This window comes from Rhea pennata, chromosome 2 (assembly GCF_028389875.1).
Source record: "Rhea pennata isolate bPtePen1 chromosome 2, bPtePen1.pri, whole genome shotgun sequence".
In the NCBI taxonomy this organism is placed as follows: domain Eukaryota; kingdom Metazoa; phylum Chordata; class Aves; order Rheiformes; family Rheidae; genus Rhea; species Rhea pennata.
Genome location: NC_084664.1, coordinates 160,381,307 through 160,524,140, shown reverse-complemented (window position 1 = coordinate 160,524,140; position 142,834 = coordinate 160,381,307). Strand labels below are relative to the sequence as shown.

Sequence of the window (142,834 nt, the reverse complement as noted above, 5' to 3'; positions counted from 1 at the left end):
TTGTGACACAAAGACAGTGAAATCACACATCACAGTAAACATCAGGAACAGGGTGATTAAACTGGGTAACACACCACACCTCATACACAAGTGCTGGTAACTCTTTCTAGGATTCTTGTGTTATTAAAGCTCCTTTGAGTATAAAACTGTGATGCTGTATTGCTGTCCATGCCTGTTTCCCCATGCCAGATACTCTATGGCAACTCTGCATCATCCATTGATTTTTCTGCCAGGCTTTAAAATGAAGGCAGAACATAGTCACCAAAATCCACCTCAGTGAGCTCCAGTGGAGACTGATACGACCTTTCCAAAGAGCAGGACACTCCTAAACTTGCTAGTTAACCCATGTTCAACATGAGATGCATCCCAGCTGTCTCCTGTTGCATTCAGTGCTGCAGTCATGACTGGGTAGCGCACATCTTTCGGACATCACACCTCTCTCCCCCTGCATGAGCTCCATGTAGATCAGCGGGTCCTTGGGTGCACTAGTCAGATACAACCATGGGTCACAAAATGAGGGGCGTGCCAGGTTAGGTAGAGGTAGGTAGTGGTGAGTGTCCTATGCACCAAAGGGTTATTCCAACTCTTCCTCTTCCTGTCTCTCCTCTCTGTGACTAACAAAATATTTTTGACAAAGCAAAATCACTTCAACAGGAGGAATTGAGCCAATTCTGCCCCAGAATACTACGCAGTCGCCTGTGTTCATCCTATCCCTGGGAGAGACGAATGCAAGTTCTTCTATGCAGCAGGGGGACTTGACTCACTGACATGGACTCCTGCTCGCATTTCCTCTTACAACTCCATCTTCATCTCTTCTCTCCCTTGCCGTCCCCCAAGAAATATTTTCAGCAATTTCATCTATTTTGCTCAGTCAAATCATGCATTTAGTTTCAAGATGGCAAAATACACTTTCCTGCTACTTTCCATTTTTGCCAAAATAACTTTGCATGGTTCTGCAAGAAGAACAAGGACACAGGGATTCCGGCCATCCCTATAGCTGGCAAGCAGCATGAAGGAAAGCTCAGTCTCTGCAAAGGATTTAGAGATCAGAGCGCTCCCCTACAGCGAATGAAATCCTTAGGTGCATGAAGAAGGAAGCAGGGCTGAGGGGGGTTTAACCTTTGTGTACTGCAATTCCTTGTACAACTTTGTTTTAAGCAGAATGAGAAATATTTAAAAGCATACATTAAAGACCTACTAACATAGTTCAAGAACTATGGAAAGGGACTTCAGTGAATGTTTTGAGGAACTCATCGCAAAGAAGATGGGGCTAATTTGACTCTTGGAGAGAAATTTTTGATATTAAGGTGTTATATCACATATCAGACAAAGAAATAGCAGTAAGTTGGATTGTGGGTTCATTGTATCTCTCTGTATATCATCCTCTCCTTCACTCCTGCCTCTAGGACTTAGATAAAATTATTACCAGTCTACCTTCATTTACAAATTAAAACAAACCATCTCCTATATTTTCTCAAGGATAAATATGCATAAAACGCTACTATTCTGATTTTGTGGGAGTGTTGAGAGCTCTGGACTAGCAAAAATAACTGCAGAGTAAGGCAGTGACAGAGAGTTAGGTCGCTCATGATGAAAGGTTTGCAGACTACCCTCGGATTTCAGAAGGGCAAGTTAGTCTCCAGCATGCAGCTGAAATAATCACTCTGACTTTCTGCTTTGCAGAACAGATTACAGGGATGTTGTGTGCAGCCCCACCATACAGTAAGGGAGCACCCAGAATATAAAAAACATGCTCCTTTTCTATCTCAGATTGTAAGAACATGTGGTGAGCGGATTCAGCATCAAATGACTCTCGGTGACCTAAAAACAGGATCTTTTCCAGACGCATCTGTGTATCATGCTGGAGGTCAGGTGAATCTGAGGGAGTGCTGGCTGATAGGCACAAAACCAGCTTGAAATCAAAGGCCCAGTATTGTTTAATTTTTCTGTTCCAGGCTCCAAGCATGACAACTCATTTCTTATGTTTGCCACTTTGGATGCAACATGTATCCCACCTGCAAGCCTGTTCTGAGTGATTTCAAGCCCCCACAGTTCATCTCTCCCAGTAGTAGAGACACAAGAAGGGGAACTGGGTCATTCACTTCCAGTCTAACATCCTCCAAGAAAGTCATCCTTCCCTCAAAACAGGGGATCTTCCCTCTTAAAGCTGCAAAGAGTTATTTGTGCACTGAAGATGTGATGTGTTGAATAAAGAGAGTAGGCTCCTATCAGCAGATCCAAGGAAGTCATCCCATAATGGGAACAGTCAGACACAGCTGGCAATGAGTAGAGAATTACTAGTAGAAAGTCGCTTTTCTTCCTGGCCCATATTGAGGATTTTTTTTTCCTTTACTTTGCAGAACTGCTTGGGATGTATACACGTGGTAAGTAGCCTGAAGTGGAGTTATGCAGAAAACCTATACTGACCTTCTTTGGTGGCTGGAAAGGAAAATAAAGGGAAGGAAAATAAAGCCATGATACTTTCATCAGATCAGAGTATTTGAATGGCCTGGAAGAACAGAGTTTAGTTAGTACCCAAAAGCAAAGTTAATTTCATCAATATTATAACTATGGTAAGAAGACTGTAAATGCTGGTGTAAGTTTGCAAGCAGTGGACACTCTCATGTTATCCTCTTATATATTCTCATACCACATGGTTAAGGAAGTCTCTGAAAGTGAGAATGTGAAGTAGATGAAGTCAGGTAAAATGGCATGTCACAGCATGGTACTCTGGAGCTTTCCCTGTAGCAATGTGTCTTGCCACCCCCTTCCAAAAAAACATGCAAAGGACAAAGACTGAAGCTTTGACAGAAAACAATTACTTTGCTCCTGGCAACAGAAATTTTTTAATTTTTTCTCCCAAATGCCATGGCCTGCACTGGTAATTCCAGCAGGACAGCGAGAGGCAAAGCTTAGAAAGGAATATGTAAATCAGGATCGCTGTTCAGTGTTTCGTTATCTCATGGACCCCCCTGTCCCAAGGGTACACCCTTGGGAAGGGAAGTGGGAACATAAGACCCCTAAAGGGTAGCTGGGGACCAAAATTCACACGTGACCTTCTGCATCTTCAAGATCAGTTCTCTGCCATCACAGCCAACTTCATCCTCCAGCCAGCCCTGTTCCTAATGCAGTGTTGCTCCATCTCACAGATATTTCTTGCCCCAAGAATAGCTTTGCAGACCAACCTCTACAAGATAGCTCTGGGAGACAAGAAATCTCTCTGCCAAGTTAAACCCTTCCTGTGAAAATCACTTTGTCTTATTACAGAGGCAAAAAAATGGCAATTATACAGCTGAGGCTATGCCATAATCTACATTAATAACAGGTAGAAAGTGAAAAGAAAAGAATCATTACCTCCCTCACATACAGAGTGAAATCAAAGCCAGGAAAGGGACTGATGAGGGTATATGAAGGGGGCAGGAACTGGAGCTCCAGGGATTTGTGGCTGGCAATTTTTTTTAGTGCCTGCCCATCCTTTGGAGTCTAGAAGTCTCTGGCATATACTAAATTTCCAAGCAAAGAGAACAAAAACGTTTAAGAGTCTATCATTAAAATGGCTCTGATGGGGCACAGAGCCCAGGGATGTGAGCTTTCAAATTTGCAAAAAAAAAGTATCTCTTCAGCAAATCTAAATTCCCCTTTCCTCTCTGTTCCCTCCTTGCTTCCCACCTCCTCAGCTAACAACCTAGCAGGTCCCCATAAAGTCAAACAAAAATGCTGTGTTTAAGCAGATTAACATGGTTCAGTGCCAGCGATGTGGAGGTCACCTCTGAAGACTGTGCTTTTATAAACAGCAATTCATTGTTTCAATGACTGAGCACTTTTACCAACACACGAAGGCCTGAGAGCAAAGTCTGTTAATTAAACCTCACCTCCTGCAGTACGTGCAATAGGACTCCTTGCGTCTAAAGAGCTCTGAGCACACACTGGGCTGTGAGGAGAGGCAGGACGTGTGGACTAGAGCCCCTTCTGTCCAACTGCAGCCACAGTCATGGTAGTTTGATACTAAAGTTTCCTCCCTATCACTCCAAGTCATTCTTCTGCCCTGGGGAAGTCACACAAGTCACAACCATAGACTACGCTACAGCCAACCCAGCAAATCATGCAGGGAAAACTTGTGATTAAATACACAAGTAGGTCATAAAGTCGCTCATGAGTCAGAACTGGGAAGAGTTAGTACAGCAGCAGCAAAACCTCTGAGTACAAGCTAGGGAATACCTATTTGATACACTCCTCGTATGGGAACATACCAGCACCTCTCTCCCAAGACAGCAGGACTCTTCACAGTGAACACAAATAGCACAGGATCACACAGCTACAGACAGAATCTGGGTAGGACCACAGTTACCAGCTCTTCCCTGACACCTCTTCACTCCCAGTGGGTACAACCAACACCAAAGACTCACAACCGTATGATCTGCCACACCATGTATCAGTCAATCATGCAAAAGATGTAAAGCGATGCAGGAGAAAAAGGGAATGAAACTTTGCAGACGTGTCTTCCTACATTTTCTCCTAAATGTCTATCTTTGGCCAGCATCAGGGCCAGGACACTGGGGTTAGGTGGACTTTGGATTGAACTTGTATTGCAGCTCTTGGGTTCTCGTTTACCCGCTCTCCCTGTTTGTTCCATGCTGCGCAGCTGTGCAGATGTCACGTAAATGCTGTTTGCAGAGACGTAAGAGTGGGCTTGGGGAAGACAGAGAGGAACCTTGGATTTCTGTATCTAGTTCTCTAGTTCTGTCCTTCTCTGGTAAAATATTCATGTTTTACTACACAACAGTGACCTAGGTGGCTATTTCCAGTCCCCTCAGCTCCATCACTGCTGGGAAATGTCTTGTTTTGTTTGCTGCTATTTTAACCCCTTTCATAACATCTTGAAGGAGCAGTTTCACTAGCAAGTCTGAGAAATTTGCACCATGCTACCTACCAAGGACTTCCGTCTTACTCCTAATCCTCCTCCCAGCTGCTGTTGGACTGGTCAAGGTCTCTGAACAGTGCTGGCCTGCACGATCTTCTTCACATGTCCCTTTATAGCACAGCTGAGCTTACTTTTCTTTTGTGTGATCACACAGGTTCAGCCCCTCAAAAGGTAGCTCTGTTATTCTATTTTAAAGACAGCTCTGAGGCAAGATCAGGACAGCATAAATATAGTATGGCACAAGAACACCTAAAACTGAAAGTTTGCTAGGGTGCACAAGAGTGGTTTGGTTAAAGCAACTTATTACCATACTTTTGCTACAGTTCATCTTCTGTAACATTAATATAGTATGCACAGTCTCTGTGGAAATCTAGTACCATGCCAGAAACCCCAAAGTTCACAAAATGCATAGATAAGCAATGTCTTGCCTATCATCTCCTACAAGCAAATCAGTAGCTCATTTACTGTCCCATCAGTAGATTGGGACATAGCCGGTAAGACAAAAACAACGGAGCAACAGCCTTCAGCAGCTCAAGTCCCTGCTCCAAGAAGAGCAGTCCACACTGTCTGCAGTCCTCGGGGGCTGTAAGTATCCATCAGTGAAGGGTGTCACTTGTCAGCCCTCTGAGGGCTGAATTCCCACTGCTCTGCACTGGGAGGACAGTATATACACCATATAGTCAAATCAGTCCCATATTTAATGTCCAGTCGTGAAGCCAGAGGCCTGACACCACGTCTTCCTTCATCACTGATCACCTCTGTTATCAGGCACGACCAAGGTTGGGAGGAAGCAACTCAGGGTGCTCAGTTAGGTACCACCAAGGTACCTAACCAACAGGATCCCTCAGGAACATGGACACCTAGATATCTTTTAGGGTTCCCAAGATTAAGGTGTTGCTCCTGCCAAGAAGCAAAGAGGCTCACACAGCCACTGCCAACAGTTTCGAAGGCAAATGGCTGTGAGGCACCCACAGCTTATGGCACTCCAAATTATCAGACCTAGCAAAAGGCACACAGGCTCCAGAAGGAGGCCTGGATGTCACCCTGTCTACATCTCCAAAAGAACATGTTGAACTTCTCCACAGTCAGCTGCTACCAGACACAGCTACTTTTTATCCATCAACACCTGAATTGCTTCTGCTTACTTTCATACATAGCAAAAAGAACAATACTGGATGCCTTCTTCATACTCTGTTACACTTTTCCTGAACAGACATGGCTAGTATGTTAGGCAAATGTGTAAAGGAAAAATTCCTCCGTGAGTTATTTCAAGAAAATCATGCTCCTTTCCCTTTCATGGTGATTAAAGGTTTGTACACTTTCATTGGATCATAGATCAACAACTGGGGGAAAAAATCTAAAATTTATATTTTTATTGCAAAGATTTATTTGGTAAATAAAGTTAATTTCGATAATTAAAGGAAGACAAGGCAAGCATGCTCCCCTTTACCAGGCAATAAACTGGGGATAGTGAGTTAGTAAAAAAGAGAAATAGCTACCACGGTGGAAAGAGATGCTTCTTTTCAACTTCCCACCTCTGTCTCAGAGAAGGGCAGGGCTCCACACTGATGCGCATCCAGAACTTGCACTGATGTAGTTGGGGACGGTGGAAGGCTGCACACTTCTCCCATGCCTTTCCTCTTGAATATGTCCAATACGACTAGCAACCACAGAGCACCCTCAGCATTTTACAGCAGCTCCTATTTGTGCCAGGCTAGTTACTGAACGCACCCTGCTTTCCCTTTCCCATCCCCTAAACTTTCTGAGGCATTACAAACAGTCCTCCATAAAAAAAAAGCAAAAGAAAGGAGCTTGTGACTTATGGGTTAGCAGAAAAACCTACTGTTTAAGAAAATAGGTTCTGGGAAATGGATGAAAACAGGAAACAACTCAGCAGGCACTCATCCACACATGTACAGCCTTTGGAAATTGGAGGGGGAAGATCCTCACAGAGATGGTGGGGGCTGTGCAGGACCAGCCATGAGAGCCCCACACTGAGTGCTGCCCAAGTACAGGTAGCCCAGTTTTCTGCAAGGCCAAGTGAACGTACATTCAAAAAATGGCACATCTTCCTGCAAGAGCAGGGCTCCCAAAAGAAGATGCAAATCTCATGCGCTGTGTGGACAAAATCCTGCCCTTCACTTTGAGTTTGGCCTCAAATGACAGCGAGTGCAAGAGTGGGCAGAACTGAGATGAAGTTTCACACGACCTCCCTTCCTGAACCAAAACTGCTGACGTCCACCCAGCCCCGTTTCCGGGCATGAATCCAGGGCCTGCTTGTGAAAATTTGCCCCCTTCCAAAACATTCCAACTGGAACTGCTGAATCCCTGAACCTGCTCCAGTGCTGAGCTCGGCTGTCCCGGAGCCAAGCCAGAATAACTCTGGACTACAATCTACCTACACACAAACACAGCCGCGGTCTGCTTGCTGCACAGCTCTTCGACAGAGCCTGAAAACACCCTTTCCTATGCCTACAAGTCAGGGACATGGAAACAAGGAGCAGCTTGCAGACTCACTGAGTCAATCCATAAATGACTTGGAAATTAAATAGTGGCATCCTCAGTTTGTAGCCAGCCTTGGGTCTGTCCCACACAGACTACCTGGGTTGCTATCCTGCACCCACCACTCTGGTACCTCCACCCTTATACTTCCACCTCATATGTGCAGAAAAGAGCAGATCTCTGCTATGCAGGTTGCAATAGGAAGACTAGGGGAGGGAGCTGAGTTTCTGGTTTTGTTTTTTATGCTACGCTAATCTTCCATCTAAAATTAATGAAGCGATGATTCCTTTGAGAGAAATCCTTATCTCTATCAAGATAATCTTGATTTCCATATCAAGGAACTGGCTCTTATTTCTTAGAGTTAATAAAAAAATTGTTTCAGAGAATTCTGATTTACATTCAGTAGCTGGTGAATAAACTATTGATAAAAGTTAGGAAATATTGGAGGAAGAATTGAATAGATTGTGTCTGAGGATTATCTCTAACCCAAACAGGTGTGAAAAATACATAAAAGCAATAAAGGCCATTCCACCTAAACAGAGATATAGACGGGTTGCTTTTTCAATAAGAAAAACAGCTACTGTAGTTCTTATTCTCTAGAAATAAGTTCAAAGAAAAACTCAGACTCATAAACTAATAAGTCAATGGTGTGATTAAAATAATCTATAAACACGAAGCAGTCAAAATAGGAATGTAATTAGGAGAGTGAAGCAGTAAAAGACAAACACTGAATTGCAGAATAACACTGCAGGATAAGATTTCAAATAACAATTTAGCCTTTCTCTTTTTAAAACCTGGAAAGAAATAAGCTAAAAGAAACCCAATAAATAGATAACTATATTACACCGATCCATTCCTCCTGCCAGAAGCACAGCTGCCTTAATGAGATCCTCGTGTATTGGAGTAGGGTGGAGAACTGGCTATCATTTAGTCCAATAACAGCTCTTTTGAAAACACACTCTCAATGAGTCTCAACGAGAAGTTTAATCCCATATCTATTCAAAGGAACGCAGGCCAAGGAAGGAGTCAAAGTAGCTACCGAACCGTGTTGTGTCCCTTCTCCACGAGCACACATGTACCACTGCTGACATCCCATGATTTGCCTTTCCCAAGTACATAGTCACCTCATTAGCCAGTAATGGAAGAAAACCCTGTGTGTTACCAGCTGGCATGCAACCAACCATCTGTTCTCTGCTAGAAACGATAGTTTTTCAAATCCCTCCATGGATAGATTCAGATGATCTAAATCATGCTTAGAGCTATTCTCTGGAGGAGGCTGCTCCTCCAAGTGAGGAAGTAAGCCCAGGGTCAACACTTCCTCTGTTAGGTACCTAAATTAGTGACCTAAAACTCAGCGGTGTGGAGGTATCCTACCCGATTAAACCCCTGACTGGGCAATGAGCTCTGATAAATAAGGCTTCACTGCAGGGATCCTGCAAAGCTGCTTTAAGTAACATATGGAGAAAAGACTTTCTAATTTATGTTAAGGTATACCCCTTGGGTTTCTGAGCATCTTACGGCAGAACCTCACACAGTCACCCTCGCAGTCACAGTTCACAACCTGGCCGTTCAAGAGGAGAGTGGCTGGATGAGTGATCACTAGAGTTGAAGGTTGGCTGGCAGTGTCTCTCTCCCAGCATAGCCTTCCGTTCCCAGCGCAGCTCTCCTCTGTTGTGGCTGTGTGACGGGACTCCGGGAGAAGTAAAGTTCTCAGCTGTACCCCAGCCCATGGTGTTTTCTGTAGACTCTACTCACACCACGCAGGTCTAGGCTGGACTGGGGTAGGTTCTACTGTAAGTCATTTCAGAAAAAGGTACTCAGGCCATCATCAGAGCCATAATACCATATTCCAGCACAAATCCAGTCAGCCATGGCATCACAAACATTCTTCTTAGCTCCATGAGATTGAGATGATGCTACTGTTCATGGTAGCCACCAGCTATCAGGGCAAAACCAAGAGTCAGAGCAAAGTTTATGCAGAATGGAAGACAGATGGACTGATGTTTGGCCTCCTCAAAGCCTCCTTTGTACTCTCTGTTAGCATACTGAAAATCCAGCCAGATGGGGATCCAGGAGATAAAGTGCAGGAAATGCAGGAATCTCTACAAAGGTGTGCAACCAACTCCAGTCCCATTATACAGCTTAGGAAACCAGAAAATGGCAAGAAGCCCAAATCACACAAGAAAAGGGTGCTCCAAAGCACTAAAGCAAAGCGGTATGATTGCTTATTCCAGGTAGGGAGATCGTTTCCATTACCGAGGGGCCTTATGACACACCACTCATCTCCTGCACATGGGTACTGCATGACTGCAATGCTGAGTGGGAGTGGGAGAGGGGGGAGATCATGTGCTTAGCTCTTCTCTCATGCCAGACTAGATGCTGAAGGAGCTTGAAGCACAGTGCTAAATTTGTGAATGTAGAGAAGCTAAAATACAGATCCTTGCAGGCACATACGTGCTCTGGAAGTACCTGCTCTGAGAGTCTGAAGCACAGGCCCTTGTGTCCTTGTCTGTACCGGAGCATTAGCCATCTGGTGACTGTAACATGCTCTGAGTTCTCCACTCTCCGGTCTCCTGGGAGAAGCTTTGCGTAGCTCTGCTTGAGATCTACTTAGGAACAAGTCCCACTGATTCAGCAAGGATTTTAGCTACAAAAAGTTGGGAGGATGGCTGACAGGCTCATTAACAAAGAGACGTTCTTTAATTCCTTTGCATCACTGACAGACAGTTCTCCTCCTCTGTGGAGCTTCAAGTAACTTTTGTCAGGCTAAAACGGTTTCCTAGGAGAGATTTCCCAGGAGAAATGCAGTTTCTTGGACCACTGCTTTGCCCACAGTCCTCTCTGGGGTGCTGCCTGTCATTAGTGGACAGAGGGTGAATAGTGCAGATCTGAACTTCACTTACGTCTTATGCAAACCCTCAAATGGATATATTGTCCTTACTGCATACTTGTCCAGATAAATACTAACAGCCTGGATATGGTAACAACTGTTTACCCACAGAAGAGGAGTATGTGAGGCATAAAATGATATTTTCTCCACGGCATCTCTGTGCCTCAGCTCTGGGAGAGAGAAGTGATTCAGGCAACAGGGTCTTCCCCAGCATTCATCCATTGCAGAGCATCACGGGAACAGCTCTTTCCAACGCTCCTAGTCAGGCTCACATACCCTGAATTTACCCTACTCAGCTGATGGATAGTGAATAACCCCCACAGGTCCATGGTCCTAACAGGTAGCATTGGCAAGGTGCAAAGGAAAGGCATCAGGGACGTTAAGTGTGGAGCAAATGGTACACAAACATTGCAGCAATCAGGACGTGAGACAAGGAGTGCTGGGACAAATGCGTTAGCTGAATGGGTGGATAACAAAGGACAAAGGATAGCAAAGATGTCTTACTGTTCTGCAGCAAGTCTTAGACACATGGGAGGAACTGGGGTGAAGATTGTCCATAAGGAACCTTCAGTGCTCCGGAGAGGTCGATGGCTGAGAAAGGAGGTAGGTGTGAGACCTTGCATCAGGGCCATAAGCTTTGACCTCTTCCCAGGCCAGCCCTGGAAAGGCAGAAGCCAGAGCATCTGACATGGACCAGGAAGACACAGAGGTGAAGGAAGCAAAGGAGGTGGGAATATAGTCGAGTAATATAGAGTAATGAAGATCACACAAAGGAGAGGGCAGATGGACAGATATCTGTGCTGAATCCTAAGTATATTTGCTTGAGGCAATGCTGCATGTACAACTGCAGTAAAATGCCTTAGCCTGTTAATTAAATAATAAACTAATTTTGTACAAAATCTATTTTTGTACAGTGCAGCTTTATTTAAGTATTTTGTAAATAAGTTCACAGAAATTTTGCAACTGACTTTATGAACCCTAGAGTTTAGAAATTTTATTAATCACCAACAATGTCATATTTATCTGCCTGTGAGCCAGAGTGAAAACTGAACTAATGGAAACTTGCACCTGCGCTAGACATCAGTGCAGGCTGTGCTGACTGCTCCCACAGTCGTGACTGGCACTCACAGGCAGTCCAGCCAACTCCAGACACTGAAAAAACCTGAGTCAGGTCATAAAACTCAATGCCTGGCTTCAAAACCCACAAGAGAATTTGACATTTATAAATAATAGTTACAGCACCAGCAGCAGCAACAACCTTGGCATTTTATCTTTGGCTTTCTGCTGTATTTCCAGCTTGCATTTCTCAGCTAGGAGTACTAAATATTTACTTTTTGATCAGGAAACCTGAGAATAATACATGTTAGAGGGTCCCAGGAGCTGTATATATCAGGAAATCCTCAAATATTGCAAAACTAACAATAAAATTACACGACTTAACAACAGTGGTGTACCTGACATCTTCATGAAGCATGCATATTTTTTTTTCACTTGCTTAGATAAACCTACCGAGTATCTATCCTCTCTAGTAACTAGGAAACTCAGTAAGACAGTAAGAGCACAGCAAACAAAATCAGAACAGGAGCAATAAATGACTGGCTTGTAAACAAGCTTGCCACAAAAAATACTGGAGTTGCTTGAAAAATGTCAGCGAGGAAGTGAGCAGTTTCATAGCTGATTTCAGCCTGCAGGCTTGGAAGGAACAGGGATTTGCTTCCCAATGACCTTCTGCCCATGAAGCATTTTTAGCCCTCTTCTTTTTGCGCATTTGGACATTTTTAGTTGTATCCTTTCTTCAGCTTCTTCAGTTTTGCACTGAAAGGGAGGAATGAGACAGAGGGAAGTAGAGATGGGAAAGTCAAAAATATCCTTGATTTTCATCTTCCAAAAATGGCCAGTTTTGTTTTGTGAGTTCCTCTTTCAGGAAAATGCCTCGTTTTGAAAAGAAAATGCTGTTTCCAATCCAAACAGGCTTTTTAGCACCAGGAAACACATGATTTGATTCTGCCCATTGGACATGTTTCAGTGCACTTAGGACACAGGGGGAAGCAGTGGGCACATTCAGGACCAGAGCCAGCATGCTGGCCTCTGTCCCCTCCTCCATCCCTTCTACAACAGCTTCAAATTTGATGCCTCAGTTTCCCTATATGTAAATGATACTAAAAATAACATTTCTCCTCCCATAGGAAGCTGTGAGGACCAATTAACTAATGTTTGCAAAGTCCCAGCAAGTGCTAATTACTATCACCATATAGGAGAGGAACAGAGTTTGCTCTGGTCCTAATGCAGCTTGTTTTCCTGGGCTCCCCAAATGCATCGCTGAGCCACTGATGTGGCTGTAAGTGGCTCCCCAAGGTGCTACAATAGCTTCTGAAAAATATAAACACCAAGTAATTAATGTAGCTCTCCAACAGCCTCCAGGAAAGTGAATGCTCCAGCCTACACACATCACAGCACCCTGGGAAAAAGCAAAACAGCCTCAGCCCCAGCTATTCCTGTTACTCTGGGCTGATAAAGCATCCAGGTTGAGCTGTCCACTTCCCTCCACTCTTCTATTTGCTTGAGCTTTCCCTGCACATCTAACTCGGCTGCATCATGGTGAGCAAGGGCATCATGGTTCTCTCCTACCTGCAGCCGTCCTCCGCCAGTGACTTCAGCCCCAGAAGAGCAGTGGCCCCAAGCTCGCTAGCCCTGAAGGTAAGAAACCGGGAAAGGCCTCAAGATGTTTCATGTTGTGCTGGAGTGGCAGCACGGTGGCAGGAACTGTGTTGCTAGTGTAGCCACCATGAATCCCCAAGGCCACCAGGCTGCAAGACTACACCTGCAGCCTCAGGGAGCTGAAGACAGGTTCATCAGCAGCCCAGGCTCCTGCAAGCAGGATGGAAGAAACTACCTGGTTTCAGTAAGAGGGACAGAGGAGCATAAGGCACATGAGCTGAGACGTGCCATTTGCCTTCTGACAAAAAACTAGGCCCTCGCTGAAAACTAGGAAACAGTTTGGGGAAGGATTAGCGATAAGGATGTAACCAAATCCTTCCAGGCATAAGGGAGTGCTGGTGGCAGACAGGGCTTTCACTGAGCAGGGGGTGGACATTACAAAATCAAGGATCCAAGCTAGAACACAAGTGTGCATTTATCTACCCAGGAAAATAGCAGGCTCTCTGTCACCTTCAGTTTTTACATTAGGAGAGGCTGCTAGGTCAATAGATCTGTATGAGTTCAACTAAAAATCATGCCTGGGTCCAGATACATGCTTTGGTCTGTGATCTGCAGAGGTTCATGACCCATTGGGCAGGGTAGAGACCAAACACCCAGGCATGTTTCCCTATCTCTTCCTAGCTCAGAAAGCCTGAAAGAGGAATGGAAATGAACATAAGCAGTTCCTACAACAGCAGTCAGGAGAGGGAAAGCTCAGAGGACCTTCAACATATTTACACATGAATATTGTACATGCACACTTCTTTTAGTTTAGCCAAACTGTAAATTCTGCAGCCAGAGTAATGCCAGATCTTCTGTGGCATGTAGGTGCCCAATTCTCTTCGGCTCCAACAGAAGTTAAGCACCACAAATGTTTGTCCATGATGTGGGGCTCAGCTGCCAGGCCATGTCATGCTGTTCTGCACCTGGGTATACACCAGAGGCAAGCCAGGCAAGGAGAGGTGGTGTCTCTCAGCAGCGTGACACTATCAGATCCTGCAGACTGAAAAGGGTTTGGAAGAGATTTTCAGATTTGGAAGAGAAACAGTCACGTTCAGGCTAAGTGCAGGCCAGTAACCTCATCTCTAACTTAATTGCATTACCCAAGTAGACAACTGGAGAGAAACAGTCTTGCTGATTAGTGTCTATTTGTGAAAACCTAACGAAGCAGGGAGTTGAGAATAGTCCTTGGCCTGGACGTCTTCCAAGCCAGTAGCTGTGGAGATGAGAAGCTGTTTCAGAAGTTCTGGGAATAGGCAGTATGCAGGAGTCCTTCTCTTTCACAGCTATCTCCTGTCTTGCAAGAGTTTTTGAAATTATATGTAGATACATACGCACACCTTCTCACAAAGCAGGGCAAAAAAACCCAAATATTAATGTTTGAAAACTGGATTTAATCAATCAAAACTTTTTAAGTCCTGAAATTTCCTTTTCAATACTTTCAAATCAATTTCTTCTAAAATACAAATTAACTGAGCTCTCTCAGTAAGAAATCATTTATAGATTGAAAAACAACATCTTAGGTATAGCCTCCAAAGTACCTTTCTACCCCCTCAAAAAATGCTTTTGGGAGAGTTTTCCAAAGTCACTCTCTCTAAGGAACAAGGTGTTTGGGTGTCTTGTCTTCTGCCAATGAAAAACAAACAAAAATATGATTTCACCAGGAAGTTTCCATGCAGCCCTGATGAGCTAATTACTGCCACGCAGTGAAGCATGGGCTGGCTGCAGCAGAGATGTGGGAGAGGTGCGAAAGGAGAGGCAGCTTGTCTCAAAGACTTCAGGCATAATTCAAGAGCGAATGTCACCAAGGGAGGGTCACATTCCCCCCTTGCACCTTGTCCCCAAGCCAGGGCCATTTGCGCCTGGATCCCACCTGAATGGCAGTGATGCAGAGAAGAATGACCTTGTGAAGAGCAGGATGAGAGTGTCTTGGCTCTGCCATCCCACAGTAGCATGAGGTGGGAAGTATTATGCTGTGATCTATCTCCTGCTACCTGTATCTTTTGCAAGCAGAATAATCTCCTTTCATCTGGGAAGAAGGTGCCCTTTTAGAGTCAAGTGGCCCTGATCCTTTTGCTCACACCATAAATGCCTAAAATCAGAAGGATTAAACTTGGAATAATCAGCCTGTGTTACCCCAAAATGACATTAGATGTCACCCATGCACTGCATTTACTGCCTGTCCCCCATTCCTGGTCCCCACATGGGAAAGCCATGTGCAGCTCATTCCCACCCCAGGACAAGAGGGTAATTCAGGTTAGAAGGGATCTTGGGAGGTCACCTAGTCCAGCTGCTCAGAGAGGTGTTCCTGGAGAAATGCTGCCAGCCCTGAATCTGATATATAGATGTGGAAGAGGGAGGATGCGAGATGGAAATCACACAGGCATCACTGCTCTAAAGTCTTGGGGGACAGGGGTATGTATTTGGATATAATCCAGCAGGGTCAGGATATAGGCTCAAGAGATGGTCCTCAGCTATCAAGCTGTTTAAATCTCAATGCAGCCCATAACTTGTGCCAGCTAGCACTGTTCATGCCTGGACTTTTGGTGGACTGAAGGGTTTGGACACTGGGACTGTACCTCCACTGGGATACACTCTCTAATACAGCAAGACCATATAGCTGTACAGATGTTGGATGTGCTGTGCCACATGCTCAGGACCAGGTCCTCAACCTCTACTCCTAGAGACATAGCTCAGAGGCTCATCACAGACACAGATGACCCAAATCACCCTCATTTTGTAAGACGAGGGGGTTGCTCTGCATCCCCCCCACCCCAGCCCCTGGCTGGAGTTCTCCTTTGTATGCCTTCTCCTTCAAGGGCTTCTTATATCCTGCACTGCTTCCTCTCTCCGCTCACCCTCCCTGCTCCCCCACAGTGTAGGAAATGCCACATCAGAAAACAAAGCTCTTGCAGATCAGCATCTGGGCTGCAAAGCCAGGACAGAGCCGGCTCAGCAGCCCCACACGTGGGAACAACCCCTCCAGCTGAGGCAGCGACACTTATTTCTGTGGCCTGCGGGCCTATCTCGGTGCTGTTTGCCCAGCGATATGACAAGCAAGAGGGCATCTCTCCCAGACCGGGCCGGCAGGAGGTGTGGAGGAGGAATCCTGGCATCCCTCAAGCCCCGCAGAGGGTGAAGGAGGCCCGTCTCATTAAAGCGAGTGGAAATCCCCTTCTACATTGCCGGATGCGGTGTTTCCTCTCTTGGAATAGCGTGCAGTCGTGACAGGCGGTGGGAGGCACTTTGGGGACCATGTTTACAGAGATCCTGCCAAACCACAGGAAGTCCTAGCTCATGGGGATGAAGAGCGGGAGGAGCACGCCAAACCTCTGTCGACCGTGCTCCACCAACGCTGGCAAACAAAAGCCAGAGCACTGAGCTGCAGTTACTCTGGGCCACATGAGATGCAGGCCAGCTGGGGGGGGAGGAGATCCTTTTGCCCTGCTCTTTTATTTCAGAGTAGCTCAAGGGGTGAATTCCATCAGCAAAGGGAGAAAAGCACCCACGAATTATATCGCTCTTCCTGATGCATCTGGTTTTAAAGCACAGCCATGGTGACAGACAGAGATGGCATATTTGCTGGGTGGCTTCTGGCTCTGGCAGCTGAGGACAAATACTTGCAAATCTGACGTGACAGCTCACAGTTCAGGAAACCAGTACTTATTTGTCTTAAAATCCATTTGTGCTGATTAGTAAATCTCTTTATTTGCTTGCATTCCTCTTTATTCATCTGTGGGTTGTCTTTCTGCGTTGTTCTCCTGGATATTTAAGAGCTGGCAGCAGAGCAGCCCAAGCATCTGTGGAATCTGCTGCTATCGCTGCCACTCCCAGCCCCGAGACGCCGCTCACCAGGTGAGGCTACGGAGGGCTCAGGGAATGTGCTCGAACATGCTCCTTCGCGATCAGAGGGCATTTGACATCCACGCAACGTATCCTGGAACGGCAGAGAGCTCTTTGGGCCAGGCACCGTGGGGCTCTTCTCTGTTCACATCCCCTGAGCAGGATTTGGTTGGCAGGTCCATGGTGCAGTGGGTGTTTCGTATTCCTCTTTGTGTCACAGAGCACGGCAGTCTTACAACCGCCAAACACACTCCTTTAGCTCAAACTGCAGGACCTCATGCTTGCAGCCCTGGGTGTCCTCAGTTGCATCCTTGGCTAAGACTGTGGATTCATAAGTATCAAAAGAGAAGAGCTATTTGTCATTCACTAGGGAAGCACTCATCATGGTTGTTCACTGTCTTTGCTTTTTTGCTCATTCAATGAGGACAGATACTCCACCTCCTGATTTATCTATCCAGCAAGTTTAATGTCTGTAGGGGCAGAGACAGCCATTAAAAAAGCCCAATTACTGAAACATCACATCATACTGCTCAAGCCATTAGGAACTGCAAATAAACTTGTAGCAGACTGAATTTAAGAGTGAAAGAAAAATATAACTTCATTTACTGGATACCCTATTTCACAATGCATAATACAGTTCTGTTCTAATAGCCATTAAACAGCCAGAATGAATAAAAGAGCAAATTTCCCCAGAGATTTCAACGAACAATGAATATTATCCTGAACACAGCCAGCAATAAGAGTTATGCTGACATCTTCACTGCCTTACTCTCCATATTATTCTTACTTTTCTCAACCTCTGTTTGGCAATAGCTTTATTAAATCTTTGACGCCCATAACAAGTTTAGAGTTGCTGGAACACCTTGCAGGCAGGAACTCTGCACAGGCTCTCAAATCCTGTTGTGTTCATTAACATTAATTATCTATATGTGATTCTGGTTCCCAGAAGTATGGCTTCTCCTATAAATTGAGCTGTATTTAATCTTGGTAGAATTTGGCATATATTTTTAATAGAAATTCAACAGAGAGTATCAACGCTTTCTTCTTGTTTATGGCAGCCTTTTACATGACAAAGGCCATTGTGGTGACCAAGTTAGCTCAGGCTTCTCCTCTTCAGGCTAAGAATTCTAGTTCTTTAAACCTTTCTTCCTGAGTTAGATTTCCCAGGTCTTTCTATCACTCCCTTAGAGCACAGAGTCAGAAATACTTTGTCCCAAAGGAGGTATTACTACTTTCGAGTACTAAACATTGATTTATAGGCTAAATTACAGACCTTTTTTTGCCTCTCAGTATGCTGTTTGCTCTTTCCAAACCAGAGAGGCCTTCTTGACTCACATTCATCTGCTAATCCATTGACCAAGCCAGGTGTTCCTCATTCTGTATTCACGTCGCTGTTTATTCCTGCCTTTTCCACATTGCACATCTCCCGACTGAAGTTCATCCTATTTTTTCTAGGCCATTCCTCCACTGTGCTGAGATCATTCTCCATCCAAATTTCATCCTCTGGCTCTTTTTTCAGTCTTTCCTGATTTGGCATGGTCTGCAGACTGAATAATCCTCCTCTCTACTCCTCCATCCACTAATGGAAGCACTGAACAGAACAGGATCTAGACAGGACCATGCAGAACCACATTCATTGTCACCTTCCCTTGTTGGAGCAATGTTATCAAGCATCTCAGTCATGTCCCTTACCTGGTTTAGTAGAAGATCAGTGATGAAAGCCTTGCTAGAGCCAAGATATATGGCAGCTACCACACCCCCCCTTCCCAGAAGGGCTGCCACAGAGAGAATTCGATCAATCTGAAATCTTCCTCTTGAACAACTCCTAATGCCTGCTACATATCTCCTTGGTATCTATGATGTGTTTGCAAAGAGGTCATTTCCTTGCTTGTCACAGTCCTTGCTTGTTCTTTGTAGGACTCAGTGTTTACAACCATATTTTCCCTGTTGGCTCACATAATCTCATTTCACTATGGCTGTACAACCCGTCTTAACAGAGCTCTGCTTCACGATCCCTGATCCTCAGCATGAAACTGCCCTGTTAGAGAGGCAAAAAAACCTCTCTGAAGTCCTGTATGTCTAAATATTCTGCAAAATATTCTCACTGCTTTCAGTAAGCTTGTGATCAGCCTTCGAGGTCTCATTTCTAATCCTAGTACATGAGACCCTAAAACAGCTTCTACCTTTAAGCCCTCAAGAAATACATGACCAACTACACTACAGCTTTGTGTAGCTTTGGCTCTGGCCCATAACATTGTTGAGCCTAAGTGTCTTTATCCGTGGGCTAAAAATAGCCAGTGATGCTTATCCACTCCAGTGAGCACCTGCAAAATGGATTCACAAATAACAAAGGTTTTCAGAGTCTCAAGTGGAAGATACATGAGCCAAATCCTGCTCTTATGTTCAGGACTCTTGGTTAGCCCACAGTGTCTGTGGGTACCACTGACTGGGCAGACTTGGGGGTCTCAGCTGTGATGTGTTGTGACTGCTGCCAGTAAAGCACCCCTTTTCTACACTAAGTTAAAATATCCTCTTGGAAAAAAACTCCCCAACATGCTGGCAATTAAAATAAACTGTGCAACATAAGCTAATTTTGATGCATGCTGTATACCTCTCCCAGGACCACCTAGTCCCAGTGGTTAGGACCAGACAAGCCTGGAGGTGTAACAAAGTAAAAGCAGCTCTCACAGTGGTTAATGAAAGTCGGAAGAGAGCTGCCAGAAGTCCTTTTTCTAACCCCATGGAATTTCCATTGGTCTTTGCATGTTCAGTCCTCACGAGAGCAAAAGCAGTGGAATTAAGTTAAGGTGCTCTAACTACATTTGAAACAACTTGTGTTCATCTAGCTGGACAAAAAGGAACACAGACTTTCTTTAGCACTTCCAGGCCAAGCCCACTGCTCTAGCATCCTGTGAAGGAAGCCATTCCCTGTGAAGGCTGGGTTGAGGGTGGGGAAGGACATGCAACATGCAACACCATGAAGAAGGAGCTGGGGGTTGCCACCACCCTCCTCCATCGGCATCCCGTAAGGTTTACATGTGTTAGTTGCTTCATACCTGGCGGTGTGACTGAGACCTGTGCTAAGCAGACCTCACAGAGATTTCAAACACATCTAACTGAAATACCTCCATTAAGTTGGCTCCCCAAGGTCCTTATGCAGCCAAAGAAGAGGAATGGCACCATTCCTAGAGCTTCCTTAGGGATCTGTAAGATAGGAAGCACGAATCCCTGGCGCCCAGTTTTCTACCTCCACCACTTTGGGGCAGGTTGCTCAACTACAACAGGGAGGAATCGTGCATATCTCCCACTGCCCAGCTGAGACCTGCTTCAGGCTATTCAACTCTTCTCATGTGAGATAAAATTCATCCCCAATCCAGTTTCTTAGTGCCATAAAAGGGAAGGAGTCCAACGCTAATGACAGGACAAATAAGCCAACCAACACCAGCCCTCTATCAATCAGCCTTCCCACTGAAATGAAAAGCAAAACAATTCCCAGAGGTCTCTCCTGCTCTGATCGCGGCTTTGCAATTATAAATTATCCCAAGATTATCTCTGTCCCCAGTGTTGTTGTGTTCACCTCCTTTCTGTTTGCCGGGGGATTAATTACTGCTGCATTGGCATTGCAGAATAAAAGCTGGGGATGCTGCAAACTCCTAATTACCACCATCATTCAGTGGCAGCAAGAGGTGATAAATTTAAAGCCAAATTCAGGAAAAAAAACACTTTTCATTTTAATACAGTCTGCAATTAACCAGTGCAGATTGCTATTGGGAAGGGAATAAAGACAAATGGGATCATGCCTCTGTAGGACCTGAGCAAGAATAGACATTAGAGTTGCACAGAGTGAGATAGTAATGTCCATCATGGCATCAGCAGGCATTATCCAAGGACCAGGAGATGCTTCCTGCTCTTGCCAGTTCCTAGTGCAATGATGTAAAGTGCCCAGCTTCATAGTCCATCCTGTCCCTTGACATCCTCCACTAGCATGCAGTCAGAAGACCTCATCTGCAACGCACACCTGAAAGCACATCACAAAAGCAAGAGAGGCTACAGAGGTGACAACTCCTAGGATTCTGCACTCAAAGGATCTGCTTCAGGACAGTCCCCACATCCAGCCTCTTTCCCTGATGAACCACACGTCTCACATAAGTAAATGCAGAGCTTTCTTGCAGCTCAGGACAGAAAATACTTAAAAGTCTGGTGCTACTGCCCATTCCAAGCAGAGCACTGGACTTTGAGTGAGCTTTTCTTCCACTGTGCTGATGGCTGCTCAAAGTCCCACATTATCTCCTAAATACCCTGCCTGAGTTTGAAGGCAGTGTTACCAGAAAGGAGCAGCTCCTTCTCTTTTCACAGTCACTAGAAATATCTCTGGCCTGCAGAAGTCACCCACAACTTCACCATCTTTGTCTGCAGTGGGGACATGCAGCAAATCTACCACTCCTCACTGCCTCTGGGCTGAAACAGAGCAAAGCTGAGCTCCATGGCACTGCAAGAAGCACCTAAACAGCAGTAGCCCTGTAGTTCTAGTGCTGCAGGACGTCCACACACAAGGAAATGTGATGACAGCTCTGGAATCAGAGACTCAAATGAAACACCAGAAGCTCCATGGCCCTGAGTGGGACCGAGCTGGAAGTCTGTCAAGCTTTCTCATGAGATTTCCTCTCTCCATCCTGGTTCTGTTTGGGCTGGAAACACCATGAGAATAACTTTCCTCCTAGTATTTCAGTAGTTCTACTTCCGGGCCTGGGCTAAACAAGGAAGTGCAGAGGCGTGGGAACTGAGGGGAGACACAAACACACGAGAGCATGATTTGCACTGCTCCAAATCTCTACGTGCAACTCACTGCCTCTATCAGGGCGATTCTCATGTCAGCTTAACTCCTGTGCCACTTTCAGGTGGAAATGCTTTTCTCGATCTTCCCTGTGAGCCAGATCCTGCTGTCTTTTAGATACCTCACTGCAACCTCACTGACAGGCACAGCGTTCCAGGAGTTGTGCTGGTGTGAGACAAGAAAAATTGGATTAGGATTTGGATGCCCTTTAAAGACATGTCTCAGCCCACAGCCTGTAGACTATAGAGCACTTGGACATTGAGGCCAGACCTCCAGAGAGCCTCAGTTCTTTTGCTGCCTATCCTGAGCCACATTAAAAGGGCTTGATTCCTCAGTGCACTCAGCGTCTCAGCACCCAGAGAACACAGCACATTTCAGGTGACTGGGGCTAAAACGCCAGTGTGGGAATACCACAAACCAAGGGCACTTCAGGCAAGATTGATCCATTTCTCAAGGATCCAAATTCAATCATTGATATTTGCCTACAGCACTTATTGACCAAATAAGGTGTGTCCACACGAGCAGGTATGGCATGCAGGGATGAATAATCCTCTCATCTCATATATATTTCAGTACAAAGTTCAACCATCACAGACTAATGTACAACCTAATGTATGTTTAAATCAAACATGCCATATCTCAAAGTGACAAAGAATGTGGAAATGAATATGAATTGTTCCCACTCCAAATGGTTTGCAATTTAAGACACCGCTCTTTCCCATAGGTCTCTATTAGACTGGAATGGGAATCTTTTTAGGAATATGTGGATTTGTTCACTAGTTCAAAGGTCAGTTTAAGCCATATAAGGGTTACAAGCAGAAAGGAGAGGATACCTCCTAGTAGTAAGGTCATGGAGCTACTGAGCCCAAGGGATTCATGGAACATTCATCATTCTTTAATTATTGCTGTATTAATAGCTAATATGATCTAAAGTATTCAAGATTTTTTAGGTTTTGTGAAAAAAGCAAGTCTTTTACATTTTTTAAGGATCTCCAGAAAGGTTATGATGTTAGTACAGATGGCTGTACTAACCTCGTAGTCCAGCAGGCCTTGTCTCTCAGTACTAAGAAGCTAAGGCAAATGACTACTCTTATTTGGCTATATGACTTCTAGGCAGAAGCTGGCCGAGATCATGGACAAAGGAGTTCAGGTGCCAGGGATCTGCTTATTATTTGCAGACATTCTTAGATGATGCTGGCACTAGCCAAGATGATAGGACTCAGGGACCCAAGAGGTCACTTCCAATCCCACCTGAAGGGACCTACTAGAGGTTTCTCACTAAGTATATTACATCTGAATTTGAGCTCATCAGTCAGGACTAGCACTGATAGATGGCTGAAAACCCATCTTCTCTTCCTGGACAGCATTGCCTACCACAACCCTCATCTAGCCAGGTTCTGTTTTTCTCTCCTCTGTAGTAAGCACCATCATTTGCTTGCTCTGCACATTGGTGTTAGCTGCACTGCTCCAACTGCATCCCCAGAGGCACACTCATGACTTCTCCATTTCCTTATCTCAGAGGCAGAAGCAAGGTCCTCAGCCATGGGTTCCTGCCCTTTTCTAGTAGAAGGAGCAAAAGAGGTAGAGAAGCACCCATGAGGCATCCCACAATGCTGGTCTCTACCAGCACCCTCCAACCTCCCCCTCCTCAAGGCACTTTTCCCTGTCAGAGACTGGCACATCTATTTCAGATCTCAAATTCAGAGGGTTTCCACATATTACTGGGAACAAGAAATATATTCTCACTGGGGAAATAAGGTTCTAGAGCACTGTGGTATCAACGACATGCACTTGAAGTTCAGAAGAGGAGGACCAAACTGTTTGTTAATTCTGTTTCCCATCTGGTGATTTCTAGGGATAACCTAGGCAGGGAATTCTAGAGCTAACTTTGAAAAAGCTTCTAGTAATGCACTGTGAGAATAAAATTGCTAGTCTTGCAGTCACAGGGAAACAATTCTGCTCATTGCACAATAAACCATGTGAACCACTGGACACAGATCCAATACAAAATGAAAAAAACAAGCCAGTCTCTACATTTTCCTAGCAAAATCAACTTTCTCTTTCATTGACTGACATTAGAATCCTGACTATAATCTCCTGCACTGAGATAGACTACATTACGTCTCCAATCCCATCTTTTAGCCCCATTTTCTATGATTCAAGAATTTCTTTACATTACTTTGTGCTAGGTATTTTCCATCTTTGTAAAGATTCACATTTACAGCTTCATTCCCACTGCATTCCACTTCTTGCCCTTCTCCTACGTCCTCCTCCCCCACCAACATGAGCCCTTAAACTGCTGTTGATCTCATAGCATCTCAGGCTTGAGATCTTTAGACTTAGCCTACTACTTTGCCCATTAGCATTCCTATTAGTTCAAAGATGCCTTGTCTCAGAGGAGAGGAGAGGCAGTAGGGTGGAGGCAAAAGGTGAGGCTGGCTGGCCGGCTGGCCAGCCATGACTGCTCCTTCAGAAGGCAAGCACAAACTCTGTGGCCAGCTAGATATTACCTCGCATAGTCTAGTCATTAAGGGCCTAAGAAACAAACCAAGAAGACGCTGCTACACCTTTACACAGGCAGAAAAAAAGAGGCAGAGATGAAGGTAACTCATAAAATCAGAGTTGCATAACTCAGTGTGGTTAGTCTGTTATTGCATTGTGTGATTGGTCACCTGAATCACAGGAGAGGAATTCATCTTAATTAAATTTAGACATCAAAAATGTAGACTTTTATGCCTAGCCATGCAGCTTCAGCTTCCTTTACAGTCTGTGATTCATTTGACCTCTTTCAGATACTACTGTAGACTGAATCACACTCTGGTTCTTCCTATTTCTCTGCATTGATGAAATGGGGAGCTGACAGTGTAGCTGTAGTGTCATCTACACTCAGACATCCAACTTTAGATGCCAAAAGAAAAGTAAAGGAATTCCACTCTGGCTATTGTCATTTGTCCTGAATTGGAGGGCTTAAAGCTATCAAAGCAAGAGGACAATGACAACTGAATCTGTGGTGGGGCTTTTCATGCCAACACTCAGAGACCATTTCTCCCCTGCCAGCTTGCTCAGCTTGATTCATGGGAATGTCTAGAAAGGGGAACCCCATGGAGCACAGTAAAAAAGGAGTCTGGCTCTGGCATTTGTGTGAGCAAATAGCTCTTTAACTAATACTAACATTGTGCAGCAACGACCTACGTCAGGGGGTCAGCAGAGGTTTCTTTGTCACAAGGACTAACGTACAAACCTCCACATAGAAGGCGGGTCTAGTATCTTTGTAGTGTCTCAGATGCAAGGGCATAATACAGAACTAAAACTAATTTGAGGGCATGTGAGGAGTTTACAAGGTATAAGGAATCTACCCTCAAACATCACTTTGGCTGGGAATGGTGGGACAGCCAGGAAAGGTAGGGTAATACAGTGCTCCCCAGCTAGGAATCATATCACAGGCATGGTGCAAATCCTCCTGTGCTCTGGAGAGGAACATGCTGGCAGCGGGAGGGATGGGAAGAAAGTGATTCCTTTTTCCACACAGAAAGGATACAATTATCCTGGGAGGAAACTACAGGTCCAGGCTGCAGAGCAGACCTCTGGGCCATGATTCATCAATCCCTGCAGGTTGTATCCCAGTGGGATGAGCTTCACTAGGAGATGGATCTAATATGACGGGATTGGAAACCAGGTCTTTAGTATCCCAGCTCCCCACATCTAAAGCTACTGCTTGCTCTGAGGCAGAGCAGAGAGAGGAGGGAAGGAAAAGGATTGTGCTGTGCCCACGGGCTGCAATCAGACCTCATGGGGCTACAGAAAGGCACAGAGGAGAGCACTGGGGAAGGAAGTCTTATGGTAAGGTCGGACAACAGCTGTCTCCAGGAATGAATCCAGAAGCAGCATCCTCCTGGGATGGGCCAGGAGGATCCTGTGTTAACTGACTGCCCTTCCTGAGCTTGGGAGGAAATTTATCTCCCACCATGGACTTCAGTTTATTTTTACATTGCAAGTTAGCCTGAAAGGAAAAAAAAATCATAAAAAAAAATCTATTCCCTAAAAGGAATCACAAATTTCACTGCGAACTAAGGAGATTACTCAAATCCCTGTGACCGTCAGCAGTTTCACTTAGGTCAAAGCCTGGCATAACTCAATCTCTGTGAGAAGAGATGAGAGGCAGCTTGGACTGCCCAGCTCTGCAGGCGGGCCAACCTCTCCGAGAGGACCTACTGCAGTCTGCGGAGGGAACTATCACCAACAGCGAGGCAGCCCATTTTGCAGCCCCACAACGGAGAGGCAAACAGCCAGACAGGCCTAGACCGCAGACAGTAAAAGGGAACGTTATCTCTTAAAGATACCACAGTGAGACCTTCCAAGCTGGGAAGCAGGAGGGGGACCAATTTCCCAGGCTAACAGACATCAAAGACTGTGTGAAACCTTCCTAAAATGCTCACCCTGAATTTCTCATGCATGGGTGGGCATATGGGATAATTCACCATAGGGCCAGGGAACTCGAAAAAGAGCAGTTGGGTTCTGATTAGCATTTTGCTCTAGAGAAGAAAAAGAAATGAATTAGTTCAAAAGCTAAAAATAAATATGCCACCCGTAGGTTTGATTTTGCACAAAAATCAGCCTGAGTGAGGCAATCTAGAGCCCCTTTCACTGAAATCATTTCCATCTCTTGACAAATGCTTTTGTTAATGGGCTTACAGAGATATCAGCCACATTGTGCATCAGATTTCATCCTGAGGCTCAGTAATGTGAAAGAGCTATCATACCATTGCCACAATGCCCACATCAGAGAAATGTTTTAGAAGGAAAACAAGGACAACCTTTGAGAGAATCTTTTAGGAGAAAAAGGTGAATTCCAGTGCATACTCTAGAGTTTTAAAAGGTCAGTACCAGGGAGGAGCCTCTTGCCTCAAACAGCTTGACAGAAAAGTCTCCTGTCCTGTTGTATGAAGTACTGCTTTAAATTGCATTATGGAGCCCAATAGGATGGGAAGGTCCATGGTGTTTGCTCTCCACTGAAGAAAGGCAGAAGGCTTTTGCAATTGTTTCCCTTTTCCTAATAAAGTTCCTGGCGCAATTTTAGAATAAACCCACCATTATTTTCTCTCCTTACAGGGCAGTTTGCTCGCTCTTAACGGCTTTTCTTCTGCATGAACTTTCCAAACAGCACCAACCTTGAGGTTCTAAAAAATATGAGTCAGGGCCTGGGGAATCCTTAGATTAATTTATAAACTAAAAGACTAAAAACAAAACAGCAAGAGAAACCCTAAATGTGGGGACTTTTGAGTTGCCTCTGGTATTCGATCCCTTGGGGCTCAGCATGGGACAGTCCCATCACAGAGCTTCCGGGTACTGTCACACCTGCTTTTCCATCTCTTATTTCTTTTCTCAGGTCATGAGCTCTTTGAGGCAGACAATATCTTTATGTTCTTTGTGAACATGCAGGATTCAGCAGAAAATGGTCCTGGGCCAGGATGCAGCCCTTTAGGCACCATGAGAATGAATGCAATCATTATGATCAGTCATTTTACATACGAAGTATATCCTCTGAGCAAAAATATTTGACAGGAAAGCTCGGTAGCACATGGGATAAGAGAAGGCAGACAGCATCTTTGGCCACTAGAGATGCCAGCATGTTCAAAGTCTTTGGTGTGTGCTCCTGACCTGCTGACAGCTTTCCTGCAGGGGAAAAAAGAGTAATAAAGATGACTCTAATGTTTTTAGTGTCAAAGCGCAACCCACACACAGAAAAATACATTTAGGCCACATTTTTAGTGATGGACATTGTGGGAATCCCCGAAGGCCCAGGTTGATCAGGTTCCCTCTGATCAGGTTGCTGTACCAGCAAGCAGTAAGATTTTCCTACTCTCAGAACGTACTCCCAGAACACCTCTGAGGCAGGGCACAAGAGGGAAAAGCAGCTCTTGCCTCTACAGGTGGGAAAAATAGACCCGGAGGAGCAGAGTGACCCAAGGTCCCACTACCCTAGACTCTGGAAAGGTCAGAAACTGAGCTGGCTCTTCCCAGACCATGGCTGATTCAGGGACAGACAAGCTTTGTATGCACTGGGAGCAGCTTTTACTCTTGGGGCCAGGCCAGTTCAGCAGTGTTTGCACAGTACTGCATCTGACCAATAAAGCTAGTCAGACCTGCTCCAGTCAGCCCACAGGCATCTCCATTCTAGGTCCTCTTGTGAGGTTAGATTGCTCCGAGTTGGAGTTTGCAGCCCTGGTCCTCACACTGCACTTACAAGCATACAAGACCACTGGCTCTTGATTTGCTTGACCAAGTGATCAGTAGGCATTTCCCGGAACCCTGTAAATCTGCCTTGCAAACTGGATGAATTTGCCACTTCTGCTGCAATGATCTCTTCCAGCCCTAAATGTCCATGATCCTATGATTAAAGCTTACTTTAATCTTCCTTTAAGGAGTGGGAGCTTGGAGTAATGAGTAACAGAAGCCTGAATACCCTGCCTGCTGCAATGACCTGACTTTGGAGACAGAAAAGCAGGAGCTACTTAGGACAGCAAAATCAACAAAATCTCTGATCCAGTTGGAGAAGTAGGATCAGTATCACTGTAATGCCCGTTTCTCAGATCAAATTATGTATGCCAAGGCTGAATTTGGCCCAGGATCGGTAGAAATAATAACAATTTAAAAAATAGAGTTACATCCCTCCAGCTTCTGGCCAAGGTGAAGTTCTCTGCTGTTCCTCTGAGATGACCAAGAGTTGGGCTTGGCACTTAAGGGGGTTCAGGTTGGGCAGAGGTCATGTATGCCTTTGCATGTGATTCTCCCTCCAGCCTGAAAATTGTTCCCATGCTTTTCCTCACCCTCCACTCCCACAGAAAAACCTAACTGGAAATGCATATTTCAAAGTTACGTTTCTAAGACTGCTTTGTAATAAGTAAAGCAGGAGGAATTTTTTAAGCATAGCTTTGCTAGAAGTTCACTGCTCTTACCTCACCCTTCGGTGTCAGTATCCGGACATCCGTTTGTTCACAAATTCCTTCAGCAATCTGCAGTTCCTCTTGAATTTGCCTTTTTGTGGTGTTTGTTTCTTTGCCATTCTTAAACAAACCATTGGCAGTTACTATGGTAATGTGCTCCATTCTTTCTCTCTTCTCTCTAAAAATCTATTTCTATTTAGCAGGCTTTTAAAGAAACTCTATTTATACTCTTGTTATCCTGCCCTGCTCCCTTGCAGTCAGACAAGAGCAGGAATGGACTAGTGTATTAACTAGCCTATGTTACTAATTACAGCCATCCAAAAACACAAGAGTAAGCCATCAAAATCAAACCTGTGACCTTCATCAGGAGATGTTCTGTTTCTTACACGAATGAAAAGGAAACCTCAGACAACAGCACACCATACGCACCAAAGGGAACCAACGCTAGTAGGGTCCAGTCCCACCTTCACACCCACCAGTAGTGCTGCAAATCCCCAGAAACAGCGGTCACATGAAAAAACAGCACCGCTGTCACTGCAGAAAGCTTCGACCTTTCATCCTTTCTCAGTTTCAGTTGTTTGTCTACTTTTCCAGTAATTGGATAAAGGGAAAAATATGAGCTGTGCTCCTTTTTTCTTCCGACTCTGTAAGAAGGGCTCCCTGCCTCTCTACGCTATCTCATTTCTAAATCTCAGGGCTATTAGCAAACATCAAGGTGTATTTCCTTAAGGCTCATTATATAATTTAAATGTACAGTTTACAATTTATCTTAACACTTTGCTGAAGCAGTAGCTGTCTCAATTTTTACCATGGCAGCTTTTCTCCTATTGTTTTTCTGGCATTTCTGTTAATAAAAAGAAATGACTGAAACAGTGCAAGTACAATTTGGTTCCCTTCTCTATTGAGAAGTTTCACCTGCATGGTCAGACTTGTGCCAGAAACCACATGTTTTTTGGTCATCTTTAGGGTGTTCCAGGAAATATACTGTCAACAGATCTCAATTTTTGAGTAGGAAAAGCAAGTGGGAGAAAGAATCCCCAGCCCTTCCCTTCCTCCTTCCACATAAAGGCAGTTTTCAGGACTTCTTCATTGATAAAGAATGATCCCAAATGTCATAAATCCATTTTCTCCTCTCTTGCTGTCTCTATGACTGGGACAACGTAAGGAACTCTGTGCTCTCAGTGTGACGCACCAAAAAGGGTTAAGATGTGTAAAACTACTGCCTCAGTAAGCTTCTAGCTAAAGTGTCCTGTCCCCGGGGTAGGATCAGTGTATGAGAATTTGCTCAGATCATGTAATGTTTGTAACTTGATTTCCTGCCGGAAAGCTTCAGTGGGTGGAGTTTCTGCTGAACCAGACAGAACTAGAATTATTTCCTTCTCCAGATTGCTTGTGCATGTCCAGTCAAGCTCAACTGATTTAATAGCAACCGGCTCGTTTCCCCACCACCCCACCCCTTCCCATTCACTTCTTGCAATGAAGAAAGGGGAGGTATGTGACAATCTTGCTGCCAGGGAGAACGCCTGAGGAGGTCGGACGATCCTCTGACCTCAGGCAAGTCCCGCTCTTTCTCTGCACCACTCATCCATCTCTCTTGCTATACATTGTGGAGAAAGGATGTCCCTAATGACCAGCCTGCTGCTCTATCGATTTCCTACATGATCTTAGGAAAGTAACTTAACCTCTGCCTGTCTCTGCTCCCTGTAAAATAGAGCAAAACTAAGGGGAGGCTTGGTCTCCCTGCTGCCACAGTCGGTGTCAAACCTGGCCCACCAGGACTGAAAGCAGGAACCATCCCAGGTGAAGCTTAAAAACCAGTCACGTGCAATTTTCTCTTGTAACAACATAGATCTGCCGTGGATTGCCACAGAGGAGTTTTTAACTTTTATCTGCAAGGAAGAACTGCTCTGCTGTCTCTCACACTCCCAATTGAAAACCAGGTTCACTCATCCCCCCTGCCTCCACCACCCCAGGAACCATGAGGTTTCCTTCACGTTTGTCCCTGAGCAAAACAGAGCAACCTCAGAATGGCCAGATCTTGCTCCAAGTGCTTGTTTTTTTAAAACAAAGTTCCAGGTTTCAGCTAATCTACTGTCCAAGTGACCTAACCAGAACAGGATGCTTTTGCCTATAACAAGAGCATCCACACAGGAATGAATCCATGCCCAGCCAAGCTGAGATCCTATGGATCCCATAGGAGAACTAGTCAGCAGCCCAGCCCCAGGATATACCTCATGTACAGCTCCAGGACTCTGCTGGCTTGAATGGTGCCAGTTACCTGGGATTCAGCTGGTAATCTGGACATCTCATTACCAAAGTCAATATGAGAGTGGGTGAGCTCCCTTCTCAGCCTACTTTCAGCAACACCCCTATCCTTTTGAAAGTCCTTTCTAGAGACAAGAGTGAAGAAAATCACCCTGACAGAAAGAAATGAAGCAATTTTTTTTATCTCACGGGACCCAGGAGGAAACTCCTCTGAGCCACAAAGACATTTCTGAGCTCCGTGTTTCTCACCCTTTTCCAACTGCCATCTCCACAGCAGCCTATCAGCAGCAGAGCTTGTCTCTGCCAGAGCACAGGTGCCCAGCACCTGGGGCACACCTTCTTCCCCCTCACACTGATGGTATCATGTGCTTAGGATGTGTCTACAGTCTTAGTCGGTAGAGCTGGTTATACATAATAGTCCTTTCCTTCCTTTGGGCTGGCTAAGTCTGGAGGCCTGGGTGTGAGACAAAAAGTGGGCCTTGCTGCTTATCATAAAGATAAGGAAGATTATGTGAATACGTCCTTTAATGAGGGTGAAAAATGTGTTTTGAATAGGCAGATGAGGTTGGTCACAGATAATTTCCGGTAGTGAACAGGGCTCTTGCTGAACATACCCAGGTTTCTAGGGCCTAACAGAAAGGGGTATGGATGGGGCAGCCAGCTGTGCCCCCACCAACTTCCTTAAACTGAAGGACTACACCTTTTGGGAAAAACAGGACAAACTTTAGGACCATAGCCTGTAGCATCACTAAAAGGATTATCACAGAGATCTAAATTTCAAATCTTCATCTATTACTGTTACTCTCCCCACCACCATCTCTCATATGCGTAGGAATGCATATGCTTTTGTTTTCTTGACTGCAAGCATTTTGCAGACCACCTTCAGACATGGTGGGGGCCACCAGTAGCGCAGGGACCGCATGTGAAGAAACCCCGCCCTAGAAGACCCATTTTGCCTTTCCTGATGTGCTTAAAACGCCATTCCATGCTGTAGCGCCTGCAAAAATTTAACCATATTTTCAACCCAGGCAAAAGCCCTAGCCTATGCCCTCTGCCTGAGAAAGCAGAACTGAGCATCAACTGCATTGGAGAGCAGCTATAATAATCCAGGCTATCTGCAGCACTCAGTAGTGACAGCTTCATAGCCTCCCCCATCTCTCTTTCATGCAAATGCAACCTCCTAGTTTCTATGTCTAGTTCTTGCTGGTCTGAAATCTTTCTTGGTTATTAATACCTGGGGAATCTGTGAAATGCACAAACAAGGTTTTGATGAGTGTGGGAAAAAGAAAGGCGTTTCCACGTATGGATGAACTTCAGTTTCGCTCGTGTACTGAATACAACTCAATTAGTCAGTGCCTTCAAGTGAATTCCAAGTGTTGGTCCAGCAGTAAATGACCCTTCCTGAACAGGTAATGCTGCCTTTTCAGCTTCTCCTGAAGGAAAAGCTAACTTAAAAAGAAAAAAAGACAATCTGAATGAGAACATTTGCATAGTTTTTTCTTTCCTCAGCTCTCCTAGAAAGAAAAAGCATCCACTAGGCACTGTACAGCAGCTTCTGAGACCTCTGCAAGCTGGAGAAAATGAGGTTCCTTGTAGTGTAGGTGAACATGATATTTGTGTTAAGACTGGTGCCTGGAAACCTCTTCCAGATGTTGTACTCCCAGAGGAACAGAGCACACTAAGTGCTCCACCAGTCCCCTTGCTCTGTTATCTTCCACCTGTAGACTACACTGTCAAACTTTGTTTCATCTGTAGACTCATGTGGCCTGTGGAGAAATGCAGAAGGATATTGTAAAAAGTCTGCCACTTTAGGAATAACGTAGCTCACCTGCAGCATAAGCTTCAAACCTCCTGTTAGTTTTATGGAGAGACTTTGGAGAGTTGACTAACCATGAACAGCATTTAAAGCATTTAGTGGTCTGTTTTTCTTCAGCTGCTGGGGGAATTCTTATCCCCAGGTGCAAAAGCCCAAAGTGAGGCTCTACTGAAACAACATTTTTTTTTTCCCTCCCCATTCCCAAGGACAAAGTGACAGGAAGTGGTTACATTTATCTGGTTGGAACTTGAATTCAGAACTCGCAATATGCTACTTACCATGATGCATGGCAATAAAATTTGCTTTCAGGACTATCTGAAGCCCCAGCCAATTTCTCTAAAATTTAATAAACAATTCAGGCCTAACTTTTAAGTCATTTCTGAGTCAAAAAAATTGCACGTGGTTTTGATGACTAAAGAAAAATACCTGGTGTGGAGAGTCAAGATACTGACTTCAGTGGATGAGAAACTCAGTGAAGAATTTGCTCACTTTAAACTGTTAGTGGATGGGAAGAAAGCATCAGTGTTTAGACATTAACAGTGACATACCAGGAATCTCTGTTTTATTTCCTACTCTGGAGGAGTCGCTACTCCCGCAACCTTTTCAAAACAGAATTATCACTTTTCTGCTGCTTCCTCCGCTAACACAGCAGCTGTGAGAAGTATTGTTGGCAGATGGCAAAGAACAGGCTTTTTTTTTCTCCATCAGTTCACTGTTACGGTGCTCTGGCTTGAACAAAGCTGTATTTTGATGAAACGGAAAGGACAGGAGAGGTAGTGAAGGGCCATGGAGAAAAAGATTAAAGAAACTCAGATAAAGCAGGTATATGGATGTCATTTCAATCCTTCCTGCGAACATGGAAGCTGCACGGTCTTGATCCAAGAAGGCATCCTAGCTATAATACAAGTAGTTTGACAAGACACACATATTAAAACATGGTCAGGCCTTCCACTAACTCTAAAGGGAGATACAACCCTCTAGGATTAGTATCTGCACAGAGGTTAGTTGTTCCACGTTGCTTTTCAGTGCATTACATTGAAAAGCGTGCTCAAAGATGTTAACATGCACAGGAAATTGTCAATATTCATGCTGAAAATCCATTCAAAATCAGGAAATTACAGCTAACATGAAGCCCATTTGATCCTCTTAAGGCAGTGACCTGATTGTAGAACCATTTCTCTCTGCTACTGCCTGTTTTTCTAAAACACAGAGAAACGAGGCAGGGCTCAGTTGCCTTCAGAAGATAGATTTAGGCTTGACAGGAAACTTGAAGGTGTTACTCAGGTTTTACATCAATTTTTAATGCGTTCATTTTCCTTTCAGCTTACAGCAGACAAATGTTCACCTACCGAAGAGCAGCAGCATAACCGGTACAATTTACACCCCCAGCCGTGAAGCTAAGCTTTCAGACACAGCAAGCCTTGGGCCTCACCCATGCAAGAAAGATCAAGCTGGGTTTGACAGCACTTCTGAGGCGGTGTGGTGGAGGCTCACGCTGTTGCCCCTTTTTCTTCTGCCAGAGCTGTCAAGCTGAGATTCTGCTTGAGTGCTAAAATTTGCCATGTGACATTTTCAATGGTAAGAAAATAACAGCTTGCCGAATAGCACTCTCAGGTTTTCCACTAAATAAAAACAGATTACTGGCATTTACTGCATCTGAAAGAGAGGCGGGTATGTCATACTAACAAACAGTGAAGGATGCAGAAAAACAAACACATTCACTCAGAGCCAAATGCAGTTCCCCATCATGCCTGGGAATCCCCACGGAAGGAAAGGGATCCTGCTGTTTTAACAAGAAGGGATTTGACCAAAAATACCAAACTAACTAGAGCAGCTGCAAAGTTGTTTTTCTGTGTGCTGGGGCTTTTTTGTTTGTTTGTTTCAGTTTTCAATTTTTTGCTTTTAAAGAAAACATTTGACAGGGTTGCAGGCTGGTTTCTCAGACAGACCTGCAGAGGACTGTTTTTCTCCAGAGCTTTCACGAAGCTACGCCAGAGTGATTCAAGCATCACCGAAAGCCACAGTCTGAATATTTCATTAAAGCATTAGTGTGATTAACATAATTTTCTCACTTAGAAAAAATGGCTTGAGAATCAAACAGCAAAACCTAAATGTCAACAGCAAGGGAGATAACAGTTTTGTTTGCGTTTTCGGTGGAGTACTGCAAGACACGGATTTGCTGACGGCTCATAAAAGGTTGTGCTTACGTGATGGCCTTTCCCTCTAAAGAGCAGGGGGAAGGAGAGGGTAGGAGTGCTGCTGGGTATCCTCCAAACTAGCTGCCTAATTTAGGACTTGCAGAAATTCGGGGCCTCTGATACTCTCTGAAGTCGGTTAACAGATTCAGAAGTCTTAGCAAAGGAGCAAAATTTTTATAGACACCTCTACACACACGCCGCACTTGCATTAGACTATTTTATATAGGAATTGGGTTAAAACTGCCCTCCGCCCTTTGCCGATTTTGCTCGCGGTATTACGAAATTGTGAACCTCCTCTTTCCTTTTTCTTCTTTTCCTGTGGAAAAGACACCCCGGATGTCAAATCTGCCTTTCCCGGGTGGGCTTGCTGCAGGTCTCAACGGGTCGGCCCCTAACCAAGGAGGAGGCCTGCTGACCCCCTTACCCAAGTACGACCCCCTTACTCGGTTCGTCCCCTCTCGTAACATCCCCTAACGCCCGCGGAGCAATGGTTCGGTTAAAAGACCCCTCCCCACTATAAATCAGAAATAAGCAATTGAATCAAGCGGAGCGCTCAGGCGCTCGAACTCATTTGATTTACGGCAAAAAAAAAGGCCGCAGCAGCAACCCCCCGCCAGGCCCTGAGCTGCGAAGCGGCGGCGGGGCGGGGGGAGCCGCCAGGTGACACCGGTGCCGCCCGCCTTCATCCCCCGCCGCTAAGGGAAGCCACGATACGTTAAATTCATCCCTTATATTTAGATTTACCGCTTAGGGCGCTGCAGGCCTTCCTGCTGCCCCCCCACACACCCAGACTCCGCACCTGGCCCCACCCCCTCCGCCCGCAGCCACGCCCCTCCGCCCGCAGCCACGCCCCTCCCTCTAGCCTCGCCCAGTGAGCCTCGCTGAGCCCCGCCCCTTGCCCTAGCCACGCCTATCCACTGCCCCTGCACCCTCTGGCCACGCCCCACTCTCTGGCCACGCCCATTTCTATACCCCGTTCTCTAGCCCGTCCCCTCCTTGGCCACGCCCCCTCTTAGCCCCCGCCCCTTCCCCGGCCCCTCCCCCTCGCCGCCTGGCGCCCGACGCCCCCTCGCTATTGGCTGTCCCGCGTCCCACGTGACGCCGCGGCGGGCGGGGCCGGCTCGGCGGCGGGGCGGGGCTCGGCGGCGGGGCGGGGCGGCGGCGGCGCGCGCGCGCGCGCGGGCGGGCGGGGGCCGGCGGCGGCTGCATGTGCGGCGGCGGCGGGCGCGGAGCGGAGCGGGCAGCGCAGCCGGGCCGGGCCGGGCCGGCGAGCAGGTCGGTGTGCGGCGACGACGACGACGAGGGGGTGTCCACGGGGCCTGGTAACGGCGCTGCCCGCCGCGTGCGTGGCCTGGGGGGCCTACGCGGCGCTGCACGGTGCATTCACGGCGTGGCGTGGCTTGGTACGGCACGGCACGGCACGGCGGTGGGTGACGGGGAGGGCAAAGCGTGCGCGGCTTGGCGCGGTGCGGTCAGGGCGGGGGTGTCCGTGCGCCGCGGTGCGCGCTGCGGCCGCGGTGGCGGGGGAGCCGTGCGCGGCTTTGCACGCTGCAGTAACCCCGGCGGCCGGAGGAGGGGGGTGCACGGCGCTGCACTGTGCAGTAGCGCCGGCGGCTGCGCCCGGCCGTGCACGCTGCGGTAACGGAGGCGGCAGGAGCGCGGGAGGGGTGGCCGTGCACGGAGTTGTCCGCTGCAATAACCGCCCACCCTCGACGGCAAGGTAGGGGGGGCCGTGCAGGAGGCTGCGGTAAGCCTCGTGGTGGCAGTGGGGGTCGTGCACGGCGCTGCATGCTGCAAAAATGCTGGCGGTGGCGGCAGGGGCCGTGCACGGCGCTGCAGTAAGCGTGGAGGCAGTGGGGGTCGCGCACGGCGCTGCAATAATCCTGGCGGACCCGGTGTGCGCGGCGCTGCGCGCTGCAGCCGTCCCGGCAGCTCTCCGGCAGGTGACCGCCGCGCCGCGCTGGTGGGCGTCGAACGCGCGGGCCGGCAGCGGGGCCGCGGATCGGGAACCGCGACAGCCCGTCTGCGCCGGGCTGACGACCCTTGTCCCGGCCTGCTCGTCTCGCTGGGGCTTCGGGAGGTCGAGGGGCCGCGGCGTGCAGCTGGGCGGATCGCTTTGGAGAAGGGCCCTCTCTGCAGTGCCACGTTCCACGGTACCTAAGGTGGTTTTTGTGAGCGACTGCAATTGCTAATCCCAGCAATCGGCTGAAATCGGGCAAGTTTATGCTGCTGCCAGTTTCCGGTTAATTCAGCTGCGGCTTTGCCTCCCTGCTCAAGGGAGCCGAAATGTGAGTGGGGCGAATGAGCGTCGGGAGTTCGGGGCTTGGCTGTGCGTGCAAGCGTGGCATCACCCTTGCCAAAAGGGGATCAGCAACAAAACGGGGCCTGAAACGAAGCCTTCGTATTTATTGATAGCAGTGGAAAAAGTGAAAGTCTAGGCAAATAGTGGCAGTACCTTGTTTATATATAAAATACCAAATATCTCCCTGCCCTGTTGTAAAATCAGTTTAAATTCCACAGTTTTATTGATTACTAAGTTTCTGGTCTCATCGCTGCTGATACTGCACGTTGGAGTACTCCTGGGGGATTTAAGGTTGGGGATGGTAGACCTGCAGCACCAGTCGCGATATACCGCTGGTGACTTACTCATCTGTTGTCAGTAGGCTTCAGAGTTAACAGCTCAGAGATTTTCTACAAGCACACCAAAGCTCATGTTTGGCCAGATGTCTTGAGAGCAGGTTGCCCAAGCGTTTGCCTGGCAGAAAGCTGGAAAAGCAGGAAAGCCTGATGGGCTCCTGGCCCCGTGCGTGGGGACGCTCAGAGGTGCCTCACCCCTTGCTCGGGCAGCTGCGGAGGAAAGCGAGCTCCAGATTAGCTGCTGCCGAGAGGGGCTGGTGGGGCGAAAGGGAGAGCTTGAACAGCAACGTGGAGATGGGATTAGGAGCGCTTGTGACTCAGTATGTGGCATCTCTGAATGGATCCTAACGGAGTCCCGTGTCCTCTGCACCCTCCCGCCCCGGGGTCGGATAGCTGCAGGCTGCATAAAATGTGTAGAGAGAGAGAAGTAGGGAAGTGCACCAATTTAAATTGCACCAATTAATTCAAAAACTGCCCCAGAAGGTGGTGCATAAAAGTGATTTATCAACCCTTTAGAGAGCTGGCGCGGGTGCTGTCCGCAGGGAATTACCCGGCGGCAGGATTTCCCTTCCATTTTTTTTTCACTGCAAAAGGGGCCAGCCACGTTTCGAAATATTTCCCGAGAGCGGGGCGAAAAAGCTGCCTCTGGCGGAGGCTGCCCGGAGCCGACGTCCGCGGCACGCCGCGTCGGCGCGGCCCTTCCTCCGGGCTCATAGCGACGTCCTTGCTCGATGCGCTGGACTGAATACTGTTGCTTTGCAGAATGCAATGCTTCTGTAATGTTCACCGGGCTGGAAATATGGAAATAGCTTTTTTTTTTTTTTTTTTTTTTTTTTTAGTACGGCTTGATAGCTTAAAAATCACTCGCCGGCATCAGTCAAGGCGGTTTCTCGTTGGCGTCTGCCGGTGTCGGCCCCTTGAACAGGCTTCTCGCTTCCGAACGCGGAGACCTCTATGTAGAAACCTCTAAAAACTGCATTTAAGTCTGGTCGTGGAAGAGGGAAGCGAGTTTTCCCCGCCTCTCGGCGAGAAGCCGGTCAGGTTTGCAGCCGTAAACGAGGTCCGGACGAAGGGAGGGGGGAAAGCAGCATCCTTCAATCCGTGAAGAGAAAGTTTGAATTTTGCCACAGCTCTGCCTTTAAAAATTAGCCAATGTGAAAGGCAATCTGACTTAAAAATAATAATAATAACTAATAATAATAAAGGCTCATGCTTTTTTTAAGTCTGCACCCCTTCCGGCTTAGATTTTGCTTGCTTGCATGACGAATCGTCACAAACTCTTTTAATTTTGCAAAAATCTTTTAATTAATTAATTGAGGTTTCTGGGCTCGGCCGGGAGCGAGGCCCAGGGTGGGAGTCTGTGAGGTTCCTCGCTGGTGGCTCCTGGGACGGTTCCCGAGTGCAGCCGCGTGTGCCCCCTTCCCACCACCACCCTTGTTCCTCCCCACCGGTTTCCAGGTCCGAGCAGGAGGTATGAACGCGGTGGGGGGTGTCCGCAGCTGTGCGGGGTCTGTACCCAAATGTTTCCCTGGAAGGCAAATTTTTATCTTTTTTTTTTAATATATATTTTAGCGTGAATCTCTTGTATCTGAACTGTGTGGATGTCAGGTCGAGTGTCCCGTGGCTCGGGGCAATGGGGGGAGAAGCAGGGGCAGGGTCCGTTTTACGTGCAAACGTCCCCGCGGCCACATCGCCTCCGATGGACGGTAAATTCTCACCCCTGCGGTAGTTCCCGGCTTTGCCTGGAGCTGGCTTTGCTTTGACTCTTCTCTTTTTCCTGAAGCTTTGGAGACAGGCGCTTGCTCGAGGGTGAGCGGATGAAGGACCACAGACCGGCCCGGGGTTGCTGGAGGCGCTGGCGGCATGCGCTGGGGTGCAGCGAAGCACACTGGCCTCCTTGTCCCCTGTCCCTCTGCTTCTCCTCGACGTCCTAGCAGGGTCGAAGGGTGTCCTCGGGCCTGTCCACTGTGGGACTTTCCCTGGCCTGGTGTTGAGGAGAAAGAGGAGAGAAACAGAAACCCTGAGGACGAGCTGGGAGGTCTCCAAGAGGGCTTTGGAAAGTGTTTGCTTTTGCAAAAGCTGAGGGTGTCCTCCTTCCAGATGCAATGTCTGGGGAGGCCACGTGACCTCTGAGATACAGAAGTAGAATAGTCTTTTTTTTTTTTTTAATACTATTTTTATTTCTATTTTAGCATGGCCAATTCTTTGCTCTTACCATTTAACCTTAACCAAAAGCTCACCTCCCACACCTTCAAAATAGGGCAAGACTGCAGAGCATTTGCTTTCTTTTTTTTTCCCTTAATTCAGGAAATTAAGATAGTTGGGGAAACGAAGGTGTGGGTATCACAGTGGCAGACCTGATAGGCTGAGGGGTCAGCACGAGTTGGATCCGAAGGGCTGGCCTGGCCATATGGCCAAGCAGCAGACTGCTTCCTTGTCGCACCCCAGGAGCACCTCCAAGCCCGCTGGGGAGAGGGGAAGGGGACTGCAGTTGCATGAGACAGAGATCCTGAGGTTGATGAGGACCAGCCTTTCTTTCCTACTTGTCTCCTCTGAGCTTGCAGGTAGTTTGGGGAGGCAAGTGCCAAGTTTGGACAGTTCCCAGCATGCCGGTGCTGACCAGTGCTGCTCAAGGGTGGACAAGTCAATCCGATGGCTTGTGCGGTGATAACGCAGTGTGTTGCTTGCAGAGCCTGACCCGTCTGTGGTGATGGGAGGGCTGCTGAGTATGCGTGCTTGAGGCTCTTGTGTACTGCTAATTCATTATAAAGTGTCTGTGTATGTGTGTTTTGACAGAAAGAATGTCCCTCCTGGCCACAGTATGCAAGGCCAGCTTGTTAAGAGCATAGGAGTTGGTCAGCAAACACTTGAAGTGGCACCCTAGGGAGTTTTGCACTGAAATGGAAAGGCCTATGTCCTTCAGATCTTTCCTTGTTGCCAAGTTTTTCCCTGCCACCCCCCACCAACCTGCCAGTCAACCCTTATTTCTGCTGTGTTTTTCCACAACTGTCTTTTTAGAGTGACAGCAACAACAAAAACAAACTCAGGGCTTCAGCACTTGGTGGTTTGATGTATATCAGCCAACCGTTGCCCTGTGGGTTTCTGGGTCCATTTGATTTGGGTGGATTGGTAGCTTCTACCAGAGACGCAGTGTGGTGCAGGTGGATTCGCAGCTGAGTGGTGGCAACAGATGGAGCTCATGGCTTTCCCCTTGTATCCCACTGACACACAAGTGTCGTGCTGGAGAGCTTGGTGCTCTGTCTCTTGCTTTGGACTGGACACGATGCGCCCATGTAGACAAGGAGCAGAGCAGTGCACCCACAGCCTTCCCTGTGCAATGGGGTAGGCAAGTATATTGGCTTTCCAGGAGGAACAGGCAAGTCTGTGGTCACTGACCTCACACACATCCTGATCCAACTGCTCTACCTTGATCTGTTGCCTCGTGGTGGCATCTCCCAATTCGTCCGTTCTTCAAGCAGGACTTACCACTAGCTCTGTGCACATCAGTCTATGTTCAGAGTCAGGTCTGCTATCAGAGACTTCACTCAGTAACCCTTTTTTTTAGCACAGAGCGCTTCTTATCAAGTAGTGGGAGCGGAAGCAGTTTGGCAAGGCAGCACAGCTTGTCTTGCCGTGGCTTGGTGCCAGAGTCTGGTGGCATATGATTTGTGCAGTCCTCTGAGCCTGCTGTCTTGGTGATGGGCTAGCAAAGCATATTCTGCAATGCCTCTTCATGGCATTGAGGTGGTCTGAGCAGCAGAGCGAGACTTTTTCAGCAGTGTACGCTTATTTTCCTAGTGTTGGCAGGTCATGGCTGGTTTTTGGACAGGCGAATGTGGTTACAAAGCAAGTGCGCTAAGCGGGGACAGCCTGCTGTTGAGACCAGCAGGTTGGATTGCCTTATAGAGACAACTCTGCCCTTACGCCAGGGAAGAAATAAGGTTGTGTTCAATTTTCAGCCCTCCTGGGTTTCAGCTGGCTTAAAAAAAGCAACTGTATCCAAACTAAGCAAGCTTGTGTCCTCATTAGTGGACCTGGGGGTTAATTTTCTTTACGTCCTACTGCTTCTAAGCAGACCAGCCGTGCAAAACAGTCATTCCCATTCAACTCTTATGAATGAAATCCGTTGGCAGGGTTCCCGACCGTGAGTTGTGACTTGGAGGGAGGACACTTGGTCAGCAGCGAGCATTGTCCGCCCTGCTGCTTTGAGGGTCAAGTTCCTGCTCAGCCGAAGGTTTCCTTCCCTTCCCCATCCAGAAAAGCATCATCCTTTCTGATGAAGCTCTGAGCAAGCTGGTCAGACCCTGCTTTGAGCAGGAGGTTGGGCTGAGGCCTCCTAAAGTCCCTTCCAGTCCAAGTTATCCTACGGTGGTCTGAATTGTCCTACTGTCCCACCGGTGGTGAGGAAGATGGTCGGGCAAGGGTGGCAATGATCTCCTGGCCGAGGGGACGGGGGGAAACGGGGCGGCCAGCGAGCGGGACGGCTCCGCTGCGCGCCGCAGCCGGCCTCGCGGAGATCTCTGCTCTGCACGTGTTCCCCAGCCGGGCGGACGCGCCGGGCCCCGCTCATGCTGACGGGGTCAGCAGCTGGGAAATCGCAGAGCAAAGTGCCTCCGCGGTAATTCCCAGCTGCCATTAAAGCGGCTTTAAAATAAATTCCCTCAAAGAGCAATTCCAAGTATTTAAGGGTTTGAACTTTCCAGAGAGGGGTTTGGGAGTTGTCGTCTACCACGCTGCACCACGGCACTGCGGAGAAAGGAGCTGAGGGAATCGGCCTTATTATCCCAGACTCGAGGAAACACTTCTTTATTTATTTGACTTTTTTTTTTTTTTTTTTTTTTTGGTTTGGGGTTTTTTATTTATTTATTTTTTAGGTTTTTTTTAGCTAGGCTGATGAGCCGTGCGCGCGATACGGCTGTCTGAAATGGAGCTGTGTTGGAAGCGGAGCTTCCATTACGCTCGGAAGCTGATTTGTTGAGATGCGGCGCTATTTTAGGCGCTGGGCATCTGGCAGGCAGCGTCCGCCCGCCTGTATCGGGCGACGAGGAGGGCTCGGCGACCCTTTCCTCGCCGGGCTACCTGCCCGGTGCCGCTTCCCTGGCGTCGCGGTCCGGCCGAGCACGGGGAGGATCGGCTCTCCTCGCCGCGCATTCCTTGTCCGGCTCTGCTTGGAAACGTGGGCATAACAGAAAACAAACTTTGCAGCAAGCTTTGCTCTCCCAGAGCTCCTGAAGCTTGCTTTTTTTAAAAAAAAAAAAAAAAAAAAAAAAAAAAAAAAAAAGCTTTGGATCAATGTGGTCTCTCTTTTTTTCTTTTTCCTTCTTCTCATGCTCAATAAAATTCTCATACCAAACCAGTAACCCCCGCTGCCCCTATTTCATTATTTTTTAAGGTGGTGTGAGGTTGGAGGGCGTTTAAGGGCAGGCTCCTCTGGCCTGGGTTCCCAGCTCTCTGCATCCCACTCCTCCTCGCCCTGTCAGTGCTAAATCACAGCTCTGTCCTTGCCTTGTTTGGAAGCCAGGAAAGCCGGGGCTTTTGGTGAGCAAACAGGAAGCTTTGCCTCTTCCCCTCTCCTCCACCCCAAAAGGTGCCCAGGCTCAGCCTGAAAAGGAGAAATGTTTTGCGCGGGAGGCGCCTGTCGCCGGAAAGCAGCGCTACCCAGAGATGTGCTAGGGAAAGTCCTGCTTGGTGATGCCCTCCAACCTGCTGGCTGCAGGTCCGTGAGCTCCGCAGCGTGTCGTGTCTCCTGCTTGTGCAAATAAATCCAGCTGCTAACCACTGGGGTCCCCAAGGAGCCCCTGGTTGAGGACTTGTCTCCAGTGATGCAGCTGCTCAACTAGAAGGAACATCTAATGATGTCCCTGCCATGATGTTCCCAAGGGTCTGGGAAGATGCACCTTGGAAGGGTTTCTCAGCGCTTCTTCTCTCCTGAGGCAGCTGTCCTGGCTGCTCCAGGAAAAAGGTTTTCACCCGAGTGTTTTTGAAGGAGGCGAGCAGAGCAAGCTGCGAGGCAGCCACCGCCTCGATGCCTGAGCGTGGTGGCACTGCTGTTGCTGTGGGCTTTGCCGGGCATCTGCCAGTCGCAGGGATGTGCCAGCACTGCCGGGAACAAGGCCAATTACCTCGAGTCAGGGAAAGCCAAACCTCCCCCTCTTCTTTCCCTGCAGCAAAGTTGCTGGGTCCCTGCCAAAGTGCCCTCTCCAGGGCCCTGCTGCGAGCGCAAATGCAAACGAGCAGCTCTGAAGGCCAACCGATTAAACCTGGTATTGGCATCAGCGCCGCATGCGACGCGGACGGTGGCAGCGGGGCCGTATCCAGGCGGAGAGCCAGCAGCCAGGCTCGCCTGTGCCTCTGCCCTCCACCCCGTCCCCAAGCGGGACTGCACCGTCCTTCCCTTTGCCCTTGCAGAGCCTGCTCGTAGGGGCACACACCTGCGTCCGAAATGAACCGCTTTGCCATAAAGCTGCGTTAGAAACCCGCTTGCAGTGGCTCCCAAGTTGTCGGGGCGTTGCGGTCGCCAGCGTGGCCCGGGGCAGAACGCGCCAGGCGTGACTTCCCCCGCGTGCTTTCCTACCAGGAGCGAACCGCTGCCAGCTCCGACTGAGTTGGCTGGGCTATTTGTGGGCTGCTCTTCCTGTGCTGCAGCCATGCCCCAAACTGCCCTTTGCTGCCTTTTAACTTTTTAATTAAAACTTTCTGTAATATATTTACCTTTCTTTTTTTGTTTTCCTGGCATGAAGATGGCGGAGCTGTCTCCCGCGTTGGGGGAAACGTGTCGCTGTTTGTAAGGATGGGGCAGGGAAACAGGAAAGACCTGCAATTTGCAGAAGGAAATTAGCCCCGTGTGAAGCAGAAGTGGGCTCTGTCCCTGTGCTGTCCCTCGGTTCGGATTCCCAGTCCAACGTTGCATCCCCTGGACCACACACTTAGCTCTCTTTTCCTCCCAAACTAATCCCTCCAGCCCCTTAGGCTTTTTTTGTTTTGTTTTTGTTGTTCCTCTCCGAATTCCTTCTGATTTGCGGGCTTGGTGCCAGCACACAGCACACCATAAAAAAGGGACATATTCTTCAAGCTTCCTTCTAGTACGGACCAGTTACACAAATAGCGACGCGCTTTACAAGTGGGTCTGATTTGCCCTTGCTGTTACTGAAATGTTTGTTGGATGCTTGGGGAATAGGGCTGCTGTCTTCAGAGAAGCTAAGTCAAATCTCACGGAGGGCCCGAAGCCCGAAGCCCAGCCAGTGCTGAAGCTTCTCCCTCCTCCACCCCGTTCTCCTGTCAGCTGGAAAAACAGAGCTGTGCCTTTTTTTTTTTTTTTTTTGCTCTAAATCTCTATGCAGTTTTCCCCTCTTCGAGAGGAAGCACAACTACAGCAGATGTGATTTGCATCCGCTAATATCCTGGTGTCGCAGGTGGGGCCTTGGTGCACGGGGTTGCAGCAGAAGACTCCGATCCTGGGCAGCTGAAGCAAGCCTCGGGACCGCCACGGACTTTGTCTGGTTTGAAGTCCGGTCCCCTGTTGTTGCAGGCAACCACGGCGTAAACCCCCTGCCAATTTCTTTCTTAAAACTAATGAGGCATTTGACTCTAGCAAGTCCTCCGGGAAAGCTGTTCAAGAGTCTTGCTGCTCTGCTAGTTAGAAACCACTCTCGTTTGCAGCCTAAATTTATTTGTGGGAGACTTGTATCTCTTTGGCCTTGGTCGTCTTGTACCATGTTGGCTTTTTGCTGCGATGGTCCTTTTCCCTTCTCTGGTATTTACCCTCTCGCAGCCTATGCAGAGTGCTGCAGTTCTGCCAACCTAAATAATCCCAGCTCTCCTAGTCCCGGCTTGAAACGTGGGCGCTCAGTTCCCTCGGTCATCCGCGCCGCCCTTCTTGGCATGTTTTCTCATTTCTTTCCACACGTGGTTAAGTAGCTCCAAGGAGGATGTAACAGCATCAGCGCTTCCCCATCCGGAAGATTTCCTGGTGGAAATAGCAAGGCCACGTCATGTTCACAGTTCAGCCACCCTGGGATCTTCTGACGTGCACCAGTGGCTTCTTTCCGGTGTCATTTCCAACAGGGGAAAGCCACCGTGCCAGCTAGCACGGGTGTCCTTGGTGGTGACCGCGCAAGAGCTTCTGCTTTAAGCTGCTGTGGTTCATCAGACCAGGAGTTCTCCGGCTCCTGCCCTCCCAGGTCCCTTGCCAATTTGGGGATCTCGTGCTGATCTCTGTCCTGGACACCTGGGCAGCTGGAAGCTCAGGGCTCGTTTCTGATCCTTTCTGAGATGTTGGTTTGCCTGTCCTGATTTGGTCTCCTGCCTTTTTCTTGGCCAGCAGAGCTCAGTGGGCATTTTTACCTCTGGCAGAAAGAAGTCCCCAGCTTCCTTTACATCACTGGCTGTTTCTCTTACTTTCTCAAAGTTTTTCTTTACTTATGGGCCTATTTTTGTTTTTCCTTCTGCTTAATTTAAACTGCATCAGCTTGAGGCAGGATTTTATATTCCACTGCAGTGTCCTTCCATAATGCCTTGGCCTTATTAAGCCAAGCGCATATTGGCACCGTTTAGGAAGACCTGGGCTCTGCAGTTATTAGCAAGATTCATTCTCCGCTCTCCAGTTTCCAGGGAAGCTGGTCTCCTGTAATAACACAATTCCCCCTAATGCCCGTCTCCGATGTCACAGGGAGCTATTCTAATCCGATGCTGAGGATCTGCAGCAAATTCCTGGTGGCAAACCAGCAGAACCTGTTGCATCTTTCCGCGAAAGTGCTTTTCGACCCCAAGATCCTCTTATCCATGCCGTGCTTGTTTAGCGTGTCACGTCACGCAGTAAATCTGTAACCCCAGGAAACCTCCGATGTGGGCCTGCAGCGGTGCTTCGTGTCCTGCATTTGTCTAGTTGGTTCTCGGGGTTTCCGCTTCTGTTTTTCTCAGTGGCGTCTCGTTTTCTCGCTGCCTGAGCAGCGTCCACAGCTTACAGCATTGGCAATGGGTGTAATTGGGCATTTTCTCGTTGCAGTTGGTCTTCCAGTTCCTTGATCTGCAACTCTGCCCCACTTGCTCGATTTCTCTCTGCGTTTCAAGCCGGGGGTGGTAAGCAAGCATTTTGCAACCTTCTGTTGCTGTTATTCGTTTCTTAGAAATGAAGGAGAAGGAACCACAAGCAATACAGGGCTGAAGTTTTGAGGACTGGCGGTTTATTTGTCAAAGCTAGAAATGCAGCAGCTGAAAGGGATGAAAAGAAATATCCAGTGAAAATACACACCTCGACTAACTCCACTCCTGCATGCATCAAAACTGGTTGGCGGGGACATTGCCTTAGCGTTTGGTGCGGGGTAGATTTACTCCTGCTGCAGTTTTAGATGGAGGTGTTACCACTGCCTTTATTGTGAATAGCGTGTTAGTTTTTACTTTGTGCCATATTCCTACTCCATCCGGGCTGGTACTGCTCGCCCGCCAGCCGTGGGGAGAGCACAGAAGACAGCGTAGTGCTGTGAGCCTGCCAAAGCAGAGGGTGGCCCGAAGTCCAAAAAGGAGAGAGACGGTACAGGGAGATCTGATGGATCTGGAGTTGCGTGCGGAGAGCAAGTGGGTCTCGATGGAGAAGGCAGGAGGATTTTAAGATGAGAGGTGGTGAAAAAAATAGGTCCCTGCGGTGCACCGGCATGGGGAAAAAAGGGGTGATGCAGACCTGCCTGGCTCAGTCCGTCTCATCCCCAGCGTGCTGGCGCAGGAGGGCAGAAAAAGCCAGTTTGGAAGAGGAAGAAGAAAAAGAAGATGCCTCAAAATAGGTGTCTGGATCCTTAAAGAGGGTTAAGAACTACTTCAGATTTTCTCGCTTGGAAGTAGCAATTATCAGATAAAACGAAATTGCTTCAAACAGGCAACCAGACATTTTCGAGCATCTGTTTCAAATTTTGCATCTGTGTTTGAGGAAACAGGGAAGGCCTGCTCGCCTTGTGTTTATAGCTGGGCAAGACAAAGCTTCTGAGCGTGTCCTTCAGGGAATATGGCTAGTGCTTGCAAAATGCATTTGACACTAGGAGTGATTTCCACATCTCTCTCTCTTTGTAAAATTGCATTGTCAATACTTTTTCCTTTTTAAGGCACTAACACAGAACACAAGCAGGATCTCTCTTCCATTAAATCAGGCTATATGTGGTGGCTTGGATATGCAAAATAAGGCACTGTGAAACAATTTTTTTGTAGAAAAGTTTGCACCAATCAATCTAATTTCACCCTCTCTCCCCCCCCCCCCCAATCAATTGCAAGTTTAAAGGGCTTGACACAAAAGCTGCACCGAGCCAGATATCTCGCCGTGTGCCTGGCTTGGGTAATTGGCTTGCAGAAGGAAATGAAAATGCGCTTTTGAAAGGCAGAAAACAAGGGGAGAAGCTGGAGTGAGAGGCCCGTCGCTGGGCGCCCACGTGTGCCTGCCCGCAGCAGCCACGAGCCGCACGGAGGGGTCTCGCGGTCGCAGCGTTTCCCATCCCTCGCTGCCTGTTTCGGCAGCCGTGAATGCCGGGCTGCGAAAGGGGCACGTGTTACTGCTAGCCCTCCTCCTCTTCAGGAGGATGCTTTTTTTTCCTGCCCCCTCCCCAAAAGGAGCAAGCGAGGAAGATGATGCTATTTGTGCGAGGCTGATAAAGACCCACCAAGGGATGGTGGCACCTCGCCAGCAGCTTCCCTTTCTCAGCCTGGGCAGGCGAGGGGCGATCTCTGTGCAGAGAGCCGAGTGGGGACGTGCCCAGGCGGTTTTCTTTTTCCTTTTCCCCCCTCCTTGCTGCAGCAGAGGCATTGCCATGTAATTACCGTCAGCTTTAATCCGGCCAGACCAACTGTCTTTCTGGCAAACACAAATACAATGGAAGCCAAAGGTTATTGCATGCCCCAAATAAAATGCTTAACGCCCTGAGGCCTCGCTGAAGCAGATTCCTCAGAGTCCGCAAAGCATCCAGGACCAGCTCCGTTCCTTTTTTTCTGAGCCCGGGAGACCTCGTTTGACTGCAGTGGCCCATAACTTTATTTTTCCCTCGGTTTCCTCCTGCAAAACCGCCTGCCCGCTAGTGCTGGCCACTGCATGGGTTCCTCTCCGCTGGCCAAAGTGGTGCTGCCCATGCATGTGCTCAGTGGTGTGGCGGCCAAAACACCTGCTACTGCCAGGATCAGCGCATCTGGCGGGCATTAGTGGGCTTGCCGTGGGATGCACTCAGATCGCGATTTGGATTTTCTCGCTAAAATTATTCATGGCTTTAATTGAAACCAGAGGTGAGCAAAGGAATATCACACATCCGCGTGCCACCTGCACAGCTGCTTGGCTGAGCACGCTCAAGGGCTTTGAGCTGCGTCCCGGTGCGCTGCCATCCTGCCAGCACGCTGCCTCCACGCCAAGACCGAGTCCTCAAGCCAGAGTGTCCCACTTTGTTCGACTCCACCCTTCTTGCTCTGAATTGGGATTTACTTGAAACCCAAAGGATTTTACTTTCTATCCCTGAGCAAATACAACCCCAAGTGAGGAAAATGCATGACCTGACCCTATTCCCAAGACCAGGTAATAATATTGCATCATGCTGAGCATGCCCTATCCTTCAACCCAGTCCAAGCTCTGCTTAAATCCACCCTGCTCGAGAGACCAGCCTTGTCCCTGCGCACTCTTTGGAATCCTGTGCTCCCTTGATGGAGACAGTGCCATCACACCAGCGGGTGGACTCAGCAGCGTTGACAGTTCATTTGAATTTTAGCAGTCGTTGCCCAATCAGGGAAGCATCCAGCCCAGACCCCGTGAGCTGCAATTCTTCCTCTTCTAGGTTATGTTGGTGTGGATCGCTCTTTCTTTTCTCTGCACTGCTGAGCCGCACTGGTGGCTTGGACACAGCCTACTTCCAGGCTGGTGGTCTTCAGAAAAAAATGAGGAGGGGTATGGTGGGAAATGTTTTCTCCTTGGCAGCCAGTTTTATTATCCGTGTCTCAGCGCTTACCACGGGATGGCCATGGGTCATGCTCTGGCATGTAGAGCAAGGCTGCTGTGCAACGCGGGCCAGCTGCTGGCAGCTCTGGCTGCTAAAGTCTCCACAGAACTGCCAGCAGGGAGGAACAGGGTTTCACAACCCGCCTTTCTAGGCTCCCACAAGATTACTGGAGAGAGAAGAATGTGCTGGAGAAAATAACCCAACTGCTGTTAAAAGGCACAGCTTTCTCTGCCCCTTTCCAGGAAGGGTAATTCCTCCAAGACCACGCGTCGCAGATGGACTGGACGTGTTGCCCAGCTGCCCGTGCCCGCTAGAGCCAGCCCCGCGTCGTCTCCCGGTTTCATCCACGAGCTGCTTTGTGCTCCTGGCCTCCCCTTCATGTGTAAATAATTGCGGTAGCGATAAGCGTGAGCTGGCTGGCTCTTTCATCCTTTTGTGAGGAAACTCTGCTTTTCCCTTGCAGTGCTCTTGGGACAGAGCTCCGTCACTTTCTATCTGAGAAATAAATCTCCAGGCTCTTCAAGGCACACCCTGCACGCAAGGCAGTAATGCCTCTTAAATAATGGGCCTAGCAGATGCTTATTATGTCTGGATGAAGAGCACGTCAGCCAGCTGTAGCATCTGTAAATCATTTTCCAGGAGAGCCCAGACAGCACGGGAGTCTTGGTCGATTCCCTTTTGTCAAACTCGTTTGAATCCCCACTAATGTTTTTTGGGCTGCCAGGAGCAGAAACAGATGTGTGCTCACCAAAAAGAGTTGTTGCTGCCTCTTCCTCGCATTCCTGTGGTGAAAGATTCAGCCTTCACTTCTTGGGAAAAGGGTGGATGTTGGGGAGGAAGGTCAAGTATCTCCCTCCCCAGTCCTTCTGCTTCTAAATGGCATAAATCCTTGCAAGCCAGACGTTAAGACAGGCCATTCTTTTGGCCCCACTCTTACTATCCACATCCTTGCGAGCATGTCCCAGCATGGCATCAGCTACTTGTCTGCTGTCAGCACTCCCATTCCTGATCTTTGGGTATGGAGGAGTCCGGGGTCAAGGAGACTAAAACCCACCTCAGTACCAGCAAAGAACATCTCCAGCAGTACCACTTGTCACCTTTGTTTCAGTACTGAGAGTCTGATAGTGTTAGTTCAAAATCCTGAGAGCACCAGATGATCAGATGTGATCGCTGGTGCTGGAGGACAGTGGGGAAGTTCAAACTGGTTTGCTTGTTGGATGAACCTCATCCTGGGTAACGTGACGTGGAGAAGACTGAAAGTGGGGATAGCTTTCTCTGGTGTGCGTCCTCCCTTGGCTGTTCTTTTGGGGCACTGTAATCCCAGAGAAGGCTTTTTGCCTCTAACAAGAACCATTTCTGTGTCCTGCGTGGAGAACTGCCACCAGCCCAACATGTGCTTTGAGCCCCTGCTCTAAACCATCTTAATGTAGTGCATGTGGGTTTTTTTGTGTATGAAATAGTGAGGCATTCGCTTCCACCCTACATAACTCCTCCAAGTTCTCTGCAGAGGATCTCAATACATCTAAAGCTTTGGTGTCTAGGGACTATAGTCTAAGGAACAGGCTCTTGCACTCACCATGGTTTCTCTTCCAGTTGTCCAATCAAAAGGGTTTTGGACTCTCCCATACAGCTTTGGCAGGTGATTTGCTTTTTCTAGCTTTGGTGCTGGGGAGCCCTGGGCACAGCCATAAAGTTTCTTCCTGGCTATTAGAAAACTATTATGCTCCTTGCACATCTTTCATTGCTGGAAGCTGGGAAGCAAGAGAGGCCTACACAAACTTTTTAAGAACAGGGAGTTAAAATGTCTCTGGGCTTGCTTGATGGAGAAAGGTTAACTAGCTTTAAGTCTTGCATGAGAATTGCTGCTGACCAGAGTTTTTTGACAAAATACAGTGTTGTTACTTGGAATTGTAGGCAAACTGCCCAAGGATGTTTAGAAGGAGCTTCCCTATCACGGCCACTGAAATCTCTCTGGGAAGCACTTGGTGTTATAAACTCTAGGTGAGTGTAGTCCCAAATGCCATGTGAGCAGATCTGGCTGTATTCTTCTGAGACTTCTATGAAGTCCAAGTATGAACTGAAGTTCTCCCTTTCCCAGGCATGCAGGCAATTGGCTTTCCCCTCCTCCAGGATTTTCTCAGGCAACATCAAGATCCTGACTTCTGATTCCACCTGTAACATAAGCCACAGCCCAAATTTCACCAGTTCTTGTACCTGCAATCCGGGCAAACTAAGCTGCATAGGAAACAGACATTTCATAGTAGAATATCTTCAGGATCTGCTGGTTTGCCAACCTCCAGTAAAATCTATCTATCTACTGAAGGCTGCCATGTAATGCTCTTTAGATCTCAGAGGGATTGCAGCAGAAACGCAAGCAGTTTTGTGCGCTCCCACTTACACTATACCAGTTTGCACACTCATCTCTCAAGAATGTGCTATGTTTAGAAATATACCTAGAGACTTCAACGTTGCTGAGCACTGGGATTTTATTGCTGAGGGTAGGCTATCCAAGATGGGATCCTCACACCTGAAGGTAGGTGTGCTAGGAGTCTCAAAATCCCACAGTTGACCCAGAGAGCTGAGGGATTCATTCAGCTGGCTAGGCAATAGTTGAATCCTTCAGGGTGAGCTGAACTCTTCTCTGTTGAGTATGATGAGAGTTTTTGGGTCCCAAATTCAGGTTTCTGCTCTCAAGCTGAATTTTACCGATATCAGCAGTATCTGGACAAGAGCAACACATTCATCCTGAAGGTGAATTTCAGGAGTGTGACCTGTGCTGTTCCTAGCGTGTTTCTAAATCTCAGCAATGGGTGGAGCTCTGCACTGGCGTTCGAGATGTTTGCTGTCATGCCGCCATTCTCTCAGCCCGGTAGTTTATTTTGGATCGTAGCGAGGCGGCTGTCGGTACTTAGCTCTGGGTGCTGTCGCACTGTTTTATCCTAAGAAAAGCTGTGGTAGTAGCAGCCTAACCCAGAAAGTTCAGGAGCTGGCTGTTCCTATCGTAAATGACAAGTTCATTCACAGAAACTCATGGCAACAAGACACAAATAGCCCATCTGTTTTCTTCTGTAGGCCTGAAAGTAAGCAGAAACCAGCACTGGCTCCAGCCCAAAACAGAAGTTATGGGAATCATCCTCAACAGCATGACAGCAATTGCTTATCTTGCATGAGAACAATTCCGGGACACTGTGGACCTATGAACCCCATCTGAAGCCCATCCCATTTCAGTAAGAACTTGCCCTTGGCTGCAAAGATTTCCTGTACCTGGGTGACTAAGCATTCTGGAAAACACCTTTGATGCATGCCAGGGTGGTAGAAATTCAGATGCCAGCAAACAAACATGCTAGCACCTATGTCTCCATGCTTCAAGCAAGGGGATAATACCTAATGAAGCCATGCAAAGGGGCTGTAGCCTCTCCTCAGTTGCCCTAAAAGGCTGACAAATATCTCCAAGGTAATGTCAACCAAATTTAGGTTATGCCTTGTATGGGTTAAATGTGCTCCTCAAGAGCTGTCAAGCTCCCTGATGTCCCAAAACTAAGGCCCACTTGCCTAGGATGCTCAGCTTTGTTCAATTAGCCTTAATTCAGTTATGCTATATGAGCATTATCTGGACAAACAAATGGAGCAAGAGCTACACTTTTGTGCCTCTCGCACAGCCTCATGACCCAGTCTTGTCCACTGTGAAACTGAGGTGGAGGGGTAGAGAAGTTCATCAGGCCGGAATTCCAACCATGCTGGCAGTTCTCTGCAAACAAATTATTGCAAGCAGTCCATATTTTACAAGTGGGGTTTTCCCATCAGACCCTCCAGCTGCTATAAATATCAGGAAACATTTTGTAGTCTCTGCTCCAGAGAAGGTCAGTGTCTGGATTCTATAGTCTTTAGAGGTTTAGTGAGGCTGGAGAGTCTCGCTGTATATCCCAAAGTCCCCAGAGGCAGCCGTTGCTGCTCCAGCCTGCCGGAGGCAGTTTTGTTACTTTGATGGAGTGCCAGCCTTTAACAAAGATACCTTCGCCGCCCTTTTGAGATGTCAGGTCCTGTTAAGTCCTTTACCTTGCTCCATGTGCCATTCATCTCCAAGACAGATGTTAACTCAGATCCCTCCAAGACAGATGTTAACTCAGATCCCTGCAGAACGTGCTCATGAGAGATTAAAAACATCCTCTGTCTGCAGTAAGGTCTGCCTGGATATCAGAACAGGCACAAGAACACCAGCCAAAGGCTTCTTGAACCTGCTAGGAGTTCATCTTGTGATTTCCCTTATTCTCCAACTCTTGGTGTTCCACTCGTGTTTCACAGAATCACAGACTGGTTGAGATTGGAAGGGACCTCTGGAGATCATCTAGTCCAACCTCTCTGCTCAAGCAGGGTCACCTAGAACATGTTAGGCAGGGTTGCATCCAGGCAGGTTTTGAATATCTCCAGAGAAGGAGTCTCCACAACCTCTCTGGATAACCTGTTCCAGTGCTCTGGCACTCTCACAGTAAAGAAGTTCTTATGTTCAGGCAGAACTTCCTGTGGATCAATTTGTGCCTGTTGCCTCCTGTTCTTGAGGTGCACAAATGCTTAAAATTGTACCCTCTACCTCCTCCATTAAAGAAGCTGGTGCTTTCTGACATCCCTGCTGGGGCTGCTGAGCCTGCAGTTTGACTCCCACCACAAAGATGAAAAGATGGTGTGGGGAAACCTGCATGCTCTGATGGTAGGGCCTTTGCATTTACTGGCACTGTTACTACCGCAGGGAAACTAGGAGATCCCATCAAATAACAAAACCATCTTGTGATGTTTGAAGCAGCACCCAGTCCCTCAGGGAAAACCTCTCTACTCAGGTGAGAGTATTCACCTTCCAGTATCACTCCAAGCCAACACTCAGGTCTGAAGTGAAACTGTCCATGTGAGGTCGCCTTCATGCTCTCTCCCCTTTCCCACCATTCCTTCTCTTCATGCTCCTTTCCCATTCATCACCTCTGGAGCTAATGGCTAAAGGCCGGGCCACTGAGGAGGATGTGTGCACCCAGCAGAGCCTTGCTGTTAAGGGTCACTGCTCACTCCATTATAGCAGGGCCAACATTTGCTGCTGCTGCTGGGAAAAGCTTTTCTACTCTTGTGTTTATAAAACAGCTTCATAGTCACGGATTGACGTTCGACCACCCTTCCATTGGATCTGAGTACCTTTGCAGTTTTCCTCTACTGCTGTACTTCAGGTGCATCCTTAGTACTTGGCTTGTTACTGTGTTACTTCTTGGGAACATCCCACTGGAGTACACTGTATATAAATGTGTGTGTAACAAAACTAGGATCCTTTCGTAGCTCTGGTTCTTCAAGGCCTCAGCTTACTATCTTTCATCCTCATGGCTGGGACCTTGGTTAATACCAGGGTAATCAGGGGTGGCTGGAAAAGTTCTCAGCTATAAGAATGGTGTCAGCAGGCACAGACCAAAATAAACTGTTTCTGGCGCAGTTGATATGCACACAGTAAGGCCTGGATTCGTCCTGCCAAACCAAGTCTCTTAAATTAGGGATGCAAGTGCCCCAGCCTCCCTTTGTAGTTAATATGAGGGATGGGGAAATACTTCCAGAAGATGGTTTGCTCCACAGAAGTTGCAGCTGCCCTTCTCGCTCCATTAACTGGAGAGGAAACTGAGTGCAAAGGTGTGAGGAAGCCCAAATGGTCCTTGTCAGAGTCTGGCTTGTGAGGGAGAAGGTCAAGCACAGCTTTTCTTGAAGACTTTGCTGATGGCAGCAGTGCATCTCCACCAAGGTTTTATTTTCCTGGGACAATGTCCACTGGGTTCCTTCCATAATGGTTTACCTACCTGTCTGATGCTAGCATCAGAGCCCAGCAAATCCGGTCGGTCATTTGTGACCTGTCAGGCTGCTTCAGAGATTAAGGGAAAGGTCAAGTTTGCTTTCTGGGAAGCAGCAACTGCGACCCACGTGCCACCAGTCGCCTGAGCAGCCAGGTGAGGAGGAGGCCGAGAATGGCGTTTGACGCTTATCCCTTTTCCCTAGCAGATCTAGGAATGCTTTGATGTTCACTTCCCCAGCCCCAAACACCTGGTACCAAGATGAACTGCCAGTCAAACCGTTCCGCAACCTCCGAGTCTCTTAAACTCTGGAAGCCCTTTTGGGAGGGATCCCATGACTGGGAATTCCCCCTCCCTTGCAGAATAAGGGTTAAAAAATAGTTTCTTCCCTTCCACCTGCCCCTCTGAAGCCACGATCGTGTTTAATTTTTGCAGCCCCGTGTTCCTACTAGCTGATGGTTATCTCCTCTGCTGAAGCATAAAAGACCTGGACAAATAGAAAAATTCCCCATCTCCGTCGTAGGAAGAGGATAGGCTGTATTTAAAGTGCTTGCACAAAGCATGGGTTGGAAGGAGCAGTTTTCACCCTACCCTCTCCTTGCTATAGCAGCATACTTCAAAACTGAGGCAGAAATGTGCCTCCAGTAATGTTCTTGAGAAAAATACATGACTCTGGTCTTCACTGCATTTTTCCAGATGTCCATTCAGGGACGAGAGGGTTTAAAATTTTAAAATGAAATTGCGTGTTTATGAGTGTTGTTTCTCTCTTTCGGGGTTTTTTTTTGTTCTGAGTGAGTGATACACTGACCAGATTTCTGAAGTGGAGGAGGAAGCGTGGCTCAACCCAGATTAAATGACTTCAGTGAGGCTGAATTATTTTTTTTTAAAAAAAGCTTGTGTGTTTACGTTTCATAAGCTTATTTTAAAACACATGTGTATACATGAGCAGGCTTATTTGTAAGGCAAAATAGCCTGCTGTGTCCTTACCTGACTTAAGTGTCAAGGAAACAGCTTTTTTATTTTTTACAGGATTAGTTTAAAATAAAATACTGGTTTGCTGAACCCAGTGAATCTGCGCAAAAGGAGGTCAGGGCAAGATCTTATTTTCCAATTGCAAAAAAGCTACTTTGGTTGTTTGTTGAACTTGCACTTGCCAGCCTTCATTTTAAGATAATATGTTAATAACAGTTATAGATTAAAAAAAACTCACTTCTGCCCCCCAGAGTCCTGGCAAGCCTGGATTGCCAAAATCCCAAACTAGCCAGACTTCCCAATGAAAAATGTTTGGGAACTTTTCATCTTTAAACAGGATTTTCTGGGTAACCCATTCAGCAAAGAACTTGGCAAGATTTCTGAATTAAAATCCCCAAAGTAAATACATCAGAAAACCTTTTAGAGGCATTTGGCATTTTCTGCCTTTTTTCTCCCACTGTCAAAAAATGCAGTGAGCGCCTGAACGTCATAAGAAGTCCATTTTCGACTTCTGGGCATTTTCTGCAGCTGGAACAAGATGTTTCCAAGTGAAGAAGAGATGGGGATGGGAGAGCCTTCCTCCAGCGGTGGGCTCAGATGCAGGAGAGGGGGATTCCATGTATTCTTTATTGTCTATTTTAACTTTTTTAACCAAAGTCGATGCCAACACACCTGTCTGCCAGCAGGAACATGAGGTGCAGGCCAGGTCGATGAGGGACCCTAAGGAATGAAATCAGTCACTAATTTTACACAAGAGCGAAGTGAAGCTTTCACTGGTAATTCCGTAGCACGTAAAATCCTTCTTGTACAAGGGAGCAAAAGCCTGCAGGTACTATGCCTGTGTTCAAAGATACTTTTCTGCTTTTAGAAAACTTTCAAAAAACACATGGGCCTGGTGGGTACTAAGATGTAGACTTAGGAGGCAGGAAGATAATCAGAGACCATTTATTCCCAGGAAACAGCTGAAGTAGACATGGTGTGAAAGAAAGTTTTTCTTCCAGCTGAGCTGTAAAACCGAAGCCCTGACCACTGGTGGTTATTTAAAGCCTCCCACGGCACTTCCTGCAATGGGAAGGTGGTTGGCCTATGTTCAGACTGGGCGACTGCTCTTTGCGGAGCAAAATAAATATAATCCACTTGAACTTTCCACCGTGCGGGTTCGGCTGGATGCCTTGTCCTTCGCTCCGAGCGTAGCTGCAATTGGGCGACGTGCCTCTGAAATGCTTCAAAGGTTGTTCCGCGTGGTGAACTGAGGGCGACAACCTCCTTATTGGGTTGTGAAGGACCAAAAAGAAAGGTGGTGTGGCATTTGGCATTCCTATCCTCCTGCTTGGAGCTAAAAGGAGGCAGCAAGACAGGAAGCTCAGTGTCTCCAGGATGGGCTGGGATGCCCTACGTCTGGGTTCATGTCCTTGAATAACTTTGGGTTGGGCAAAGAGAGAGCAAATTGTATCATCTGCTATTGGACGTATAGTAGACACCTCATTTCCCAAGAGGATCACAGCTTAGGCACCTCCAAATCGTGAAACAGAGAACTTCGCTCTCTTCACTGACTGTTGATGATGTCTTGGCAGATTGCCTGGTTGAGGGAGGGTCATGAAGGCAACTAGGACTGGTCTGTGCTATTTAGCCTTGCCTGGCATTGCCTGTTTCATAGGGCTGTTGTGGAGGTTTGCGTTTCAGCCCTCCCTCACCTTTCATGATCTTCATGAGGAACTTGCGCTGATCCTTCCCAAGGTGCTACCTCTATGCACGGGTCTCTAGGACACAAAATCTCATCTGTTCAGCAAAGCAGGCTAGGTGTAAGTGTGGTGACCATCTCTGAAAAATGTCTCCTCTGATCATTCAGGAAGGTACTAAGGCATCGTTCCCGAGATGCCCATGATGATGCTTCATAGATGGTGTGAAACACATACAGAGATGTCAAAGAAGCAAACTGTATTTCATGCTTCTCCAGTATCTCAAAAATGCCTGTATTCATCCTTTCTCATCCCGTCCCTGTGACGTGCTGAATTTGTGCATCTCCTTGAAGCTGGCCTTCCCCTGTGAAGAAAGGAGGAAAACTTCCTCTCACAAAAGGTTCCTTTGCTATAGCAAAAATGTCCTCGGCTCACTGTGCTGGCAGAGGCTTCCTCTGTTGCTGTGCATCGCTGTCCTCATGGGGCTATTGCAGAGGTCTTTCATTTGTCACAGCACAATGCAAAGTTGCTCTCAGGTGGAGGCTGCGAAACCGAACAGTAATTGGTTTAGTGGACTTGCTTCCAAAGATGCTGTGTTGAATTTTGTTGTCTTGGCTGAATTCCCATGGGTTTAGCCGTTTCCCAGCCTGTGTTTGAGTGATGGGCCTGGATCCTGCCACTAAAGAGCTGCAAGATCCCGTATAAGAGACCCGCGGACTTTGTGCATCCACTGGAGGCAAAAGGAGGAGGGGTCACAGCGGGTTTACAGCGTGCATTTTGCTCTTGCCCGGTGTCAGCTGAAGGTCATTTGGCTATGGAGGTAGACCTTGGTAGATGCTTTGACCCTTCCCTGTGACCCAAAATGTTTCTACGACTTGCATAAACACTGCGATTGATGCGACTTCCTCTGTGTGCACTGGCAAGCCCGCAAGGGAGGGCTCCCTCTTGGTGAGATTTGCGGAGGAACAACCTCGCTGCAAGCAGCAGCTAGTGTCCTGGGAACTTTTTCAAGACTTGGCAGCTGAGCCTTTACAGGAGTATTTCACATAGGACCCAAAAATATTGCTGTCAGTGTAGTGTGGGTCTGTTTGAATGCAGGGTCAGATCCCTAAAAAATCAGACTATTGACGAGCAAACTTAGAGTCTTAAAATGTTGCATTTGATTTTCTTGGAACTGCTGGCTTGCAAAGTTTCAGAGGGAGCCAAAAAGCTCACTTTTCTTTTTATTTGCTTTGCAGGCCAAAAATACAGCTGGGTACAGTGAAATAAGGAAGCTGGAGCTCTTGTATTGAAGTGGTAGACAGGACAACTGGAAAAGCTCAAATGTCTGCTCTAGAGCCCATAAAAATAAGTCTAAGATACTGAGCCCCAGCTCACTCTCTCTCCTCTCTGCCTCTGTTCAGCCACAAGGGCTGGTAATTCACGCAGGAGCCTGTGACATCTAGCCATAGGGTTGAAATCCTTGCTGGAAATCTTTCTGAATTTCTAGCAAAGCACTGAATTTGGAGGCATTTGTCTTAATAAAGGTCAATGAGTCGGGTGCATGCAGGCATTTCTGAGCACAGATACATGCCTTGTTTTTACACCGTTGGCTTTGAGTCTGGACGGGAGCACAAAAGAAGTCAGACGTAACCAGAACATCATTTTAAACTACAAATGAACTCTAAAATGCTAGCAAATTTGAATCAAGCCCATGTTTTCAAGCCACGCTGGCTGTGAACCAGCTTTGGAAAATGAAAGACCATGCTTTCTGACTGTAGTTCAAGTTACAAACTTATGAACTCCAAATTATCTGACTGAATGGACGGAAGCCAAAGCCCAACATTTTTTGAGGCAGTTGTATGGAAGAGCTTCCTGAAAGTGAACTCATTCAGAAAGGCATGATTTGGAGACTAAAATTTAGGCTCAAATTCTGACATTTCGAAAGACGCATTAATCCTGCATGAGGGTATCTCGCTGTGGATTCCTGTCCTGTTCTTGAACATTTTGAATGCTCCTACATCCCATTACTCTTTGCTAAAATGTAAGTGCGTGATAAATCACTTCAAAAGGTCAAACTTGGAAGAGTTACCTCATTTAGGCCCATCTAAATTTACTGAAATGTGCAAAAACGTGTGCAGAGGAGAGCCACATAAACTCAATCCATCATTTCTCCTGAGAAAAGGGAAAAAAAAAACAGCTACAAGTCAACAGTGTGTATGTGAGGGAGGGCTAACAGAGAGGCAGCCCATGGCCCTACTTTGCTTTTTTATAGCCCAACTTCGAGGTGGGGTTCGAATAGGGCTTTCCCACGGGTGGCTGCGGTTCTTGTCTGCAGGTCTTGTTACTGTCCAGGTTTGGGAGCAAGCTCTTCAGGAAAAGACTTTTTCCCTTGTTTTCAAGGATTTATTTCCCCTGTTTTCAAGGATTAAAAAAAAAAATAATTTCTTTTCTCAATTACTTTAAAAATTGCTGTATATTCTCCCAAAATTGTCTTCAGGCGTCTGTTCAGATTTTTTTAACGGTTCCTGACTTTGGGTCAACTCTATTTTTCATCTAATTCAAGCTAAAATATAGTGTGCCTATAATTCTCTCCATATATCTTTAAAATGCTAATGCAAAAGTGTTTGAAAGAAGGATTTGACAGCTAGGCGCACGGAGGGGAACTGGCGTTTGCAGGCTCTGAAACTGAAACGAAGCGTGCCTTCGACACGGACGGGGTTGGGAGCATGGATTTGGAAATTAGTGCGGAGAAGAGCTTCTCAGTGGGCTCCTCCTGTGCTTCTCCGAGCATCGTAGCTACGCTATCCATAAACTCAGAAGCCATCGTGCATCCAGCTTAGCAAAACATCCTCCTGCCAGCTGCTAAAATTGGCATCTTATAAGGTTAGTGGAAAAGTTCCAAGGGCAGAGCGAAGTCGCATTAACTTGAAAAGCGCTGCGATAATTTTGTTAAGTTCTGTTTGTTTCATTAAAGTGGGCAGGTCAAGGACTAGAGTCTTGTCTGCATCCTCTGGTGCCTGCGCCTGCGCTACCAGCTGCTGAATGTCTTCTCCATCTTTGCGTTTGGGGCCACCGGCCGGTGGGAACTGCCAGGGACGCAGGGATGTCCCTTGGGTGGGGAGTGTCCATGCAGAGAGGGAGCTGTGGCAACTGGGAAAACTGGGATTTACCCTGCCTATGGCTCTGGCAGAGCATTGCTTCTCCAGGGTGGCTGCGAAATCTGGTATCTTTGGCTTTGTATTTCACTGGTGTTGCAGAACAATCACCTGGGGACGGGCAAGTCGATGGCTCGGTGCTGTGGATGGCAGCCCTGGTGCGCGTCCCCTCTGCCTTCGCAGTGGCAGGGAGGGATGCTTTGCAGCAGAAGGAACTTTGAAAATATTGTTTGGGGCTGTGTAAAGTCCAGATCATAGAATCACAGAATCATTAAGGTTGGAAGGGACCTCTGGAGATCATCTAGTCCAACCTCCCTGCTCAGCAGGGTCACCTAGAGCATGGTAGACAGGGTTGCATCCAGGCGGGCCTTGGAGATCTCCAGAGAAGGAGACTCCACAACCTCTCTGGGCAACCTGGTCCAGGGCTCCTTCACTCTCACAGGGAAGAAATTCCCCCTCACGGTCAGGCGGAACTTCCTGTGCTTCCATTTCTGCCCATTGCCTCTTGTCCTATCACACGGGACAACTGAAAAGAGTTTGTCCCCGTCCCCTTGACACCCTCCCTTCAGGCACTTGTACACATTGATCAGATCCCCCCTCAGGCTTCTCTTCTCCAGCTGAAGAGGCCCAGCTCTCGCAGCCGTTCCTCGTAGGGCAGGTGCTCCAGGCCTCTGATCATCTTTGTAGCCCTACGCTGGACTCTCTCCAGTACCTCCATGTCTCTCTTGTCCTGGGGAGCCCAGAACTGGACACAGGACTCCAGATGTGGCCTCACCAGGGCTGAGGAGAGGGGCAGGATCACCTCCCTTGACCTGCTGGCAACACGCTTCCCAATGCACCCCAGGAGACCATTGGCTTTCTTGGCCGCAAGGGCACATTGCTGGCTCATGGTCAACTTGTCCTCCACCAGCAGTCCCAGGTCCTTCTTTGCAGAGCTGCTCCCCAGCAGGTCAGCCCTCAGCTTGTGCTGGTGCATGGGGATATTTTTCTCTTGGTGCAGGACTCTGCACTTGCCCTTGTTCCTGCCTCTGGGCTAACCAAAACCTCTTGTTTCCACCACAGCACAGTCGTTCAAGGCTGGTACTGGATCTAATCTGGGAGCAGGTTTTAGGAAGCTGCCCCTCTGCATTTGAGCTAGGTGAAGGTAGTAGGGATGCAGGTGTTCAAATGCAATGCACTTCGGTTATTTTAAACTTGCAGAGCCTCCAACTTTGCACTGAAGCAGCAGAAGGGGCTGGAGGCTGTGCCTCCAGCTTGGCAGGCGACGTAGGCAGTTGCAAACACACGGAGCAGCGGTGTGAGCGTGGCGCACCGAAGCAGCGCACCCGTTTCTGCAGGGAAACCTGCCGGCTAGGTCCACGAAGGCTTTTAGTTGCCACTCTCAGATGGAGCAAATGCAGCACGCGGGTGAAGCTTCAGAGGAGCTCCTGCTGCTGCGTTTCTAAGAGGTGCCTGACCGGGGTGTGCTGATGACTGCAGAACGGGTGTCGTGGATCTGTCTGATGGTTGACACTTACGGTAGAGCTGAAGGGGGTGGGGGGATGTGTTCTCTTTTGCCAGCTAATAATAACTCTAAGAAAATGCTAGGAAAATTCCTGGCTGGGAAGATGCGGCAGTTTCATGCCTTCTCCACGCATTCGATTGCAGCACTAATTTAGCAGCCTTTAGCTCCCGTTCCTGCCCTCGTGCTGCCCACGGGGCCGTGCCAGTACAGCTTGTTTGCAGGGAGATGGCATCGAATGGAATGGATCGAGCTGAAAATGAACCTTTTTCTGTATTCCCCCCGCAAGGCAGGGATCAGTTGCCTCGTGCTGCTCACCGAGTCAGCTGCAGTTAGAGCTGGCAAGGTGCAGTCAGTCGGGAAGGAGCTGACAGCTTTAAGGGCTGGAGAAACACGTGGGTAAATGCTGCCTGGGGGACCTCAGAGGTGGAGGAAGGCTCCAGTGCTGGAAGAAAAAGCAGATTTGGGGTCTTGTTTGAATTCTAGTGTAGACAGGGTTTTCGTATTCCCAAACTCTGGCCGGATGTGGGGTCACCAATTCCTCGTCTTCTTTTCCTCCCCTTCTGGTTGGTACCCAGCGAGCTATCAGATCACCTGAATTTACCGGTAGGGAGGAGGAAATATCACTAGGAAGAGACTTTGCAGCCATAGCTGCCCACGAAGGAAATAAAACAGCCGTTCTGACCTCAAAGCAACAAGCCCGTGGCACAGCTCGTGCCGGCGCAGGATTACGGACCTAAAACTGCGCCCCGTAACGAGAGTTGTCTCCTGCCGTTCGCAGCGATGAGGTGCGGGGACGGCCCGAGAAGACCGAGCCGAGCGTAGAAGTTGCTGAACGGAGGTGAAATTGCTGGCACGAGCCACTGCATCCACCTGGGACGCTTCGCTGGCCATCTGTGTTAAATTAGGTATGATCCTTGTGCTTTTCCCTTGCAGGAAAAGAAAGGCGTTTTCGCTTAAAAAGCGGGGTTTGAAGACGTCCGTAACGGGTCTCCCTGCTCGTTGCCTTCTCGGAGCGCTCTCGTGCCGAGCCGAGGCGGACGGGAGGAGGCCGAGCGCTGCGGAGGGACCCTCCGCGGGGTGCAAACGCCGCGGGAGAATTGGGAACGGCTGCGTGGCCCCGGGCTGAAATATCTCACGTGCCTCTGGGAGCCGAGAGGCAGAGACCACCCTGGACTCCTGTGACCGAGTTTCAAAGCAAATATTTAACCCCGTCGGCAGAGCCGCTCCGACGGGGAAGGGCAGGAGAGGAGGGGAGAGCCGAGGCTTGAGAGCAGAGGCAGAAAAAAAGACAGGAATGTCGAAACGAGTCCCCGATGAGGGCTTAAATCTTAAATGCTTCCACATGACCCCTGTTTCTGGCAGACTGAGAACACCCAGGGTAGTTCCCTTTCCGCCAAGTGACGTTCGAAAACCCTCCGTTTTCCCCGCGCTTCCCTTCCCGCCCTCCCTCCGCGGCCGGGGTCGGCGAGCGGCCTCGCGGCTCCGATGGGGTTTCAGACGGAGCCGGCGATAGGAAGCGCTGCGGTTTAGGGCTCCTTTCCAGAGCCCTTCGGAGGCCGGGCTGTGGCCTGAGAAAAGCTCGCGCGCGGTTCGCAGAGCCCCGCTCTGCCGCCGGCGCGCGAGAACCTCGTTACCTTCAGCCGGCGCGGACGGAGTTGCTGAGGTGCGTGGGTCTAAACCGCAGCGCCCGCTCTCTCGCCTCGCTGCCGAAACGCTCGGTGCGGGCGCGGGGGCTCAGCCTGCCCCCGCGTGCCTTGGTCTCCAGAGCCGGCGGGTGAGCCCCGTGCATTAGCAGGCGTGCGCGGAGCATCTCTCCAAGCCCAGCACCGGGCTGGATGCGTGCAAGCCGGCGGCCTCCGTAGCATCCTCGCCGCCGCCGCTGCCTCGAGCTCGGCTGACCTCCGCGAAGGTTAAGCGGCGCGGCGTTCGAGAAGGGCTTCGCCGCGAGCCGGCGTCGGAGCTAGCGGTGGAGCGAGCCCGCGCGGGCGCGTGGGGGCTGCGCCGTTCCCACGGCCCCGCTGCCGTCGGGGGGCTTCCCTGCCGGGGTCTGCCGCGCGGGCGTCCTTCTCGGCAGCTCCCGCGTGCCTCCCGTGCGCGCGAGAGCGGCCACCGCCGCCGCTGCGCCCCCGGGAGCGAGGACCCCAGGGCTGGATCGATGGGTGAATGGGCGAGTGGCAAAGGGGCTGGGGAAGATCCCAGAGGGGGGACAAAAGCAGGGGGAGGTGAATCACGGTCAAAGACGTGCTGGAAAACTATCGACTGTGCAAGTTTTAGGTTGATGAGTTGGCTTCTATGCAAGTAAAGCTCAAAACCAAGAGGCTCGGCAACAGCATCATCCGGTGCGGTGCTGGGCCGAGAGCTTGGGGTGCCCCGGACTCCCCTGGTTGCCTGTACTCCCGTTACACCCCCGGCATGGAGAGGGTTTGATCTCCTGCTGAGCTGGATTGCTAAAATCAGCTGCAACGAATGCTGCCTGCCGTGCCTCAGTTTCCCTGGCAGCAGTCCGGGAAGGATACGTCCTTAATCTCTATCAAAGACCCATTTTTAGATCTTCCATGCGCTGTGGAAAGGCGGTAAAGGCAGGCTGCTGGCTCAGCATTTGGAGGAAGGACGTTTTAGGAATCGCAGATCGGCTGCCTTCCAGCCCCTCGGTGGAGAGCACGGCGGTACCAGGTGGCTGTTTAATTACGTCCTTCTTGCTGCGGGAAGCATTCGCTCGCTTAAAGCTTCCAGGCGAGCAGCTCCTTGCAGGCGCTGGCCTTCATTTCTTGGCAGCGACTGACGCGGAGCGGCGCAGTTTTGCTAGACGACCGCGTGGCCTGGACGTTAGACGGTGCAGGCGCGTCCGTGGAGGGGGAAACTCGTGCGAGAGCCAAGAGCCTCGCGAGCGCCCGGGCCCAGGCGGTGGTGAGGCGGTGGGGGTGCTGCCCTCCCATCTCGCCCCACGGCGTGAGCGACGCTAGGTTTCCGGAGCCGGGAGCAATCGTTCCTCTTTTGGGAAGCCCCAAACGCTTGCTCTCTGCTCCTAGATGATCAACGTGGGGCTGCCACGGGTGCTGGAGCATCGAAAAGCCACTTTGGAGGTGTCCCGGGGAGCCTGCGAGCGCAGGAGTCCCCCATGAGGCACCCGCGGACCGGGAGCGGAGCAGAGCCGGAGAGGATTGCCTGTCTCCAAGCTGTTAAAACGTCCCCTGGGGCTGTTGAGGATCCGCAGCGCACGGATGAAAGGCCCCGTCCGGTCTGGCTGGAGGAGCTTGGGGAGCTTTCCTGCTGAGCAGGGTGGGGAGACTCTGGGATCTTGGCCTTGGCTTAATTTTCAGGTGATAAATTAAAAGGATTGCATCCCTACTGAGAGCAGTCAGCAGGTTGAAACGCTTCCCCTTCTGCAGGGAATTTGCATTTCCCGAACGGCAGAGCTGTCTTTATGCAAATGTGCCGATGGGAGAAAATCAAAGCCAAACCGTGCTCCCGAGCAAGTGTTCCCGGGTGCTCCGCGGGAAGTCAGACGCTCTCTTCCAGCCCTCCTCCACTGCCAAGCGGCTGGCGGCAGCAGACACGCTGCTGGTTCTGCTCTTTCTGGACACGCTGCTCCCGTGGGATGCGAAATCCCACAGTAGTTTTAACACCTTCTGCCTCCCTGTAAATTGGCTCATCACTCCAGCACACGCGAAAGAAAAAGAGGGTTAAATCACGGGGTCTGGTTCAGGCGTCTCTGCTCGATTTCCCTTGCAAGCTTTTCTTGCTGGGACTGCCAAATGCCCTGGGGGATGGTTCAGGGTAGCCAAAACGGGCTCTTAGGAGGAGTTTTCTTGCTGAGCTGCTAAAAACGAGGGGAGGTTTTGAAGTCCCGCCTTGCTGGGGGCTCCCAGAGCGCAGCGCTCGCCTCCCGTCGGACCCGCAGCCCTCCCGGTCGCACCCCTGCAGCCCACCTTCCTGAGCGAGTCCCACGGGGGACGAATCTCCGCGGGGCAGCGAACTCAGCCCCGAACTCATCTCTCCCCTCTCCCCTTGTCCCTTTAAATCTTGCTCCCTGCGCACGGCCGGGAAATGCCCAGAAATCTCTTTAAATAGGGAGCAGCGGCTCGCGCGCCGCAGCAGCAGCCCTGGCTCCGGGACAGCCCCGAGCCCCAGCCAGCAGCCTGCCGCTCCCTGTCTGCCTTCCCGGCAGCTCCGGTCCGCTTGCATTTGACGATTGCTACATGCACATCGGCTTCTTTCCTTGGAAATTATCTCCTGTCTTTCCGGAGCGCCGGGTTTCTTGCCAGCGTTGTGCGGGCACGGCCGTTTCTGGGGCCGGTTGACAGCTTCTCCGAGAAGGGCTGTTGGCTGCAGCCCAGCGGACTCGGCAGGGTGTGCTGAGAGAGACGGAGAGCAATCTCCTTGCAGTAATCAAAACTCTGGGGATAATGCCCACGCTGCAGAAATAAGTAAAAATGAACCACTTGCTGTGGTCTCTAGTGGCGATAAATAGTCAAGGAGGGGTGCTGCCTCTCCGGAAGATGCGTTTGCAGAAATACACCTCGTAAAGTTACATTTGCAAAAAAAAAAAAAAAAAAAGTGTGTATATATACATATATATACATATATATATATGGGTTTTTATGAGCCGGGCTGATTCAGCAAGGAGCACCACTGGATTTCAGCAGCTTGCCTGACGTCCTGTTGGGCTCGGGGCTGGCTCGGCCCGAGTTCAGCGCGAGTTCAGGCCGCGCTGTCCTTCCACGTGGCCCTAAAGAGTCACTGGGTCCTCGCTAGCTCCGGGAAGAGCCAGGTTGAGCACATGCAGACCTCCTCGCGGATGCGGGGTCAGCGGAGCTGGTGTGTTGGGAGAGGTCTGCATTTTGGCAGAGAGCAAGGTTTTGCCTGCTCGTGGGACCGGCCGCTTTCCAGTCTCCTACTATCCCTCCTCAACGCTGGGAGGGCGAAGGCGTGCAGGAGCCCAGCAAAAAGCGCGCTGAATGTTTGCTCAGTGCTATTTTCCCACCAGACCGCAGCAAGGTCGTCCCCGGGACATTGCCTGGCGCCGCGAAGCGCTCCCGGGAAAAGTATCTGCCTGCTAATTCCTGGGATTGCTGCGGAGAACAGATGCCTGCGCAAATCTGGGTCCGTGCACCCTCTCCCATGGGCAGGAGTTTAACCAAAGCGCGGCGGAGACACCCAGGAGAGATCCCAGCTCCTTCTGCAACACCGCCTTGGGCTCTGGGTTCGTGTCCCAGATTTGCTATCGGCCCTCTAATACTAGTCACTTAACACAGGAGCTATTTGAAATCATTTTGATGAATGACAGAAGTATTGATTCGATGACTCTATTTGTCTTATTTATCGAACAGTGTGTTCATTTAAGTGACCGGGAGCACCGAGATCTCTGAAGTTTGACATCAACTTATTTTTTCAGCTGATTTTGCCTCAAACAACGGCCGGGGAGCAGCTTTGCCCCTCCAGAGCATTGCCAAGTTGCAAGAAAGGGAAAAGCAATTGCTCCGTGAAGGATGTTAAAAATAGAAACACCTTGAAAATACATGTAGACACAGTATCCCTGCTGCGCCCAGGACCTGATGACAACCCAGGAGGTTGTCACAGCAGCTAAGTCGCAGTGGGATGCAACCACGCGGCTTTCGGTGGGTTGCGGCGGTTCGGTCCCTCCGCCTTCGCCTTTCCCGCTGGGCAGAGGTGCAACGTGCGTCCTCCCCTGGAGAGCCCCTTCTCTGACGAGAAAGCTTGGCAGGAGCAGGCAACGATTCCCCAGCCGCGGTAAAAACCGGCGTGCCCGCGAGGTCGGGCAGAAAGAGCAATCCGCTCCTGGATGGCTCCGCTTCTTCGGCCGTCGGCTCCCCCGCCGCAGCGGAAACGCGTTCCTCTCGCTCGAGACCGCGTCCCGAGTTGCCACGTCCACGGCTCCAGTCCATACGGAAATGGACCTTTGTGGTTGGCTGGGATCCGGTCGGCCTGTTCCTGCTGGGGGTGCGTCCTCCTCCGCTTCGAGTTGCCTCCCTGCTTACGGGTGACCTGTTAGCGAGTCCCGTCACCGGCTCCGAGTGCAAGCACCCAGCTTTTGCATTCCTGGTTTGAGGCCAAAAAATGAGACTCTGCCTTCCACGCTGCATCTTGCAGACCCCGGGCAAAGCAAGCTCTGCGCTGGCTCTCCCGCTCCCTCCTCCAAAATAATATTCCAGATCATTTCAACTCTTTGCAGTTTCATCCCTCTGCTCCCCCATTTCAGGGGTGTAGGGGTGGCTGAGGAAGAGGAGCAATGCTTTATGCAACCGACCTCTGAAATACGTCATGTAAGCCAGCGAGCATTGCCCTAAGCTGCTCTGCAGAGCCCTAGGCTGGGAACGGAGAGACCGTGGTCCTGTCGGTGAGAGGGGTTGTGACTTTTGGCAGGCCACTTCATTGCTAGTCCTTTAATCCCCTTTGATCTTTTATTTAAACACCTTTATTTACATTGGAGGCTCTCACGGGTAGGGGACACATCTTGGCACACGTTGGTACGGCATCTCTTGAAGCTCTTGCTTTTGCGTAAGAGCTGTTTTAGGTCAGACCAAAGGCCTGTTGGATTTTTTTCCTCTTGCTGACCGTGGACATGAACAAAGAGCTAGGAAAGCGTAGAGGAACACGTCGTGCTGATAGCAGTATTTCAGAAACCTGCAGCTCGGAGGAACCGGAGACATAACATTGCGTTCAGAGCCCGTCATGGGCTTTTCTCCAAGAATTTTGCGTAATAGTTGCGTTTGGAGACCAGAGATCCTAACTGAGGTGCTCTTCTCGTGGATTTTTGTTGGAGCTAAGGTGGGGGTTCCCTGACGGTGAGAGAGGAGGATTATCGAGTTCTCCTCACTCCCTTCTTGCAGAATCATGGGTCTCCTTTCCCCCTAGAACACTTGGTCTTGGGCCTGTAGAAGAGACGTGCTCAAAGCCCGTGAAGAAGCTGAGAAGGCCTCCAAAGTTTAAACAAGTGTTCAGCCAAGCCCAAGAGATAAGGCTTAAAGCAAGCAAAAGGGAGTTTTTGCGCACCACACAATTAAATTGTGGAACAAACAGCCACAGGGCCAAAAGTGTAAATGGGGGCAAAAGTGATTGAACAAATTCAAGCAAGATGGGTCCATATGTGGCTCTTTTACCATGTCTCAGCAGTATTTCAGCTTGAGATGTCCCTGAGATGCTGAGTGCGCAAGGAAGAAGCAGGGAAAGATGAGCGAGAAGGGGGGGAGTTGCTGGGTGCTGCAGGCAGTTGGCGAACACCAGCAGAACTAAGATTATGGCTTCTAAAAGGAGTAGTCAGTGAAAATCAGCTTTTCTGCTGTCCATGGGGACAGGGCTCGGTGAGGTTGAGCTAGGAGCTCGAGAGAGGACCTGGCTGTTGCTGTGGCCCCGTTGTGCCTTCTGCCCATGTTAAGGCCAGGACGAACCTCACCAGAGATGCCAGCAAGGCTAGAAATATCCATGGGTCATTTTTTGTGTGTTGCCAAATTCCCTATTTTAAGGACCAGGCTGTTCCACAAATCCTGATGGTCACAGGCAGTGACTGCCTGGACGTTGCAGCTGAAAGTCTCCGGCTGCTTCTGGGACCAAAACAGCAATGTGGAAGCAATGGGCAGGAGGAGCACGGTCTGCCACTCCGGTTTGCATCCGGGACGGGTTTCGGAGGATGCCATAGCGTGCTGATAGGGTCTGGAGCTGCGTGAGCGACGGCCGGCACGGCAGCGGGATCCGCTCCCGGCTCCGAGCGGGGCGCGAGCGGAGGAGCGCTGACTAAGTGGCGCGTTCTCCAAGCCAAGTCCACTCGGCGACGAGCTGCTCGTTTGCATTTTTGGAACCTCTCAAGACTGAACAGATCCCGCAATGAGCCGGTTACAAAATTCTGCCAGTCCAGAGTACACGGCGTACGCTGCCTTTTTCTAAAGCGACTCACTCCACGGGCTGCTCTCGCCCGCAGAGGTCTGTCGCAAGCGGGAGCGAACGGCTTTGCACCCGGCTGCCGGTCCGAAGGCTTCGCCCTGTCCCAGGACGGACCGCGGAGCCCGGGGGGTCGTTCCCGGGTGTAAGAGCCACGAGCCCGGGTGAGTCACAGCCGACCCATGCCAAACCCGTGCCCACCCGCGGGTGCTCAGGGGGGCCCCGTAGGGCAAAGGGGCGCAGCGGGCTCGCGGGAGAAGGGCTCCGAGTCGGGACACGCTGCAGTTTGGTGGCAAGGCTCTAGCGCTGGCGAAGGGCGTTGCTGCCTGCCCGACTCGTCTGCGTGCCGCCGCGCGCCAATTCGGGAAGGGCTCGTCGATGGCTTTTAATTTTCCCAGCTGGCAGTAATCGGAAAGCAGTTCCCCCCCCCCCCCCCGCACTTTTCTCTGTATTATTAGGAATCAAGGGGGGTCATTTGCAATCGGTGTAAGGTTTTTTCCCCATCACTTTGGAAATGGCTGTCAGCAAGGGGTAGTTTGTGCAGGAAAGTGGCTGCTGGGCCAGGCTGGTGGCGAGGAGGAGGAGGAGAAACCATCCCACCTCGCAGGCCATCTCCTTCTGTCTTAGCAACAGCCTCCAGCTACTCCAGACAAGAAAGCTGGAAGCAGGCTGGGGTTTTCCATGCAGTGCCGACCTCAGGGACCAGTGGCCATCCCACAAAGCAGTTTGATACCCACCAAGAGGGAGAGCACCAGTGGCTTTGCAAAGACCCCCCAAGCCTGCAGCCCATGCTTAACCATGCAGGAATATTGCTGCAAGCACAGGATGAAATCTTGAGACCCAACACTGGGCAACAGCCTGGATCTCAAGAGTGTGGAGGATGGAAAGGGAAACTGGGTGAGAGCACAGGGTCTGAATGGTGGAGGAAGTTTGAGGTGGGATAAAGACCCCTATATGTCCTCTCAACCTGGGCCATTAATTTGGAACAACTCCGTTTCTCCACAGTTAGACTTCTCTGTCTGACACTGTCTATAATTTGATGCTACTGGAGAAGACCTGTCTGTGGAGCTTATAGCAGAAAATACTCAGACAGAACATGTTTTCTCCTCTCCCCTCCTACGTTGCCCACACACTGAGAGCTGATTATGGCATCCTTTCAGCCCAAGGTTTCATCCATTCAACCTAAAGGTTTAAACCCAGCCTGTTGGGTGGGTTGAGCTCCTGGAGCCGGCCAAGGACCTCAGCCCACTTCTTCATCCCCAAACGTCCGTCCATCGGCACCACTGCAGCCGGTCGGCGTTGTGCAAGAGGCGCCGATGATGCAAAGCGGACCTGGAGGGGCCTGCCCGTGCCCTTCGGTCAGGGCCACGGCGGTGGCCTGGTACCTCCGCACGTGTTCGGGGCAGCAAGGCTGCGGCTGGCAAGCTGCTGGTATCATTACTGTTTCTTCTTAGGTGGGACCTACCCATCTTTCCCAAACGCCAGCTGTGCTTGCTGGGATTACATTTGCGGTTCCCCGCAGAGCCGGTCCCTCTCGCTCGCCGGCTCTCTCCAGCGGGTGCTCCTAGTTCGCGGCAAGGCGCCTTCCTTGGAGCCGCCTCTTTTTTTTCTTCCCCGCGTCCTCTCCCCCCACCCAGCCCAAGATTTATTGCTTTAGCTTCAAACCCAAGGCAGGAAAAGCCTCTGACGTCGTCAGCGTGGCGCTTGCGAGCTCAGGCGAAGTCGGGGCGGGGAGGGGATATCCCAGATCGTAAAACCGGGATCTCGCTTTGAGCGAAGCCCGGGATCCCTCCATCCGCCCCGCACCAGCGGCTGCCGGGTCTCTCCGTCCCGTGCCTGGATCAGGGTGAGGGAAGGAAAGGGGTTGGGTGGTGCTGGGGGTTCCTTTTCCTCCCCTAAACGCGGTGAGGAAGCCGCGGGCGGGCGAACCGAGCGGCGTTTCCATCCCTCCCCTTCGCTGCGCAGAGGCAAATGCAAGCTAAAAAGGGAGCTGATCAAATTACCGGCTCCTCGGGTGCCTTGCCCGGTTGCACCACTCCGTCAAGACTGGGCTGTTCCTTTTATCTGGCTATCTGTCTGGCCGCCTGTCTAATTTTCCTCGTTCCTAGCTCTTCCCTGTCTCCGAAATGCCTCCCGCTTGCAAATATCCATGCTAATGTCAAACTCAGATGTTAGTATCTTCTGAGCCTCTTTCCCTTCTGCCGAAATCCCGCCGCACTTTAAATACTGCCGGAGCTGTCGTCAGCGGAGCCGTGCGGTGGAGACTAGGAGCTTTGCTGCAAGTCGTTGCAGGAGCCGGGGTATAACGTGCTACAAGGTGGTGGAAGGAGATGCACGAAGCAGTTTATCCGAAGGCGACCTCGCGCGTGCTCTCTGGTGGGCTCCCCGTGCCTGCAGAGCGCTCCCCGCCTGCCTCCCTCTGCACCCACGCGATTTTATCCCCCTCTCTAACGTTTTGCTCAAAAACCAGCCCCGCTGCCACTGCCGCTTCCTGCCCCAGGTGCTCGGAGCAGCTTTCCGGCCGGCGCGGTGGGTGGCCGGGCGCCCTGGCCGCAGATACCCGCCTGCTCCTTCCAGCCCCGCACCTGGAGCAGACTTCCCGGCTGCTGCCTCCAGCTCTGCCCGCAGATGTTGGCTGATGCTCTGGGTTTTTTTGGTATGTTTTCTTCTTTCTCCTGCCGGATCTTTCATGTTTGGTTCCTGCTTCCTTCCGCACACACTACCGGAGGAAATTGCGGCATGTTTGTTTTCCTCCGACCGGGGCTTCCCTGCAGTCGCGAGCTGGATCCGGTGCCTTTCCGTGTCCTCCTCCCAGTGGTCATGCAACCAAGCCCATGGTCCTAGTCAGCCTGGTCCGAGATGCAAGTCGCTTTGCTTTTGCATGTCCATTGCCATGCTTTAAACTTTTAAAAACAAAATTTTGAGGTTACATCAGCGTCAGCACTTTACTATTCTGCTCTGGCAGTGGGGCAGGTGGCACAGGGCTTTCGGACCTCATCTCACATCACGGTGAGCTTCATGAAACCATCACTCCACAGCTTGGATCCCTCTTTCATCTGCTCTTTTTTTTTCGGCTGATGTCAACCATAGTCCACTGGGACCATGGCATGAGTGCAGCCGTGGAGGAATTGTGCAAAACTCTTGTGGAGGAACATCTGGAAAAGCTCAGCAGCATACATGAAATTTTCAGGGGTGTCAGGATGGAAATGCTCTTGGTAGAGCTGGGGTTGGGAGGAGAGAGGGAAGTACTTAATTACTAGTAAGGGCAAAGGGCTGGTCCGTGTCTCACTGTGTGCGTTGAAACTAGGACAGAAGTCAAGCAAATATAATGCAAATTGGTGTTTTGTTAGGTTTTTCTGAAAGTCAACTTTGAAAATTAGATGTGCTCACTCCTGAGATACCTATATTTATACACGAGTAAGTACATATTGTTTGTGTAAATAAGACCTTTTGTTACGAGTGCCACTGCTGGAAAACATGTGGAGCAAAAATTTGGCTCTGCAAAGCTTCCTTTTCCTTTGCTTAGGGAGTGACTGTGTTTAGGAAAGCATGACCTGACTTTTATCAGCTCTCCGTGTCCCGCTACTCCAAGCAACACGGAACCTCAGCTGTTCCAGCGAAGTAGCTGACGTGTTTGGCATTTGCTAATCGGTCCCGTCAAGCCTTTGAATTAATGCTGCAGTGAGGCACCTTCAGGAAGGTTTGTCAGGAGACAGGAAGAGCAGAAGCCTATGCTGTCCAGGCCTTGTCCATGGAGATGGAAAGGGGCACAGCACTTGGTTATTCGCAGGGGGCATTTAGCTAGGAGCTTGCTGGCAAACATAAGATTTATTTCCCAGTTTCACCCATAGGATCCCTGTCTTGCACCGCTTTTGGCTGCTGGGAGTCAACACATCAGCACCAGAGATAAGATGGGCTGCTGGTGCTCTGAGCAGCTCTGACAGTGGTCAGGAGCTGTTTGGACAGGAGCACCCGCCTCTCCACATGTCCCTCTTTGGCTGCACTTTGGTGGCTGGAAGGAAGACCTGGGCTCTTTATTTTGCACAGAGGTGCCAGAAGAAACGGCAGACCTTTCTGTTGGGGAAGAAGCTCAGACAGCCGAGGAAAACTTCTCAATTTAAGCAAGCCAGGTGGTTAAGATGGAAATGAGATACTTAGGTTTGTCCATGGGAGAAGCTGAAGTGTGAGCAGACCTGTGTAGCACAGGTGTGAATGTCCTTCAGAAAGAGGTGAACGTGGGCTCAGGTTGTGACAGTGGGAGAGTCCCAGGATGGTTGGGTCTCCTCGAGGCCAGACATTGAAGTTACTTGGGCTCCTTGGCCAAGGTGTCTCTTGGCTCTGTTTGGGGGAGGTGGATTGCTGTTGGTGGGAAGCTATTCTCTCTGTTCTCCAAGACCGTGCCAATTATTTTCTGGCTGTTGCATTGCTCTCTTGCCGTGTCGGAGAGCTTTCACACCAGATCTTTGCCGGCTCTTAGCTATGAAACTTGTATGTTTGAATTTCTAGCAGAGGGCTTCCCAAGGTAAATAGGAGATGTGGGAGGACTTCTGGCTTCCAACTTCACTTGAGGACTCGTGTGTGGGTCAGGGTTGTCCAAGCTACCCATCTCGGCATTTCATAGCTCGTGCAAAGGGCACAGTCCTCTATCGTAGGGTGCAGGAGCTGCAGGGCTCTTCCCTAGTAAGTAGGGGCTTATTTTGCAGCAAGACTTTGTCCAAGCACACTGAAATACCCACACTTTCCCCACCGTGTGGCTTGAAGGGCACATGCTCGTCAGTGGCAGTCAGATGTGGTCCATGGCTCTGATTTCCACACGGTTCCTCCACACCGCCAACATCGGCATGCAAAGGCAAGGTAGTGGGGCTGCCTCGCAGCCAAGCAAGATATTGCTTGTCATCTTTCTTCTTGACTTGGCAGGTTATTGTTATGAGCTGGAAACATCCTTTTCCACGTTGTTCTGCCGTACTTAATATGGTAATCAGCATCGCAGCCCGGTAGCTGGGAAGGATTTGTGATTGAAAAGCCATTAGGAGTTTATGGGCTTGGGGCTGTATTGCCAGGATGTGCATTTGCCAAAATACTTGAAATGCTTCCACTGAAAATTAGACCTTGTGTGGGAAATGACTGCTTGCTTTTTGCAATTGGTTCCCATCGAATCGCCGTTACTGGCAGCAAAAGCGTGCAAGCCAGTGAAAAATTATTTCGTAGACAGAGCGTTTGCGGAGGAGTACAAACTGGAGGTTGGAGGACGGCGGTGCAGGGCTCCCAAAGTGCAGTGCAGGCTTGGTGCTCGCAGCGACCGCATCATGCCTCGTTTGCCGTATTTCTCAGCGGGTTGCTGTGGTCCATGCCCGGGGCACTTGGGCATCTCCAGCCCAAACAGCGGCAGGTTTTGCAGTAACGCTGCGTGTCAGCCAGCTGAAACGTGGTGGCAGATACCGTCTGGTTGTTTGGAGGAGAAGTTCTTCCTCACTGCTTTTGCTTTGGCACCACCACCGCCTCCTGCTCCTTGCACGAATGCGCCAGTCCTGCGGCTCGTGATGACCATGGCACCTGAAAAGTAAGATGGGAATTTGTAATGTGGCCGTTGCTGCCCAGCTGGAAGTACCCGAAAAGGACCTGAACTTCTTTGGCCCCCAAAACCAGCTATCCTTGAAATGCACCTTGACAGAGATTGAAGAAACACCTTCCCCAGCACCAAACATAGCTGCTCACACTCAGACTGCTGCGTCACTCAGGACTGGGACACCAGGGCAAAGCAAGCAGGGAGGCAAGGGGGACCATGCATGGCTCTTCTCTCTTCTCTGCATGTCCTGGGCCTTTGCCTGCCCTTTTCTGCTGCAGTTCTTGGGGATTTTGTCCCCCAAAGTTGCCCTTTCCGAACGTGTGGGTGCTGCAAGGAGGACTTTGGAAAAGGAGGACGGAGTGAAAAGATACCGAGAATCCGGATTGAGAAAGCTGGGAATTTCAACGCGAAGGCCGTGCCTGAGTGTTGCTAGCCAGAAGAGAGCCGGGCAGCCTTGAGCAAAGGAGAAATCCCCAACTGCAAGGAGCTGGGATTGAGCGGAAATGTTCCCAGACCCTTAGTTGCATCTCTATGCTGGAGCGGTGGGAACCGCAACACCGTGAGTCCAAAGGGGCAGAAGACGGAGCATGATAAGCGCGAGAGAAGTTGCAACAGCAAATAGCCGAAGGCAGTAAAAGGAAATGCAGAAAGATCCTCAGATCTGCTGAAAGCGCTTTGGCGGAGAAGCCACGGAGATGATCCTCAGGCCTGCTGGGGAGACCCAAAGGGAGCAACTGGAGCCCCTGAGGATGCTGCAGGAGCTGAAATCAGATGTTCCTTTGCATCCTTCGGCACGAGGCAGGTGCGAAGCAATGAGCTGCCATTTTCAGGCAAAAAAAAAAAAAAAGAAAGAAAAGCATTGGTGTCGTCCAGAAGTGCCGGCGGGGAAAGATGGGTTGTGCTTTCGCCTCGTTGCGCCTGTGCTTGTGCAGGTTACTCTCGCGCCGCGTTGCCTGCTCCTTGGCTTTTTCTTTTCCTGATTTTTTTTTCCATTGCTTTATTTTTTTTCTTAATTCCCCCAGGCGGAAAAAGGGCTTCGAAGGTCTGTTAAAACACAAGTAAGGGGAGATGCAGCTTTTCTGGCTGGGAATGTAGGAGGTTTTCCGTGGTTGGACATCAGTGATACCGCGGCACGAGGGACAGCCACCAGCGTTGGGGTCCTGCTTGGCTTGGCCCCTCCTGGGTGATGACCAGCTCTAGGAGAGGATGGTGTTGACCTTCGTCCTTCTAAACCTTCTCCTCCGAAGCGAGGGTTGTCCCAGGGGTGGGCTCAGGGGGTTGAAGTCCAAAGATGTCGACGGTTTTTGCAGTATACGTGAGAAGGGCGGATGGGCTGTTTGGTGGGAAGACCTCCATCCCCACCTTGCATGTCCTTCCCCAGCCTCTCTGCGAGGCACTCCGGCGAGGTGGTCGGCGCTCGGCACCCCGACGCGGGAGGCGTCGCCGTCCTCCTGGCCCCGTTTTTGCCGAAAACGGCCGTTGCCCACGTGTCAGCTCCCTCCGTACGCTCATCCTTGGCATCGGAAGACCTCTAGATCTTCCCAAAACGCATCCTCAGCCCTGCCCGGCTGCAGGGCGCCCCAGCGGGGGGACTCTACACACCCCTGCCGCCCTCCCGCCTTCTGGGCACTGGCTCCAAGCGGGGAGAAAAACCCGAGCGGAGCATTTGCTCACCCCCGTGTCGGTTTACTTATGCGCTTATGTTCTATTTTGAGGCTCTGGCCGCCCCCGGCGCTAAGCAGCCCGTGACCCGGGGAAGGTACGAGCTTCAAAACAAGAGTCCGGCGGATAACGCCCGGCCGCGGAGCGACGCCTCGCCGCCCGGACCCCTTCCCGCGGGCTCCGTCGGCTCCTTGCCGGCGTAACCCCGGTGGGAATCGATGCTCGTTCGTATAAACGTGTTTGACCTCGGAGGCCCCTCGCGCTCGGCCTCGCTGCGGCTCGAGGTCTTTCGGAGGGGCCGCTCGCGACCCCCTCCTCTGCTGCCCTTCTCCGCGGCGCAAAGCTCCTTTGCAAACGGCTTAGTTGACCTAAGAGCATTAGAGGTGCATTCGGCCGCCCGGAGCCGCTCGAGCGGCCTCAGCGGCCGCCGGCGCGGGCACGAGCGAGGGGGTTTCGGGTCGGGAGGCGCGCGCGGGCAAGAGGCGCGAGGCGGGCGCGGGGCTGCGGGTAACCCCGGGGCTTTTCCTAATCCGCCGCCTCCCGCAAAAAAAAAAAAAAATAATAATAAAAATAATAAAGCGAGACGTCTTTGGAGACGGGAGGGGGGCGGCTTGCAGAGGAAAGGTCCCCGCGGGGCAGCGCTTCCTCCCCTAAAGCGGACGGGGCGGCCGCGGCGCCGGGGCCCGGCGTCTCCCGGAGGAGAGGGACGGGCAGGGAAACCCCCCGGAGCCGCGGAGCGTCCCGGCTCGGCCCCCCCTCGGCCGACTCTTATCCTGAAGCTCTGCCCGGGCGCAAGGTGACGGGCCCCCGGGGGGGTTATTTTTGAGCCGGGTCGGGTCTGGAGGAGGCGGGGAGGAGGAGGAGGAGGAGGAGGAGGAAGGGGGGGGGGGATCCAGGGAGCTCACGGCTCTGTTTTCCTCCCCTCGCAGCCGCCGCGCGCGAGCCGCCGACGGGCCCCGGGATCGATGGAGGGGCCGGGGAGCGCCCGCCGCCGCGGCCAGCGTCGCGGCCCCTGAAGCGGCGCCCGGCCGGCCGCTTTCACCATTCGAGGCTCCCGCCGCGCATGGCTCGTCCAACCCAGGGACTGGCGCCGGCCGCCCCGTAGGCTCCGGGCTCCCGCCGCTGCTCCCAGATACTCCACATATCCCGATGGGGTAACGTGACGGGAGCGGGACCGTCGCGCCGGCAGCGTCCCCGTGCCGAGGCCTCGGCGGGCAGCGCGGGGAGCCGGGACGGCGGCGTCCCCCCCCCCCCGGCACGCGCCGAGGAAGCCGACACTACAGCCGAGGGATTTCGTTTTGTTTCGGTTTTGATTTTTTATTATTATTATTATTATCGTTATTATTATTGTTGTTGTTGTTTGGCTTTTACCACAGGGTCTGCCGGGGGGATTGGGGGCGGTCGCGGTGCGGTGAGGAATCCGACGTGCTCCCGAGAGCCGGGAATATTTGCACAACGTTTGTATATTGAGTTTCCAATTCAGTTTTGGGTTTTTTTTTTTAAAGCACCGAGCTTTTTTTTTTTCACCCTCCCTGCACGTGGGTTTTTTTTTTTTTTTTTTTTTCCTTTTTGGGCCTTTTTTTTTTTTGGCTTTTTTTTGCTTTCGCCCCACCGCTGCTCTGTATCGCCCTCCTCGGATCCCGCCATGGCCCGGATGAACCGTCCTGCGCCGGTGGAGGTCTGCTACAAAAACATGCGGTTCCTGATCACCCACAACCCCACCAACGCCACGCTCAGCACCTTCTTGGAGGTAAGGAAGGGGAGGTTGGAAGGGAACCGCCGCGGCGGTTTTGGGGCTAAAAGGCCACGCTTTGGCCCTTGCGAAGCAGCGGGATTTGCCGTGGCACCCTTCGCGGCCGGCAATGGAGCTACCTCCAGCTCCGCGGAGGCGGCGCGGGTTGCGGCGGTGGCGGCGACGGCTCCGGGCCGTTTCGGGAGCGCGGAGGAGGAGCGGGGCTTCCCGGGGACACGCGCGCGCCGCCTCCCTGCAAACGCTCTCCCCGCCTTTCGGTAAGGAGAGGTGGGAGCTCCGGCTCGGATGCAGCGGATCGCGTGGCGAGGGACTTCAGGGGCTGGCTGACGGTCACGCTCGCTCCCGTTATTGATGCCTGGGGGGGAACGCAGCTTCCTGCAGGTTCGTCAGAGCCGGTGCCGTTGCGTTGAGCCTGGGAAGCGGTCAGGAGCATTTCGGCTCTCGCTGCGTTTGCAGGGAACCTGCTGCCTGCCCGCCAGCCAAGCAAGCGATTTTTTTCGCCTTGCACCTAAATCACTTCAGCGTGCAAAAACCTGCCGGTGGCGGGGGCGTCCTTGGAGCACGAGGAGACCCCCCGCTCCCCGTGCAGATGTGAACACGCCGCGGGCTCCGCCAGCCAGCGGGGATGGGGCCACGTCTGCTCCGTGCCCGCGCACACCGGGGCAGGGGACGACTGGGAACACGTCAGCTCCGGCGGGGAGAAAACGAACCTCTCTCGTCCGGCCTCGGCAGCCCGAATTTTTCGTGAAGCCGCGGCTTGGCAAGCGCACGAGGGGAAGGGATCAGGCGGCTCATCAAAGTCGCCGGCCCCCTGCGAGAAGCCGCGGAGATGATCTCATGCAACGCGCCGCACGGCCAACGCGCCGGCACGTAATCCGGGGCCAATCCGCGCTCCAGGTGATAAGCCGCGCTGGAAGAGGACCAAGTCCCTGCCTGCTTGCAGCGTTCAAGTAATTACTTGTGGGATGTGGCTGCCAAACACCTTAGTTGGTCGAGAAGAAGCCGCGAGGAATTTGCAAGATGCAAATTGGGGGCATCTTGCTGCAACGGCCATGTGTCCATCCGTCACCTCGCCGGCATCGTGTGCACGGCGTGCGCCCGCCACCCTTTCAGCTGGGGGAGACGCGGGCCGGTCGGGGAATGCACGCTTCCCCCGGTGGCTTTTCTCTCCTCTTACTGGGTGACCTATTGCAACAGCCCGGGAGATGCAGCCCCTAGACGGGAACCGGCGTTTTCTCCTCTTCCTGGAACGACGCAGTTGGTTCTCGCTCCTCTCGGTTCGCAGGCATCACGAGGCTTAATTTTACCGGGGCCAATAAATCATCGCAAGCTGCTGGTCATTTGAGGAATATATTGCACTCAAGTGCTTTAGCAACGGCCCGATTTCGGCATCTGGATCCCCACTGCGGCAAGAGGGCAGAAATAGCACCCGAGCAAAGCGAAGCGCCGCCTGCACCCGCCGCCAAGCAAGAGGAGGAAGGAGAACGCCGCCACCCTGTTGCACGAGAGATGCCCGCCCAAGCTGGGCATGGAGCTAAAAATCCGTTCCTCACTCTTCGGGTTTTGCGCTCGGTGGTGGTGTCTTTTCCCTGGAAATGGGGACGGGTTTTTTGGAATACCTTCGCAGATTAAGAATAACCCTCTCTTCTCCTCCCTCCCCAGGATCTGAAGAAGTACGGGGCCACCACGGTCGTGCGGGTGTGCGAGGTGACCTACGACAAGACGCCCCTGGAGAAGGACGGCATCACCGTCATGGTAGGTGGGCGGCCGGGATGGGCGCCCCGGGGTGCTGCAGGGAGCAGAAGGGCGGGGAGCTGAGAACTGCTCAGGGCTCAACTCACTGCACGTCCTGACAGCCCGGCCGGCGCGACGGCGCCGGTGGCAGCACGTCCGTGCACCGTTCGGTTCGGATGCAAACTCGCTCGGCTTTTTCTGCGGCCCGATTTGCCGTCGGGGAGCGGGAGGGGGGTCATTCTGCCCCCGGACCGCGAAGCCACCCCATTCCCCAGCGAAGTGCCGGCAAGCAGCAGTTCACCCTCCGAGGTGCACGTGAAGCTGAAAAGCTGAAGTTTCCTCTGTGAGCACCCCAAAACGGAGGTTTTTCCAGCCGAATCGGCTCGGGAGAAGCGCAGCGAGGAAGGTGGCCGGGCTGGTACGTCGGGGTCACCTCGAGAGTGTCAAATATACGCAAAAATAGCTGGCAAAACAACTCTGCCCTTCGATAACTTTAAGCTTCCTGCTGTTGAGCTCGGCTGCTTGCTCTCCTCTGGCCAAGGAAGGAGCTATTTTGAGAGCAGTTGCTTCGATTACAGCTTGGATTGCTGAAACCCAAGATCAGCACAGTAAGATTTCAGTCTGCTGCTACCAGACGTGAGAGCAAATTGTCCCCCCCGAGCCCGGGAGCTGATTATAGGTGTTTTGGGGCAATCGCTCTCTTTCTCAGGTAGTGCAGAAGCCTTCTGGAGGCTTTTGGGTTGTCTGAGTTAGCTGCCTGCGGCGTCGCTGAGTCTTCCCACCGCAACATTGCTGCTCTCATGGGCTTTCTGCAACAAACCTTCCCGAGCAGCGAGGAAGGGGAGTATTCTGACAAGTGGGAAATTCTTACAAATATTTAAAAAAATCAAGGTCTCTCTTTGGTGGACAGAGATTAAAAGCTGTAAACAGCAGGGGCAGTTAAACCTTATTGAAACACGAGGCCGCAGACAGAAGTAAGACTTTGGAGTTTCTCCCGAGGGAAGGATTTGAAGGCCAAAGCGACGTTAGCGTTTTGGTTTTCCCTCTTACAACGGAGACAGGAGTTCGAGGTCCTCCTCCGCGTCTCCTTTGGCCGCAGGGCGGCCGGTCCTGCCCCGGAGCGCTCACAAGAGGTGGGTCGTTCCCCGTGGCTAACTCCCGGTGCCGGGCTGCAGTTCAGCTGGGACTTTAAACTAAAGAAGGAGCTGCCCACACGCTCGAAACTGTGACTCACGCAGCCGAATTGGCAGGTGCTGCCAGCTCTGTCTATCGCTCTGGCTTTAAAGCATCCAGGGTATTAGAGTGCCTGATCCCACGTGGAAGATGCGAGTCATTCCTGTGCATTATCTTATCCAGGAGGTATATAAACACTGTGCTACTTTTCCTTTTTTTCCTTTTTCTTTTTTTTTTTTTTTTTTTTTTTTTTTTTTGAACTTTAAGCAGTTGAAAGCATGTGCAGCTTTGGGAAATTAAAGGGAGCGAGGAACAAGCCAGAAAAAAAAAAAAGTGAGAAGGACGTTTTTTTAACGCCTGGGCTGTATCTTTAACGATAAGTAGTGGGAGATGATGTCAGGCGTGACTGGCACGCTTGGGAATTTGCTCAGCCCGCGTGCAGGCTGTGCCAGGTGATGTGGGGCCCGCTTCCCAGCCCCGTGTGGGAGACGATGAGTAATGGGATAAAACCAAGGAGCTTTCATCAGGTTACGTCTGCCTCGAGGCACAGAGAGAGCCCCGGAGCCGGAGCGCTGCAGAAACGTGAGCCCCGGCGTCCTTTGCTGAACTGAGATGTTTCTTCTGGTGGGCTCAGACCTTGCTTTTCCTCTCCCCAGCTGCAAAGTGAGCTTCGCCTTTTAGCTAGGAAGTCTTTTGAGATACTGGTGGCACAGAGGTCTCTCAGGGAACTTGCTGGTCTGGCGAGGCTGAAGCTGTAAAGCTTGTTCTGGCCAAACTGCATTTTCCAGCCAGCCCAGACGATCCTGCGTGATGTCTTCGGGCAGCGCTTAGAAATGGTTTTTCAGTCGGGAGAAGTCAAGGCTCGCAGAGCCCCAAAGGCAGCTGGTGAAAAAGCTCCGTGTTTTGCAGAGCTGGCATCTCTGAGGACAGCAAGGATGTACATCTAGGTGCAAGTGTCTGCGTGCACGTGTGTCTGGGTGCGTCCACAGCCCTTGCTTTTCAAGCAGGCGCCCGCTAACTCGGCGTGCTCGGACTGCTGTATCCGTGGGGACTCTTCCCATTGCCGCCACCAGGAGCGGGGTGAAAGACGGAGTTTGGTCTGTAAAAGTTGGAGACTAAGTCCTACATACAGGATCTATATGTAGGATGTAGATATCTATATAGTATATCCTATAGAGAGAAATTTGTGTCAATGTAGCCTTTATAGAGGTATCTATAGCCTCTATATCTGTAGGTAGCTGTATATGGATGCAGATGTGTCTCTCTACATCTGTACGTCTACGTATGTATATATCTAATATATCTAATATATACACACTGTGTATCCTGGCTCTGGTCCTCCGACCTCCCCCTGGCACTGTAACGGCACCGGTTCAAGCGGGGGTTGTGTTGGAAACCTCGTCTTCCAGATCTGCAAAACCGGAGCCTTGCGTGTGGCCTTCGCAGCCTTCGATAATTGGCGTAGACAGTGTAATTGCAGTACGCGTCGAATGGGTGTAAGTGCTTAATTGCAGCGTGCTTTGATGCCGGCTAGGACTGTGAGCAGCGATTACGGAGCTTTGTCTGACACAGGCATGCCAGCCAGGTCCAGTCCTGTGCCACGCTGGCTGCCTCTGCTCCTTGGTCTCTGCTCCTTTCTCCAGCCACATCTTCTCCGTCTGCAAAATATCTCCCTGAAGGCGTCTCGGAGCTGCTTCTCCGCTTTGGAGGAGCACACCGGGCACGTCGCCAGAGCAAGGGAAGACGCCAGCACCTTGCAGGGCTCTGCAGGGCAGCAGCTCCCTCGGCGTTCGCCCGTTCCCGTCGCTCCCGGGGTGGGCAGGGTCTGCTGCTTCAGCAGCTCTTCTCTGAATTTGGAGGTCCGGGCAGAAATCCTGCCGGAGAATCGGCACTTTACAGTTTTAGCTGGAGGAAGCTTCACGTTAAGGGATGAGCGTGTGTCGTCCCCAGCGAGAGCCTGGCAAACGGGGCCCCTGGTGACCTGTGTCCCCAGCTAAACTCGTGCTTTCCCTGTGCGGGGGGAGGAGATGGGCTTGCAGTACGGGCGCAGGCTCCGTAGCGTGGAGTGACTCAGGCATTAGCATTCCCTAATGCTATTTTCTTATCAAAGCCCCAGGCAATTGAAATTGCATTACCTGCTAAAAAAACGGCAATAAAATAAAGCTTAGCGGCTTTCTGCTGCATCTCGTACCAGCGATGGCTTCAGCACAGCAGCTTAGTGACTCAGTCCTCAAACACAAGGATTAGGGCCACGTGCTGGCTGCCCGCCGCGCGCCCCGCGGGCTGGTTTTCTCCATGCTGCGTCTCCGTCAAGCGTCTCCTCGCCGGGTCAGTGGCCTCCGCAAGGTCCCGTTCCGACGGCCGGGGAGGTTACGTGGCGGAGAGGAAGAGCGCGGCCGGCTGCTTGTACCGAAGCTCGCTGTGCAGGGAGAGCTGTACTGAGCCAGAAACTTCGCGGGCAGATCTTTCTTCGGATGCTTTGCCCGAGGGCTCAGCTGTCAGAGTGCTGTAATTGCTGGAAAGCACGCCGTTTGGCTCGGCCTCTGTCGAGCTCTTTGAAGATGGGCTTTTTTATTTTTTATTTATTTTTTTTCCAGAACTCATATTTTCCTTTTAAAGGCAATCTGCACCCAGGCAAGTCACTTACTCGAATCCGTTGTAACGCCTTGAGAAAGGGCACCCCGCGTGTACCCAGCGGCCCCGGCTGGCATCTCCGTGGGTTTTCACTAAGCCCCTTCGAACGGTGTGGGACCATCCCTGCGTTCAGTGGGGTTTTTTGCTGCTCGCTGACCCCCGCGAGCAAGGGAGCTGAGCACGGTTAGGCTCATCTCAGCAGTGCAGGGGGTGTGCGGCGAGCGAGACCGTGCTGCAGGCGAAGCGCTGACCGGCCGTGCATTCCTCTCTCGTTTCCCTCTCGTCCGTAGGACTGGCCGTTCGACGACGGAGCGCCTCCTCCGAGCAAGATCGTGGAGGACTGGCTCAACTTGCTGAAGACCAAGTTCTGCGAAGACCCCGGCTGCTGCGTGGCGGTTCACTGCGTGGCTGGCCTGGGCCGGTAAGTGAGAGCCGCGGTGCCAGGAGCCGCGAGGCCGGCTGAACCTCCCGCCAAGGGGGCTGCGTGCCGCCGGCAGCACCGGAGCCGGCCACTCTCCGTGCACCGCGTTAGCAGGAGGCAAAGACCTTGGCGAGAAGAAGCTGTGAAAGCTGTGGTGGTGACCAGGCAGTGGGGCTGCAAGAAGGACGCTGGGAAGGGCCTTTTTTTGGCCAGAACATTACCCTCAGAGTTACTGGGGGAGTTTCAGGGGTTAGCAGCATGGTCTTGAGGATGCAAGGGACCTTCCTGTGTCCTCTTGGCCGGCAGTGGCTGTGACAGATAGATGCATCCCAGATAGATCTGCCCACCCAGCTGGGTGATCGCAGGGTCTCTGGTGTGCGTGTGGGCAAGAAGGACAGAAGCAAGGCCCAGGGCTGCTGCTGTCCTGCCAGAGCCAGGCAGCAGTTTGGTTTTTGCTATGAGCTTGTCGTGGGCAGTCTTGTAAGGTGTCGCCAACTAAAGCTGGAAGCTGCTGCCTTTCACTGTTTCATCCCTTGCTGCTGCAGGCTGCGGAGGTTTGCAGGGAAGATCAAGGTTGTATTTCGCGTGTGCGTTTGCATCCTTCCCAAATCCGCGTGCTCGCGAGCAGAACAGCAGCAAACGGCCGCCAGCTCTGTCCCGCGGGTTTCATCCCCTTCGGTGGCAGGACAAGCTGCTTCTTGGGGCAGCTCTTGCAGCCAAATTGCAAGAAGTTGCAAATTAAAAGCCAGCGTTGGTGATAAACGCTCGGTTATAGTGCTGCGTCCTCCCGTAAGGATGGGACAGCAGCGCCTGGGGTCCGGGAGCACGTTCAGCTTGGGGTGTGACTGCCGCTTCCGTTGCCTTTCCAGCGCTCCGGTCCTCGTAGCACTGGCCTTGATCGAGAGCGGCATGAAGTACGAAGACGCCATTCAGTTCATCCGACAGTAAGTAGCCCCCCATCCCCATCCCCACCCAGGGATCGGCGCTTGGGTGTTTGCCCCCTCCATGGGGCAGCTGCCCTGCTGCCGGCACGTTTTCTCCCGGTCGGAAAGGTTTGTCGGCGCCGCGGGTCGCTGCTCGGGGCAGCGCGTCCGTCCGTGCCAAAGGAGGCGGCCGGGAGGCAGCTTTGCCGCGTTGCGAGCGTCGCACTGATCTGACTCGACGCCGCTGCTGGGGTCAGCGGCGTTCATGTGTCCCCGTCTCCTCCCCGGGCTGCCTGGAGCGCTCGCCTGCCCTCGCCGTGAACCGCGTCGGGGAATCAGGCTGTTTGCAGCCAGCCTGTGTTCTCCTTTTCTTTTTTTTTTTCCTCCCTTTTTTCTCCGGGTGAGTTTTTGGCTGGGTTAGCGCAGCGGAGCGCTGGGACAGGCAGCAGGACCGCAGCCGGGGAGAGCAGGGCAGCCTTGGTGGAGACAGCATGTGCTTTGCTCGGCTTAGACCAGGGTGAAGCTCCACAGAGGCTCATGCAGCCCAGCTGAGCGAGCCTTTCAGCCGAGCACAGGCATCTGCGGTCTCCTAAGTCCTCATGTTGCACCAGCCAGTGGTTCTCATGGATTTCTGCACCAAGCTGGGGAACACGGATGGGTTTGGATGGGGTCTTCTGTCCAAGAGCAGCTCCATTAACTGCTGGGACCTTTCTTCTCTGTGTCTACAGGAAGCGCCGAGGAGCCATCAACAGCAAGCAGCTCACGTACTTGGAAAAATACCGACCAAAGCAGAGACTCCGATTTAAGGACCCTCATAACCACAAGAACAAATGCTGCATCATGTAACCTCAATGACCTCTTGCCAAAATTCGTGCACACAGACACGCGGGCACTCACACGCATCGCCCCCGCCGCCGTGCACCCCACCTACCACCCTGCTCGCAGGCCTCGCTCCGGGGACTCGGGCAGGGCAAGGGGGGCCTCGATGGAGCACCACCGACCCCGGACCGTTCTTCTTACTGACCCCCCTCCCCTGAGAAAGGCTGTCTCCACCTGCCACGGCCCCAAGGAGGGAAGGCAGCGCTGCCCTTGACTCTTGGCTTTAGCAGGCAATGAATTCACGTGTCGGTTCTTCGTCACCTTCCTCTCTCCTCCTCCTCCCTCCCTGCCTTTCCCTCCCTGGGAGCCAGGAGCTGAGCCCTTTGCACCAAGAGCACATCCCTGGCGTGGAGAGATGGGTCTCCGCTGCTCTTCCTGGGCACAGCGGGGCTTGATTAGGGGCAATGCATGAACAGCCCTGGCCAGGAGCCCCACGGGACCGCGGGCAGGGCTGTGCTGTCCAAGGAGGGATTGGGGACAGCCGGGCTGGCCTGGACCAGCACCAGGTGGCCAAGCATCCCAAAGCAGCAAAACCCTCTCCCCACCTCCTTCCTGTAAATTAGGGCTGTGGGCCAGAGGCATGGGGTAACACAGTGGCTTGGGGGGGTGGGGGTAGGAGGGACGGGAGGAAGATGGTGATGGCAGGGAGGAACAAAAGAGGTCTCAGCAGGGTGACAACCAACAAAGCTGAGATCAAGTCCTCCCAGCATCGTTCCCTTTCTCCTGTTCCTCCCCACACGACTTCACCAGCTGCCTGCGCTGCCTCCATGCAGCCTGGGGTGGCCCGCTTGGGGCTTCGAGAGCCAACGGGGGGTGGGGGGCTCACTCCCCCAGCCGCTTCTCCAGACCCTGCAGCAGTGAAGCCAGGGCCATCAGGAAGCTTGGGGACAAGAACAGGACTTTGAGGCCCCCATCTTTTCAGGATGCCAGGGTGCGTGGTCAATACTGTGTCCCTGAAGTTTGGGGTGCTCTTATTTATAGCTTCCAAATTCAATGCACATCGTTGTTGCTTCTCTTGGGGTGTGCTGGGGGCAATTTGCTGCTTATCTGGGGGGAGCAGAGCCATCACAGTCCCCGGCCAGCTGCGGGCTCCCGTGGCACTATCTATCCCAGCTCGCCCTAGGGCAAGCATAACCACTGCAAAGCTTTCGCTCACCAGCAGCTGGGACGGGTCTTGCCTGCCTTGTAAAATAGTCCCAGAACCGTCCTGCTGCCAGCTCCCAGCCCGAGCCCCGGGGTAAAGGAGAGCAGCTCAGCGCTGGGGCTGAGTGTGCAGGAGATACAGGCATCCCTGTCCTCTCCTCCAGCAGCCCAGCTCAGCACTGCCGTGCACACCCCAGGGTTGCATCCGGCTGGGTCTTCCTGGGACCAAGCAGTGTGTATCGTAGTTTCCCATCTGGTCCCCAGGATGGACAAGTAGGACAAGGAGAGTCGCGGAGCAAACCCAGCTTCTGGCTGACGATGCCCCAGGGATGCAAAGCGCATCTCCGGGCATGTCCATGTCCTCCACCGTTGCATTGGTGTTTGCTCTCTGCAGGGCTGGGGCTCTAGCTCTCCCAGGGATTAGGGTTTCGGTGCTCCCAGCAAGAGCTCATCACCAAATTTGCGCCTGCCTTTGCCCTCCCCCGTGGCATCTGTAACACAGCGTGTTGCCCTGTAAGCGCCTGGCACCCTGTAAGCCCCCTGGGTTGTGCTCTGCGGTGGATGCAGAGCACCACCTGAGCCAGGACATTAAATGTCTCTCAATCTTCTGCCTTTGAATGCTTTCAGCAGCTGGAGCGGTGGGCACTTAGGGGGTTTGGGAGTGGTGTGTCTTCTGATAAGGGTAAGAAGAAATTTGCTAATTAAAGGAAAAAAAAACTATTTGTCTTCCACATGTCCTCCGGCCTTTCTTTCTCCCACCCTGCAGCTTTGTAGGTGACCCAGCAGACAGGCAGTGTGGGCCTCCGGCAAGGGAAAGGGAAGGGGAGAGAGGACCCACTAGATGGATTGCCAGGTCAAAGCAGGCTTCCAGGTGTGACCAGGGCATGCTTGGGAGCAAAGGGACGCTTTGGATCTCCTTTGGACTTGCCTGACATGCACCCCTCAGTTGCAGAAGATCACAAATGCTGGGGCTAGGAGCTAGTCCCCAAGCATCTTGCGGGCTTAAGCTGCCCACTTTGAGATGCTTTCAATTTCCTGTAGTGGATATCTCCGTAATGTTTGTGTGCCTTCAGAAATGTAGACCATCTAGAAGCACTTGCTTCAGAGGATTTATTTCTTGGGAACTACCAGGAAGGCTGCTTAGATCCCCATTGGTAACTTCAGAGGTTCTGGGGCCAGTTTTGTGCCACCAAATTTGATCAGGGGAGCTGAGCTATTTCTAGTGCCACTGCTCTCCCTGCAGTCTACTCTGGAAGTCAGCAGAACTGTACAACAGGGTCAGCCACCAAGGAGGGACAAGGTCCCTTGTGCCACTGTGCACGGTATCAAGATGCTCCATCAGACCAGGGCTTGTAGCATCCCCATGGCATTGTGCGCCTGCGTGTCTCTGACTGCTCCAAGCCCTTGGCTCCCCTGAGCTTCTTCTGTCCTATTCAGGTCTAGTTACTACAGCTTCTGTGGGAAGGAAGTCAGTGATCTGAGGGTCTACATTGGTTGGGAAGGGTGAGACACTGGGCTGATCCTGTGCAGCACTGCTGGTTGGGCACAGCGATCTCACTGGGTGCTTCACAGTCCCCGTCAGGCTGCTAAAAGAGGTGCTCCGGGTGCTGCTCCGTCCCCAGCAGTGGCTGGAAGTCACTCAGCACTGCAAAAGCGATAGCCCTGATTCTTCCTAGCCAGGAAACAGCGTGTATCTCGTGTGCTCCCTGGTTGTAAGAGGCAATGCATTGATTTGCAGAGGGTTTGAGGCTGCTGCCAGTGGGAACCGTTGCTGTGCATGCCTAGAAATATTTCTGCACTGGCACCTGAAGGAGCAATGTCTCCTCAGTCACCTCTCCTGCACTCGCCCAGGCAGGAAGCATCACATAGCAGGGTTGTGTGGGACATACATTCCCAGGGTTTTGGCTACGGTCCTTTTAAGTAGGGGTTGGGACAGGGGCAGAGGGGCTTGAATTCAGCTTTCTTTTGCCATGGAAGCTCTCTGCCTTGGCAGTAGAGGTGCTCAACTCTGATCTCTGCTTGAGAGCACACTGACATCTCAGGATGAGATGCTTTTGAGGAAGAGGGGACAGGCATTGCAGTGGTCCTTGGTTTCATGTAACATCAACCCAACCACCTTAAACATAGTGAGCCTCTAGTGTAAGAGCAGTCATCTTGTTCCCTTGATTTGGAAAAGTCCATGTGGCCAAATCCTGAACACCTCTGGCTGGCAGAGCAGTATCTTGATGTCCTTCAGATCTGTGAATCATTGGAAAAAAACATGCACCATTTTGCTGCTTTAAATGTTGTTTTGGGGCACTGAGTTTGTTTGTTTTTAATGACTGTATGTCTCCTGTCTTGGGACTTGGTACAGCCTCTTGTGTTGTGCACCATGGACATGACACCTCCACTTTAGGAAGGGAAGGGAGTCTGTTACCTCAGCCTTTGGAGCTGGCTAAGCAGTGTCTGCCCAGTGGGTTTTGGAGGCTACACAGTCATTCTTCCAAAAGGAGAATTTGGTGGGATGGTGTAGGGATGTGTATGGAAAAGAGATGGGCAGCTAATGGTGCTGCAGGATGCTGGAGCTGGGATAACACAGATGAGGCTAACGTTTACAAGGGCTCACTGCAGCCCAAGGCTACTTTCCACCTTCAAAGAGCTAGCCCAGGAGCTGCCCTTCTTGCATGTAGGGACTGAATCTGCTTCAAGGATGGAGTGGGAAGGCCATGGGTTTCACATCTCCATACCTTTTGTCATTCCTCCAACGAGACCTGTAAAGAGCCTACCCTCATGCACAGGTACCCACAGATGGGTCTCCAGGTCCATCCTCCAACACACCACTGAAAGCATCCCTTAGCTGAAGAGCTTGTCCTCTTTTTTTCCAGGTTGGACTCTTGAATACTTGGATTTTTTTGAGATGGACTTGGACTCCTACCTCCAGGGTGCCAATTTGGGAATGTTTCAGCCAAGAAACACTTAGAGAAACATAAAAAGTTGGGCATTTTTTTTTCCAATTAGGTTTTGAATTAGAAATTCTGATGAGCTCTGTTTCTTAACAAAAGTTTCAAGACAGATGGAGAAATAGGAGACTGACACATAGGGCCAGAGTGAGGCCTGAGCAATCAAGGGCTTCATGTATGGGCTGGTTATCAGATTTCTGTACTTGCAGACTAATCCCTATTTTGCCTCAGATGCCAAAACATGTTGAAAGGAGAGATCACTGCCTTAAAAATCTGACATATTTGCCGATTCAGTAATTACTCCAATTCTCTCCATTGACTCTTCCAAGAAAACCAGGGAATTGACACCCCCCACAGCTTTCACTGCAAACAAGCCACCCTTTCCTGCCCTTATCAGAAGCAAATAGTAGCAAGCCCTTTGGAAATCCAGGGGATGGCAAAGCAGAAACGCACTGACCACACCCCCAAGAGCTTGCAGGGTTTGCCGAGGGAGCAAGTCACGGCTGAACCTGCAGAGGATGAATGTGACCAGGAATTCATAGAAGTGTCTTTCCACCTGTATCATTTTGGTTACGATGTTTGTGTTTCCCCTCCGTCCTCCGTATTTTCCAGTTGGACACAGTGCATGGTGCGAGCAGCAGCTGCAAGGAGGACAACACGTCCATTGCAGATGACTAGCTCTTTATTTAACAAAGATTTGGCTACACAAGTTTAAAGACTTTGCGTTTGTAAATTTATATTATGGGTCTTGCAATAAGGCTGCCACTGTGGTGCTTGGGCTGAGAGCTTTGGATGAGGCTTATGGATAACAGATTTTCTGAGGATGCAAAGAGTCTTGCTCTCTCTATAATAGAATGAGTCGCTTTATTTTATGTATTTTTTTCTTGAGTTTGTTTGTTTTTTATTAGTCCCAATGGGGAAGCACATGGGAGATTTGTGACTTACATGCAACTGCAACTCCAAATTCTTATATCTCATTTACTTCCAACAGGCTGGGTAGGTGCAGTTCAGCGGGTGGATTTTGGTGGGATACTGTCCGGTGGGAGAAAAATGTGCCTGGTTTCTTTGCGCAGCATGGGGTCCTGGGACGGTTGCAATCATGCTCACAGGCTCCAGCAGACATTCAGGGGAGGGGGCGTTTTTGACACATTCTGCTTTCCTTCAGATGATGATCTCCCAAAAAACTCTAAAAACTCTTGACTTCCCTGCTGTTTCTTTCTGTGCAACAAAGAACTGCATATTTTCCTTTTTAACTTCATGGGCAATCATAGTAGTATGTAGATTAAGCCCAGATGACTTTTTTCTTTTTCTTTTCTTTTCTTTTCTTCTCTTCTCTTTTCTTTTCTTTTCTTCTCTTTTCTTTTCTTTTCTTTTCTTTTTCTTTTTTTTTTGGTCTGAGCCATAGCTAAATTATTATACCCAATGCTTTTTGTATCAGACAGCATCACTTTGAATATGCAGATGAGATATAGGATCTTGACACTTTATAACCTTTTTAAAAATAAAATTGTCTGTTTACTTATGTCTTGTATAAAAAGGAAAAAAATGTATGCCTTTTAGTAATCACTCTTTTTTTTTTTTTTTTTTTTGAGTTTTCTGAAATTACGGTGGTTTCACTCCAGCAGCAGCGAAATAAAAAAGCATTCACTGTTTTGTACATCCCTGTGTGCTGCGAGCAGTCCTCCCTCATGGGAGTTAGTGAGAAGGGAGTATGGGGGAAGGAGAACTAGAGTGGTGCCCAAGCGATGGAGCAAGACCCAGAGTAGGCTGGAAAGGGCCGTGGAGGATGAGCTGAGCACAAGGAATAGCCAAGTTCTGCTGCTTCCCCCTGCCTGGAGACCTCAGCCCCTACTGCTCTACCCCATATGTGTCCCAGATATATCCCCAGCCCATTCCCTGGGATGTATTTCCCATCTCCTCCTCTTTCCTGGCAGTGAGGTGGCTGCCAGGACAGACAACGCAGGTAGCTGGGAAAGGCTTGGACCAGTTGCAATGAGATGATTCCAAACACGCTGCAGGTGGATGCCAAGGCAGACACAGGGAGTGCATCCAGGGCTGCAAGTTTTCACATAACGCCCCTTTCTCATGATTTCCAGCACAGCCACTGCATGGTCCATCTCTACCTGCATCATTGGCCATCTCCCCACCCACTCCTTGCACAGACCATGCCTGCTGCCTCCGTGAGCCCAGAGGGACACGTTCTTCTCAGAGCAATTTCCTCCTCCAAAGACTCAAATGAGGCTGCAGGACAAGGAGGCACAAGAAATCTGAGCATCTCTGCTCCCCTTGCCTACAGGAAGAGGGTGCAGCTACCACAGGCAGGAAGAGACCACAAGCAAGGCTTGTGCTCCTGCACAATGGCAGGATTTTTTTGGTGAGCTTCTCTTGATGGCTATCCATAAGGAGGTCCCAATCCTCAGTGGAGAACACAGAATTCATGTGCAAGAAAGAACATGAGCCAATAGAGGCATTTCAGCTCCACGATACAAGATCCTCTCTAGCAAAATGTCCTTCAGATCCTCTGTGGGAATTGCCAGCCAGGCAGCCCCCACCTCCGGCAGCCCCCTCGCCAACATAGTCACCTCGATCTTAGCATCCCACTGCAAGAGAATTAGGCATTAACATCTTGCTAGTGAGCATCCAAATGGGGTATTTGCTTCTAGTCCAAATGAAGTCTTACAAAGAGGAGGAGGGTCTGACAGCGGGGAGAACCCTGAGCTGCTCTGCAGCAGCAGACTTGCGCTGTCCTCATGACCTAATTGCATTGCTCACTTACAGAAGCGTGTCATGAATTTTTAGATATCCACCTCATCATGAAATAATTGATGTAAGCAGAGCCCCTCTCACCCACCCCCATGTCCAACATGCTTCAGCTGATGCAGCTGGATAAGTGCTGTTGCTATGTATGCTGTAAGACTCAGAGATGCCTTTTATTCCCCTTGGAAAGACCAGTGCTGTACTAAAGCTTTGGGATACCGTTGGACAAGGTATCCAACTGAGGGCCCCAGCTGGTCTCCCAACGGGCTGTGGCTACCATATAATAACATGCAAGGCTCTTCTAGCTCTTGAGGTCACCTGTGCAGTGAGCAGTACCATACCAGAAGTACATCAAATATCTGGATTGGTCAGGCCCAGCCCCTCTGGGCTCTTGCATGAAGCAGCAATGGAGGGAACAAGCTCCTAGACATGCATCACCCACTAGGATGAACACACTTGAAGGAGACACCTGGTTTAGGAAAGTGGGCAAGGTCTATAACCTGAGATCTGGTGGCTGCTTCTCCCTGCCTTGCTGCTTCTAGTTTCTTCTTATAGACCACTTTAACAGCTGGATGTACCCAGTGGAGAGCAGCTACTCAGTGAGTGAGGTCTTGGGCCAACTTCTCCCAGCTGGGTGATAGAGTACATGCTGAACTCAGTCTACCTAGGCAGATAGACTGGATAGACTGGTCAGTAAATCAGCAAGGAGGAGCCAGGTTGAATCTTAGGGTAGACTTTCTGCTAAAGAGAGGTAGACATTTGAAGGGAGGAAGTGGTGGTCAAGGCCTTGGAGGAAAGGGCATTAAGAACAGGGCAGATGTTTTATCTGATCCTAGGTCAGGATAGGAGGACCTCTTTAAGCCCTCAGGGTCTTTCCCCACCCGTGATTTTTATCCCAAGCCCCACAAACACTCTCTGGGGCCAGCACTCAGCAGTAGTCCAGTCTAGTGCCTCTCCAGCCCGGTACCAACAGAGCATGTTAAAACTGTTGAGAAATTGAGTAGGCAGGCCATGGGACACTCAGAGACAGGAATATATTCACTGCAGAAACAGGAATATATTTTCTACGAGGAAAATATCCCTGCTTGTTTGGGAGAGGGGGGAGGCTGGACTGAATCGGACTCACGATATTTTCTGCTGGAAAAGCCTTTTTGAAATAGAGCTCTGATTTGGAAGAGGTAGGTATGGTTTTATTTTCCCATTCTCACCATCCAATCCCAACTTCAGAGCACTCAGCCCTGCTCTATACTGACCTGCCTGCGACCTGCAGAGGAGCTTGGACTCCTGAAGTCCCCAGCATAGTAACATGTTGGCCAAGTAGCCAAAGAAGTGAGCACTTGGGAACTGGAACGACTCAGTGGAGCCAGCACATCTGGGAAGGTTTTGACCCTCTTCTGTGGGAGTTGTCCATTGCAAAGGTCTTTCAGGAGAAAACATGCAAGTGACTCAGCCCTGGGAAAGAGTTGAGGGCCTCAGGCTGGGAGGATCTCCGCGCAGGAGCCCTGACCTTCTTTAGCTCTGCGCCGAGCTTGGGGGCTCTTGACCACTGCCTGTCATGCTGGAAGGTGGGTGCTAATGTTACCACTTCAAATACAGGATTATGACCGGGTTTCCTTACACTTCCACTGCTTGAGATTAGCGGTTTAGTGCTATTCGTGAGGATTAGACTATCTGCAATGGACTTTGTAAGAGAACAAGAGAGCAGAGAACAAGAGTTCCCAATGACACCATGTTCTTACAAGACCAGTCAAAACAGAAGATAAAGAAAAGATCTAAGTAATATAACCTGTATGGCATGGCTCAACATTGGTTAGAAACCTGAGAATCCACCCAGAAGAGACATTGCATGTGCCCCATCTGTGGGAGATCTGTTCCATCTGTTCTTCACTGCTGGGAGAGTCCACCCAGAAGGCAGGAAACTGGGCTTTACTCATTCAGGTGCTCATGATGCTGGTTGGGTTTTCAACTCTGCCACTCATGACCAGGGCAGGAAGGCAAAGACCAGAGGCTCCATGGAAGCTGAGGAGCAGAAGCTTACATGAACAAGCTGGTAAGTAAGCAGAGCTGACACTAACTGTGAGCTCCCAAGTAATTACAGGGAGTAGGAAACTCCCTTGGGTAGGGAAATCAGGGAAGGGGGAAGGAAGCTCCCCTAACACTACTGTGTGGGAGGAAGCTCAGGAAGGCTTTTAGGTGAGATGCTGGCTTGGAAGAAGGGGAGTTAAAGCCCATTGAGGCTGTGCAGCATGACCTGTCCTTGAATTGCCCCTGTACTCCCCAAGCACTCTGTCATTCAGATACTTATCTCCTCATGTTCTTTGAGCCACGCAGCTGCAAGGGGCACTGCCTCCAGGTTTGTGCAATAATCAACTGGGCCTTCAATCAGCCTAATTGCTGCCTCGCCTCACAACCAGAAGAGCTGGGGGACTGCCGAACATGAGTGTGTGTGTGCTTGAGAAATGCCTGCCCACACTCCTGTCTGTACGTGCTGTCTCCTGCCTTCTGCATTCCTTCTCACCCACCGCCATGGAAAAACGTGCACCCTTTTGCAGACCAGACCCCTATTCTCCTCTGTGTTAGACTAATGTCACTCCATGCGCAAATTCCTCCCCTACCTAGAAGGAGCACTACAAAAGGCCAATATATTGGGATTGTCTGGAAAGTCCTGAATTGGCCACTCAGGAGACCTAGGTCTCTTTCCAACTCATGCCATGGCCTGCAGTGCCTCAGTCCCTTATCAGTGGAAAAAGTGGGTGCTTCACATTGCTCTAGCACCTACAAGCCCCACCAGGCTCATATTTCATTGTCTGCAACCCTGAAAACACAGAACTTGAGGAGATCACCCAACTCAGTGTGGATGTCCGCAGCACGTTCTCATCCCTGACTCCCTTCACAGTCAGGAGGGATTGAGTCAACAGTCAGTGCCGATAATGGAAGAACTGGTCTCATCCTAACATCGACATTTCTTCCAGATCTCCACCACCACAGTGGGACCCCAGACACACAACTAACATGGAGACATCTACATCCAAAGCCTTAGGAGGCAGCCCATGGCTCAAAGCTGATTTTGTCAATGACACTAACTCACTTCAGAAAATCAGCCCTCTACAGAGCCATGGAGGCAAACATCACAGGAACTTCAATAAAGTCTAGACCTGCCATAGACTAGGCTCACAAGACTGCAGAAAAAAAATGCTTTGTCAGGGCTGTCTTAGTACCTTGTTTTTCTGCATGATGAGCTGTGAAAAAACATCTACTTGCTTTGACGGAGTGCTGAGTTAAAGCAAGCAAGGAGCTGTCAGAGCCAGCACTGACTCTTCTTGGGTACAACATGACATTAATTGCTGTTCCTGTCAAGCTGATTTGCAACATCTCCACCCAAGGATGATGTGCTGTCTAAGATGGGCGTTTTAGCTTCTCCCTAAGACATACTGTCAGACTGTGCCACAGTGGGAGGCTGCAGGCATGAAGATCTTATGCCTACCAGAGCATCTCAGATCTGAACAGCTGTTTCTGAGAAGTGGCAAGTGGGACCGGTTGTGTGGGTCCAAGGAGCGCTGGAGGCACAGGAGGACAGGTGGTGCTGCCTCTGTCACACTTTGATATCCAGAGACTCTTTGGAGAGGTATGAAAATGTAGGGCAGAGCTTGGGTTGGGAAAAAAATCAAAGTGATCACAACAAACTTAGCTAAAAGGTCAAGTGAGCATGTAGGTACTGCTTGGCAGCAGTGTGGTAATGTGGATAGTCCACACGCTTCTCTAGGGGTGAGTTTTGCCCCAGGAGCTTTCCATACAATCAGATCAAGGTGGGAAAGCAGAAATCCTTTGCCCAAACTTATATGATGACCAGCTATGCCTCAGAAGTGAGTTCAGTAAAACACTAGTGCTTGACATGACCACAGTAAGGAGGGCTGCAGACCTGCATGAGAGGTTTGCTGGGCAGGACCCCAGGGCAGAATTAGCTTTAACTGTTGGAGAAAGAAAACATTTGAGTGGCAGGAGTCAACAAGGCTTTCACATGCCTGGAAAGTGTTGAGTCACTCACTGACAGTGCGAGCAGCCAAGGAGAAAGTGTGGCTGCCAAACAGCCACCTGGATCTTTGTCAGAGCAGCCATAAATAAATAAATAAATAAATAAATAAATAGGAAACGTCTTGAACTGAAATTCTCTCTCCTCAAGAGACATTGCACAGACCCTCCTATGCCACCAGCAGCACTGGGGAAAGAAGCCACCATCAACCTCTTTGCAAAGCACCTGCGAGACTAGAAGCCTCATGTCACTGAGGTGCCAGCATGCAAGTGCCAGCTCTGTCACAGCCCTCTCCCTGAGCGTGTCCCACCAGAGAGCAGCGTGTCACTCGCACAGCTGGGCAGTTCTCTGTAAAAGTGGCAGCTGTTAAAAACTCCCTTCCCCAGCTGTAGGTCCTGATTTCTATTGCAACATCTCCCTCAGGACCATCAGCGAGACACAGGAATCTGCACAGCTCTCCTACAGGAACCAGGCAGCCTCCAGGGACGTGTCATGGCCAAGCCAAGCTCAGTCCAAGGACTGGGGGTGGAGGATGATTAGAGACCTGACAGCTCAGCGCTTTGAGAAGCCCAGTGCAAGCGCTGTTTCCACCTCATGGAGATAACTGTGATGCTATAAATGCTGTTGATTTAAGCCAAGGACTGACTCACTGATGCCAGTGCATCTTGTCTAGCTATCAGATGGAGACAGAGAGAAGCGACGCATTTTAAATGAGCTTTGATCTTTAAGACAAGCAGGGCACTGGCTCATGATGCAGTGCCGAGAGCCATGGGTAACAGGTAAGCACTGCGAGTCAGGATTTGGAGTCAGCTCAGGGCACAGAGAGGGGCCTCACCTTCCATGGGCGGATGCTCAGCACTCAAAAACAGGACTATTACAAAGGGAGGCATGAAAATTCTCCAGGTGCTGCCAAAGACCATAACTGAAGGTCCTGAGGCTGTTCCTGGGTTGCAAATCTGTCCTGTGTGGTAGGTGGATGGATGACAACAAAGCTCAGGAAGTTCAGGAAGAGACACGTTTCCTGTGAAGGAAAACTCAGCAGATATCGGCTGCAGCTACCCCCTCTGTAACTCAGTCCAGTAATTCAGTCCAGAAGGAGAGCAGAGTCCCTTCAGGACTGCTGCTACTCAGCCTGTCACATGTGCAGTCTCCAGCATCGGAGCTATTTAAGAACCTACTAGATAAAGCCATGAGCAAGCTGGTCTGATCACAGAGCTGACCCAGCTTTGAGCAGGAGGATGGGCTAGGGACCTCCTGAGATCCCTTCCAACTTGAATCACTCTGTGATTCTGTGATGATCCCAGCAGAAGAATATCTGGCAACTCAAAGGACAGAAAACAACTAGTTCACACAAAGAGGCTCCAAAGAGAAATTTTTCAGGGTCATGCACCTTCTCTTCACATTGCAACTCTCTCCTCCAAATTCTTGAGATAATAAATCAAGGCGTCTGTAGCTGGAGGCTGAATTATGTCTAGAATTTACACTGTTAATTATGAAAGCGAATCTAATGTGACTTTCTGGATAACAACTTCTTTGAGTCCAGAAAGTTTTGTTTGGCTGCCAACAGGAATGCGGTTTTTACATGAACATCCCAGGCCAGTCACTGCAGTCCAAGGGATGGGTAGTCATTCTGTGAGCTGTAGCAACTCAGTCAGATATCTAAGCCTTAAGCCTTTTACTATTATCTTCAGCAACCTCTTTAAATTGTGAACACCAAAATCGTATGGAGTATCGCGGTATTAGACTCTATCTAAAGCAGTTAAATCACTTCCTCACAGTCACCCATTACTAATCTGTCATCTGTTTTCTACTGAGAGAAATTTTGATGTAAGATGTAGATTTGCCAGACCCAAATTTCTACAATGAGATGTCTCTGGCTTCATTAACTGTTACCACAGGATCTGTCTTGCTGTTGAGGATGCTGAGATGCAGTCCATCAGACTTCAGCCCCTCTGCCCACCACTGTGGTCCTTTCCTCCAGGGGGTATGGCTCTGCCAGCTGGCCAGGCTAAACTCCATTTCCATGGAAATGGCTTACCATTACCCTTACCAAGAGAGGCTGACCAGTCCCCACAGCTGCCTGTCCTTGTTCACCTCATTCCACCTATTCTTCTCCTCTCCAGCCTTCATCAGGAGCAATTTCATATGTATTTCCAGATCATTAGTTAAGAATATTGAATGGCTTTGGGCCTAAGATTTTCCTCTGAAGGAACAGATCTAATCACAAATGATTCCCCATTGATCACCACTCTTTGAGATCTGTCAGTTAGCCAATTCTTAGCTCATTTAACATGTTCTGTTGATGTTGTGTATTGCTTTTTCCCCCCACTGGAATGACACAGTGTATAAATCAAATATTTTACAAGCATATTGCACATGCAGTTGTGTTTATGATCCAACCTTGTGATCTAAAAGAATGAAAATCAAGCCAGTACAACAAAATCTATTTTCCATTAAACCACATTGACTGGCATTTATTATATTTCTGTTCTTCATGTTTTCATTAATCAGATTCTAGATCAGATTGTTATTATTAACAATCAGACTGTTATTATTAGCCTGACATAACTTCTAGACATGTCTGGCCCATAAAGTCAGTTGAGCTATTCAGCAGGCTCCTGAGGCTTAGCACCACGTTAGCATGGGTAATGGAGATCGAGATATGTTGGCCTGTGCATCAAAGCCATTGCATTTTCCAAGGAGCTGAACTTTAGTCTTGCTTGGGTTTAGCCTGAAACAGCTGTTCTTCATCCAAGAACTGTTTTCCTTATTGCACTCTGAAATTTTTAGGAAAGTTCAGGTACAAGATATCTGTAATGGAAGCATCTAAGCACATGGTTGCTCACAGTATTTGAACAGCTGCCAAAGGGAAGAAATGATTGTGTGGAGTCTGGCAGGATGTCCCAGGTGATGGCCTGTGGAGAGGCAGAGAGCTTAACTCACCCTGCTGAGTTGTTAGAGATACACAGCTGGGGTGGTCCTGCAAAAAAAAAAAGAAAAAAAAAACAGTATCAGCAGCATGTGGTAGTCTCTGACCCTGTGATGGCAGGACAGTAAGGATCAGGTTAAACTCCCTGTACAGCTGGATGTGATACACAGCCATAGAAAGGTATCCCTGCCCTAAGAAATTTTGGCAAAAGGAATGAAGCACCTTTACTATACCCTCAAACCTTTCCCCAAATTAAGGAGTTAAGCAGCTGATTTCATTGAGACCACCAGACCAGACCAACAAACTTCACTTCATTGTTTCCATATGGACCCTCATATTGCCTCATCTTGGGCTCTGCTTGAGGTTGTTTGGCAAGGGACTACCCTCAGTTTGTTCTGTTTGTGCAGCTTCTTCCACAATATGGAGTTTAATTCATGATCCCTGGGTCTCTTGGAAACCCCCAAAACCTCAATCCAAAAAAGATGTCTCAGATTCTGGCCCAGACACCAAGTCAGATTCTTGCATCCAATTCTAGTGCTGTCTCACCCTGAGCCTGCACCCACCCCAACCTTCTCTCAAAGCTTATGTGAGAGTGAAATCATTTGCATGCTAAAAATCTGCCAGAACAAAGAGCCAGCCACCCACCCATGCTCTCAGCCTGCCACCAGGGTAGAGAATCCATGTCCTTAAGGACACAGCCTTGAACAAAAGCCAGGGAAAAAAACCAAAACAAGTTCCTCTGCAGTCTGACCTTTTATTGTCCATAACAAGCTGCCAAACTAAACTGCGCTGTGGGCTCCAGTCCTTCCCGCTTCTTGCATCACAAGTGGTTCATCAGAGAATCCTCCCCGCCTGAGTCAGACAAGGGATGAGCCTGCCGAGGCTCATTCAGTCGCAGTCCCAGCTGTGTCATCTGTTCTCCCCGGGTGCGAGGAGGACAATGCCAGGATCTTCTGGGTTGCGGCAAGGGCTGCCCACAGACAATAGCTGGGGCGTATCGCTTCTTCCACCTCCATCCGGGGAACGGGTCCGTGGGGATGCTCGGTGGAGGGTGGGATCTGCAGTTCCTGGGAAACGGGATCGTAAGTGAAGGTGAAAGAGCAGCCGCAGTGTTCAGGGCTGACCGCACTGGAAGGACCAGAGGGGGCATGGCAGGGTTAAATAATCTCTGCTCTAGGACCCACTCAGGCCACTTCAGAAGTGCATGTGTTGGGGCGGGTGGGGGGTATCCCATTGTGAAAGTCTGGTGTCAGCTGCCAGAGAAAAAGCTTAGCTATGTGCTGTGGTTACCCCAGCAGAGCCTGCCTCACTCTTGCTGCCTTTCATATTTCTTCACTGCCTCCTTGCTCTGCTCATGAGTTCTTGAGGAGAACACAAACCAAGCTCGAATGGCTGAGAGTCATTTCCCTCTATGTGGCAAGCTGTGGTCCCACTGTCTTCAAGCCTGTAACCAGGATTTGTCCACATCAGAGAAAGCTAGGCTGCCTTTTCTTTAGCAGCGGATGCTAAATCACGGGGAGAGATGACAACCTAACAGGACGAAGCCAAGAGATTATTCTCGGGTCATCCTTCCCCTTCCATTCTCTTCCTCCCATCACACACATTTAGGGTGCCCAGTCATATCATCTCCTATGGCAATAAACACTCCTCACAGAAGGAACTCAGTGGCTGTATGTGCAGCCATCGATGGACTAAGCCTTTGTGTCCTCCTTTTGGGAAACAGAGGCTGTCTTGGCCCCCTTGTCCTGCTGGTGGTGAAAGGAGCTGCAATAAGGTCTCCCCTTTGCTGATAGCTGCTAGACCATGGAGGGACTCAGCCATGTTGTCCTGTGCAGAGCACAGACATGCAGTGCCAAGCTGGTCTGAGACCCTGCACTTGGCTTTGCAGCTGACATGAGTGAGGGATCCCCTAGTGCAAGTCTCATAGGCTTCTTCACCATCTGTGTCTCCTCTCTACAAAACATATTCTTACACTTAAAGACAGGATTTGCAGAAACAAGCATCCTGCCATGGCCAGCCAAGAGAGACAGTTCATACCTTGCACTCCTCCACAAGGCTTGGTCAAGCTCTGTAGAGGAGACTCAAGAAGCTTTTAAGGTCATGTCATGTGAATGAGCCTGAGTGGATATTGCAGCATAAGGAGCTGGCTGAGCTGTCACCGAGTCCCAACTGCTACATGTCTGTAAAGGAGAGGATATTGCTAGGGAAATATCCAGGTCTACCTGTCAAGGGCTCAGGTATGCTGAGAGGTGAGGATGCATCTAAGCAAGCTGAGAGCAGGGGAAAATGGGAATACAGGCTTGTATGGGAGTTCCTGCCAGCCCTCCCTCTGCTGTAGTACTGCCTGTGCCCACAGACCAAGGTATCATCTGGGTGGCACCTCACCCCCACCACCGCTGCACATTTCCAAAGCAGAGCCAGCAGCCAGGAGAGCTCATGGCACAGGATCAAGGGGAGAGGAACAGCTCGGCCGAGCAGACAGGGTGGGGTGGCTTAATGTTGCCCACACAGTCCTCCCTTGGCTGCTCACCACCCAGGCAGCTCCACCCCAGCCTGTGCAGAGGTCTGGCTCAGGGCTTATCTCCTTCCTGGAAGTGGTAGGAACTCACCAGCTGCTTCAAGCTTCACAGAACACCTCTCATGTCTGGGGTGGCCAGGCAGAGCCTCGCGCTGGGGAAGAGGGTCTCTGGTGAATGGAGAGGCAGGGCTCAGCCTCTCCTTTCTCCTGCAGCTGCAGTAAAGCTCTGCTCTGATCCTGCCAAGTGTGGGAAGGCTCCCATCACTGCCATGCTCTTAGGGCCAACGGCTGCCTTTCCCCACAGATCTGCAGGGAACACATTATCCCTGAGGGCTCTTCAGCTCTGCCTCATATGGGTTGAAACAGCCAGGATGATACATATAAATCTTGCTTCTTAAGAAAAACAAGGAGAAAAGCCGGGGTGTGCTGTAAAAGCAGCTTGCTATGCCAAAAGCATCCCTGCCGGTTTTGCTAAGTCTTCCCTAGTGATTTGCATCCCTGCTCTGTGATCTGCAAGTTTTGAGAGACTGGGGCTGCTATGAACCTGGGGACTTTCTCCTCCCTCCCACTCCCCCCCCCCCCCCCCGAGAGTGATGGAGACCATCAGGGAAAGAAAAATTTGCTCCACAGGCCTCTGTGAATTGCTCAGGCTGAGCCTAGCTTTGCTGCTGGCTGGGGTGGGCAAGTTGTGATTTTATCCCCTTCCAGAAAAAGGTGGACTCACGATTATTTTTCAGCTGTTCCCCCTGTAAGCCAAATGTACACCTCACCGGGGAGTCTCCTTTCATGGTCTTGCATAGTTGGCCAAAGAATGCTTCTGCTTATGGTGCATTTCCCATTGCACTAGTGTTTCTCTTGGATGAAACAAACTGCTGGACTTGTAGAAGCAAATCAGCCAATAAGGATGGAGAAAGATGCAACCAGTCCCCTAGGGTCTGGGTTTATACCAGGGCAGGATGTATACTGGCATGGGGAGGAAAGCAAGAGCCATGGGGACATGGTTTCACGCTGATGCTCATTTCCATATGAGGGCATCTAGTTCAGGGCTGCAGGCTTCTGCAGGTATTTCAGAACCTGCCAGCAACCTGAGAAGACAAAAATAATCCTTTTCAGGGGGAGAAGGTAGAAGATGAGCGTATGTAAGCAGAGCTAGAGAAGTCTGGAGATTTGGGGTCTAGCCTTGACTTAGCCAGCAAATTGATTCTCCTTTTTTAGAGTGGCCAGATTCCTCTTTCGGGCAGAGGCAGCTGTTCAGCTGTGTGTTTATACAGCACCTTGCACAGCGAGGATGGAGGTACAGCTGTTACACAGGGCTGGGTAGGAAAACTGCGTATCTAGCCCTGCGTTCCCCACCAGGACAGCCTCTCAGCTCCAGCCCAGCTGTGTGCGGTGTGCGAATGCCCTCTTCAGGAACTGTGCAGGAAAGATCACACCCCAGAAGGAAGGCTATAAACCACAAGGTCTCCCTATGCAGGACTTTCAGGATAGGGTTGTAAGGCACCCTTTTTTCTCCTACCCTTTTAGCAGTTCTCACAGTGCCAAATTCAACAGTTTGGAGCCAGGGAGCTGGTGATTTTTCCAGCCAATTTCCTGCCCAAGAAAAAGCATGAACCATTGAACTTGGCTGGATGAGGAGCATCTGTCAAACAGATTTCACAGAGACTGGCATCTGGAAAAGGAAAATTTCCCTAGCTCCAGCCTCCAACTTTGTCAGGACAAAGGGAGTCTGGGGTAATCACCATCCAGCCTTCAGCATTGCTGAAGACTTTAGGCAAAGAATGGATTGGTGTAAAGCAGGGTGGGATTTAAAAGTGCAGCCTAAGGTGCTTAGACATCTCTCTTGTGCTGAGATCAAAAGTACTCAAATACCTAAATTTCCTCATGAGTCTGCGCTTTGCATCTGGCTCATGCAGTAAAACAGGTTCACCTGAACTAACCTCTGTCTTTTGTCACAGGTAGGTCTCGTTCCCCTTCTCTAGTCTTACCTCCTTCCCTTCTCCTGGTTCCTGGTGACTGTTCTCCCACAGCCAGCTTGGGCAGAGGACCCTGTTGTATTCTGCAAAGCCACCCTTTCCTCTGTCTCCAAGCTTCAATTCAGAGGAGCCAAGCTGGTGTATGAGGCAGGTCTTTGTGAACCTGATGTGTTGGCTGGCATGGGGAAAGGCACCATTGCAAGGGCAGTTCAGCTGACAGATAGAGGGAACTGGCAGAGCAGGAGGAATGAAGGAGGATTAGTGGTACTTCTTTAGCCAGCACAGCTGGATCCAAAAGAAGATAAGTGTGTGGCCAGGTGATACTGTTGTCTCCAGGTGTCTGCTGTGAGGGGACCAAAGCTGAACATGACAGGTCTCCATAAAGGCTAATTGTATGGGATTAGTGGCATTGTCCTGCCGTGTTGGAGGTAAAGATGGCAAAGCACATGTGCAGCAAGCAAGTAGACCTTGTATCTGACTTAAAAGTGGCCTAGAATTGGGGGACAAAACATTGCTCACAGGTGGCAAATGACACACTGCATCTTTGCAGCTCAGTGCCACGCCAAATGCCAGGAGCAAACACCTACAGAATTTATTTTTCAAAAAATAACTCCACAACCTGTTGCCTTTGGAGCAGACAGGCCAAGTCCTTCTCGACTGACACGTGTCAGGACCAGCCCAATCAGTTACACTTGGGTGCCGGCCTTTTGTGTAAGACGACTTGCATTCACCCACAACAGCACCACCAGGACAAGGCACAAGGTTTCCTTCTTTTCCATAGAAGACTTTCCAAGAGGAAAGCCACCTCAGTCTTAGAAATATACTGTCTTTTCTGCAGCTGTCACTCTCACATTGGAGCAATACCTCTCAGATGAAGCATTCCCGGGGGAGCGCAAAGGCTGGAGAGCCTCGAGCTGTCTCCTGCCGTATGAGTATTAACAATGACCTACAGATGGTGGCTTTCACAGCGTAGACAGAATAGGCTCCAAGCACATAGCAGACAGGGAAAATAGAAAACCACCCTTTCAGTTTGCATGCGGGGCTGGATATACGCAGGTCCCTATATCAATTTGGTAATGGGAGCAGAAATTCATGAGCTACACAAGTTTGGCTCAGGTCTTTTTCTTCTTATAAGTATTTTAGAATCATTACTATGGTCTCTTGTTTGGGGACTTGGCACTGAAAATATGGTCCCAGAAGTAGGTAAATTTTAGTGAAGATACCTTGATCATATAACACTCTTGGCATTTTTTTTTCTCCTCTCCGTTGCATGTTGGATGGGAAATAATCCTTTGTGTTTACAGATAACTGTCTGAAGTGCTTGCTTATTGGACTAATAATTATTGGAAGTAGATTAATGAAGACCAAATGTTAGAACAGTTGTTTCAATCCATGTTATTTGGTTAAACAACAGAAAAGTTCAAGTGTTCTGGCCAACGCACTAGTCATTCATTGGATATATCAGATTTGTATTTTCTGTTTTCTTGGACTATACTAACAAATATTTACATGCTCAGGCTCTGATTCAACAAAGCACTCAGCCATGTGCTTAAATCTCCTTGGTCTCAGTGGCAGTTAAATGCATGTTTGTGAAATCTGCTAAATTTGAGGATCTTGCATTTTTAGATAAAAAAGACAAAATGTCTATGTCATCGCCAAGTCAAGGGTCATGAAGCCATGCTGCTGGCTAGCACAAAGCTCTTGATCCATTTTGTATCTTTCTTGAGATAGTAGGTGACTTGGTGATATTTATGTTTTTACTTTTTAAGGGCAATGTTGTTTATTTCTAAATGACCTGTAAGAAAAGCTTTCAACCTGGGCTCTGGGTTTGGAGTGTTCACAATTTTCTGTTTTAGTGATACCTTATTGCTGAGAGAAGTAAGGAACTTCTCTTACATCTGCCAGCTGAGATGTTGCTGAGGAAGTTTGATATCTCTTTTGTGAGTGAAAACAATGAAGGACTACCTCAGCCAGGGGCTGGGCCAGTTGCTTCTCCTCTTGCAGAAGAGGATTAGTTCATCTCTGAGTAAGGTTTGTAGAGCAGGCACAACTAAAACGATAAGCAAGGTTTAGGCCTGTCTGAGACTGCTCTCCAGCTGGTGTCGCAGGTCTGAAATGATAAGAGGTGGTTTCCTTCTAGAAAGAATTCAAAATCTAAAACATGAGTGTGGTGGGTCATGTCCCTTTTGGTGTCTACATGGCACAAGCAAAGATCCCTAAACTTGCCCTCCTTGTTCACAGATGTCCACAATGCATGAAAGATGTGTATACAAGGACTCTCTCAAAAGAGGGCCCAGTGCCCAGACAGTCTCTTGTGGACCATACTATCGCAGCTAAAGGACACTCTCTCCAAAGAGATGTCACTCCTAGTGAATTAAGCATGCCTGGAACAGTTCTCCCTCACTGGGACTAACTGATGCCAAATGGCCTGTGTCCGTACTGTTCATTTCTATTTTCATCCAGGAAAATGGCTGCATCTAACCTGCCCGCTGGGAAAGGTGAGCCCGTTAGGAATGGTGATACCCTGTGCACATTTTGGAAATGCACTGGAAAGAATGCTATATTCCTGGATCAAAACCCTGCCAGGGACTCTTCTAACAGCTTAATATTCCCATTAAACGGCCAAGCAACTTCTAGCACTGTTTAATTTGCCATACAGATGTAATCAAGGGCTCCTTGCCCAAACACTTTGCAGTGGATAAACCAGGGCTGCTGCCTCTAATATGCTCCCATCCAGTAGTGCATCAACAATGTTCAGGAGAAGGAGCACTCCATGAAAAAAAGAAGTTGGATGCCCTGCTGCAGAGCTAGCAGCTACCAGAAGAGGCCATTAGGGAGCCCAATTCCAATTATTCTTTCTCTGATTTCCTTCCAGGCAGCTGCTTTGCACGTGACCACTGCCCACTGGAAGGAAGAGATCATCCAGCTGCTGCTGGCGGGGCCAGGCCCAGCGTGGCTGCGCTGAGGCTGTTCACCATCCCCAGGGACATTGGTGACTCTTTCATCAGCTATTTAAAATACACCCGCAGCAGTCAGGCTTGGACAAAGTTGTCAGTTGTTTGCGGGTCTTCTCTCACCCCAGGGAAGTGATCACGCTCTGGAGACATAAGCCAGACCTCCAGCCAGTACTGCTTATATCTTCTGCAGAATTTCTTTTTTTCCGGCCTCAGCTTCACCAAAGAACAGGGTTCCCTGTTCTTTTTGTTTTGCTTCAAATTGATAATGGGATTTTCCGTTGTTAAATATACTCCCCTTGATCAGGGATGGAGGCTGCCACACAGGAGCACCTTGAAGGCATGTGGTTACTGAATGCTGGTGGAGAAGTAAGAATTACAAGGGCAGGACTTAAGCTCTTAGGAGATAAGCTGGTCCATTGCAATATTTTTCTTCCCCTTTTCCGGGGGAAGGAATTTTTACCATGCTGAGAGGTGCTCCTGAACCCAGACAGGATTTCTCCATGATTCCTTCAAACCACAGGCTGATTTCATGCAATGGTTGTACTTTCTCTGTCCAAAGACCATGTATTAATAATGTTGCCCCAGCTCAAACTTTAAACAGCACAGGGACATGATATTGCTGCCTGACTAATAATGCATCTCTGAGCAAGCATAGTCTGACACAGAGCTTGGGAAAATCAAATTACAAGGAAAAGGCCAGGCTTTCTTTTGCATTTGGTACATTCCTTTGGAGACAATCTGGAGTCAGAAAAATCAGTGTTTCATTGTAATCCACAAAGATAAAGATCGTCGTGCTCTAATGGTCGTGCTCTAATGTAACTCTTCCCCTCTTCAGGGTCTCTACTGGTAGGATTTTGTGTCCCTGAAAGAAAAGATCCCACATTATTAAGTGTTGGTGTAAGGGGAGTAGGAGAGTTGGAGACCCGGACTTGCCATGCAGCAGAAACCTTCATCCAGACTTTCCCTCCAGGCAGCTTTGATGGGTAGTTTTAGCCTTGATCTTGCCCAGTAGGAAGCAGATATGTTGTTTAGGACCTCACAAAGCAACACAAACACAGTAAAATCCTAGAAACTTTCTCCATAAGCATAATGCTTGCTTTCTGTGTGCACAAGGAGTTCAGGGGGGGGCTCACATGGAAACCTCTCCCTGCTGTCTTCACTGAGCTTGTTTGTTTTCGACCTTGACATTTCTAACAATATTGCTCTTTGGCATGGGCCAAGCTATGGCTCCCCAGGCACGTTCATAGCCATGCAGTGGGCAAGATGAAATTACCTCACATGGTATTACCCAGCAGCCAGCAGCCTCAGGTAGCAGACACCAATGCTAGGAAAAAGCTTCAGTGGTCCAACTATGGAAAGGAGATGGCTCCCTGATCATCTCCCACCTGACTGCCTCACCATCCTTGTTATGCCTCAACATCCCATGGGAAATAACGATGTGATGCAGTGAGGTGTGCAGAGCCCCTGAAAGCAGCCCAGCCCACCCACGATCCTGCAGATCCCACTAAAGAGACCTGTCAGTCTGACTCAGCTGGGGAGGAGGACAGGCTGTGTTGCACCCATGGTAAGAGGCAGACTGAATCCGGGTAGCCTCACTGGAATGGGAAAAAAATACAGGATGGATATAGCACTTGTGTCACATCAGCTTCTGGAACAGAGATCCCTTCTGAGGCATCCTCCACTGTGGGACCCCTTGCAGGAGATGGGACAAAGGTCTTCTTTTCCCACCCTCCTGCCCCAGAGCAGGGAATGGCTATGTCTCCAGGCTGCAGTTTAAGAGGAAGAGGGAGGGAAATGTCCATGTGCTGATGTGGCATCTGGGATTTGGCACACTTTTTCAAATCTAGCACTAAGTGACATCTTCAGGACTTTCTCCAGGACACCAAGACAGGGCTTTAGCCCAGGTTAGTCAGCCCACCACAACACTCTGATCTCCCAGTGAAAGTTGCACACAAGCCATCTATGGAGTGGTGTCCCACCAACCACACTGTTGTCTCTGGTCCTCCTTTTGGTGTCATGAGACACCTTTTTTCCTTCTCCAGCTAAGCTGCACCTCATTGTGCTTGTCAGCACTGCTCTGTTGTGTCCACAAAGGTGAAAGCATTTGGCTTTTGTACCCTGTAGATTAGCATGCACCTCAGGAGCACAAACACCTATATTCAGTGTGTGCATTTTTTTCCTTGCTCTTGCACTCCCTCTGCTGATCCCAATGATCTCTTAAAAAATAAATAAATGTTTGGACCAGAGCTAAGCAAAGTGGGGGGCAAGAATAGCTGTATGACAGAAAAAAAAGGCCAACTCATCCAAATGGGAGCTTACCTGAGGTTCAGAGGGCAGAAGGGTTGTTGAGTAAGAAACACAGATATGGTGAGCACAGTCCTGACCCCTCATTCAGGCTTCCTCATGTCAAACAAGTGCCCTGTTTGTTCTTGAGTGGTGGTACCATTTCTTACAGTTCACAGACATATCTTGTCCGAGTTGGCTATTTAGTGCCACAGAAGCAGCTACCTAGATTTTAGACTCTGATATAAAAGAGGATAGAAAAGGGAGGTCATATTTGCCCAGTAGAAAGGAATAATCAAGTAGAGCTGCAAATGGCTGGGGCTTACACAATACTTGCTCATAGGCTACACCAAGCTTGAGTGAGGGGTGTAGTAAAATATTAACCTTTAGGCTGCCTGTTAATTCCTCAGCCACCATGACAACATTTGCAGAAAGCCAGAGTACCAAGGAGCCATGACCACATCAGCCTCTGGGAGGATGAAGGCAAATGTCATCTGAAGACCTGCCAAAGCAAGGGGCTCACAGCTTTCCTCTTCTGAACTTGAGTACTTCAAAACCCCAAGTTCCTCCCCATGGGAGTCCCCAGCCCTGGCCAAGTTCAGAAACAGTGACAGCTTCTTCAGTGGGACAAAAGCCATTTAGAGGGCTGTCTTAGAGCTGAGCTCCCCGTCCTCTCCTGCTGTGACCATAGGACAAGTCACTGTGGGAAGGGACCTGAGGAGGTCTGTAATCCAAGCTCCTGCTCAAAGTATGGTCAGCTGTGAGATCAGTCCAGGGTGTTCAGGACCTACTGGGGTCTTGAAATCCTCCACAGACAGAGATTTTACAACCTGTCCCAGTTCTTGACTGATTTCAGCATCCAGGTTGATCTACCTCAGCCCCTTTTTAAGAGTAATTCAGTTTCAGGCTGACTGGAGCACAGGTACACCTCTCTCCCAGCACAAGCAGAGTGGAAGGCTGCAGACAATCCAGTACATCTTTGTCATCATTAAAACAAAGAATAAATCCTTGTGGGTGCAGTAGGGAAGCTCAGATATATCTTTGGGGAAAAAAAAGCAAGTGCCAGAGTGTAGAACTGTAAAGCTGCCAACTCCTTTTCCTTTAGGTTGTTTTTAAGATCGTCAGGGAGGACAGTCTGCCCCACCATTCCTTGCCAGATGTGCATAACCACAGCTGGTTTGGTGCACTCAGACATCAAACCGTTGGTCTCCAGAGCTGAAAAGCCAGAGCTTCTGCAGTTAAAGACTAGTGACCCTTTGGCCATGGCTGGTACAGTTTCATCTTAGCAGTTCAGACCCATGGGATATGTTCTTCACCACTAATGGGTGCACCAGTGGAGAATGGAGACAAGGGCTTACATCACTGCCAGCAGGTTTCTTGTTCAGCTTGCATCATGAGGAGCTTCAGCATCTAGAGAGCCCTTACACTGCATCCTCCCCCAGCCCATCTTCCATGATGCCCTCTCCTCTCCTCTGAGCCATGGCAATCCTGGACTGACCTGACATGACTCCAGAGATCAGATGGGATGCGATGCAGTGGCCAGGATAGGAAGGGCAGGAGGCAGCTCTCCAGTCCGCCACCTCTCTCTTTGTAGTCCAGAGCTGCTGTCCTCTACTCCCTTTTCCTCCCCTAGCCTTGCAGAGATAGCTTAGTTTGTGATGGCTCTCAGCACCCCGAGATACCTGGGAGAAGATGAAGTAGAAAGGGGGCCAGGCAGGATTCATCCTCCTTTGTCTTCTCCAAACCATGGCCAAGGCAGGGATGCTTGTCTATGTGTCACCCACTCACTCCTGTGGATGCCTCTTGGTCCTTTGGGGTGAACTCAAGCTCCAGCACTACACTGGCACTCACTCCTTGAAAAACAGGCCCAAAATAAGAAATCTTGTTGTTCAGCTTTGGAGGAAAGCTCTGTGGGCCAGAAGAAACATGACCCATAAGCACCCAGTTAACCTTTCTCCAAATCGCTTCTTGCATAAGCCAAAAAGATGAAAACTAATGGGGCTGCTGGGAAGTGGGAGAGAAGCAGAGAATTGCTCTGTGTGTCCTTTTGAGGATCCCAAAAGGAAAAGGTCTCTGACAAGAAGTTTATTTTCATTAAAAATGACAGGCCTAGCTCAACCATTCAAATAAACAAAGCAAGCCTGCAGAACAGCAAGTGCAAAAGGTCCTGGGTTATTTATAAAGGGCTTTTAAGTATATTAGGCCTAACACCAAGATAAATTAATTTTTTAGGATTCCAGAGCCATATCACATGTGGCTCTAGCTGTTGTCAGCTTTATACGGGCATATATTTAGCAACCTATTATCTTCCAAATCCTCCCTACTTTTTCCCTAGGGCCTCAACTTTCAAAGTTAATATATTGAGACCAAATATGAGCTCCTGTGTTCAGTCATATATTGACTGGCTCAAATCCTTCAGAAGGGCTCAATCCTGGAGTCTTTTCCACCACATTGTATAGACATTTTGTCTCCAGTGTATTGCAGAACCACCAAGTATCCTGTTCAAGACCACGTTTGCTCTAGCCGACAGGGAGCAACAGTTTTTTTCCAAGACAGGCAATTCTCTTCAGAGGGTCTCCAACTTCTAACACTGTGAACTTCAGTTCAAACAAATCTGAGCAATTACTTCTCAGTTGGTTATAAGGATGTCTGGGATCTCATGGGACTTGTTTGCATGGCCAGCTGGAGACCCTGGAATCCAACTAAATAAAATGTTAGTGAATTGTGGAAAGGATAGTAAGAGTTGGCTCTACTGCCTCTGGTCTCTGGGATGAAAGACCCTGGGAACCAAGGCAAGTCACAGGAGCAGGGAAGATGAAAGGAAGGCTCAGTTTGGTTTCTCCACTTTGTGTGCTGGATCCAAAGCTTATACTGCAGCTCACAGACTACAGTCCTGGGATAAAACTGAAGTTTTGATGGTCTGGTCTACCCAAGACACAGAAATACCTTCTCTACTGGCAACCTGTTGTGAATGTTCAAACCCTGGGCCTCGCCTGTGCTGGGAAACAGCTGCATCACGGTGCAGTGCTGCCAGCTCAACCTCTTTGTGCTTCTGCAAGTAACTTTGATTATCCCTTACCACGGTACAGGCACAGAACAATTTCTTCTTGACTGCTCTCTTCTCCAGCCCTTCCAGCATGACTCTGTCCCTTTCCAGCATCAGCACATGTTGTCCATCCATGCCCTCAGTATGACATGGCATGTCCAGGACTCCACAGAGTAGGAGAGAGTTTTAGTTTGAGATTGGCATCTAGATGTAGAAGTCTACATGTAGTCATCTACTGTGTGCCAGGGATGCAATTCTGTTGCCTAAACACAAGTGTCTTGCGCTATATAGTCTCCAGCTCTGGCCTCTAGCTGCACTCCAGCAGGCTGTGGGTCTCCTATAGGTCCCACACTACATCTGCCCTTCTCTACAGATGTCTTGGTTATCCTGAGGCATCACAAATGCTACCATGTGTTTAGGCAACTGGATTGTTCCCTACCTGCCCCAGAAACTTGCTCCTTGTATTGCCTTACATTGCACAGGAATAATCCTATTTCTGAGTATTAGCTTTTATCTTTCCCGCTTGTGTTGGGAAAGGAAGCCAATTCAGAGCAATGGGGCTTTCAGGGCAGAAAAATAATTCTCTAGAGCAAAGTACGATGACCATCTTCGGGACCCCAGTTCCCAGCCAAACAGGGTAGTTGTTTGAGCATCCCTGGTGGACCAAGCTGGACAGAAGGATTTGTTCTTCCAGAAAGGAACTGGGGCAGCCTTTTCGCCTTTGTTTTAGGATGAGGTCAGATACCTCTGTGTGTCACTGCTTTGGAAGATGACAGTCTTTCGCTATTGCAAGGCTAATGCCAATATCATAGGCAAGGTTTCTAAAAGAGAGTGGAGCAGGAAGTAGCTGGTTTAGAGAAACTTAATGGGATGCTTCGGATATGCTTTTCCATGCCAATTGTCTTCAAGTTATTGATTCAAATTAACTCCAGTTTAGTAATAGTCAATAATCGCCTAATTGGTTTGAATTAAGTGGCTACATAGAGCCCTGAAGATACGAGCTGGTTACCCCCCGCCTTGCCAGAGTGACTATGGGAATTGTCTGCAGGAACAATTGCTTAGCAGGAAAGGCAAGTTCTACAAAATCAAGCTTCACTGTGAGAAAAAGCTGAGGTTTTGCTCAAATGATTCCTTGTGTCTTGTTGTTTTTCTGCCAGGAAAGCTAAAATCACATATCCTGATTACTTAGTTATTTAGTGCCAAGCGGTTGCTTTAATTTTGTGCCATGACCCCCGGAGACCCCGCAACCGCCTTGCTCCAGCTGAATTGTACTGGTGACGTCTGTGATTATAGCTCTCTCTTCCTCTTAGCCCAATAGGAATCAGATGAAAGCATTGAGAGATTGAGGAAAATTAAAATCAGCCATGGGGATATACATAGGGACTTCTGTAGCCTTTTGCCCCTGTAAACAGGAACTGCAGTTGTTTTTTCCAGAGCGGCAGGCAATAATTGTAGCAGTCATCTTAAAAGACAAGTATTACTCGAATTTTAGCTCGCCCACAGCAATGCATTCCATTGCTCCACATTTGCACAGAAATGCCAACGGCCCGGTGGCTGCTCCCCTTCCCCACTGCAGATGCCCAGGTTCCCTTTGCGTATTGCCACAGAGTATGGCCATATCCCAGCTGTGGAGGTGCTGGCAGAGAAATTGCACTCCAATGTGCTGGATCTCTCCAAGATAGGGGACTGTGCCTGGCTGGGAGCTCACACAAACACCTACACATATTTCAGCCAGGATTCATGAAGGAGAGTCCTTTCCTGTGTCTACTGCAGCTGGAAGACGAAGCACCACCAGCTCTTACTTATTTCCCACCATAGCTAGGCATCCTTTGGCAGTCTTCCCCCTCCTAGCCAGCCCCTGCATCTGCTCCCAGCAGGACAGCAGCACGCTCCCACTCTGGCTGGAGAAAGGATTCCTTGTGCACATCCTGGGAGAACCCATCCCTGAGATCTGCAGCTTTGATGTAGGGGTGGCATTAGCACATGCCTGGCACACCTCAAGCTGTGATTGCCCCATAGCAAATGCCAGACTGATCCTTAGCTCCTGGGGACGCCCTTGGATGTCTGTGAGCCAAATCCACCCAGAGCCAGGCCCTGAAGATTATTCTGTTCTCCAAATCATATCTCAGCACTGGAAAATGCTGGTAGTATGGATCCTGTGGGGCTCTAGGGAGCAGATCCAGCCTGGTAGAGGTTAGGAAGGGTGACCTCAAACACGGCCTGTGAAAGATGGGGGTCCGGCCTCCACTGCCAACTGCTTTTCTTTCTTCTTCCCATCCCCATGCCCAACTGCTGGCTGTTTGATGCCCCAAATATTTCTGAGGGGGAGAATCAGGCTGGAATATTCTCAGGAGAAAGATGATTTCTCCTTGAGCTGGTCTGTCCAGCACTGCTGGGCTGTGACTAGTGATATCAGCGCTGCACGAGCCAGCTATAAAATCCCAGATGAGCACTTTCAGCCCAGAGCTGCTATAACTTGGTTAATTCCTGAAAACTTGCACCAGATGGCGGTGCCACCTCATTTCTAGTTTCTCTTAAATCACTGCATAGCCAAGATGGGATGAAGGCACCAGGGACCAAGATGGGCAGCTGAGCAGCACAACCCCTGAGGACCTGTCCTGCCCTTCAGTCTTGTGGACAGTCCCTCCCACTATGGGACACTGTTTAAAGAAGCTTTTACAGATCCCTGACAATCACACTGCCTCTGATTGCTGATCTCTGCCCCGTGTGCTGCAGTATCCACCTTGTAGTGGTACTGAAAAAGCTTGGTTGTCTCAGAGTTTTTCGGTGTCCTGCTCCAGCAGCTCCCAGGAGCATGGCTCTGGGAACCAGGCTGCAGCCACTCCAGTCTGCCTTGCTATGAGCATTTCCATCACCCTGATACATGTTCCCAGTGCTCCCAGAATCCACCAGAGAGCTGCTTGGTAACAGTAATTAGATTTACAGAGCCCATTCCTGAAAGGGAAGTGTCAGCAGGTTGACAGGCCAGATCCTGTCCCTGGGTGTTCATACCAGCTTACCTCTGGCCACATGAAATCACAACCGTGCAATCCAAAGGGATTGTCCTGTGGTAGGGGGGGAGAAAGAGATTGTTCCCCAAGCCCTGACTCATGTCCTGCCCATGCCTCAGCTTGTTAAACGTATGAGTCAAGCTGTGGTTTGCATACAGAAGCATCTCCTGTATGGACACAGGCATCATGACAAGCGAAGTGGAAACTACAGGCCTACCTGTCAAGATGTTAACTAAGAAAGCTGATTTTTTTTTCTATACAATGCTCCAAAACACTGGGCCAGAGGATAGCATGAAAAGCAGCAGCCAGTGAGTGGGGCAGGCCTGGTTATCACACTGGGGACACGTATTCAACCACGCAGACATGCAACTTTCCATTCTGACCCTTCTCTATCTGGTATTTTAAGCTTATTTCCATTTGAAAAGATGAGGAATCAGGTTTATCTGGTCAGATAGGAGCATGTCCTCCCTCCTACCCAGAGGTGAAGGATCCCAGGACAAGGCAGGGATGCATGGGAGATGGGACGGTGCCTGCAACGCTGCTGCAGGGCAGAGCTGATGTGAGGCTGGAGCAGGAGGCAGGACCTGGGGAAGGAGAAGGATTGGAGGAAGAGGAAGGCAGGGTGGCTCCCCCTGGGCTTTGCAGCATTGTAGAACAGACAAACAGCCCCACGCGTCACCACACGCCACAGCAGGAGAGCTGAGAGACACCCCTCGGCGGGACTGTGCACCCAGGCCCACCAAGGACAGCAGGTACCCAGCTGCTCCCCAACAACACTGTGGCCTGCTCTTCTCTTCTCAGTGGCCATGCGACATCATGCCCACAGGAGCTGCCTGCAAGCGAAGACGAGAGACAGGGGATTTGTCATTGTTCACAGCAGTAGTAAGCACCTGTTTACATCATGGTGTTTTAAAAGCTCTGGTTGCAGCCGACAGAAATTTCTGATCCCCTATTTGTCCCTGCAAGCACAGCTTGATCCCAGTGGAGTTTTGCATTGGAACTAAAATACTTCCTAACATTACCAAGTGCAAAGGTTTAGACCAGACTGTCAAACAAACCCTAATCACTCTTTATTTAGCAGTTATAGATCCAAGCTACATAGATCAGTGACAGAGTGAGCTGGGAATTTATTGACCATTTGCTTCTGGAAACCCTCAAGGAATTTAAGTGTGAAGTGTCTAATGCCCCTGGTGATCTATTCAGCCAGTCTGATGGATGTATTTGCAGGTGATACCAAACCCCTGCACAGCTGAATGAGAGAGTCTGACTGGGGAAGAGTTCAGGGAAGGACTATGGTGGGCAGGTTTCAGGCACCTTCGTAGTAGGTACCTACCCAGGGCCATCTCTCCCCTTCTATTCAGTAGGGAAGGTAATAAAATGGTTCCCTTATTCTCAGAAGTTCTGAAGATTCCTAAGGAAGAATTTCTCTTTCTGACTGGGAACAAACAAGTTTTGTTGAGTTTTTCACAGAAAATCAGAGGGAAAGGAGTAGACGCAGTTACCTCAGCTCGCACAGTCCATGGGTAGATCACTTTACTATGGTCACATCACTGTTTAATCCTCAGCCAACACAACTACCCAGTTTCCACACACCAATACAAGCATGGCCATATCTACACTGTTATCACAGAATCATGTGAGTGCCAAACTGCTCAAAACTGGTCTGCTCTCAAAGCCAGAGCAGATTGCTCAGAGCCTTATCTAGTCAAGTTTTGATCGTCTCTAAGGATTGAGATGCCACATGCTTAACCACTCTCACATGGAATAGTTTTTTCTGTCTTTCTACTTAGAATTTCCTTTGCTGATGCTTGTGCTTGGTGCCTCCTGTCCTTTCACTCTGTGCCTCTCAGAAGAGCCCGGCCCCAACATTTTTCAAAGTCTCCTTGAGGTAGTGAATGCAAGCAATTAGATCCTTCTTTAACTTTGCCTCCTCCAGAGTAAACCCCATAGAGCCATTTCTCCCCACAGAGTCTCCAGTCCCTCTGGTCATCTTGGTGACCTCTGCATCAGCTTGCTCTCTACAGTAGTCCCATGGTACCCTCTGAAGTGCAGAATAGAGAGGAAAAATCAATTCTCCTGTCCTGCTGCCTATGCTTTTGCTACAAAGCCCAGTATGTGGTTATTCTTCATCACTGCAAGGGCTCATTGCTGATGCATGTCTATGTTGAATTGCTCCACTTTGGAAAAGCTTTGGAAATTCAGTGAAGCAGTGATTTGAACCTGTGCCTCCCATATGCTATGGGATTTCCATATCCATATTCACCAGGCTCATGTGAAACTATGCATAAGCTCTTTCCTTTCTGTTTTTGACCACAAATTCCATCTGGGACCTCACAAACTTTTCTCAACTAAGGTTTCATTGAAATTGATATGTTCCCATGGAAGGTTTCAGTTCCAATTAAATCAGCATTTTCTGATAGAAGAAGTTCCTTCAGAAAACATTCCAGTCAGTTACAGACAGGGTTACTAGTATCTACCCCAACTCTACCATCACGGTAGAGTTTTCTTCATTACTAAGACATTTGGGAAAGGTTTTGTGCTCCTAAATTGTACTCAGTGATTTTCATTCTGATGTAGAGCAATGACACAAAAGGTTTGTGCTTACTGAGTTAATATGTCTGTCTTTACTTAATTAGCAGCATTGGAGTTGGATCCCTTTAGTTCTGTTGAAAAACCACTTCTAGACTCAAAAAGCATAATAAATATGTTTTTGGAGCTTATGCTCAAGAGCATTATTTATCTCTTATTCTTCTGTTGAACTGTGAAAAGAGGTTGAATCCTTAATAAAGACTACCTTCTTTCCAGTGTTAATTATTCACTGTATAAAGATAGGTTTTAAACAAACTTAAATGAGCAGTAAAGACTTCTAAAAACTTCATAGACTAAAACATCATTCTCCTGTTAGTGTTACACTTAACTTACTTAATTCTTAATTTCACAATCTCTCCAGTTCAGCTTAGATGACTTTGGATGGCAGACAAAAAGAGGCTTCATCATGAATAAAGGTTTCAGATCTTTGGAAATAAAATATTCTGAAATGTATGGTCTGTTCCTCTGATCTCCCGAGCTTGTAGGTCTGCAATTCATCAGTCTTGGTCAGATAGGGTGTCTTCTGCTTGACCTCCTGTCATATTGCAACAGTTTCATACATTGTTCAACCCTACTCTTACGTCAACCCTCTGTCCCTGTGCTCTGTGCCCCACCAAGGTTCTCACTCCCTGTTCTTTCCCAACAGCTCCCAAACAGAAGAAACATCCCTCTTTGGAAAAAGCTCAGTGGTTAGGAGCAGAACAATTCTGACAGTCCTTGCCCTCAGGGGTGTCCCAGTCCTTTCCTGAGGAGGACATTGCATGGAGCTCATTCTTTAAATAGTCTTTTTGGACCTGCGTTCAAGGCAAAACCTCATTCAGTATTCATTCAATAGCAGAGGTACCTGCTGTTAAGTCCAAAGTCACAGGGAAGCTAAAATAGAAGAGTTCAGTTTGAGGCCACTTGAGGAGTTACTGGCAGAAACACCTCTTTTCTTTTTGAAGCTGCTTGTGTGTTTGGTCCTTGGAAAAACAGATCATCTGGGAAAAACACAAAAGGCATATGATCATCATTTGGCTTTTGAAAGAGAATAAATAAGAAAAGAATATGTGTTTCCTCTGGTATGTCTCCACATGCACATCCCAAGGCACTGCTTGCTTTGTGCTAAAGAAATGCTGTCATTTCTGAGATGGAGCTCCTCAGATTAGGATCCAGCTAGTGCAAAGCATTGCCACAGATGGCAAAAAAAGGAATGATTTCTGACTGTTAATCACGCTAGAACCCAAGCAGAGTCCAAAGACATAATCAGGTAAAAGTTTTGAAACGAACAGAAGGAAAGGGGTTTTCTTCTACATGGTGCACGTAATTAACCTGTGGGACTCATTGCCAGAGGATGTCATAGAGGCCAGCATTATTAATGGATACCCACAGGATTTCTGCAAAATCATGGAGGATTTTTATGGAACAACTTAGCATGGTGATCTGGCTATAAATTCTGCCTGAGGAGACCTCTAAAATGATGATTAACAAAGGCAGAGAGTGTATATCAATTATTTTGCTCCAGGCATCCTTGCTTCTTGCACTTACTCACTAAATATCTACTACTGGCCCTTGTCAAAAGCTGGACACTGAGATAGGTGCACTGTCAGAGTTTAGCAATTATATATTCACCAGGGTAGCCAGGAAAAACTGTGACATGAGATAAGGACATAATCCTTCATTTTATAGGATGCAGGGGCAGATTTTCAGCTGCAAGTCAGGTTAGGTTCTGTCTTTTCCATGAGGCTCTGGAGACATACCCCAGCAGAAGATCTAACCCTGCTAGTCTTTTCCAGGCAGATAGGGCATTATTTTTCTGTTATGCCTTCAAGAGCTCTCATTGCACTGAAAAGGATTCTAGCAAAGCCCTGCAGACTTGCAGAAGGCACATGGAGTTTCTCCATGTCCCTTTGCCCTTTTACTGTTGCTATCACTGGAGCCTCACTGCAGTATTGTGCCCATGAGGACAATGCAGATGTCATGGCAGAGATGCCTCTTCCTCTCTCCTCTCTCATTCTTGAGCCTTTTTCTCTCCCTTTAAAATTGCCTTCAGAGGGGTTGGTAAAAGCCCCTAGTACAGCTAATCTAGGAGGTTTCTAGTACAGCACTGGCTTTACTCAGCAATGAGCAAAGGTCACCTCTTGGGATCTACCAGCCACTTGAACTTTGGGAAAAAGGCATAGAGCATGTCCACTAAACTAACCATGATATTACAATTAAATCATTCCCCAAAATAAAGGCAGAAACTCTCTCGCCAGCAGAGAAAACTGAGCATATTAAAGCATAGCCAGTGGGCAGCTATTTGGTAGCCCTCACTCATCACTTGGACTACTCTATCTGGTCCTAAAGGATTTTCACTATTCTCAGTATTACAAGGTTTCTCTTCCTGTTAGTCCCTAAAGAAGCTTTCTTAATATCCATAATGTGAACTGGTCCCAGCTGCTCAGAAAATGGGTATCTTTATCACAGATCAGTATCAGATCCTGATGTAACACTGAAGAGCTGCATCTCCCCCACTTCCCGCTCCTCACAATATCGTATTTCACAAGAGTTAAGTGTCAGCAATCCTTAGCCAGCAACTCAGGGACTGGAAATATACATGGAGAGTAGATCAGCTCTTGCTCTGAATGATTTACACCAGCTGGCTGAGTTGCTGTAACAACTAGAGAGAGATATTGCCTGTAAATGGTAATAATGGAACTGTGAAGGTTTGGGGTTCCTGCAGGCTGACTTAGACTCAACCTGAGGTGGTGATGGCCCATAGAGAACACATGATCTTGGCCCTTTCTCTGTCAGGTTTATTGCCACAGACACTGTGAAAAGCTAGCATCAGCTACTATGCTCTTTGCAGGAGAGGCTTGGGATTTAATGTCTGCTGAGGCTAAGACATCATACTGCTCCTAAAAGCCATGCCTTCCATGAAGCATTGGAAGGGAAGTAGGAAGATGTTCTTCGCCTTATCCATGTCAAGGATGTGATGCTCTTAGGTACACTTCTGGGACACTGAAGTTACTGGAGTTCCTAATGTATCTTCCCCATGTCTCCCAAGATTGCTCATATGTTAAAACCGACAAGTCCTGGGTTTCCCAATTCATAGACAGCATGACTGAGTTGGAGTGAACAGGCTCCCCACTTGTCCCCATCTTTCTTCCCACTCGCTGGGCAGGTGGTCTCCTGGAGCTATAGCAGCTGCACAAGGGCACACTGCCACTGTGAAGGCACTGCTCCAAGGCCATGCATGGGTGCCACTGTTTTACAAGGTCTGGTAAAGCTCATCACCAGGATCCTCCATATCCAGCATTTTGCAGTGAGACTAGAGGAGAAGACACTGCAATTTCAGATGCAAGATACAGCATAACAAGTTACCACATCAGCTAAACCCCAGTAACTATCAGTAGGCTGTGTCCCTGCGTGTGGTAATTCAATTTACATCTGTGCCAAGGTTGAACTGTTCACCTCATGCTTGTCACGTGCTAAAAACACACAGACAATCAATGGGTCTTAGCTAGAATTATTATGTCCCAGCAAGTTTAATGTGAGACTATCCCCTTAGTTTATTAGCTGTAACCTATCAATCTCACAGGGGTCTTCTCAGGGGTCTGTCCTGTAGAGAACAGCAAAAAGCGTGGCTCCATCAGTCTGCTATCTCCCATCAGAACTAGCACATTCCTAGAGGAAAGCACACAAACAGGGCTGGGCTGCAATAAAACTTCTCAAAATTATTCCCACTTAAGTCAGAGGGGTTGTATTTATCCCTGATAAACCTCATTTTATCATAAATTTGTCCAGTCACAAATATACTTTTTGCAATCACAACAACCTCATAGCAAGAAGTTCCACTCTGAGCTGCACACCAGGCAAGGAGGCAGCTTCAGCCAGGACCAGTTAAATCAGGATCAGTTCCTGTCCGTTTCAGAAGCGCAGGCCTCCCAGCCCTTGATTTGGAAGTGGTATCAGTTTTGTATACTTTCGGTGCTACCAAAAGCCACCAAGTAAATCTGTCACTTGCAGACATGTGTGCACGCACACGCACACACACACACACACACACACACATACACAGGCTCATTCACACTCCATCTCTCATTGCATGGAACCCCCAAAAGGTCCTGGAACAACAGATCACAATCCCTGGTCTGGATAGTATCCCTGTCTGACATCCTCTGTGCTTCAATGATTTTTGCCAGAATAGCAAAGCTGGCTTATAGCTGGTACCAGAGCATGGCCAAGTCCAACTAGCTGACTGCCTGCTGCAGCACAAGGCTTGTGTCACACCAAAGCCAGGCTGGGCCTTGCACCTCTTCACCTCAATGCTCAGAAAGTCTACAGCCATATCGTCAAACCACCGGAGGAGACACATCTGGCCAGCGTGGATGCTGTGACCTCAGAAAGACCATGGATGCTCTGGCGAAGCTGAGGAGAGAGAGCAGTGTCACATCAGCACCGCAAGAGACCTGTGATGAGCAGTGCACTGGAGGATGGGAAAGAATAAGTTAAAATATCCTATTCTTGTTCATTTATTTGATGGATTAAATGTGTTCCTAAAAGAGCAGTGTCGAGCCCTAAGCCAGTGACTTTCACAGAGTGAGTCAGTAGGGATCAGAGCACGGCCCTACTCACCCTAAAACAGATTCAGAGAACAGGGCTATGTCTCCACTGCATAAGGACGTCAGTCCCAGAGAGGGACCAAGGTCTGGTGCATTCCCAGCACTCATCACACGCACTTTGGCATGGAGGCAGAGGTCCAGGAAGGTGTTCTTGGTGCCTCCTCTGCTCAGAGATGATGCTAGACGTTTCTGCAGTAGCACTCAGGACACATGTGGAGGGCTGAGCCAGACAGGGTCCATCTGCACTACTGGGTAGTACCTCCTAGAGGATGCTGTAAAGCACCACGAGTACATGAGGCATAACAGCAAACTTGGATCTCTAGAGCATGGGCCATGCTGTCATGTGTGACAGCTAGAAATCCTACCCTACCTGGCCACACGCCCCAGCCTGCAGAGCACAAGTGCAGGCAGCAATTCAACGGACAATGTAAATGCTCCTTCTGCCCACCAGCACAGTCCCACAGCCCAGCAGACAGCCGAGGCTCTTCCATGAGCTCGAGTGCAACAAAGACATATTTCTGAGTTAAACATCCTGCAGTTCAGAAGGAGCTGCCAAAGGAAAAACAGTTTCCTTCCTTGCTTTGAATTTTTCAGGCTTTTCACATCTGGAGGCAACCCAGGGTCTTGCTGTTGCTCATTTGCCTTCTCTCCCTTTTCCCCACTTGATGGAGACATCCCGGATGTAGCACAGACTGGGGGACTAAGCATTTGGGCCTCCCCAAAACCTGGTGCCTGACACAAGTAATTGCCGTCTGTTGTTCTCAATGCCAGCTCTGAAGTCCACTGCCGTCTGCGATTAGGGAAGCTTTCTTTCCTGTTTTGGCACCTCAAGACAACAGCATTCTGCCCTATGAAGCACCTCCTTCCCAAACCAGATCCCTGCAGCAACTTCAACTTTTCATTGTCAAAGCAGAAAAGCCCTATGGAGCAGTCATAGCCGGGGCTGACGGTTACGTTGGCTTTACCAGTGACCCTGGGAGATTCCAAGCACATCGTTTCACCCTGCTGCACCATATTGGCCCTCTGTTTCCAACTGCTGTTCCACAACAGCCACCAGCGTGGGCGTGAGCTCCAAGGAAATGAGGCAGAGGTGCCAAGGGATATTATTGCACTGACAGCTGGATTTATATTTTCTTCGTCTGGTCCAGACATCATTTTTCACAGCTCATTGCTCTGCTTTTTGTCCAGTGCTGGTTTTCCCTCCCTCCTCCTCCTTTATGTATAGATATTTTATTGCAAACACTCCGTTTTTTACGACCAGATTTTTCACGCTCTGGCCCACATTCCCCATCAATTCCTTTGTTGCTGTTACTGTCAGCTGCTCCTGGATAAAAATAACAAGAGGGCCAGGTTTCATGAGCTCTTCTCATTGCTTAGGGAACCTGCAGAGAACAAAGAAAAGTTTTATTGAATAATCAGGTTATCTATCAGGAGAAGCTGTTGCTAATAATAATATGCTGGATGAAGAGCATTGTAACCTACTATTTAATTGAAATACTGCTTCTGCTCTTCTTTGGGGTCCTCTTCTTTTGGCCAAAGAGTGATGGGATCAGAGAGCAGCTCACAGTCCACCCCAGTCTGAGATACTGCTGTAATTCCCCAGTGAAACCCTGTTCTCAGCCAACTCTGGGACTCACCAGCCCCTCTCACAGGACAATTTCTAGTGAATTAGGTAAAATTCAATTCCCATCAAATGAAATCCAGAGGAAAACTCATCCTTCCCGCAGAGAAGTTCACAGATCCAGTACAGGAGAACTACCTGCCAGGTGGTTTTCCCTCAGCGTCTCTTACCAACAGGGTTTCATTTGGAATCGGAAAACCTCCTGAGCAGGGGAGGGCAGCTGATTTTCCTTGGCTTAGTCAGTCTTTGGTGCACTTCATGAGACTGGCAGCAAAGATATCAGAGTAATCAGTAATTACACACTTGGAGCAACAAATGGTGGTTTTCTAACTGAAAGGGGATTCATTTTTGCAGATGTTCATGAAGCTCACAAGAGATCCACCAAGAAGTGTTACCCTGCTTCTGGGACCTCTTTTTATACTGACACTACTTCTGTGCCAGCAATCTCCACTGTGCAGGGAAATATTCCCAGGAACACTCTGGTGAACTCCTACACTGGTAAACTGCTGGCATAGCACTTGGCATGGTTTTGGTCAGGACAACTAGCACTTTCCTAAATGATTCCCCAGCACGAAAATCAGGAGTTGGCACCAGGTTTTTCCCACTAGACGAACTGGATGCAGCCACTTTGCTTTGGAGGTAAAGAGTGTTTAATAACACAGATGTGCCTAGATCATTCCTGTTGGCTCACGCAGTAAAAAATCCCCTGATACTGTTGAATTTACCTTTGTTTACATAGGCAATAAGCCTAGATGAGCTTACCTGCTGCCCTTCTAGTCTAAGAATTATTCAAAACTCTAGGTCCTTGCAAGACTGTCCCTTATGGGACCATAAGTCAGTGTTATAAGCAGAGACTTTGTTAGTGTTCTTGTTTACGTACTGAAAAAGCTGCTGTAACTCATCCTTCAGAGCAATTCCCACCTGCGGATTCGCGTTGCTCAGTGTGCATCCAATGCACCGCTCAGGAGGAGCACGGGTCAGAAGGCAGACTGTTGCTCCAAGAAGAGCATAGGTACAATTCTTTTCATTTTACTGCAGGCCCCCAAGAGCTAGGCATTAAATCTGAGTCCATCTTTTACGCTCATTCTATTGTTAATATCTGAATGGGCTATCCCATGGGTGTTGCAACCAAGTCTTTTCAGATGTTAACTATTTCTAACAAAAATAGCTTCCTATGAAGACAGAAGACTCTCCTTTAAATCCATGACCATCTGCAAGATAATATTGGTAGTACAAGAAGCAAGGGCCAAATTCTTCATGGAATTCAGTGAATCTGTTCCTTGTAGAGAAAGCAAGAGAAGGAAGGTTGAGGCCTTCAAGCCCCAACATTTTCCTAAGGTTAAACATTTTCTCTGAAATTGATTCTTGAAAATATTTTTTCCACAGATTTTCGCTAGTGGCAAGGGGAAGGCGGTATAGCAGCTCATAAGCACCTGCATAATGTATCATTTCATCTCCAGAGATGTGATTTTCATTTGTATTACAAACTTAACAAAGATACTGAAGTTGCACATTTCTCATGCGTATTCATTAAGTCAAGTAAATTACAGAAAAAATGATACAAATGTGACTCTGACTGGCAAGAAAGCACAGTTTCCAAGTTGACAAGAAGAAAAATTTCCTGTCCAGATCGGATTCAGATCAGTAAATGTATCTTTTTTTTAGTTTCCTGGAAACTGGAAGCTCTCCAAACATGGTGCACACACAACGGAGTTGGCATTTTTTCAATGCCACAGCCAGTAGTAGCAATAGACTTTAATACCAATTGCATTACATTGCTGCAGGCAGCACTCAGGTTCCCCTGCTCCCAAGGTCACTCATTATGTGAATTCACCCGGGGCTCAAAAATCAGCAGGTTCCAGAGTTCCCAGCCCATTACTGGCCTCATGGGAATCCTGGCCAGGTTCCACTGCAACCTACCCTTGGACTCAGTAGGAGTACTTCAAAACCAAGTTTTTTCAAACAAAGAATTACATGTTTGCTGAATTAGTATTTTCCCATGACCCTTTATTTTAGCAAAAAGATTCTGAATAATTCCATTTGCAATGGTAGATCTTTCATATGGCTGTCCTTGATTTTGCATGGATATCTATGTATCCTCTCCTACCCAAACAGGGATCATGCAAGCATAATATAACCACATAGCTAAGAAATCAGTCACAAATAGTCTGAAAACAGGAGATAAAATGGCAGATTAAAAGTAACTTCAACCTGGAGTCAAGGTTGAATGCATATCAGCAATTTGGGGGTAAAAATGTCACAGGATATATATGTCAAAATCAGTCATTACAAACAGTGGAAATTCATTTTAAGCTGAAATTTAAAGAAGTCAGAGAATGTTAACGTAAGGAAATAAAACAGGTTAGATAACTAAAAACATTAACTCTGCCCTGTAGCAAAACCATGCAAAACCCATTTCATTATGTACTTTAATTTTATTTTTCAATCATCAAATAGATCAAAGTGCCCAAGGTCACATGAGACACTTTCACCTTTCGCCTTTGTGATGAACTCGGGGCAAAATTAACAAACCAACGTCAAGAGCTTTAAAGAAGTGGTTTCGCAAAAGTGCATGCAGGCAATGGAATTTTCTTGCAATAACACTCTTACTGCTGGAGCTGTGTAAAGATAGATGAGGCACTTGAGAATGAACCGAAGAGACAATCCTGCTCCGCTCCCGCTGGGGCATGTGCACAGGATGACCTAACAAGTCTTTCCCATCTGCCATTTCTGTGGTTCTCTGAGAAATTGGATCCCAGGAGACCCAGGGCCTGATCCTGAGAGGTGAACCCAGTGGACTAGACTTCACTCTACTTAGACTTGCTAAAAATATGTTCGTGTCAGGGCCAGTTCCTGGCATTTGCCTCTTTCACAGTCGTTTCAGTCAGACCCTCTTGGCATTTAAGGATGTGATTTTTCCAGCAAAGTAAGGATTGCTTTCCCTTTTGTGTTTTTCCCAGCTGTCAGACTCAGAAATGTGGACTGGCTCTTAATAAATCTGGGGTGCCAGTGCTAGAGAGATGGGCAAAGATGTCAAATAGACCCCTAATTTTGCAAATATTTGCACAAAAGAAAAAGAATATGCCTCTCCTGTATCTGCCCTCTTGCTGAGTTTATACTTAGTATGCCAACAGATGAGTTTTCTGGCAGGAAAGTTGGTGTGAATAGCACACATTATGAGAACTTCAGAAAATATTTCAGGAGGGCTTACTTTCTTTGTGTACCCATCGTTCTGCTAATCTCATCAAAGATCGAAAACATTACTGTATAACCTGTGTGCCAACAAAATGTTAACCAGACATGAAACTATCACCAATCAAGAAATATTTACTACAACTAGATGACAAATAATATCCAGGAATGTGTACAATCAAGAAAACCTTCATTGCCTGGGGGACAACGGAAAACAGAAAAGGAGACTAAATTCCTTGAATGTGTTACTTAATCTGAAGTACATCCTCAGCATTCATTTGGATTTTTTCATAGGTGCCTTCTAGTTTGAGGAAAGCATTTGACATTTTGGAGCTGGTCACAATTGTTGGTTGGAAACTACTTATTTGAATGAAACGAGGCATTTGCTGTCAAACTGGGAGTTTACCTGAGAAGCTTCCATTTTTCATAAAATAATTTTAGTTAACAAAAAGGCCTGGGAGCAGCCACTTCAGTCAGTTTAATGGGAGTTTGCAATAATTCCATAGTGAGATGCTGAGAATTTGAACATTGTTTGCACTTTTGAACTGAGAAAAATAGAACTCAAAATGTGCTAAAAACTGTATGATGTTTACACAAAATGGCTTTTTTTCTTTGTCTGTTTTCAGCAAATCCTTTCTTGGCGGATAGAGGAAATCTCAGACAGGCCTCTGCAATTTTCTTTAACATGGAGAATCTAATGTTATATTTCCAAATACACATTTAGATTATCAAACCGAAGCCTTTAAGTCTACATGCGTAATGAGATTTCATCTCATTTTCTCTACTGACTATACATATATTTATATATATATATATATATTCCTCCTCCCTTTTGCTCTTTTATACATACACACATATATATATATTTACTTTTATATATATATATATATAAAACCCTCAGTTGTTTCTCTTAGCCAAAAATTCGAAGTTCAAGCCCATTTTTCCATTTTGTTTGGAGCTGACTGCATGAGGGAAAGGGGGAAAAAAGACAAACTGAGCTTGTCATTTTGATTCTGTTTATCTATGCTCATTCTGTATATGAGCTAGTTTGTTAACTCCAGATTCAGTGGAGATACACAAGGAAATGGTCTCTGTTATCAGTGATTTGCCGTGAACGATTGTTTGCATCTCATTCTTTGCATCGGGAATTCTCCATTCCTGAAGTCACACCACTGCCAAAATCGCACTCGTCTTCTCCTAAAAATCTCTTCCAAGCCTCTGGAAATGTCCATCCTCCACTGAGTAGCACCAACCATGAGCACACATCCAAAAGTTGGGCCATTGCCTAGACTTCTAATACTCAGGCCTATACCTGTTAGGCTGGGTTGATGGGTGTTAAAACAAAAACAAAAACAAAAACAAAAAAAAAGCCTCTTGGCAGTAAGGGAAGCAAGATAAGGGTGCTCCACACGGAGGCAGACTCTTCCCCTTGTGTTCTTCCACTGGTGTAACAGGACTGACTCATTGAAGGGGAACCCCGAGATGATGCTGGTGTTTTGTGATCGGCTATACCAGCTCAGACGCCCCTGGGTTGGCTAGGGCACAGCCTTTTTTTTTCCTTTTCTTTCTCTTTTTTTTTCTTTCTTTTTCTTTTTTCTTTTTCTTCCCCCCTCCCCCCTCCAGTATTGTACATTCTGGGAAAAGCTGTTGGCTGAAAGAAGCTCTGCTGCGCAACCTCCTGCGTGTGCTACCATATCTAGGCAGAAGGCAGCCTGATACGGACAGGGTCATTACTCTGCACATCTTTGCTGGATCACAGCTCATCCAGACACTTTGGTGTCAGTTTTCAGAGTAGCAGAAAGTTTTCAAAGAGCAAAAGGGAGGAGGAACAAAGGGTTGTCCTGAGTGCATGTAAGGTTTGCCTGGAGAGGACTAAGTGTATATCGGTGAAACAAAGCCATGCCAACACCACTGGCTACAGAAATCACCTCCTCCATGTTGGCAGGAGCAGAGGTTTGTGATTTGCAGGGCTGGAACAGCTAAAGCACAGATAGGTTAAGGTGACCCTGAGTTGGATGAGAGGAAACAAGACCTTGAGAAAGCAGATAAATATGCCTGGCTCCATGTCATGCCCACAATGAACATCAGTAAGCTGGCAGAGGTCTGAATCTTTTTATTTCCTCCTTCATCCTCCTTGGTCTAGCAGAGTAAGAGGAGGATGTTTTGCCTCTCTTATTACACAGCTACTGTTGTTAGAAACAGGTTAAGCAGGGAAGGGAGGACAGAGAGGGCTTTAGCCCACCATTTTGACATTGCTGACCACAAGTGTACACCCGCTTTTAGAGCTGTGGACTGAAGCTCCCCATGGACAATGTGTTTTCTGACTTTGTCTGGCTCTATCTCCGCAAGAAAGAGAATGGCCTGAATATGAATCAGAAATCCCATGCTAGGCTTTGGGAGGAGTAAAAGTGCCAATGGTGTGTGGGGGGGAGCAACATTTATTCTCACTTCATGTACATCCTTCTGTGCCATCTTTTACAAGACCACACCATGACTAGCTCATCAATGAGGAAAAAATATTTAGCTTGATGCGGGCTACCTTTGAATCTCCAAAATAGTTGGCAAAGACATCAGCTGACTTCTATGGTCTCCTCACTTGCACATCTGGGGGCAGAAGGTGGCTTTCTAGCATAACAAAATGTCTTTGCAACATGCTAGCACTGCTAACAAGTTCAGCAGCAGTGCTGATGGCGACCTGCTCTGTCCTGTGGCTAACAGCTACAAGAACACACCGCCCTCAGAGTTGCCCAGGGGATTCTTTCTCCTCAATGCCTCACTGAGTCAAATGCCATCAAAGTATTACTGCAGAAGACTCCTGCTAAACAACAAAACTGATATCTGATTAAAATAAAAGCTTCCAAGCGTAATAACGTTCATCAGCACAAATGGACACTATAATTTACCCAGCAAAAGTTTAGACAGGCATTTTCTCATCCACACATACATTTGAACCCTGAATTGGCCTCCATACACCTCTTCCATATGAACTGGTTCTGGTGCAGATGTGAAGCCTCGTGTCACTTTTTAAGTTCTCCACCCACCAAGTATCAATAATGAACACATCAACCCAGACCAGTTTTGGTCCAGCAGATAGCTGCTTGTCACCTCAGAATAAGATATAAGGAGCCTCTTGGTGTAAGGATGAGCAATTTTCTTCTGCTCTTCTCACTTGCCCCTGTTCTGCCATCTACTGTGTTCACTTTCCATAGGCCATTGCTCATGAGACTGCAGCTAATAGAGGCAGGAAACAGATGCAGTAGTTCACGCAGCAGTTTGTGCAGAAGGGCCCAAGGAGGCACCTTTGTTTCCAATCCTAGTTATGTACATGTCCTCAGATGTGGTTGTGACATGCCGCAGAGCACACTCCCCAGTAGCTGTTGGAGTCACTGCATCAGCTGTGTCAGAGGCTTCTGCCCAGACAGACCCTCTGACAGCAGATGCAGCTCTGCAGGTCTCAGGCTGCAGGGAGAGCTTGGGGCCTCTCCGTGAGGCCTGGGCTGACAGTCAGCTCTCCTGCAGAAGGTGTGCTGGTGTTGATGAGCTGTGTCACCAGGTAAAGGAGTTAGAGGAGGAAGTCAGTCGGCTGCGTGGCATCCATGAAAATGAGCGGGAGGTAGACGGGGTATTCTCAGAGAGCAGACAGCTTCAGGAGTCCCAGCCCCCCACAGCAGAGGAGCTGCTGGAGGGCTCTGTGGCGAGTGAAACGGTACATCACAACACTGCAGAAGAAGGCTGGAAACTGGTCACTTCTCATAGGAGGAGACAGACTCTTACTCCTCCTGAAGACTTGCAATTGAGGAACAGGTTCGGTGCCCTCCAGGCTGAGGAGGAGCTGGGCGTGGCTCCGAGGGAAGCAAGTGGGCTGACAGACCCTGTGCCTTGTGGGAATGCCCAGGAGAAGCATCAAGTGCCTGTTGTGGGTGACTCCCTGCAGCAGGGGATGGAGGCACCTATCTGCCGACCTGATCTCCTGCTGAGAGAGGTCTGTTGCCTGCCAGGGGCCTGAATACGAGATGTCATGGAAGGGCTGCCAAGGCTTGTCCACACGTGGGACTATTACCCTCTGCTGCTCTTCCGTGTGCGTTGTAATGATACCAAGGGCCAACTGGAAGCCATCAAACAGTTTCAGAGCTCTGGGGATAGTGGTCAAGGATCTGGGAGCCCAGGTCATGTTCTCCTCATTCCTGTCAGTGAGGGGGAAGGATGGGAGGATGAGTAGACGGATTTTCCAAGTTAATAACTGGCTGCACCACTGATGTTGGCAACGGGGTTTTGGTTTCTATGACCATGGGACTCTGTTTGAAGATCAACAACTGATGGGAAGAGATGGGATCCACCTCTCTAAGCAGGGCATGTGTGTCTTTGCCAACAGGTTGGCCAGCCTGGTAAGGAGGGCTTAAAACTAGGAAAGATGGGGGAAGGGGAGATTTATAGAGACAAGGTAGTCAACAAAACATGGCTCAAGTCAGGATGCCTCCAGAGGATGCCTGCAGCAGGGGAAGCATGCATGGGACATGACTATGGAGGATGTTCTTTCACCTCTCCTGGGAAACCTGCATGCTCGATTACCTCTCTAAAATGCCTGTACACCAATGCATGCAGCATGGGGAATAAGCAGGAAGAATTTGAGATCTGTGTGCCGTCGCAGGGCCATAATCTCCTTGCAGTTACAGAGATATGGTGAGATCGCTCACACAACTGGAATGCTTTCATGGATGGCTATGCGTTTTTATAGGAAAGACAGGCCAGGAAAGCAATGTGATGGAGTTCTTCTTTATGTGGGAGCAACTGGAACATATCAAGCTTTGGCTGGAGGTGGATGAAGAGCATCTCGAGTAGAGAGCTTATGGGTAAGGATTAAATAGCATGGGTGACACTGTTGTGTTTACTACAGGCAACCTGATCAGGAAGAGGAAGTCGATGAGGCCTTCTACAAACAGCTGGAAGTAGCTTCACGATCACAGGCCCTGGTTCTCATGGAGGACCATGATATCTGCTGGAAAGACAGCATAGCTAGGCACAAGCAGTCCAGGAGACTCCTGCAGAGCGTCAATGATAACCTTTTGACCTAGGTGGTAGAGGAGCTAACAAGGAGAGGCATACTTCTGGACCTCGTACTAACAAACAAAGAAGGACCAGTTAGAGATGTGAAGGCTGGGGGCAGCCTTGGCTGCAGTGACCATGAGACAGTGGAGTTGAGAGTCCTGCGAAGATGAAGTAGGGCAATAAGTAGGATCAAAGCCCTGGACTTCAGGAGAGCAAACTGGCCTCTTCAGGGACCTACTTGGAGGAATCCCATGGGTTAGGGCCTAGAAGGAAGGGGGGGGCCCAAGAGGGCTGGTTAATATTCAAGTATCACTTCCTCCAAGATCAAGATCAGTGCATCCCTATGAGGAAGAAGTCCAGCAAAGGGGGCAGGAGACCTGCATGGATGAGCAAGGAGCTCCTGGCAAAACTCATACAGAAGAAGGAAGCACACAGAATGTGGAAGAAGGGACAGGCCACTTGGGAGGAATATAGAAACATTGTCAGAGCATGCAGGGATCCAACAAGGAAGACTAAGGCCCATGTGGAATTAAATCTGGCGAAGGATGTCAAGGACAACAAAAAGGGCTTCTTCAAATACATCAGTAACAAAAGGAAGACTAGGGAAAATGTGGGTCTGCTGCTCCAACTAGACTCCATGCCACTGATGACAACAAATCATGCTTAACCAAACTGATAGTGAAGTGGATTGAGAACTGGCTGAAAGGCAGAGCTCTGAGGGTCCTCATCAGTGGCGTGGAGTCTACTTGGAGGCCTGTTGCTAGTGGTGTCCCCCAGGGCTCAGGACTGGCTCTTCATCAGTGACCTGGGTGAGGGGACAGAGTGCCTCCTCAGAAAGTTTGCTGATGATACCAAGATGGGAGGAGTGGCTGACACACCTGAGGGCTGTGCTGCCATTCAGAGAGACCTGGACAGGCTGGAGAGTTGGGCAGAGAGGAGCCTCCTGAGGTTCCACAAGGGCAAGTGCAGGGTCCTGCACCTAGGAAGAAATAACCCTACGCACCAGGACAGGCTGGGGGCTGACCTTCTGGAGAGCAGCTCTGCAGAGAAGGACCTGGGAGTTTTGGTGGACAAGCTGACCATGAGCCAGGAACGTGTTTCAGAACCTCTTGAAATACAAGAAGTTCTACCTGAATATGAGGAGAAACTTCTTTACTGTGAGAGTGACAGAGCACTGGACCAGGTTGCCCAGAGAGGTTGTGGAGTCTCCTTCTCTGGAGATATTCAAGGCCCACCTGGATGCAATCCTGTCTAACACGCTCTAGGTGAGACCCTGCTTGAGCACGGGGGTTTGGACTAGACGATCTCCAGAAGTTCCTTCCAACCTTACCTATTCTGTGATTCTGTAATGCAAATGACGGACCCACACTTTACTCCCAGAAGAGGCCACTGAACAGAGAGCAGATCAAAGGGAAGATGCCCAAGCTGAGGTGGAACTTGTATCTTGACAGATGGTGAAGACCTGGAAACTTTCCTGTCTCTCTATATCTTTCTTATCACTGATTGATTTGTGTTCGCCCTGGACAGCACCATGTCATGCATCCAAATAGAAGGCAATAAAGTCAATGTCCTTATGTCCTAGTGCGGCTCTTTGGTATCCTTAACTCTCTGTTCAAGGCCTGTATCTGGAAGGTGTTGAGCTCTTCCTTAAGTAGTAGGAGCATGTTCCTTTTCCAGGTCCACAGTCAACATTCAGCACTTCAGACAAATGTGCCATGACCTAGGCTTCCATTCAGCCTGTGTGAGCTTCTAGGAGTTGGCAGTCTTTCTGTTACAGAGATAACCCTGGAAGTTTTGGCCTGACCCTGTAATCTCACCGTCACGGTGACTGCAGCAGTTTGAAGATACCTGTTCTGCAGCCTATGAATCGCACTTGTGAGAAATGCCAGGGACTTGGTTAGGCAAAAGACTCTTTGTAAGGAGGAGAAAACTGCATAGTTTCTCTCACGAGATTTTCCTCCCACTGGACTGGAGAGTAGGAACAGCAGTAAATCCCTAGGCAAGCACTGAGCTCGAGGATGACTGAAGATATTGCCAGTGACAGAGATGACAGTTCTTTGGTCTCTGCACCAAAGCAGTTGGGTGTGAAAAGCTCCCACCAGCGCAGACTTCTTGATACAGTTCTCAGAAGGCTATCACAGGGGACATATGCGCTACCCAGCCCTCCCAGGCCAAGACATATAGCTGCTGTCCACAGCAGCCACCATATGAGTCATGCCTTCAGTCCAGTCCATGCAATATCTTACCCTTTTCAAAATGCCTGGTTCTAGGAGGGGAGAACTTGATATAGTTTAATTGGCCTCTGAGAAAAGTAAAGCTCAGTGAATAGGCAGCAAAGGTAGGAGGAATCTGGGTTCCTCAGTATCGGGTAGATTCAAGTTTGTGCACCCATTCTTCTAGCCATTAATGGAGGCAATTTCTCTTCATGCTTCTATCTCTCTCAATGGCAAAACTCCCTGTGATTTCAGTGGTAGCAGAGCAAAGCCTTATGCAAAAGGGCAAAGAAGAAGGGGAGCAAATTCAGTTGCCATAAATGTGCTTGTCTGCCAGCTTTCCAACTACAAAGTTTTCGTGTGAGCTAACCTCATCCCCGTCATCACAAGCCGTCAGCCTGCGTGTGGGTGGTCAGGGCAGCACTGGCAGCAGAATGGACATTTATCAAAAAGCCACTCAGCGTGAGAGTGCTGCTCTGCAGAGAAGAGAGGTCCCACATGCTGAGATCGCCCATGTTAGGTAGTGCTCAGGAGACACATGCAAACTGTATTGGTCTATCATGCCAGAAACAGGAGACAGATGAGGGAAGCCTGGCCCCTAGTCGCTTCCCAGCACTGCCATACAGCATCATCTTTCAATGTTTCTTTGCACTATATTGATTTTAGAGCCTGTGCACACAGCTCCCTCTAAGTCAGCATCACACTGTGCTGCTGATGCTGTGCAGAGGAAAGTGACAGTGCTGTAGGGGACAACCTGGGTATTCTTTCAAAATATAGTTTTGTTCTGATTCCTTATTGCCCAGGAGAGTGAACAGAGCCCTGCAGCCTGCCAGGTAAGAATCCTATGGTCTCTGGAGCCTCCAGCTCTAGGCAGTCCACCTGATGGCACCTGAAGGTCCATACAAAGCCTGGTATGCCCAGCAGCTGCCACATAACTGGCCTAGAAACATGGTGGGAACAAGGCAGATGTGCACTGGAATCTATTTTCCTAGGAGTTTTATCAACCCCAACTGGTTCTACTGGCATGTCAGCAGGGTGGAAATGACCCTCAAAACATTATCTGTGTTTTGATTAATCTATGATTCCAACAGAGCAGTTGTCTCGCTGGAATGCCTTTAGGCAGCTTTAATTAGAAGAAGAATAGCAGAGTGGCCAAATAGGCTGTGTGATGGACCAAAAAAACACTGTACAGACAATCTCTAATTCAGTCCCTGACACCTGCTTTGCCACCTGAGCTAGTGCTAGATGCTTAGGTATGATTCTCCAAGGTATGGGAGGGTCTGGACTATATTCCCACCTGTCACATACAGACAATTATTCTTCATTTGAATAATTCATCACAAAGTCCAGTGGGGGCAGAATTGGCTTCACACTTAGCCTACTCGCACCAACTCTTTCTTGGAACTCATGGTGCCAGAGTAAATCCACACAGAGTGCCTCCACACAGAGCTGGTGTATATGACATGGGCTCCACCTCAGATGAGCAGGTGTTTAGCTATTTGAATTCCATTCACAGATACATCATGGATGCCAAAGATATTGATAGATTGGGTAGCTAGATATGTCTTTGGAAAATCCAAAGAGTCTTTTTGCTTAAATCATTCAACAAACTTTGGAAACGGTGTCAGAAAACTGCAGTGTCTCCTGCAAAGTCAGACAGAAACACCTGCCTTTGGCCTTACAGGAATCCAAAGTCAGTATCTCTCCCAGATGCTATGCTCAGCTTCTGATCTTCAAAAGATGTAAATTTCTTGTTGACACTGGTTGACAATGAAAATGTCACTTTATCTGGGCAAATTGAGTGCTACTACCTGTTCAGATTCCAGATACTTCCTCCTATAATAATGCATTCAGCTCTGATCTCTGTGCAGTCCAGCATGCAGGCTACCTGCCTCATGGAAAGAGAATAATTCTGTACTAAAGGCATCCAGAGCGTCTTAAGCCACATTGGGAAGACATCCAAAAAGTTCATTTAACATTTAACATTACAAGTTAGAAAAGATGCGTTGCTTAGCCTGTAAAGGGTCCCTGCACACTCTACTGCTTCCATGGTTTTCTGTCTGCAGCTGCCTCAATAGTTCTTAACTCTATAAGGAAACAAGTAGAATAATCACCTCCCCCAGCTCAATGTCATGCTGGATTAGCACAAAAAATGCACAGAAATTTTCTCTGTATATTAGCCTTCCTGGCATTTAGGAGCCATTTCACATTGAATTCATGCAGTAGTTTTACTTGTGTTGGTGGGACATTCATTCAAACCATCTCCATCATGTTATTATGAGCTTTTTGGTCCTAGAAAACTAGAAGGTCAGCCCATGTCCATGTGAGCTCAAAAAGAATGATATCACGAAAGACTGAGTGGCCAGGATGAATAGCTATGTCTGAACAAAAGGTCAATATATCCTCAGTGCTATCACAACAGCTCCACTCGGTGTAAATGTCTCCACAATGTCACTTCTTTCAGTATGGAGGCTGAGGCAATAACAAGGCTAACCACAACCATTTTTTTTCCACTAAAATAAGGATTTCTTTGATTCCAAAGTGCTTTCTTCCCCAGATCCAGCGCCCAAAGCTGTCCACCACTGGCCCCAGACTAGACACTTCGGCCATCCCTTGGGAATAACAGGAGAACAAGTTGCAGTGAGTCAGCATCCTGACTCCGACAGCAGACAAAGAACTTAAGCACTGGACAAATAGACAAATACATAACAATATTTCTTCAAAACATTTCCCCAATATTCAGCAAATGTGGTCTGGGAATTTCCCAGGTGAGAAGAGGGATCACTGTATTTAGTATTCATCAGTGAACTTCTCCAGCCTTTCGCAATTTCCTTTTGGGCCTACATAAATTTTTCAGATCCACAGCTCAATGACACCTATATGAATGACCATCTCTTCTTGCTTGTTCTGTACATCTCCTTTGAGAGTTTCTCTCGGTGTCCTCTAGTTCTCGTTTTGGAAGAGACAGTGAAGAGTCATTCTCTGTTCTCTTCCTCCTTGCTGCTCAGGAGCAATTTTGTCATATACCTCCTCAGTTCTCATTTTTCCTGCCTGAGTTCTAAAACTTGGCAGCACTGCTTCTCTCCAGAGCAGGTCAGCAGAGGGAGCTGATGGTTTGAGCCCTTCCAGCAGCATGTGTCTCTTTGCATGTTTCAGTTTTTAGTACTCAAAACAATAACTATTGTTTCTCCCAGCTGCATGTCTGTAAGTTGTAATGGAATACAATCAAATAGCCAATTAAGGCAATGTGCTCAAAAGGAAGAATATTGGCAGTTAGGCTGGTGCTTTATTTTCAACTAAGGCAGACCTCAAGACTTGTCCTAAGATGTCAGCCAAGACAACTAGGTAATGAAGACAAAAGAAATCCTGATTCAGAATGACCCTTAGACCTCTGCATGTTTTTGGAAAGTTGCTATCACCTGCCTTACTGGAGCATGAAACACCCTAGCCTGAATATCGTGTACTGTGGTGTTCTTCAGGAGCTCAGCTTGGCTTCTTCTAGAAACCCCTTGTAACCTTAGAGAGGTCATCTGCACTATCAGCACCTCAGTTTCTCCATCTCTGTAACACTTCTTCCTCTAGGCTTTGTCCATCTTCATTTAAGGCTTCTCAATACAGGGAGTATCTCTTGCTGTTGGGGTTAGAGAAAGCCACAGATGATGTGACCCTGTCAGGCGAGAGTGCTCCCAGACTCTACCGCCATACCTTAGCCTTGTCACAGGTTCAGGAATGTAGGAATTAATCATCTGCAGATGCCTGAAATAGCTGTTTCCAGAGTCTTTCCCCACCTTCCCAGCCATGTGTCACCAGAAACTTTTCAGTTCTACAAAAGGATTTGTGCCTCAGGGTGGAGAAAACCAGGAGCTGGAGAGGGTTGCCCTAGAGAAGGTGATTTCGGTAAGGTCTGCCATCAAGGGCTTTGAAAGCTCTGGCTGCCAGTCAGAGCTCACCGTATACCACTAAGCTGGGCCATGAAGCTGCCCACTAAAATGGGCTCACTGCAAGCAGGGAAGCTGTCTAGGGAGACTGAGGGACCTGACAGCTTCCAGTCCTCCGGAAACTTCAGCAAAAAAGTCTGGTTTTGGTCTGATTTGGACCCAAACCAGCTCATAAAAAAACAAAACAAAACAAAGCAGAAAAGATGACATTTCCCACTAACCGGAAAGCCTGTTTTCTTAGCCAGCTAGCTCTCACTCCCCCATTACCTCTGGTTCTGGCATTCTCCAAAGCGCACGTGCTTTGGCTGAGTTTTATTTGATACTAAGCGCGAAGGAGCCTCGTGTCTCATTTCTGGCAGCTGGATTCCACCACCGGGTAATTCTGTGGCTAAACTGTTTAAATAATGTTAATAGCTTTACAAATTCACTTTCAAAACAGCCCAAAGTGTAAAGCCAGCGCAGCTGAAGCAGTATGCTGGGGCTTAGGCATGTTTAGATAAGAGTGGGCGCAGTGTAAGCTTTGAGAGTGCTCCATACAAGTTATGCTGAAGCCTGAAACCAAGGACTTTTGCCTCTTAGGCAGATCTCCAGTGCTGTGATGGGGTAGACATTTACTACAACAGGGCAAGGTTTGAAAGCTATTGCAGCTAGAGGCTTTGGGGGATTAGCATTTTTATTTTTCTTGGCAGCAGACTCCCTCTGTGGCAGGTGCTGTTGCAGAAAACAACAGCAGCTCCATGGGTATTCTCAGCTTTTCAAAGCAATTAAAAAGCAAACGCTTAGTAAAGGGTGCTGAACTTACGACAAAAGGTCAGGTTTTAACATGGGGCAAATCTAGCTTGAACCAACCTACTTAAGGTGAAAACTGCAGCTGTCTGGAGCTCTGAACTCTTACCCAGAACCTGTCCTGTCTCCCTATCTGGTAAAGAGGTGGCCGAAAAACACAACATAGCAGCCGGAGGGCAGGAACCAGCTGTATGAATGATGATAGCATAAGCCACAGGGGTGCAAGTCCAAAAGGCAGAAGCAGGAACAAGGTAAAGCAGGTATCAACAGCATTTTCATATCCAGATCTTTTCTGGATGAAGGGTTGCAGGAAGCCAACAGGGCATATCTGACCTCTCCATGCTCAAGTGTATTTGCATGCTCACCTCCCCCAGCAGCATTCTTCAGAGTGGCTTCGTAAACTTTTCTCCCAATATGCCAGTCATACTGTGATCATCATAGTCATAACAGCATCACGCAGGATTATCTGTGCCTTTTAACAGCATAGATTTCACAAGGGTCACCCACTGCATTCACGTAATCGCAGCTGTGCTCAATAATCTCTCTTGGCCAAATAAAAATAGATTCAGGATATGCTTGTGCTCTGATTTACATCAGGATAAATCAGCTGTTCTGCCCCAGTGGTCCGCTGTCTACCGGCAAAAGAAAAGTGAGATAAGGTCAGCATAGACCTTGGGAGTACACAGCAAGAGAGATTTAATGTGTGTCAGCACAGCCAAACTCAAAGTTACGTATTTAGGAAACCAAACAAATTCAAAAGAGAAATTAAGCACATGCTTTAACAATGAGAATGATTAACCACTAAGGAAAACAGCATGGGAAGAGATGGATTCGCAAGTTCTTGATGCCTCAAATGAAGATCAAAGGCTTTTCTAGCCAAGCCCAATTTACGCAAAATGAGGCACAGTCTCTGGACCTCTCTGCACTACAAAGCATGAATGTATTGCAATGTCTGGGTTTCTTACCATATGAGAAACCCAGTCTGCAGCCATGATCCCAGAGCCAGCTAATGAGAAACCTGGCCACTTTAGCTCAGAAAACACCCAAAACCCGGAGCTGGGTTTACGCACCATGTGCAGGCAAGGGCATGGTCTGCCTGCCCTGCTGTTTCCACACTGAATGGTTCTCATCCAGATTTTATTGCCCTCAATAGGAAATGCCAGGAATCACTGCTCTCTTACAATCTCTCTTCCCTTCCAAGTGAAGAGCGTGTTTTTTCCAGGAAGCTATGCCCAAGAGCAGAAAAAATGTTAGTATATACCATCCCATCAGCTGTCCTGTGCCTCGCCCCTTCCAATTGCTATCCCACAGCTTCTGTTCAAGAATATGGGAACAGATCACCCGTAAAGGGAAATTTGGAGGAGACGACTTCACTTTGCCAGCCAAAAATGCTTCTCAAACATACTTTTCAATCTCTGTGCATCTGAAGTTAACACAGATGGTGAATAAGGGCATCCAGAGAGTTATATGTGATGGTTGACCATAGGTTCTCTATGGGATCCTATTCTTTAACAGCTCCTCCTAAAATTGTTTTGGGCAATCTACTGAGCAAAACTTGAGCCTGCTGAAGTCAGGAGTTCTGCCAGTTGCTTTGAAAGTTCAGTCTAGTTTTAACCTTCATGGGATCATAGAATCATAGAACCGGTAAGGTTGGAAGGGACTTCTGGAGATCATCTAGTCCAACCTGCCTGCTCAAGCAGGGTCATCTACAGCATGGTACACAGGGTTATGTCCAGGTGGGTTTTGAATCTCTCCAGAGAAGGAGACTCCACAACCTCTCTGGGCAACCTGTGCCAGTGCTCCGTCACTCTCACAGGGAAGAAATTCCCCCTCATGGTCAGGCAGAACTTCCTGTGCTTCAGTTCTTGCCCATTTCCTCTTGTCCTGTCACACGGGACAACTGAAAAGAGTTTGTCCCCGTCCCCTTGACACCCTCCCTTCAGGTACTTGTACACATTGATAAGATCCTCCCTCAGGCTTCTCTTCCCCAGGCTGAAGAGGCCCAGCTCTCGCAGCCGTTCCTCGGAAGGCAG

At 49.1% G+C, this 142,834-nt stretch overlaps 1 protein-coding gene across 1 annotated transcript; it reads left to right on the top strand.

Annotated features, from left to right (window-relative positions):
• The first annotated feature begins 36,117 nt into the window (after nucleotides 1-36,117).
• Nucleotides 36,118-89,118, top strand: PTP4A3 (protein tyrosine phosphatase 4A3). The gene is made up of 7 exons (XM_062570699.1): nucleotides 36,118-36,185; nucleotides 63,382-63,508; nucleotides 78,657-79,477; nucleotides 81,143-81,235; nucleotides 85,312-85,442; nucleotides 86,312-86,386; nucleotides 87,094-89,118. The coding sequence occupies exons 3-7, from the start codon at nucleotides 79,373-79,375 to the stop codon at nucleotides 87,209-87,211; spliced, it is 522 nt and encodes a 173-aa protein (XP_062426683.1). The 5' UTR covers nucleotides 36,118-36,185; nucleotides 63,382-63,508; nucleotides 78,657-79,372; the 3' UTR covers nucleotides 87,212-89,118.
• Nucleotides 89,119-142,834: the final 53,716 nt, after the last annotated feature.

Bases quoted from the DNA above. Each gene is read 5' to 3' on its own strand.
- PTP4A3 (XM_062570699.1), top strand. From the start codon at position 79,373: ATGGCCCGGATGAACCGTCCTGCGCCGGTGGAGGTCTGCTACAAAAAC. The intron at 79,478-81,142 runs GTAAGGAAGGGG...CTCCCTCCCCAG, and splicing joins CGCTCAGCACCTTCTTGGAG to GATCTGAAGAAGTACGGGGC. The intron at 81,236-85,311 runs GTAGGTGGGCGG...TCTCGTCCGTAG, and splicing joins AGGACGGCATCACCGTCATG to GACTGGCCGTTCGACGACGG.